Below are 103530 nucleotides of genomic sequence, written 5' to 3' on the forward strand. Positions count from 1 at the left end.
AGCTTCGACCGATTCCCCTGCTGAAACTTCCACAGACGCATATAGGCCTTGAATACCTTGTGGAAGTAGTGTCCCTGTGCTCGTCCGAACGCCGGCAAATCCCTAACTCTGGCGAACTTCCGATCAGCGTTCTCCACCAGGGCCCGGAACGTTCTGGAAACGTCTTCCTCCCCCGCCATGAGCAACCAAATCGCCAGAGTCTTCTTCCTCACCGTCTGTGACAATCGCCGTAGGTTTTCATCGTCGCCGGTGAAAAAACTAGAGAGAGAGAGAGAGGGGAGAGAGGCTTTTATGGTGACGAGACGACGGGTGAGAGAGAGAGAGGGCGACAGGTAAATATTCTCCGTTTTTCTTTCGATTATTATTTAATTTTATTTTCGTTATTAGTTTTTATTTTTTAATTTCCTTTTTGAGTTGTTCACCTTTATAAAAGCAAGCAGTTGATAAAATCAAGGAAATGTCTTTGGGATGAATAATAATTATACGTATTAACATTTATATATAAAAAAACTCTTTATCTAAAAAAGCTACTTTTGTTTGCTACTCTAACATTGCAAAATTCAAAGTCTTGGTCTGGAATTTGGGATACTGAAATTATAATTTTTTTTTCAAATTAAATTATAATTGGAATAGCCTTTTATAACGAGAAAGATTATAAATTAGGAAAAAAAACAAAATTAAAATAAGGGAGGAGTATACTCTAAGGCCAATTGCATCGTCGCTAATAACGAGAACGCATGTGGTCGAACCAAAAAGAATTTGCAGAGCCATGTCTCGTTTCTTTGTATTCATAGTGACATGAGCTGTCATCTCCATTCCACATATACGTACATTACACACGCATATATATATATATATATATGCACCATGTCGTCTTCCATAATGCATTTGAAAAAGCAATGGCATCATAAGGTCATTGTTAATCGCGTTTTGCATTAGCTGTTGAGTTTGGTAACGCGATATTATAATATGGTAACAAATACGCACATGAATGATGCGTCTAATCATTCCATAAGTAGTGATGATTTTTGAATAATTATGAAAAAATACGCAATTATTGCATCATTTTGTTATATGTTCTTAATGAACCTTTTAGGTTGTGATTTCCCCACAACAAAATCCAAATTTATTATAAGCATATTGAAATTCGCATACTAAGAATGATATTTTATTGCACTCGCGCATATTCATCTATTCTTTCATCCAATTGTATATTCCGAATATCCGATCCATGTGTCGGTCCATTAAATGACATTCTTCCTGTTTGTGTACACACCATGGGTTATATACACTCTTTTCATTGCACATATATATAGAGCACGGTCTTTTGTTCTTTCATTGCCCAAAAGAGGATTTTTGTTTGATAATAAAATTATGCAGTAGTTTTGTAAATAAAATATTATCAATATTATTATTACAAATATAAATACTTTATTTGTCCAAACAAAATCACGGAGAATCAAAACAGCCTCGGAAACTCGGAAGGATCCAACGAAGAAAAGTGACGCACAAAAAAGAAGATCCTAAAGTGACGCAATTGCCCCTCTTAATGCGTTGACTTATTGTAATCACCTTTTCTTGAATTCAATTATTGGTTAAATCGCATTCACATATATATATATATATATAATATGTGTATCAAAACCCATACATTTTGAAAAATTGAGAATTATATACGTATATATATATATATATATATATATTGTTTTTGTGTGATTATATTGTTGGGGTAGACAAGATATATAACTTGACAAATTTCATTTTTTTAATGTGTTTGTTTATAATAAAAATAATGGGCAAATCCCTTGACGAATATATAATGGGTGTGGTTTATCAAATATATATATATATATATATATAATGGGTGTGGTGGTTGGATATGAGTGGTCTCACCTCAAGTCATTTTCTTTTTTTTTCTATTTTTCCCATGGTGAATATAATAGACATCAATCAATATTCAATATTTTATATAATATAAATTAAATTAATTTCAACTGGTTACGAAAATGCAGGTCGCTTTTCTGCGTGTTTTTGTTAGGTGGAAACTTTATTTACTTGTTACAAACATGTAGCCTTTATCTTGTACATGTTTTCTTTTCTTTGTATGTGATTCATCATAGTCCATATTTCTGATTATAGATAAAATAACAACGTAATACGGTCCAGTGATTTTTTTCAATATATAGTTTATTATTATTATTAGTATTATTATTTCTCATGGAAGTCCATTTAATAAACTACAGAAATAATTAGCTTGAATTCATAGTTTTAGTTTTATTTTCACCTCTCTTTTTCACGTATCTAACTTTCCAAATTATTTACGCGATTAATCAATTATTTGATCAAATATCATTCAATGCTATGATTTCGTTAAAGCTGTTAATTTTTTATTTTTTATATCTATTGTAAAATAATAGTTTGAAAATATCAAAGGGAAATTGTCTGTGTTTTTTGATGGAGAATATAGTAAATAACGATAATGACGTGTCGCAACTATATTAAATTCAGCCTACAAATAACCATATTCTATTAAATCACAATGTCAGCGGCCATATGGTACAATTTTTTCATGTTCGTTTTTATATCCCAATCTCGTTTCCTGTAAATTGTGGGCTTATAGGCCCATTCATTAATAAAACAGCCCAATGGATAATTTAGGCTAATTTGTTTTTTTTTCATACTTGGCCCATTAATACTTTTTTTTTTCATTTCAGCCCCCAATTACGAGCTAATGAAATTTTCCTTCTTGTTTTTGTTGGGCCGCACTTATATTGATTTGTCATTAGAGAAAAATAAAAGCTATGAGCGAAATAGTTGTTATAAAATATGAATCCGTGCCGAAAAATAAAAAAAAATACAAAAATGTTAGAAATTATTAAAAAAAATGAAAAAAAATATGACTCGTGAATCAAGTTGCTGGCCATCTAAACTGGCCCGTGACGAGTTCGGCTCGTCGAATCCGTCTTTTTTATTCATATTTTTCCAATTTATCTCGATAAAAACGGATCGACTCGTGAACTAGATCCATTTTCGCATTTCGAATGCAATACATATCCTCCCACGTAACATATGTATATATATATATATATGTATGTATATAATGTAGCATGTTTTCAATTTAGCATGGACCGATGGTATGAAACATAGGAATAAAAAGGGATAAACATGATCGATCATGAAGACTTTTACGGATGTCACTGGTCAAGTGAGGGACCTAAAGAAAAAAAAAGCCAAGTGGAATATTTACAACTTGCAAACTTTTGTTTATAAATGCGCTTTCGTTCTTTCTTTTTAATGTCTATGTTATTGAATAGTATCATGAATTTGACATAAAGGGTCGAGACTGTCCATCGTATTAAGCCTACTTGGCAACTAAATCCATGCATATATATATATAGACCTATCATCCAATATATGTATATATATATATATATATATATCCAAAATGATTATAAAGATGTTTTTTAATATTATATTATACATTTCACCTCTGCTATATTAACCCTCAAACAGTTATATTTTCTTTTATTCAAATGTTGTATATCCCTTTCCTTTCACTGAAAGCATGCAGATATTTTTTAAACATGACACTGTAGTAGTGGATTTTATGTGTTTGAATCAAAGAGAATGAAATGGACCCTTATGAATGTTATGTCGCTACAATCTCTTTCTCATTCAATTAAAGATGAACATTGATTACAGATTAGGAAATAATTAGTTAAATCAAATTAAAACACCCATTTCACAAAATTAAAACAAAGTTCACAAGGGCAAGACATAAAAAACTTAGGGTAAATATCCAACTTAGCATTGAAAGATTGGTCCGAATTGATGGCATGTTACAACTATAGTCTTACGTTTTTCATACATACTATATATACATATATATAAATATCACAATTTAAAAACAATTTCGCAGAAATGAAGGAAAATAAATAAAAATGAAAGAAAAGTAAAGTAAGGGGAAAAATCGATGGCTAGAAAAGACCCATCTTGGCGTGGCGTGTGAGGGGCGGATACCATTGACGGGGACACCCAATACGTCGCCGTTTAAGACAAAATCCCTACGGCAAACGAGAGAGCGACTCTTCTTCCTTGATTTGAAAAAAAAAATTGCCTTTTCACGTATGAATTGAATGTGTAAAAAAATAGCTTTAGTTTAATTTTTTTCTGTCTCACTTAAACAATCTTTTACCCTTTTGATTTCTATTTACACTGCCATATTTATAGACAAAGGATATAATTTAAAAACGAAAGAAATAAGAAAACACATGTAAGTTTATATATAATACGCTATTTTTTTTATATCGTTTAAGAGTACATAATTAGACCAAGATAACATATTCGGGCAACGTATTACCAATTTATTTTGAATTATAGAAACGAAATATTGAGAAAGTCTTGATTTCTTTTCCTCATAATAAAGTTTCGTTTAAAAGTGTGTTTTTATAAATAAATAAAAAATTACAAAGGGGCCGAATTTGTTGACTTTGAATATCTGCGAATGTGGGCCCATTAGTTGCTGACTCGAACTATTCTCAAGGACCACTTCATAACGGACACGTGGCAACTTGTCGCCGACAACTCCGTAATTATCAGCCAATCCGAACGGAGCCGGCGCCAGCCGTACAAGCTGTCGCCTTTAACGGGATCGTATACATGGAACCATTTTAGCTTCTTCTTTTTTGTTTAGTATATATATTGATATATTGTTTTTATTATGCACAAAATGTATAATTAAATCATGTTTAATAATTCAATGATCATTTCGTGTAACAAAAATTGCAATTAATAATATTTCCTAGTTCAATACAGTGGTTGATATGGTTGTCACTTTGTAATTTGTATTGGTGTAAGGTTCCAACCTTATGTAATGGGATATTGGAATTATTTTGTCTGATTAATATTTATAATTGTATTCTATTTTTAATTCAAAGCATCATAGCAAAATAAAGAAACCAAAACAATGGATATGTACGGAAAGGATTTATTAAACAAATGTATTACTTAATATCATAATCTTGCTCTTTTAATATTGTGGGATTAATTGATTACTGATACTAATGACAATAATAATAATAATACTCTTTTCCCCTTTTTATATTATTTTTCTTCTAGAAACGACCTCCCCGAGTAGAACTTGCAAACTTAGGTAATTTTTATGTGAATAAATTGATGTATATATATGTTGCCATGCACATTTCAGATATAGTAATTTAATTATTATTATTATTGTATAAAGTGGTTAGTTTCTCTTTTTTTTTTGCAGTATTTGTGATCATACCTTATCATACAAAAGAAAATGAAAGTTTATTTTTGTTAATATTAATTTTTCTTAATTCTTTTTAGTTTTCTCTTTCCGGATTGAGAGTGCTCGATCACTTCCAGACTTAAAAGCTTTGAAAGATACTTCTCTAAACGTTCACATGATCTTTTGTACATTTTTATTGGCAATTATTTCATCATTATTTAAAATTATGTATGTTTTGCACATAGTTAATTTATATATGTCTACAGATATTATGAAAATGCGGGGTATTGTTTTTCAAAAAAATAATAATTATATATAGTATTAGTATATATGTTGAAAAAGAAAGCCTTTCACGATCAATGTCATTAAAATACAATAAATATACTTTCGAGTGTGTGTGATTTTCCACGACCGGGCCCTCGCAACACGAAACGCATTGCAATTTTGGAAAATAAAAAATTATCGAGATAAAAGACAAAAAAGGCTATATTGTGTAATTTTAAAATAACAGTAGCTTATAATATTAATGTTAATAATTTCGTTGCTATTATCAAGTCTTATGTAAGCTTTAAACCCATGAGAACTGAACTGTGCATATTCTGAAAGTTTCAAATAGCTTGGGGAGGATATTCCGGGGAGTATTTTTAAAATATTATAATTAGGGTTGCAAATTATATATATATATATATATAATTTAATTCTTGTTGTGCATCGATTATATAAATAAATATATAATATGGTATACATCAAAGTATGAACATATGTTTACATATTGTAGTATGAAATAACCAATGAGTCAGTGCTTACAATTATTTAGGCGAGGCAATCGGACCAACCTACAAAATAATTAAAGCTCGTATTAATTAAATAACCAAAGTCGGTATGCTTTGTTGCGTATAAATATGCATAAAGGATGTAAAAAAGATCCTACAACCCATAATAGTATTCTTTGCCGAGATAAAGCGAAACAATCAACCCCAAGTGCTAACACAACAAAAAAAAGAGATAGAGAAAGAAAAGCTTCATGCAAATTAATTAAAGCATCGGTGAATTTTTTTCAAATTATAAAAAAAATATTAAATAAGAAATAGAGAAAAATGAATTATCACTATCTACTTGATGCTCTCTCCCATTATTTTATCAATAAAACAAATAGAATTTTAATATAAAGAAAATCTATATATATTAATAAACAAGTTTAAAGAGATTTGGTGAAGACACCTCATCATCCTACATGTCATTTTGTTTAATTTTGATTGGTTATATAAACAAAGATGTTTAAAAAGATTTGATGAAGCCACCTCATCATCCTACATGTCATTTTGTTTAATTTTGATTGGTTATGAATAAATTATGATTGAATTAAATGAAAAATTTTTAATTTAAAATATGAAAAAGATTAGTAATTTTAAAATATTAAAATGATTTGTCTAAAACAAATAATTCAGAATTAAATAAAAACTTTTAAAAATAGTTGAATGATGACAACACATAATAAAATATGGAAATTAATAATAGTTAAATGAGAAACTTTTAAAATATGAAAATGATTAGTCCAAAATGAAATTATAAGAATTAAATGAAAAACTTTTAAAATTAGAGAAATGATGGATCTAAAATAAGATGTTAAGAAAAATTAATAAAATATAATTAGTCTTATTAAAAATGTATTGTAGTTTTATTTATTTTTAAAATCATCCTATATGGTATTTTTCAATTTTTATTAGTTTATATTTAAAAAATAAAATAAAATCATACGTCCCAAAAAATATTCATATACCCACTAAAAAACCGTAACAATAATTATCAGCACATTAATCACCACATTAATTATCTAGAATAAATAATATTTACTGAAATAAAAATTAGAAAACCGATAAGTCGGATCGTATCCCCTAATAAAAGCCAATAAGAGTGGTAAAGAATATTCATTACAATTACTCTTTACTCTTTTTTCTAATTAATTTCACTTTATTGTATTTGTCCTATTACTACTATATATATAACACCATATGTTACGATTGACTCAATCCAAGAAAACAACACCCGATTTGTGTAGCCAACGCCATTCAAGAACGAGAGAGATGGAGAAAACAGAAGAAACACGAGGGTACGTAAAGATAGAGATTTATCGGTTTAAAAAAGTCTATTCATTATGTAATTAAGCAGTGTTGGTTCTCAGGGATGGTGTTTGTGTGAGTAACCAAATATTAATATAAAATTTTATTTAAATTTTATTTAAATATAGGGTTTTGGTTTTGCTGTTCATTTCGTTTGCCATTTAAAGTTTTTGAAAAATGTCAATGATGACGGCCAATGAGATGGATTTTTTAGATACAGTCATTGTAAAACCCGACAGGTTGAAATCTGTTGTGCGGAATGACTTTTATTGAGTGAGAAAGGGAGACACTTACATTTCTATCTGCAGAGATGGAGCAGACTAGAGGAACCATTTGATTCGGTGTAGAAAGATAACCAATCACGGGATAGCGGAATACTTTCTCGGCAGCGATCACAAGTACAAGTTTGGATTAGAGACGTAGCAGATTTGATCTTGCCTGGATGATTATTTTACATGGGTATCCTCTAAAAATGGTCGAAGAGATTGGATTCGTCTTTGTCAAGAATTTAGCCGTTATTTTACATGGGTATCCTCTCTTCTATATATATTTGATATGTTTCATATTTTGTTTTTTACAAATTTGTTGTAATTCTGTGTGTAATATTTATTATTAATTGGTCAAGTATTAATTGTAGTTTTCAATAATAAATAAATTATATAGGCCTATATATATTGACAACTCATGCTATTATGATAAATAGCATTTTTTTTAATCAAAATAACAATATTGGTTTTAAATAATTATTATTTGCCAACACATTACATTTGGAGGAAGTGGTTATAAATAAATTAAAACATTACTTGAACATGACATTCCAGATCACTTACATCTATATTCTTCTTGTTTTGGAGTCTATATAGGCCTATATATATTGACAACTCATGCTATTATGATAAATAGCATTTTTTTTAATCAAAATAACAATATTGGTTTTAAATAATTATTATTTGCCAACACATTACATTTGGAGGAAGTGGTTATAAATAAATTAAAACATTACTTGAACATGACATTCCAGATCACTTACATCTATATTCTTCTTGTTTTGGAGTCTCTCTCCTTCGTAACACTATCTTTTATCACTGGTTTTTCTTTAAAATATAACATATAAAAAATAACTCTTAAAATTAGTCGAAAAAACGGAGAAATCTGGTCAAGTTTGGTGAGATTGGTCGTAACCTGCTTGTGTTGCGGTTTCCTTGGAGTGATGACTGCTGTGGGATCATACATGACAGCGAAAGTCAAAGTGTCGGGGGTGAAGATCAACTTTTACGCTTGGTGGATAAAATTGGTATTTATATGATGACAACTCGGTATTAGTCAAATGCGAAGAAAGTTTTTTTTTTTGGTAAGTCGGGTTTCCTAGGTCCAAAAGCCCAGACTAATCCCGACCCACGCATGCGAGTCTACAACACATACGTGGGTGTAAATCGGCCGAAACCGGCAGGCTAAAGGGGAATCTCCATACTCTGGGTGTTGAACTCACGACCTCGCTTGGGGAAGTGAGCTCTCAACCAACAGAGTTGGGGGATTCCCCAAATGCGAAGAAAGTTGACATTATATTCTTAAGTTTTTTGAAAAAACTTATTTACTATCTTTATTTTATCCACTTATTAATATGAAAACCAAACCAAATAACACTACTAAAATATTAGAAGTTAGAACGTGGTATTCATCAATACTCCATTTATTATTTCTTATTTTTTAATTATATTATTTGATGTATAAAATTTATATATCCAAATCAAATTATAATAATTTAGTGTGAAGAAATCCTTCATTTCACGTGGTATTTTAATGCGATTGTTATTATGTGTTTTTCTTAACAATTACACTAGACAATATTTAGTAAGTAAGAAATAAAAAATTTTATTTAAAAGTTTCTCTATCTTTTATCATTGGTTTTTCCTTAAAAAATAACATATAAAAAAAATAATCACATTTATTCTTTGTTCACTTAGTATAATTTTTTTTATCATGCATTTTGTTCATTTGTATTTACTATTTAGTAAGTAAAATATTTAAATCAAACATTAAAACAAAAAATTGATAAATAGTAACCAAAACACATCTATCTAGATTTGTTTCGGCTGAACCAAAAGTTCACTGACCCCGAGACCAATATTCGGTACGACAACATGTTGTCCGCTCAGTTGGACATTGTGTACCCTGCTCTCGACGACGTCAATTGCAAGAAAGTGTCGATCGTGGTGTCGAAAACTAGGTGGCCCTCCAATGGCGATAAGGAAGAGGTGGGTGCTACGTGTGACAATGCTCGGAAGTACAACGACCTCTTCCAGTCCAACGGTTAACGATTGATTTCAATACACTGGGAATGAGAGAATATCCAAAGCTAATGGTCCCAATGATCCGTTATAACGTAAAAATGATAAAATAAAAAGACTTTGACGTTTTATCTTTTCTTTTTTTAACATTCATTTGCGATTGAGTCTGATATTGATTATAGATTTTGAGTCAGATTTCTCTGATCTTTTTTGGATTCACATGCAATTTACGTCAAAAACAGGAAATCATGGAGAACATATATAAATGTGATGAATATGATGGTGGGAAAGTAAGAGGAAGTTACCAAGGACATAAACCAAGACTACCTTCAACAGGGGTAAGAGATTCTTTGTCTAGAAAAGGAACTGACGTGGATTTTGAGTTTCTTTATCTTAGTTTAGTCCAAAATTTATTACATTTTTCAGGTGAATTCAAGGAGAAGAGAACTCAATTTATGGAGAAAAATTGAAAAGATTCATCAAAAAGTGTATCAGAAAAGCTGGGTAAATGCCTAATGGAAATATATCTTGAGTTGAACCTCATATTGCAAGAAAGGGAAGGATCAGATGCAATTTCAAAAAACAGTCTCTAACACCTACAGAGCGTACCTTTCAAAGCAAAATATTTCTATACACAACGCTAATGAGAAAAGAATGGAGGAATAGAAAAGATAATCTATCTTCATATCATTTTTATTAAAGAGAATAATTTTGTTCTTAAAGAAAAATATGACAAAACATTAACATCTGTTATTCCGGTGAGTTTTCAACTGTATTTTCTTTTTGAATTTATATAACATGATTTTCGTATATTATATTATAGATATTTATATACAAAATCAAATGTGTATGAAAAATAAAAATTATAGGTGTCATACGAGTGATTTATATTTTTTATATCATTGATATAAATTTAACAAATTTTAAAATAAATATTTACTATAATATTTAAGAATATCATTTTATATATTTTATTACTACAATATTTTTTATACCATTTTGAAAAAATCTCAAAAAAACACTCAACTTTTAAATTTTGATAAAAAAAAATACTGAATTTTTTAAGTGATCCAAAAAATACATAAACTTTTATGTGATTATACAAAAACACTGAAGGTTTTTAGTGATAAAAAAAAATATATGAACTTTTCCCGATTGTAAAAAAACTGAGTAAAATAATCTGAAGTGTTTGCATCTCTTTGTGTCACATCAGTCATTTTGTTTATTTTGCCAATCGTAGAAGAATTAATTATTTGTATTGTGAAACTTAAAAAGTTTAATATTTATTTGATAAAATAAAAAATTCAATACTTTTTTTCAAAATTGAAAAAATTTAGTGTGTTTTTCTCGGATTTTTTCTACCATTTTTCTATCACTTAATCATTTTTTAAAAGAAAATCACCAAAATAAACATGTATTTTTCAGATGTCGACAAAAAAAAACTATGTATTTTTTATAATAAAATAGTTGAATGGTGACAAAAATTTATTACATTTTTCAGGTGAATTCAAGGAGAAGAGAACTCAATTTATGGAGAAAAATTGAAAAGATTCATCAAAAGTGTATCACAAAAGCTGGGTAAATGCCTAATGGAAATATATTTTGAGTTGAACCTCATATTGCAAGAAAGGGAAGGATCAGATACAATTTCAAAGATCAGTTTCTAACACCTACACAGAATGTACCTTTCAAAGCAAAATATGTCTATACACAACGCTAATGAGAAAAGAATGGAGGAATAGAAAAGATAATCTATCTTCATATCATTTTTATTAAAGAGAATCATTTTGTACTTAAAGAAAAAATATGAGAAAACATTAACATCTGTTATCCCGGTGAGTTTTCAACTGTGTTTTCTTTTTGAATTTATATAACATGATTTTCGTATATTATATTATAGATATTTATACACAAAATCAAATGTGTATGAAAAATAAAAATTATAGGTGTCATACGAATGATTTATATTTTTTATATCATTGATATAAATTTAACAAATTTTAAAACAAATGTTTACTATAATATTTAAGAATATCATTTTATATATTTTATTACTACAATATTTTTTATACCATTTTGAAAAAATCTCAAAAAAATACTCAACTTTTAAATTTTGATAAAAAAAAAGTACTGAATTTTTTAAATGATCCAAAAAATACATAAACTTTTATGTGATTATAAAAAACACTTAAGGTTTGTAGTGATCCAAAAAAATAGATAAACTTTTTCCGATTGTAAAAAAACTGAGTAAAATAATCTGACGTGTTTGCTTGTGTCACATCAGTCATTTTGTTTATTTTGCCAATCGTAGAAGAATTAAGTGTTTGTATTGTCAAACTTAAAAAGTTTAATATTTATTTGATAAAATAAAAAATTAAATGTTTTTTTTATCAAAATTGAAAAAGTTTAGTGTGTTTTTTTCCGGATTTTTCCTACCATTTTTCTATCACTTAATCATTTTTCAAAACAAAAAAAAACTCTGTATTTTTTATTATAAAATAGTTGAATGATGAAAAAAATTTATTACAATTTGCAGGTGAATTCAAGGAGAATAGAACTCAATTTATGGAGAAAAATTGAAAAGATTCATCAAAAGTGTATCACAAAAGCTGGGTAAATGCCTAATGGAAATATATTTTGAGTTGAACCTCATATTGCAAGAAAGGGAAGAATCAGATACAATTTCAAAGATCAGTCTCTAACACCTACAGAGTGTACCTTTCAAAGCAAAATATGTCTATACACAACGCTAATGAGAAAAGAATGGAGGAATAGAAAAGATAATCTATCTTCATATCATTTTTATTAAAGAAAAAATATGAGAAAACATTAACATCTGTTATCCCGTGAGTTTTCAACTGTGTTTTCTTTTTGAATTTATATAACATGATTTTCGTATATTATATTATAGATATTTATATTGAAAATCAAATGTGTATGAAAAATAAAAATTATAGGTGTTATACGAGTGATTTATATTTTTTATATCATTGATATAAATTTAACAAATTTTAAAATAAATATTTACTATAATATTTAAGAATATCATTTTATATATTTTATTACTACAATAATTTTTATACCATTTTGAAAAAATCTCAAAAAAATACTCAACTTTTAAATTTTGATAAAAAAAAAAGTAATGAATTTTTTAAGTGATCCAAAAAATACATAAACTTTTATGTGATTATAAAAAACACTGAAGGTTTTTAGTGATCCAAAAAAATAGATAAACTTTTTTCGATTGTAAAAAAACTGAGTAAAATAATCTGACGTGTTTGCATATCTTTGTGTCACATCAGTCATTTTGTTTATTTTGCCAATCGTAGAAGAATTAAGTGTTTGTATTGTCAAACTTAAAAAGTTTAATATTTATTTGATAAAATAAAAAATTAAATGCTTTTTTTTATCAAAATTGAAAAAGTTTAGTGTGTTTTTTTTCGGATTTTTCCTACCATTTTTCTATCACTTAATCATTTTTTAAAACAAAAAAAAAATTCTGTATTTTTAATTATAAAATAGTTGAATGATGACAAAAATTTATTATAATTTTCAGGTGAATTCAAGGAGAAGAGAACTCAATTTATGGAGAAAAATTAAAAAGATTCATAAAAAAAAGTGTATCAGAAAAGCTAGGTAAATGCCTAATGGAAATATATCTTGAGTTGAACCTCATATTGCAAAAAAGGGAAGGATCAGATACAATTTCAAAGACCAGTCTCTAACACTTACAGAGCGTACCTTTCAAAGCAAAATATGTCTATACACAACGCTAATGAGAAAAGAATGGAGGAATAGAAAAGATAATCTATCTTCATATCATTTTTATTAAAGAGAATAATTTTGTTCTTAAAGAAAAAATATGAGAAAACATTAACATATGTTATCCCGGTGAGTTTTCAATTGTGTTTTCTTTTTGAATTTATATAACATGATTTTCGTATATTATATTATAGATATTTATACACAAAATCAATCAAATGTATATGAAAAATAAAAATTATAGGTGTCATACGAGTGATTTATATCATTGATATAAATTTAATAAATTTTAAAACAAATATTTACTATAATATTTAAGAATATCATTTTATATATTTTATTACTACAATATTTTTTATACCATTTTGAAAAAATCTCAAAAAAATACTCAACTTTTAAATTTTGATAAAAAAAGAGTACTGAATTATTGAAAAAAACCCAAAAAAACACTCAACTTTTAAATTTTGATAAAAAAAATACTGAATTTTTTAAGTGATCCAAAAAATACATAAACTTTTATATGATTATAAAAAAAAACACTGAAGATTTTTAGTGATCCAAAAAAATATATGAACTTTTTTCGATTGTAAAAAAACTGAGTTAAATAATCTGACGTGTTTGCATCTCTTTGTGTCACATCAGTCATTTTGTTTATTTTTTCAATCGTAGAAGAATTAAGTGTTTGTATTGTCAAACTTAAAAAGTTTAATATTTATTTGATAAAATAAAAAATTCAATGTTTTTTTTGTCAAAATTGAAAAAGTTTAGTGTGTTTTTTTTAGGATTTTTCCTACCATTTTTCTATCACTTAATCATTTTTTAAAAGAAAATCACCAAAATAAACCTGTATTTTTCAGATGTCGACAAAAAAAAACTATGTATTTTTTATTATAAAAAACTTTGTATTTATACTTATTCACCGAAATATACCTATACTCTTCAAATGTTAGACAAAAAAAACCCTATACTTATAACTTATTTGAGGAAATATACTTGTACTTCATAAATTCTAGCAAATAAACCCCTAAATGACAAACGCCCAAAAAAATCGTAAAAAATATTTCCAAACCTAACCCAACTCAACCGATATACCCGAACCGAATAAAATAATATACCATACTGGATATGAATATTTCAAATCCGAAATAATCGAACCGAATCTTATCGATATAAATCCAATCTGGTATATTTTAGATTCGGTTATTTAAAAAAATATGGTATTTAAATAAATACAATTATTTCGGATTTGAATTTTTAATCGGTTCGATTCGATTCGGGTATATATCAGTTGGGTTAGGTTCTGACTGATTTTTTACCGTATTCTTTGGACGTTTGCGTTTACGTGTTGATTTACTAAAATTTATAAAGTACATGTATATTTTGGCGAATAAATTATAAGTATAGAGTTTTTTTGGTAATAAAAAAAATATAGAATTTTTGTCTAATATTTGAAGAGTACATGGATATTTTGTCTAAGAAATATAAGTATAGGATTTTTTAGTAATAAGAAAAGTACAAGGTTTTTTGTCGACATCTGAAGAATACATGATTTTTTTTGGCGATTTTTCCTTATTTTAATGATAATTTTGAGGATTTATTACCAAGAGTTGGAGAGCGATATCAGAATCTGAAGAACTGTAATTCTCGATTTCTCTTGGGACTCTATTAATGGAGGTGGTGGGAGATCCGATGGTGGATTCGACGATATTACCGTTGAATTCGTATCACACAGTCATTCTCGACGGCGTATTCAATAGGTTGCATGATGAGCATCGGTTATTCCTTAAAGTAATGAGTTTTCACATCGTTTTCTGTTTCTGGGACATTGTTGAAGTTAAACATAGACGTCTGGATTGTTCATGGAATGGAAAAAATTCAGGCAGCGTCTTAGCTGGCAAGGATTGGAACATTCTCGAAGTATATATGTGACGATCCGATGTTGACGAATCAATCAGTAAGAGAGTCACATATGATGTTTTGGATTGCATATAAAACTGGTAATATGTATTATGTGTAAATGACGTTCAAGAAACAACATGAAATATTTTCATCAGAATTGTTCCAAGTAATTTTAGTTCACATATTTGATTTGCAAATTAAAATTTTAGTTTATGTAAATGACGATCTCTATTTTTGTTATATTTAAATTTCAATCAAATCTCAAATAATCATATGATGTTATATATATACACGTTTTTTTCTTTATATATATATACACACACAGATAAAGCAACATCCACAAAGATAAAACCACTTAACATGAGAGAAGAATTCAACCTCACCTTTATTTCTTTCTCAAAATTCTCCTAATTAGCATATATTAATCGTGTATATTTCGTATCATAATTATATCCATTATGTTGTAATTAATAGAAAAACATCCGATCCTGACACTCGAAAGCTATTTATATTTATTGACTTTATATTCTTATTATTTTGGAATGTCCCGTACATATAATAATTTTTTAATCATTGACTCATCCTAAAATAAACAACACAACAACAAAACTTTTAGAATTATCAGAAAAACACAAAGAAATCTGGTTGAGTTTAGTGAGATTGGCCATACAGAATTGATAACTTGGAGTGGTGGTGGCTGTGAGATCGTATACAGCAGCGCGAGGCAAGGTATCGAGGCAAAAATCAACTTCTACGCTTTTTACGTGATCAAAACCCTACGTCTATGATTTTAGAATTTGTGTTCATATTACAATTTTGGGGATTGTGTTACAGGTTATTTGACAATGAAGAAATGAATAATTGAATATTAAATAATATTTAATAATATCATTTGTATTATTATATTATAACTAATTTTTTAGAGATCATAAAAAATCTATAATAAAAAAACTTAACGACACATATAATCTTTCACATCTTAATTATTTATACAAATAATATAATAACTAATGATGATTTCACAATAATCTGATTTAAATATCATTTTTTATAATATTTATATCAAAAAATTTTATAAAAATATCATGAATATAAAAATAATAATAACCGTGCATCGCGCGGAGATATATCTAGAAATGGTAAAATTAATAAAATATAAAGAATATTTTTTTAATATAATTAGTATAACTATCTTATTTGGAGTAATATAAAGGAAAAAACTTAAAACATAATATATGTTTTACTACGGAAGTATATTAACTCCTAAATGATTATATATTTCTGTTTTAGATTTTTTAATTTTATAACTAATTTAAAAACAAATTAATTAAATTTAATAAAAAATATACATAACCAATTTTACCATTTCTTTTATTTTTAAAAAAATATATTTATATATTCTCATTTATATATTTTTTTTTTGGTGTTTCAATAATTATTGAAAATCTCTCCCTAATAGATTGTATGAATATATAAATTTATTTAATAACGTTTTAAATTGTTTAATGTGAACACTATTGTTATTATAATGTAAAATATATGCTTAAAAGATATCAGAAAAACATGACTATTATATTGATTAAATATATATTTTACCGTAAAAAAATATATAAAATTATATTGATAAATCGTATTCAAGACATATACAGAAATAATTTTATAATATAATAATATAATGATATCTATATTCTTTTATTTTTTCACTTTTTATATATATATACAATTTTTGTTATATTCGTATCAATAATTTTTTATAACAAAAGAACAAACATTTTATATTAACAATAAAAAAAATAAACCGCGCATCGCGCGGTTATCTCCTAGTTGATATAGAAGTTATAAAGATGTTTTTTATTCAACCCTAGGTACAGGGTATGCAACCAATTGATCGTATATTACCCATGTTTATATTGATTTGAGTTCATATTACAATATCTATGTTTCACTTCCATATTTTCTTTGGAAATACACACACACACACACACACATATATATATATATATATATATATGAATATAGACATGGAAACTTTTCGAATGGTCCGTCTTAGCCTCCACATTTTATATAAGATATAGAAATATGCAATGTTTTTAATTTGTTTCTACGGGCAAAAGGAAATAAAAGCGGGATGTTTTAGTGTGCATGTATGTATGCATATCATAATTGCCTAAGGTGCATGGCATATATATAATATATGTGCATGTACATCATCAACACGCGAATAGGAATGTTTATCGCTCGTGTTTATGCATGCAACGTGGCAAAATATAAGTGGCCGCATAAAGTGGTGAAATGGACGGCTGTGAGTAGGTGAAGTGGATGAGCTGTCACCAATCGAAGGGCTGAGAAGAGGGGACTGTATCCTCCTCTAGCTTTCCTGCGTTTGTTTATTATATATATATATATATAATATTATAATGTATATACAAAGGCGATAGTGACAAATGGCAATGACGAAAACGACATGTTCTTGATGCGTTTTAGGTCCCACGTCACATGGGGGAGTGGACCCTACTTCGCAGTAGAAAGAAAATAAGCTACAGTGTGGGTCCCACACTGTGAAGAACAGGACACGTCATACTAACCAACGATTTCATCTGTTCCCATTAGTTAAAACAATCAGATATCAATGTAATGGACGGATCATTTTTTAAGTGGAGAATCTCTAAAATCCAATGATTAATTTAATTTACATACACAAACGGAAGAATTCATCGTATTAATTTTATTTCGAATTTATTAACGCCATTTTTGTTTTTAATTTCAAATTTGATAATATGATGATTATATTACTAATTTTTGTACGAATTTGGTTTACCATTCATTAAAAATTAACAAAAAAATTGTTTGATTTAAAATAGTAATAACTTCTTTTATTGTTTTTATAAATTGATAACAAGTAAATAAAGAATATATATATATCTCATCGATTCCTTACCACTTCATCAATGTTTTGTCGTTTTTTAATTGCAATGTTAGTTTTGCTATGTTTTTCTATCGGGATACAAATTTATATATAGTTATTTCTTTGTTTTTATTATGTTTTTAATAATGAAAATTTAAATTGTTTGTCTTTCTCGTTTAAAGTACAAAAATGACAACAATATATTCATGACAAAAGCTCTACAATGCATATTTTTTTTATGTTAACTTAACTATAAAATTTTCCAACCTTATAATCATTTTCAGACGTGGAATCGAAATGCATGCAACCTTTTTTTTTACCGTTTTTTAAAAAATACTAATGAAGTGATTTTGGTTTTACATTTACAGTTTAAAATCACGTTAAAAAATGAAAAAAAAAAATAAAGACGGGATATTATTAGGATAAGATAAAGACGAAAATTTAAAATTTAATAATGTGATGGACTATTGCGTCGCGTCATGACGTGAATTGCCTCAAATTCAGACACGGAAAGCTTCTGAGTGTGTCAGAGGGTCTCATCGTGTTTTTGTCAGATTCACCGAAAATCATGCCCCATGCCCCTCCCCTTCACGTACGAGCAAACTCACACGGACGATACTAAAAAGAAAATAAAGCACTTTATTTTTAGATCATAATCATTCCCAATTAAATAAAATATTATTTTAAACTGAAATTTATCAAAAATCTATGTTTTAAATGAAAAAGAATTTGCCTATATGATATAGCGCCAAAATGCACAAACAAATCCATACTTTCCCGTTGTTATTTTTACGTCATAATGTAAATAAGCGATATATATATATATATATATATATATATGAACACATTTTAAATAATGTAACCCTAGTTATAAATATATTTACAATTTTATATTTTAGTTCGTGAAATGGGATATATTTTTTTTTTGTGAATTTTCCTACGTGGAATGTGGAAAATAAATATAAAAAAGGTGGTAAGATATAAAATTGGAGAAAAGTCGTGGTCATTGGAGAAAAGCTGCGGCTAAGGAGAGAAAAAAAACTCTCTCCTCTTTTGATTTTTTTTAGAGAGAGAGAGCCAATCATGTGGCTGTATGCTACGGCTCTTCTTTTTATTTACTTTCCTCTTTTGTCCTTTTCCTTTCTTCGGCCCCATTTGTTTCCGCATCTTTTGTCTTTTTCCATTTCTGCCCCATTCCTTTAGAATTCTCACTTATCGAGCCCCAAAATACAAATTCTTTCAATTCCCCCCCTCGAGCCTATTTTAACTTGCTATTTACTACAATTCGACAATGCTAATTATGCTACTGCTCTTTTCATGTTCTCCATAAGATTTTTTTAGCAGATTGTGTCGTTTATGTTTTATTTAAAATACGACCATTATTGTCTCATATTGTTACATATATGACATCCACTATATATATAACTCGTAAACTATACGAAAATATTGGTTAGTAAAATCATCGAGTACTAAATGAACTGGTAGGTTCTCACGTTTTCATCACAGGTTACAGTCCAAAAACAATACATATACCATCCTTTGATGTCACTTAACATATAATAAATAAAAATAAATATTGTTTTTAATGAACGATTATCTCTACAAATTAATATACTAATGAAATCCTGCTAAGGTATGAGGAAATTATGACGGAATCTTTGCTGAAATTAATTTATTTGATGTACGTAAAACTTGGACGGATTTTTTAGAATCTTTACTATTCAAAGAAACAAAAAATCGAATATATTAACCGTTATATATAATCCTACGTGTCAAATGTATGCATGCATTATCGTATTTTAGTTCTTTGATTTATTTTCTTACTTCGCAATGGGAGAAATTGTTGTATTTTAACCTTTTTGGGTTATTAATTTGTAACGGTAGATAATAGAAAATGGCCGTTAATCTCGAACGTGGAATTTGATTATGTTCCTTAATCCCTCTACTAATGCTTTGATTACAAGAAGCAATAAACGAGAGACCGACCATAATTACAATTTTACCCTAGCTGATTATTCCCGCGCTTATCCAACCCTTCCTTATTTCTTCACCCTTCGATTTCGTTGTTATTTCCAATTTGCCCTCCCTCTGCCTTGCCGTCTCCGTCGAAATCTACCATTTTTTTCGTAGAGTCGTCTGCGCGTCGGCCACCGAATTTTCCGCGAATTCTCATCGGAAATCATTTTCAGGTCCAGTGATCTGCGGCGGAGTACCAGTGGAGAGACGGCGGTTGTTCGTCGGAGAAGAAGCCGCAAGCCTCTTCTCCGCTGAGGAAGTCGTCGTGCTCCTCCGTCTGCTCCGTCTTCACGAACTGGAAGAAATTGCCGCCGGAAACCGCCGCGGGTTCCACCCTTGCGGTGGAGCTGCTCTCCTCGTTCACGATGGCGCTCGAGTCGCTGCTATCGGAAGATCCGGCGTCGGCGATGGCGGCTACGGCTGCGGCGGAGGATGAAGCCGCAACGTGAGGGAGGAGATCGCGTAGGTCGGTGAAGCTCCGGTAGTTGAGATCGGCGGAATGATCAAGGAGCGGAGGAGGAGACGATGGCTCCGTCTGCTCTAGGGTTTTGAGATTCCTCTCCGGCAGCGACATCTCTTCCTCCTTGACCGATGCATCACTCTCCGTCGCACTGTTGTCTTCTTCTCCGTTTATCTTAGCCTTCAGTTTAGCTATCTGAAACCACAAACACATCGATTAGCTCCAGGAACGCATTCTTCGATCTGAAATTCGAATTGGGTTTCCATCGATTTGAGAATATAAACACCTCTTGGAGAAGCGCATCGTTGTCACGGCGGAGAGAGTCGAAGCTGAGGCGGAGGGCGTCGTATTTGCCCTTGAGGACGCCATAGTCCTTCTCGAGCTGCTTCGTCTTCCACCGGGCGCGTCGGTTCTGGAACCAAACCGCCACTTGTCTCGGCTGAAGACCAAGCTCTTGCGCCAGCTTCACTTTCCTCTCCGGTTCGAGCTTGTTCTCTAGCTCGAAGTTCTTCTCCAGAGCCTTTACCTGGTCAACGCTCAATCTCCTCTTCTTCTCCGACAGACCCACGTGGCCGTTTCCCGAGTATTCCTCCCCCATGGCCGCCTCTTCCTCGTAACCCTCAAGCATCGTCTGGTATTCTCTCGCGTACCCTCTCGGACTCTGCTCATCTGCACGCCATAACCAGAACATGAAGTAATTACAAAGTAAGATCAACCCATTTTTCCGTTCTCCAGTAAAACCGGTTCTTTCACTGTCAAATTCATAGTCGAACAGATCACGGGGGCTTTGGGAACTCTGTTGAACTGGGTTCGTGTGGTTATGTAACAGTCAGGATTGTGCAGAAAACAGAGAAAGTGAACGATGAAGAAGATTACGTGGGTGTGTCTGAAAACAGGAAAAGAGAAGAACAAAAGTGGTAAGAACCTGTAGAAGTAGTGGGGCAGACGGAAATCAGACCGCCAACAGAATCTGAGATGCTTAGTCTCTTCATAGCCCAACAGCAATTATTCTTTCTTTTATGACTCAGATGATGATCAGATATCTCTTTGATCTCAAAGCTCTGGTTTTTTTCTCTGGGTCTGTCCCCTAATTAAATTCAGTGTTCATACATTGAACTTATTATATTACAACAAAGATCTGAATTGGGTATCATCAGATCTAACACCGAACACACTTCCACTGTCCTGTTCTTGTTTCTTCTCCTGTGACCCCCTCCACATGAACCCATCAACAAAGAAAAAAGGAAAAAACTTTGACAGAACTTACACTGGAAAAGTGCAGAGAAACAGTTCGAGAAAGTAACAGAGAAGAGCTCTCAACTAAAACGCAACCTAACCCAATAGACCCTTTCGGCAAACATGGAGATTTTATATATACAGAGAATCCGAGAGAGAGAGAGAGAGAGAGAGAGAGAGAGAGAGAGAGAGAGAGATGCTTCGTTTCATGAAGAAGCTGGTTTCACACTTACTCTCCCTTTAAATAAACCCGGCTTGGGTTGAAGAAGGGTTAGAATCTAACTGGGGTTAGGTTGATAAATATAGCTGTTTTTTTGGCAAATGAAATGTACCTAAAATTCAATCCAAATTGCAACCGGGAGGGTCCACCGGCTATAGCCAGTTGCCTCCAGGTCCTTCCGGTATCCCTTTGAGTGAGTCATGAACGGAATGGAGTCGCGCGGCTCGGCTCACTTTTTCGTCAGCTCGACTCAGCTTTTCTTTTTCTCTTTTTTTTTCCACGAAAGAACGGAATCTGCGATACGTCACCGTATCCTCCTCATGATATGAAATTGCAAATGTATCAGAGGTTATTTAATTACCTTTATTTTTAAAAAAAAAATTGACAAACAAACGAACTACGTAAGAAAAGATGCGTCTTCATTTTTTTTAGTAAAGACATGGATAAATTAGACTTTTGGTTCTTGTTTCATTGGGAACAAGCTATAGTATATTTAATATTATACGAATAAAATATATTCTAATTTCAAATAAAATTATCCGTTCAAAGCACTGATTTTAAAAAGGGCAATATGAACGGACTATATCCCAAATCCACATCTTCTCTTCATTTTCTTTCCCTTACAACGATCTTTAGGGGTTTTTGTTACGTATGCCATTTCATCTTTTATGAACATATAAATCCTCAAAACATTTATATGAATTATGCAAATCCATAATTGATAAAAAACAAAATAATCATGGTTTGGTTGAAAACCGATGATGATCTTTAGAAGTTGAGATAGATGATTTTCACCACCACACACAAAAAGAGAAACCCAACAACATCAAATCATATAAATTAATTACTGGTGATTGCAATATATATATATATATATATGGGGTGAAAAAAAGTGACTAGGGATGGACATTTCGGCACGATACCATAGAATCCAACCATACGGAACCGAAAAATGTGGTATCGTTTCCAAAGCGAACCATCCAAAATTTTTGAACGATAATTTTTTAGAAACCGAATTGAACTGAATTTTTAAAAAACTCTAAAACCCTAAAATTCTCTTAAGAAAAACCGAAACGAACCGAATATAAAATAATAACCGATCGATATATTTTTGTAGAAAGTGAAAATTTTCGAACCGAATACCGAAACTTCGCCCCTAGAAAAAAGACATTTTGAACGGTTGAATGAGTTTAGGGTTTGGTTCTTTTGTATTCTCCAAACAAGTTCATGTGTCCTTATCACCTACATTGTTTCCATCTCAAGAGATAAAAACAAAACACGAGCTGTTTCCCAAATCCTTTCTTAGAAATGGACAGTTCCCATTAGGAGAAACCCAAAAGAGAAAAACACAAAAAAAAGGAATCTAAGATATGTAATAATGGCAATGTAAATAATCCACTTATCATTTTAACTCGAAAACTTCTTCCTCTAATGATTGCCCATTATTGTATTTGGAAAATGATGAGGTGGGAAAGAAAAAAGGCGAGATCTTTAGATTTGTGTTTTCAGATTTGTAAAGAAAACGGGGAAAAAAAAAGGATGGATTTTTTTTTTTGGTTGGCGGATCATAACGATGAAATCATTATCCAATCAAAAGGCTTGGAACTAAACTGCTCAAGAAGGCAGTGGAGGAAGATTCTGCGGATTTGCCGACATGTGATATTTTATATATGAGTTCATCGAGGATCATCATTTGGTTTCCAAGGAGATTGGATTTCCTCCTGAAAACGATACGGTATCATTGGAAGATCTCGGACAGAAGATTACCTAGGGAGACTGGAGATTATCCAGAAAGGGAAATATCCCAAATCTTGACACGTCAGCAGCAAAAAAGAAATAGTGAGATCACTGCATGGTCCAATGGATTTGGTTCGTGTATATATACATATATATATATATATATGTACTCTATAACTCAATATATTGATTCGATTGAGCCAACTTTTAGAGTTAAAATTTTAAAACTACCAAAATTGGGAAGAAACTAAGACCCTTGGGGGCCGAAACGATAGAATTTGAAATTAGGTGGAGTAAAATGCAATTAAAAGAAGATGACAACCTCCTTCATAGGCCTACAAATTGGACTATGGCGAGTTCTTGTTGTATTGGCCCATTAACACAAACAATGGGCCTACTGTTGGATCACCACCAATCAATACATAGTATAATGTTTTTATTAATAGATAGATTTACACATGCAACTTGGTTGGATATGGCGCATCTGAACATGGGTATCGATATTATCAAAATATTGATATTATTATTAAATGATATCTCGAAATTTCTTTTGAAAAAAATATATAGGGATCAGAATATAGCCCAAGAAATCGAAGAGAAAACAGGAACATGTATCCATATTTTGTCATCATAATGGGATGAAGACGAGAAATGTTTGGTCGTGTTGGGAGATTACGTGTTCTTAAGAGTTTGTAAAAAAAGATAACACAAACGTTACGATGATGACTCCTTTTGACCGGATCCAAGAGACAACTTTAACTGATTGTGTTGCCTTTTGTTTTTTTTAACTGTTCCACTTGTCATCTCCTACAAGTGGAAATATCTTCTATTCTTATCCAAACTCAAATGCAAGTAAAAGATATAAGAAGAAACGCCCTTATTTAAAAAATAATATCAATTTATTTAATTATTCGATACGGATTATGTATGTGTGTGTGTGTACGAAACGTACGTTTGGGTAAATAAAAGTAATGTATTTCCAAAATGGGAAGATGAAGTTAAAATGAAACAAAGAACATATATATATATATATATGTTGTCTTATTCAGACAAAAAAAAACTGGGGGCGGAAGAACTGCAACTGCAAGTGGAACTTGGTTTTGCCCATCGTTCGAAGCCAACCTAAAATTATAAATTGACCTTTTTATTATTATTATTATTTTGAAGCTTATCTAAAACAATTTGCTCATGCCCTCACTATATTTTATCTCAATTTGTGTTTCGATTTTATGTCCCCCCACATATGATCAATTCACCTCACAACAGCATTTTCTGTAGCTTTAAATCGTTAAAACGACTGTATTCGCCGTCGTTTCGATACAGCAATGATAGGAGAGAAGCGGTTCAACCGTTACCGTTGGATAATCTTTACGTCGATCATAGCCCTACACGTGTCGTTTCTCCTCCGGCAAGCCCATGCGCAGCCCGTGCCGCCGTTAGCACCGGGCGCTTACGGAATGCAGACGAAGTCTGACCCGTCGAAGGCCATCGTCTTCGCCGTCCTCCTCAGTGCCTTCTTCTTGGTCGGAATGCTCTCCGTCTACCTCCGCAACTGCTCGGGGCCCGATCCCAGTTCTGGTGGCGTACACCGCCGCCGTGCCGCCGACTCGTCGAGGCGGAATGGCCTGGAAGACGCCGTCTTGGAGAGCTTCCCGGTCTTTGCTTACTCCTCCGTCAAGGACCGGAAGATCGGATCCGGCGCGCTTCAATGCGCCGTCTGTCTCAGCGAGTTCGAGGAGAAAGAGATACTCAGGCTGATCCCTAAATGCAATCACGTCTTTCACGCCGATTGCATCGACGCCTGGCTGTACTCTCACGCCAATTGCCCTGTTTGCCGAGCCAAACTCGCGCCGGAATCGGAGAAACTCGGCGATGACGAACCTCCAGTAACCGACTCGATCGCCGTCGAGTCAAACAATCCGAATAACTCGGAGGAGACCGGTAGAGTCAGAGATCACATCGCGATCGACATCGACGGCGATCGAACAGGAGATTCCGAGGCGATCGACGCCGCAATGAAACGCGAAAAGCGGCGGAGGTCGGGAATCGGCGGAAAGTTCCCCCGGTCGAACTCGACGGGTCACTCTCTAGGACAACTCAGGGAAACCACGGAGAGATATACGCTGCGGTTGCCGGAGGACGTGAGGAAGCGGATAATGGCAGCGAGTGGCCGGAGACTAAAGCGGACGAGGAGCTACGACGGATGTGCTTCGGCGGCGGAGGATGGAAGCACGAGAAGAGGTCGCCGGATCGGCGGGGAGGGGAGCGGCGGCAGAGGCATAGGTTATGGAGTCGGGTCGGGTGAAAGATATGAACGGGTCAATTGGAGGGACCGATGTGGATTGTCGGTCCCAAAGATGTGCGCCGTTAGATCACGGAACGATAACGGTGAAGTGATCGTATGGGTGCAAGCTGATGGCCCGCTAAAATGACGCCGTTAGTTGCCGAACTTAGCGTTTGTTACTGTTAGGGTTCATTGATTATCGGTTTAATTAATATAATTTTGGTTAGAAAGCCGTTGTAAATCATTTCAATTTTTCCCCCTCGTATGTGTTTGTTGATGTATCCATGTTCGTGTACTAACAACATTATAACTAAAAATAAATAAATATTCCATGTTTTCGATCAATATTCGTTTACGAAATAAGTAAATTATGGTGAAATATTTGGTGGTACCATTGGAAAAGTTATCTACCATGAAAAATTTTAATGCAAGCATTGGATCATCGAGACCCGACATACCTAATTTTCTATTATTAAGGATCCTATGATTTCTTTAATCTTATCATATATTTATTCAAATTTCATATTTTTTATATAAGTTTATAATACCCTTTAATACATGGTTCTCACTTCAGAATAAGCCTGTTTAAATCATTTTCATTTATAAAGTATTCTATTTCTTTGGCCCCTAAGAATGACACTTGACGGTTAAATCATTGTACGATGGCCCCTTGTAAAATTATAGAAATATTATATGGGTTGATTTTTTTTTACATTTCTATGAATATTTGGTATGGGGTAAAAACAATTTGGAAAGTTTTCACTAAAAAAAGAGAATGATTCTCCATATATATATATATATATATATATATATATATATATATATATATATACATGTCATGTCGGACAAAGATTGAAATAAATAACACAGGTTACCTTTCTTGACCAAAAAAATTAAAAATTGCATCAATTCCTAACACAAGGTCTGATATCTTCATCCAAACCTCCATTATCATATTTCCAATTGACGATCCACTGTACAAAATCAATAGCCCAAAAAGAAAACCCTAAACAAAAGAAAGAAACCTCCTTGACCAAAATAATATACAGAGAAAAGATTCAATCGATGGGAAAGATCGCAAGTTTCTCAGATCTTCTTGGAAGAATCAAAGACAGAGCTTCTCAGAGCAAAGCCGCCTTGGTCTCAAACCCTAAAACACTCTCTTTCCACTTACCCGTCCTCCGAGCCACCACCCACGACCCATCCACGCCGCCGCATCACAGCCACGTCGCCGCCGTACTCTCCGCAGGAAACGGGTCACGTGTCACGGCGGCCGCGGCGGTAGAGGCGGTGATGGACCGGCTCCACACCACGGGCGACGCGTCGGTGGCTCTCAAGTGCCTAATCATCGTCCACGAAGTGGCGAGGCACGGCGGATTCATTCTACAGGACCAGCTCTCGGTTTTCCCAGCGACCGGTGGCCGGAATTATCTGAAGCTTTCCGGCTTCCGGGACGAGAAGTCGCCGTTGATGTGGGAGCTCTCTTATTGGGTCCGGTGGTAAGTATAATCAACAAAAACCCACTTTTATATATCGATCATGTCGATTTACTTCTAGTGGATTCAGACATGGGTTCTGATCAAAACTTGAAATTTAAACTTCTGTCTGATTAAACGGCACAGACCCAGATTTTTTTTATTTACATTTTGTGTTTTTTTTTCCATGAATCGATGTCGTATAATCCATTTAAATAAATCCAGAAACTGATTCAATAATTGAAAAGATGATTCGAGAAAGCTGTTGCCCGATGGTTATTGACTTTGAAGAACCTGACAACTGCTGAGAACTTAACACGTGCCTCAGACATTATCATGTTTTATGAAAACGACAAATTGTTATGTCATTTAAGATACTGAATTTTAATAAAATTAGGAATATGTAAAGATCAATTTTTTTTGGTAAAATTATATTTATATTTTGTAGGTACGCTCTGTACCTGGAACAGCTCTTGTCGAGCTGCCGAATTCTGGGATTCTTCCTGTCTTCAACGTCGAGCGCTGCCCAGAGAGACGACGAAGACGAGAAACTCTCGTCTCTCTCGAACACGGACATTCTCGGAGAGATCGACGCGCTCGTTTGTCTTCTCGAAGTTGCCTGTAAAATCCCAGATCTGACCTTACCTCAGGGCAAAAACCTCGCCGAGGAAATCACCAGATTCGTCGGCGAGGACTGCATCTCGTCGATCGACAAGCTCTTCAGCAGAATCAACGAGTTCAGACAGAGATCGAGCGACATAGGCTTCGGAGACTCGGTCGAACTGGTCTGTGCTTTGAAACGGATCGAGAGTTCCAGAGAGAAGTTATCTGGGATCTGTTGCGGGAAGAGAGTTTGTGTCGATGGCTTCTTCTGGGATTTGGTGAGCGAGGTGAAGGGCATGGTTGGTGAATTCGGAATGGATTATGGGCAAAATGGTAAAATGATTGTTAATGTAGGCAAGAGAGGGTTGGCCCGCATGGGTACCCAGTCGGCCCGGTTCAGTGACCGGGTTATTCCGGGTTATGTAGATTCGGTTCGTTTTAATCACCAACATTTTTTGCTATAGTTCGGTTTGATTTTCCGGTTTTCGCTCCAATTCATAGTTTTTTTTTGTAATTAAAATAAAGAAATGAGTTACAAAGTGGAATGCGAGTTTCGGTCCATTTATTTATTTTTGTTAAAGAATATCAAACCGATTTTATTGAAAAAAAAGGTTGGTTTTTACATTAGGGGCCCAATCACAAGATATAAGTGTCATAGTAATATATGTAAAACACCAAAACGATCATCATCCGCGTTTAAAACAACATAAAAAAAAAACAAAACAAAATGTATAAATATGAAATTAACAAAAAAGAAACAGATCTCATACAAACCATGATCGAGAGCAGCCTCCATGCACGTACGGTACCATTCCAAATCTAGGCCAAAACGACGGCGTACAAGGCACCGGCAATGGCGGTGCCAACGAAGAAAGCCTTGTTAGCCCAGGCGGCCGAGGCAGGCGGCGAGGCATCTGCTGCTGGTCCCGGAGCCGGAGCGCCGGAGGGTCCTCCGGTTGGAGACTGTACCTTCGGCGGAGAAGCCACCGGAGACGACGAAGGCGGCGAGGAGGAAGGGGTATTGGTCGGAGACGGAGCGGGCTCGTTCACCGGAACAGGTGGTGTAGCCATCGGAGGAGGTGTGACCACCGTGGGAGGAGTCGCCGGCGGTGGGAGAACCACCGTAGGTGCAGGCGCCGGAGCCTGGGCGAGACATGACGTGGCCAATAGACCCATGAAGACAAGAGCTTGCAGAACTCGAGGACTCATTGTCTCTTGTCTGAAAATGGATGAAGAGCAGAAGCAGAAAACTGAGACACTCTTGTTTTGTCTTCGCAGGTGGTGTTGAAGGAGACGATGGACGACTATATATATACAAGACGGTGGGGCTAATAATAAATATTTAAATTTAATTTTTAAAATAAGATTACGGGGATTTGTTTAATATGAAAAACCATCATCATGCAAAGCACATATACATGACAACCGTCTTTGCCAATTCTTGTGGATAATTTTCCCCTTTTTCGTTCATTCGTTTTATTTATTTATTTATTTTTCTTGTCGTGTTTTGAACGATGAAGTATTCTTGAAGAATCAGCTACGAGGAGGTGTACCAAACGGAAACACATCAAGATGACACGTGTCATATTTGAACGAGATTTTACTTAACCGTCTGGTTTACCGCGTTAATAGAAACATCAGGATGACTTTTAGTAACCGGATCAAAGCGTCGTCGTTTTGAACTGTGACGTGCGATGAGGTCAATATTCCGCAAAAAAAAAATATTATAAACTCGCCGAAATATTTTATTTATGGTACGAAAAAATCCCCTAAATTTTTAAGCTTGAAAACTGCATTTTAGTATGTTGAGTTGATTTCGGTAGACGCTAGAAAAAAAAATGTTTTTCTAAAATAAAAAATATTCAATCGCACACACTCGATAAGACGATAACAATCGTAATAAATACTTTAATTTATATTATACATAAAATAATATAAAAAGATGGAGCTGGGCATAAGCTGTCAATAATAATTATAATAGAGTGAAAATCATTTTTAGGATATGTTTGCAGCCGTTATCCTAAGCTGTAAGATTTTAATAAAATCATAAATAATTATGTAGAAAATGATGTTATGGGTAATTTCTATAAATTAAATGAGAGATTAGCATCAAATGGAGAAGTTGGAGTCGTCAAGTCTTTAAGAAAACATGAATGCCTCAACGGCCAAAGACTTGGTTCCCACTAACTACTACGACCCTCTCCCTCCACCCATACGAAGCAGTCAAATAACGCGTATTACAAAAACATTTTAATTTTAATTTTAATTTAATTTATTTAATACAACATCAAAATCTAATTTTGTTCTTTTTTTTCGTCTTTACCGTACATAAATCGAATTAAAAAAAAGAGTGTTTTTTGGGAAACGCATACTAGGGGTCGGCGTTTTGAAAAACGGTTCGGGTTCGGGACGGGAAGGGATCAGTTCGGTTCTTTCAGTTTTAAAAAATAGGTACCAATCGGTTTTTATATTATATTTGGTTCGGTTCAGTTTCGGTATCGATTCGGTTCTGTTCCGGATTTTATTAAAAAAATAATAGATTTCTTTTAAAAATATTCGGTTTTTCGGGATTTTTAAAGTTCGGTTCGGTTCCGGAAAAATTCGGTTCTCTAAAAATGATACCGTTCGGGAATTAAGAACGGTTTCGAGTCCGGAAAAATACCGTTTTTTCGGTTCGGTTCGGTCCGATCCGGTTTTGGAGAACCCAACCGAAACGTCCAGTGCTAACGCATACACTATTTAAATGGGCCTTAGTAGGCCCATTAGTCTTTTTTGGGATTAGGGCTTATATTGGATTATGATTCGGGGGAAAGAGAAACGTCAACCGGTCAAAGCTGACTAAAATCTCTCCTTGGCGCTTAAAAAAGGGTAATAATTTTTCACGGCTTGTCACCGCTCTCCCCGGTAAACCCGTCCGCATTTTACATCCGCATTTTACATCCCAAAGTGTCCCAAGTGACAATTAAGAAGAACGATTAAAAAAAAAGAGAGGAGAGAAACGCGAAGGTGAGGAAACCGTACTTGCGAAATTCAAAGTCCTTGGTATAGAGCTCAGGTGAGAGAGCTGGCGATTGCCCCCACGCGCTGATAGCGTTCAGGAAGAGAAGCTTCTCGAACAATGGAGCTGTCGAAGGGAGAGATCCAAGCGAAGACGGAGGCCGAGGTGAAGGATCAGAATCCGAATCCGCCGCTGAGCGCCGATCCGAAGGCGGTGGATCAGGGACCGAAGGGCGGCGAGGATGCGAGCACCGTGATTTCCTTGTCCGAAGAATCTGGGGCTCCTGTCGGAATTGAGACACAGGGAGGTCAAACGGCGGGGCAAGCGCCGACTCGTTCGGCGTCAGGATCGAGGAAATCGGTCCACTGGAGCCCCGAGTTGGTGAGCGAGTCTCCGGCGCCGGATCATAAGGGCGTTTCGTCCTCCTCCTCCGATGGATCTAATCCGTACATCGCTCGTTCTCCGGTCGATACGTCGGCTAACTCGTTCAAAGGTAGTGTGTCAATGGCGTCTGTTTTCGGTCCGTTCATCTGAGGCGTGTATGAGCGTTGTCTCTTTGAATTGGATCAGATAGGATGGAGTCTGTGAAAGGAGTGCTGGGGAGATGGGGAAGGAGGGTGGGTGAAGCGGCGAAGAAGGCTGAGGACCTGGCCGGGAACACCTGGCAACATTGTGAGTTTCTGATGCCCTAATCTCATCTGAATCTGTTTCTTTGTACTGTTTACCAAGTTTGCAAACATTTGGTGGGTTGTTATGGAAGTAAACAAGAAGTTGGAACGAGATGTTCATCCTGAACAGATTTTCTTGCATCATGGAATTGTGAATTAACCCCTTTTGAACGAGGATAATCGTGTCTCATTGTAGATGTGATTCTATCCAAATTCGCTGGGCATTGTACTCTAGCGGTTTGTGTTTTGAGGTTTGGGTAAAGGGCAATCATGATGGTGTGCAACAATTGGCGATGCAGTCACTAGCTCCTTGGTTGCTAATTCCTCGAGATGTTTTGCATCCAAGAATTGCCAATTGAGTGGAGCAAAGCATTTCGGGTTAAATGAAAAAATTGAGATTTAGGAGAAAACAAGGGATCTGACAGATTGGGGAAATTATGCAATCTAACCAATGTTTAGTTTACCTTGTCTTTGTGTCTTCTCTTCCTCATTTTTCTACCTTAATTGAAGCTCTCTTCCCCTTCATTTAGTTAGCTATTTTATTCCTGAGAGTAGCTGCCTCTCTCACTGACTTATCTCTGTGCTGTCTCAATCAGTGAGAACTTCTCCAAGCTTTGCTGATGCTGCCATGGGAAGAATTGCACAGAGTACAAAGGTCCTGGCAGAAGGCGGCTATGAGAAGATTTTCCGACAAACCTTTGAGACAGTGCCGGAGGAGCAACTGCTAAACTCGTATGCATGTTACTTGTCAACATCTGCTGGGCCGGTCATGGGAATTCTATACATATCCACTGCCAAGCTTGCTTACTGTAGTGACAATCCTCTCTCATATAAAAGCGGTGGACAAACTGAATGGAGCTATTATAAGGTATTCTATTCATCTCGGTTCTCAGAAGTTTGTGATTGTTTAAAGACCCAAATTTACCTCTTTATCACGCTGAGATGTTATGACCCGCAACTGTGTCTCAATTTGTATGATTTGCACGATATTCTAGCTGTTCGGTTATACGCTTAGACTCGTTATGATCTACAGAGATTAACATTCTGGACTTGCTCTCATTCAATCGTCGTTCTATATTTAATCTTAAAAGCACTGGCTTTTGCTTCAGCCTTCAGTGTACATCTTTCTTGTGTTGACCCGATACTCCAAGATTTGCGCCATAAGTATAACTACTTTGCTTTCGATCAACTTGCTTCGGCCCCTATTGGTTACTAATGTCTATCTTCTTAAACAGGTTGTCATTCCTCTGCACCAGCTTAAAGCAGTTAACCCTTCAACTAGCAGAGTCAATCCCGCGGAAAAGTATGTCCAGGTAATCTCGGTTGACAACCACGAGTTCTGGTTCATGGGTTTTTTAAACTACGAAGGTGCGGCTACGTCATTGCGAGAAGCCTTGCAATCTGGTACGGTTCAATCAGTGTGAGATTCCCTATCCATTCTTGATATCACATTATTCTCTCGATTCAATCGGAGTATTCGGTTGTCACCCCTTGTTGCCAGTGTTGCAATGCCCAAAGCCACTCTGATATATACACATTTGCTATAGAAACTAGTTGAATCTTAGGGGGCAACAACACATTTTCTTCTGGTCTTAATCTATGTGGTTGTAAGAGAATATTTTGTCCCCCTAAAAAGCTATTTGTTACTCTTTATGTGACACTGCAGAATGTGATATGGCAGCATAATTTTATTTCACAAAAAAACATCAAATATATATCGTTGTTGATGGAAGAGAAGAGAGGCAGACCAATCTATCTCATTTAACATTTCCATGGAAGAGAGACATACATATATATATATATATTGTCTTTCTCATGGAGCCAGAGAAATGTGCAATTTCCCATTATATAAGGAAGATTCATTTATTTGTACCCTTTTTCTGAAGGGCAAATACAATAGGATTCAAAAGAAATAAAGATGAAATCATTAGAGAGAGAGAGAGAGAGAGAGAGAGAGAGAGAGAGAGAGAGAGAATTCAAGGGAGTGAGGGCTAAGGGAAGAAGACCTAACAAAGTTCTGAGAGAGACGCAGAGTAAAAAGTAATGGTAAGGGTCCCCCACTTCTATCCGTAAATTTCTCAACTTCCACTGTTGGACCATGCTTGTGTGCTTGTCTCCTCTCTCTCTCTCTCTCTCTCTCTCTCTCTCCCCCCCACGTTTTTAACCCTTTTTTTTCCTGTTAAATCACGTTATTGATATATTAAACTCTCTCAATACTTGTATTGCATATTGAATCACGACTTTAAAACCCGATTCTGAGGAGTATTTAATAACAGCCATAATCATAAAAAAAGAAACATGTAAATATATATTATATTTTATGTGCATGTGAGACATATATGTACCAGTTTTTTTTTACTCTTTTCTGTTTAATGTATACAATTTCTTTTACATATTTTAATTTAGGGTTTCGTTACAGTACGTATGAGTTAACAAATTCACGTCACTCCAAGCGGTGAATTAGTAATTATAAAAAATAAATAAAGTCCATATGCTTTTATATGTTGCGTGGGTCAGTCCAATCTAACATTAGTTTACTAGTTCAAAAGCCTGTTCCTCTTCCGCATGCGTGAACTCAAATGCTCTTACACTTTCAGTGTGTGTGTATATATATATATTTCTTATATAATAACATAATCCAAAAACAGTGAAATTATTAATTATTTTGTTTGTTTTTAATACATTTGAGTTTAGTTTTACTCTTGAATACTTATGAGGTTGTTTGGTTGCTTTTGTAATCTCGTTACCGAAAAGCTCTGCCATCGTGCACGTGATTGGCACGTGAGTTGGTATATTGTTGGTGGGCTCCTTTTTTTTTTCATTGTTAACGGGGTTTTAATTAAATAAAATCGGAAGGGCATTTTGGGGAATAAAATAATAATAAAGTAAGGGAACGACAACAACACAGTGGATTCCCAAGGCTTCATATGGTCAGAGATTTAGAGAGAGACGTTGACTGGTCGCACAGTCAAAACAAAAAGAAGTGGGCCCACTCCTTCCAACTTCCTTGGCCCATTATTATTTCCCTTCTCCAATCCCCAAAAAAATCTCCACTCCTCTTCCAAAAAAAAAAAAAAAAAAAGGAAATTCACAAGATTAATTCGTGATTTTTTTAAAAAATAAAACCGCAAAAACACTTCGATTCAATGTGAAAAAAAAGTGTGTTCCATTTCAAAATATATACTCCCTCCGTTTCAAAATATTTGTAGTTTTAGTTTATTTTCCATGTTTCAAAATATTTGTCATTCTACATTTCCAAGATAGTTTTTTACAATAGTTTCCAATTTTATCCCTCCCAAATTCCAATAAATTATTAGTGATAACATTATTTTTATCATTAAATAAGGTTATATGTGTCTTTTTCTCTATTTTCTTAAAAAATGTGAAAAATCCTAAAACTACAATTAATCTGAAACGGAGGAGTATTTTTATTAGTCCATTTAATGTTTTTCTTAAACTTCTGTTCGCCATTGTTCTTTTACTCTCACATTTTCCAATCATTTTTTTTTCCTGGTTGATCATGACTTTTCTTTAAAGGAAACCACAAATTTCATGACCCTCCTTTTGGATTAGAGGCTGCGAAGCAATCTCTCTCTCTCTCTCTCATTGGTTACCACTGTAATCTGTACAAGACCCAACTGTCAAATCTTCACTCCTAAAGCTGAAGCATTTTGCTTCAAGCACTCCAATGGGGCTCCTTGTCAATGGCAATGACAGCCTCTGTTCCTTTGGTAATGCATCTTCCCCTTCTGTTCTTCCTCTTCTTCTCATCATTCTTAGACACTTCACAACTCTCTCCTGTTGAGGAAAAAAAAAAAACAAATCCAATGGAAAAGACAGAACCTCTCAATCAATCAAGTTCCAGACAAGTTTCGGTTTTGTCAGCACATTGGTTGCAAATCTGAAGCTGTTTCGAAAAATGTTTTTACCTGTTTCACATGTGTTAGACTATAAATTGCATTCTCTTTGTCAGCATCTTTCATTTCTCCTGTAATTGAGACGGCCATTGCAGCTGCAGCAGCTATCTCACAAGGCCTGTAGTCTAGGAATTCAATTCCTGCATTCAATTTTTCAGCAGCAACCCATTAATCCACCAGGACCGAGCACGTTAAATCGCTACGCAGGAAAGGAAAAAAACGCGTTTTGACGAACAAAAAGGCGTACCTTTAATGGTGTTTAATATGAGTTCTGAAGATCTAGAGATTGAATTCTCGGATGGGTTATCACTGGTTTTGCTCAAGAAATAATCTATGAAGGAGAATGGAGTTAGAGCTTGCAATCTCCAATTCAATGTGTTCAGTACCAAAAGTTCCATCCTTTGTAGCGTTTTAGCCTCAAACAAATACTTGGGATCTCCTACCTGTTTAAACCCATTGGAATTCAACATTAGTTCCCTCGAAAAAAACCCGGAATCAATCCACCTTTCTTTTATGAATTTACAACCACACGAGAAAAAACCGGAATCAATCACACATTGCACCTGCAGATCAATGGATTGAGGTATGTCTGTTTCGTCCAGTTTCGCTGCCAACGATAAGCAAGACACAGCAAGCAATTGGACAGCCCAAGCATTGTCTTTCTACCAAACAGACAAAACATGATCAGCATTGTCTCGGATTTCGACCAATTCACATTAAGCTCTGTGAAGATAACATAATGGCTGAACCGCTGAACTTACTGGCAATTTATAGGAGGACGAGAACCGATCAAAGTAGTTCATGGATAGGCATATGCATCTGGGTCCAAAATGGTAATGATCACAAGCCTGCTTACAAAAATCGACAATGCTGTAAGGTAGGATGAGGAGGAAATATCAAATAAAGCAAGAATTAAAGACAAAGATCCATTTTTTCAAATTGCAATCTATCATGAAGATGGAGAACTATACATCTCATACGAAACGGATTCGACCCATTTAAGCACATCAATCAAATGCACAAATTTGAAGCATTGGATATCATTCCAATCGTTGAAAGGGAAATAGCACCAATGCTTATCATAATCATTAACACCCATTTGCCAAAACCTGAGAATTTCCGACATAAATTGTCTTTCAACTCGACAGAACAACTCAAAGAACCCCATCCTGCTCAAATGGATGGATACACTCATATATCGAAATTTGAGTTTTGAATCAATGACAGCGATGATGATATTGAGTTTGAACACCATTCTTAACGGGTGAACTTGTAATCAGAAGATCAGTAAAAAAAGAACGTAAAATCCAACCTTCCAAATCCAATCCAGAGCTTCGTTTCTAACACACAACTCGAAGTCCCCAGCACGCAATCTGTTAAGGTAATCATTTCCGGGCAGGAATTCAGTCTCTCTCTCCAACATTTCTCTGATTCTGTCTTCGCCCAGCAACGATGGAAAACCCATCAACGGAATTGATCCGGTGAAGTCGAAGCTGTCGTCTTTACTAAAGATTTCATGGCTGAACTTTACAGAAGAGTCGACATCAACGTCGTCGGCGTCGTCACTGCGACATGTCTCGCTGGTTTCTCGACAGACAAGATTCTTCGCCATGGATACTCTCTTCTCGTCTCTTACTATTGGGTCTCAGAGGTTTCTGACAATGGCGAAGTGAAAACCCAATACGCAGGAGTCACCAAGATGAGAGCTTTCAGAGGAAGAGGTTCTCTCTCGGAGATGTGTTTTACATGGCGAGCGAGAGAGAGAGAGAGAGAGGTTTATGCAGAAGAGTGTGCGTGCGTGTTTGTGTATTTTAGGGTAGAGAAGGGAGGAAGAGAGTCCAAAAGGCTGAGATACGTAGAATCTGGATTAAGGGAATTTCAAGGGGGATATTAAACAAGTGTAATTAACAATTTAATCATTCGATTAATTCGAAGAAAACTTGAAGAATTAAGAGAATGCACATATGAGTTAAAAATGTAACACCCACCTCTTTAATTTCTCATATCGTAATCTTTGATTTTTGCATTAAAATAATTATATTAATCTTTAGTTTACGATCATCTGAGCTGAGCTGGCTCCCTTCTATGGAAAGTTCGGATATGACACTGGCTTTCACAGCAATTACACTTTTACCCCTACAACCAAATGATCCGTGTTCCTTCATCACCCACCGGTCAAATCTAATTATCTAACTCATGGATCATAAAAATAAATAAATAAATAAATAAATATTTATAAAAAAAAACATGCGCTTCAAACTTTATTATGCCATGAGAGTTTTGTCTTTGTCTCCCACCCCAAGACGTCCTCTATTGCACCGAAAGCAAAACACAATTTATCCAAAGAAAGAGAGCATGCATATATAAAGGTTACGATCCATTCTCATTCTCTTTTTATAACAATTATCATAATCATCTTATTGTATTTTTACCATGTTTTTCAACGTTACCGAGACCACATTTTATTTGCATGCAAATTGTTATGTGTACTATTAATTTTGAATCTTTTGGCTTTGGATCAGTAGAGTTGATGTATATATGTGTGTGTGTATATATGACAAATACCATTATAATTACATGGGCCTTTACTCATAGAAACTTCATTAGGCCTAATCTTACAGATAATTGAAGCCCATTATATTTAATTGGGCCTTTTCTAAAGCCCAATAGGTGAAACCCTAGGCCTTCCTTTCTTATAAATGGAGTGTTTTGGCACCTCTCTCGCAGCTCAGTGTCCAGTTTGCGACCCTAGGAAAATGGAGCTTTGCACGTCTCAAGCCATCAGCCATCTTCCTCGGAGCAAAAGCCGCCGTGGGTTTATTCTCTCCGGGAATGCTGTTAATCTCCTCCGCGGCAGAGCCTCGTTTCCAATCAGGCGGAATACGGTTTCCCTTGGTTTACGATCCCGTACGAGAACTGTCTAACCTAGGTTTCATTTTTTTTGCTTTGCTTTGCAATTTTTGATTCAGTAATTGTAATTGACGAATTTGGGTCGTGTGGGTACTGGATAGTTCCCGTTGATAGGGATTAGTGTTATTGATCTGAATACTCGACGAGTTTTTTCTCAATGGTTTAACCGATAAATGTTCGTTGTTTGTTTGCTGGTATCCATGGATATGTTCTCGTCTGTTTTGACTGGTTTAATTGGATCCAATTTTATGATGTGTTTGGTTGTGGCTTCTGAGCAAGAAACCCTAACGTAGTGTTTGTTTGTTGTCCGATTGGGAAGGCATCTTGCGTTGTAAGGGCTCGTTTACCGGAGAAACAATATCCGAGGAAGCATCAACTGGAGAGAAATGTGATGGAGCAGTTGCAGTGGAAGACGTTTCACCCGTGGAGAAAAGTGTGACCAGTGAACTAGAATTGGCCGAAGATAGTTCTCAAGCGGAGTCCTCTGAGGACGAGCAGACACAGTCGATTGAGTTCTTGGACAAGGTAAAGGTATTTCATGACATGTTTAGATTTTGTATGTTGTAGTTTTGGGAAACACTGGACTGAGTATATAATCTTGCATCAATGTCTTGTCTGCTTTGTCGGTGATTATGTTAGGTAGTGAAAAGATATCATTGTTTTGAAGGTTTCTGGTTTTCAAAGGGGTGAAAAGCTTGAGACTTTAAGCGGTGTAGTATTTCTAATGGTAGAAACTTAAATTCTTTGATTCATATGTGTATGCACAAGTTCGGATATAATGTATTGGTTGCTATGATGATTCCTTTATCAGGTTGAAAGTGTTCTTAGAATGCTTAATGAACGCTCGACCTTTGTGTCGAACCTGAGCGGTTACCTGAGCAACCTTGTGGTGATATGCTTGTGTCAACAGCTGCTATTCATATCAGTCTCTATTTGGCATTTCAACTTTAGCCTTTTCTTCAGCGATATTCATTTCAATCTTTTGAGGTTTCAGTTGTCGGATTTTTACTCAACCTTTCCCCTTTTGTCATCTTGCACTCTGTCCAGAAATTTGTTGCCATGATGATTATAAAGAATACCTAAAGAAAGCGCATTTGTGCTTAGTGAATCATCAACGAAATGTTGATCTGAGCGGTTACCTGAGCAACAAAATGTATTTTTCGGATTACTTCAATAGTTTGGCATGTTTTGCTTCTCTTTTAGATTCATTTCAAAGTTCCCTTTAGTTTTTTATTTGACATGCGTTTTCCATCCATCTGCTGAATCTTTTGAAACTTTGCTTTCATATATATGATTCCATTGTAAAGTTCTATTATCCCCCTCGGATCTTATCATTATCCGCTTAATACGTGTTCTACCATTTTACTATGTTATTGATGATATCCTTTCTTAATGCATCAGCTCGATTCTGAGAATACCTATCCAATACTGCTATATGGGAGTGGGGCATTGGTCGTGCTGTATTTGGCATCTGCTGTTATTGGCTCCGTGGAATCAATTCCTCTGGTGGGTTCTTCTCAAATTTTTTTTGCTTAGGATGAATTTCAGAGTAGTTGCATGTAGCTATTATCCATATTGTAAATCGCTTCCCCGTTTGATGTTTCAGTTACCAAAGCTGTTGGAGGTGGTGGGTCTTGGATACACGCTTTGGTTCACCACCCGTTACGTGTTATTCAAGGTAGGGCTAATGTTCGAATTCATCTCATATCAGAGCTTGCTATACCGGTAGCAAAAGGTTTCGCCCCTACCCTTGTTTTGACTGTTGTAACGTTAATGCAGAAAAACAGACAAGAACTCAGTGCAAAGATTGAAGAAATTAAACAGCAAGTCCTTGGATCCGACAGTGACCGATGATGGTGACTAAAGTTCTTTTGAAGGTTTTGAACTGCCTCGTTGTTTTGTTCGAGCTCTGTACAAAAATCTCTCCGACAGATTTAGATGCGATCTGTAAGAAGATAACATAGAAAAAGTCTGGAAATGCAAAAAGAAATATATATATATATATATATATATATATATACATATACGTATATATGTATGTTTGATGGGCTTGGTGATACGCAAAAGGCAGACCTGAGGAATAACCTCAACCATCCGAGGAAAAGGGCTCAACATTCGAAAAGATTTGGTCAAATTCTCCAACTTGCCAAAGAAATTCACGATGTTGTTGTCGTGTTGGATGAGGTAATGTCATGCATAATGCATGCACGTGTGGGCTTATTATTGGGATCGGCTGGTTTGGGTACGATGCTTCGTCGCAGTTATTGATGACGTTTCTCTACTCCGCTTCATTGCAATTTGGCTCATGTCATGTCATATCGAATGCAATTTGTAAACAAGAGACTAACGCAGAAGCCTTGTCCGTGTGAGACCCACATCTTTAAATGACGTTATTGGCAAATTTACCACTAAAGTTTACAACTTTCAAGGATTACGGCAGACCTTTATTCATATTGTGCCCTTTACTATTGGGATCTGCTGTTTTAGGTACGATGCTTCGTCGCAGTTATTGATGACGTTTCTCTACTCCGCTTCATTGCAATTTGGCTCATGTCATGTCATATCGAATGCAATTTGTAAACAAGAGACTAACGCAGAAGCCTTGTCCGTGTGAGACCCACATCTTTAAATGACGTTATTGGCAAATTTACCACTAAAGTTTACAACTTTCAAGGATTACGGCAGACCTTTATTCATATTGTGCCCTTTACTATAATATTTTTCAAATGTAAATATCTCCATTACATCGATTTTCCAACAATGTGATTCGAAGCATAAGTTTGTATCATGCATATTATTCCGTTGTCCGTTCGTATTTCACATAGAAATACTAAATAGCTTAATTGAAGATTAGAACCAATACCCAATACACTGAATAATTCCCTCTGGTGCAAAACAAAACAAACACTGAATCTCGCAATACGATTTTTTATTCCGTTATCGTCATCGTCTCGACCGCCTCCATAACCTCCGACATATTCAAAACTCGACGTCTTTGAGCAGCTTCCTGACCTGTTCGAGCGTCACGAACAGAACCACAGTGAACGGTCCCTGTCTCGATATTGTCGGAACAAACCCTTTGTACAGAGCCATCACTCCCTCCGCCTTCACCGTCTTCACCGCACAATCCATAGCTCCGGCGTACGGAGGCGCCACCCCCGCCTCCACCTTCATGTTCATCACCCTCGTCTTTATCACATCCACCGGATTCGACGCCACCGCCGCCACGAACCCCGCCGCGAAACTCGCCGCCACGTGGGTCCCCAGCCCGTCCCTCATCAGCCCTTTCCCGATGATCGTCTCCTTTGCCTCATCGTACGTCGCCAGCTGTGACGCCGTCACGAGCATGGCTCTGTTCACCGTCAGCGACGAGCCACGCCACAGCGCCGCCACTCCCTCGCGGCGGACCATCTGCGAGATCGCGTCGGCCACGCTCTTGTAGTTGCGGCGCTGCGACGGCGGGAGCCGCCCGTCGGCCTGCATCCGGACCATGGCGACATCTGCGGGGTTGCCGACGGCGGCGCCGATGGCTCCGGCGATGAGACCGGCGGTGAGTTTGCGGGTGAGGGGCATGGTTCGGGTCTCTGGGTCTGTCCATTTCTGCTTGAGGATGTCGTAGAGGCCCATACGGGTGGTGGAGTATAGCGTCTGCCGGAGAACAGTGGCGGAGACGCCGGAGAATAGGGCGGCGACGCCCTCCTGCTGGATTATACGAGCTCCGACGGCGATCGGTCCAACGCGCGGCGGCGGAGCGTGGACGGTGGAGGATGAGATGTTGGTCTGAAAAGCGAGAGCTGGTCGGAGATTGCCCTGAAGGGCCGCGGTCGGAGCGGATTCGCCCTGAAGCTGCATTCGGACCTTGATGAGGTCGAGCGGGTGGGTCGAACAACCCGCCACGATCGAAGCGATCCCTCCTTCGGCAAAACCCTTGAGACCCATTTGAGAAAAAGAATAAAAAACCCTTGTTTGGTTTCCGAGAAAATCGGAGAGAAAATTCGAAACGAGTGCAAGAGGAGGAGAAGAAAATTGGGAGTGGGTTAACTTCAGAGGGACCAGTTGGAAGCAGGGTTCATATCACTGGAAACAAGGAGATGAGAGTGGAGGCCGAAGGCGACGGAAGAAGAATGAGGCACAGAGAGCCTTTGAGACATATGCTGCTTAGACAGATCTCTGCTTTCGATGTCTGGTTTTCTGAGACAGAGAGAGAGAGAGAGATGGATGGGTTGAAGACGAAGATGGGAAGAGAGGGAAGGCGAGAATATATAGGGGGAGAAGACGTAAACGCGGAGGGAAGTTGCTATTTTACGCCATGGAATGGAATCAGAAACTCTGACTCGACTCGGCCGCGTTCTTTACTGGTGCCGGTACTTGCTTCTTTGTTTCCGCCTCACATGGGATGCTTCCTTTTTTTTTTTGTGGAAATAAATCTGCAAAAATATTATACTTTCTGTTCCATTTGCGAGAAATAAAGGGTACTGTTTCCATTTTCGAAATTGGACAAGTGTCCATTGTTTAAAATGGTATACATAGAATATGGGTAAAAAATATATAAAATAATAATTCAGTAAATATTCGTTAGGTTGATTTGGAATAATTACAAAAACAAATTATTATATATATGGAAATTGAGGTGCGTAGGTTCAAAGCTGCGATAGCCAACCATCCAATTTTAACCATAGAGTTTCGGTTCCGACATAAAAAAAGGTTCACGAACCTTACAGCGAATGCATATATATATATATATATATATATATAAATTTATAATTAAATGGTATGGTAATATTAAAAGGAATTTTTTATTAAAGAAAATAAAAGACAGAAAGAGGGAGCCCTAACGGTTCGGTCCAACTTCGCTACCCACATAATTTCATGGGCCTTTGACTTTTTTTCAAGTCTTTTGGACTTTTCTATGCTTTTGACTTTCTCCGATTATGTTTATCTTATGCTAATCACATAATTAAATATTTCTTCAAACTCGTAAATGGACTAACGATTGGAGTGAACTCATTGTTTTTAACAAATAATTCCAAATAAGATGGAGTAACGAAGTCAACGATGATTGCATATTCTTTACAACCCTTTCATTAACAAATTCGTTAATCCAAAAAGAAAATAATTTGTCACTAATCATATGATTAGCATATTTTCAATAGATAATTGAACAGGTCGACCCGTCTGTTCATCATAGGGCCAAGTGGTAAGAAACGGTAAGAGCTGACCTGGACCGTTCCCGCCAAATTGGGTCGTCATGTCAATGACACGTGTCGGTTTCTCCGAAGATGTCGGAGTCACCGAGAGCTGACCGAGACCAGTTCAGAAGGCCGTGTAGTTTACCAAGAAATTCAGATTGTGATCATATAATAGATATAAGCATGCATATAATATGAAAGATATATTTTTTTAGTTTCTGCAATGTAATAACATCATCTATATATATATATATAGACTTGTATGCGTAATATTCATTGAACATTTGGATTATGACATTAGAGATTTACAAGTATACAAGTCAGTGATTAGAGAAAAAGATTAAGAAGACTGATGGAACGTCGTTATCCGATTATTTTTTGATAAATCTCGATTAAGTATAGGCTTCAGTGCCTTTTTTAACCTAACCATTCCTTCATTTCCGTTCACTCCTTGAACGTACAGTGCACACTTGGTTCTTCCACCAACTGTCATTATCTCGGCCCTGACGGCTTTCCCTTTCGTCGTCGCCAACGACTCTGCGATTTCCGACATGAGCCCTTTTCTGTCGGAACAGCTGAACACGACTTTCGCCAGCCCTCTGTTGCATTGGCTCAGTTTGAGGTCGTCTTCCAGCCGTGGAGCTGCCATTTCTATGTCCTTCACCGTCTTTTTCAGCTCGTTCAGGTATCTGACCGTCTCTCCGAGGACCGAAGCCTTGTCCTGCTGTTTTCGTTTCAGAAAATCATGATCGTTAATAATTTGTATGAAGATCTATGGAAAGAAATCCAATTGAAACCACGACAAGAGCTGAATATTTTAAGGATCTTGTTTGTCGAAGCATGTTCCGGCCAACTTACTTTGGCGAGGTTTGGAAGGATGGTGCGAAGAGTTGCGAACTGGCAGTTGATACGGAGCCGTCTTCTCCTCTCGGCGTCGCTGTGTTTCTTGGCAGCGATTTCTTTGGACTCGACCTTTGATTTCTGTTTCATGGCCGAGTTTCTGAAGAACAGTTTGCTGCTGCTGGTTGCGGCGGTCGATGGAAATCCATGAAGTAAGCTTGCATGCGTGTTCGAGTACGTCATGGGATTGTAATAACGTGTGATGGGACGTATCCCTTGCTCCAACTGCTCAGAATATCAAAAGATTTACAACATGTGTAAAAAAAAATTGATGGGAAGGTGGAAATGAAAATCTATGGAGGAAGATGAACTTACATGTTGAAGTAAAACCATGGTGATATATTAGGTGTGATCTGATCGAGCTTCCAAGAGAAACCTGTTGCAACAAAGATGGAGGGGATATACATATATATATATATTTATATGTATATATGTACGGAGATAAACCTGTAATAAGGAGAGGGATAGAGAGAAGATTCAGGCAATAATATTAGGAAGATGATGCAAACAAAATTAATAAATGTACCATAAAAGAGAAGTGAATGCCCATTTATTGGATGCAGATTGAGTTGAATCAAAACCTAATAAATGAGAAAATAGGCATGAAGATATTGTAATAACTGAGAGGAGAACATGAATCATACAGTGATACATCCAAAGATTCACATATCAGAAGCAGCATTCTTTACAATCTGTAATTGTGAATGATAATGACAAAATCACTTTTCTGTCTGAAGTTTGTGTATCAATCATCAGATCAATGCCAATTTTGAACAAAAGCCCATCTTGGTCGTCCTTCAGTTCTGCTCATGTTCCTGAAGATCACTTTAAAAAAAAGAGAGAGATTTATTGGTTCTTAATTGAGTAGATTATGTGATTTTGTTCAAAATCTACTGAGAATTCACATGCAATTCTCCAATATTCTTCTAACCAATTCCCTTTTCATCATATGATAAAACCCACATTCAAAAGGAATTCTGTCACATATAAAATCTAACTAGCTTCCAAATTGGGAAGTGCCCAATTATTGTTTTTGTTATCTCTCTGTCTCTTGTTTCAAACACCCACAATAATCTTCCTTTCAGAGTACTGGAATTTTCAAGGCTTAGACAGTAAACTCACCTGCCATGTCCTCTTCAGAGAGATCAACTAGTTTTGTCTCCTAATTTTCTTGCTTTTTCGCATGGCTGCCACAGAGTATGTGTATGTTACAGTAGCGGCCACGATACAGACCCCAATGTAAGTGCAAACAGCTGTTGCACATACATAAAGGTACCTGCATTTGATTGATTCAGTCAGTGCAAATGATTTTTTTTTTGTTCAGTTCTGTTGGACATTAGAAGTGATGAGACCCGGCTAATAAGACTTACTTGGGGGAGAAAACGCTCCAAACAAATAGGTGGTTCCTCATAAGTAGCAATACGACAGTGTATGCCGTAAGCAGAAGTGAGTTTATGCAGAGTGGAACTAAGCAAGGAAAACCGAGTGTTTGTTTTAGGAGCTGTCCCAGATCTTCATTCTGGGTACCTCTTGAGTGATTTCTTCTTGCCTTTGCACCTACGTACATCACCAAGCCTAGAAGGAATAGCATCGGAGATGCATAGGTGATTATGAACATCAAAATGCCGGAAAGTACGGTAGAATGACTAGAGATTCCCTGAAAATTTAGCAGAGAAATTGGTAGTCAATATGCCAATCAATGTTCCATAAGTATGGCAGTCAATCTACAAAAATAAAAGATAAAACAGAGCAGAAGCACACATACGATAAAAGCACCAGCGACATCAATGGTTGCTAAAGTATTGCTGTTCCCAAGAGCAAAGTGGCCTGCCATTCCCAAAAAGTACAATGCAGCAACCTACAAAGGAAAAGCTGTTAGAAATGTGCATCAATTACATCAACAAGCCATCTGCATTATAAAAAACCCAAATCTTGGTTAATGCTTTGAACCCCTTGTTCTCTGCAGCACCTTAGGATATTATGAATTTTAGGTCGCAATGCCACCCCCAAAACCTATTGATTGTTAATATCCTACAGGCTCACGTATGTAGACTTTGGCACCACACGCAGGTGCCACACCTCATGAGCTTGCTTATAAGATATTCAAGTAGTAAAGCCACACAAGGGCAAGAACGAACCTCGACCCATTCCTTAACCTGCAATCCTTTCGAAAAAAGATGTGATAGTGCTAACATTTGGATGAGCAGCAAAAATATGGCTCCCGAGTTGACCGGTTGTTGAAGCAGTAGCTGTAGAAGACACCAGGACAGTATGTAAGCTGAGCCAATCACAGACAAGGAATCACCTGCTTCTACTGGCAAAAACTTGTCTTCTCTTTCAGCTGGCAATGAGTGATTGTTATAACTTCTGGACATATTAGTTGAAAGAGGCATAAACCATGGCAACACTGTGGCAGCTCCAATCACAGAGGTAGCAAGCAACAAATAGGTAACTTTTGCTGCTAAGGTGGCACCATAATTGGACACCTCCAACATGTTATCTTCATATCTTGCAGCATGTAGCAGAATTATGAACCTGCAGATTGAAAAACCAAATGCCAGCACAAGAACGCTTTTTCTCTTTAATCCTTTTTGAATTAGAGTAAAAAGCCCCCAGCCAGTGACCAAGAAGATTGAGATTAGCTGAATATATTTGACATAACCACGGTCAGCTTGCCCAAGCCACTTAGAAATATCAGGAAGGTAGGTCCAATTAACGCCTCCTTGATGCCAACCTCTCAGTAATCTGCCGCAAATAAGAAGCAAGAAGATGTCCCATATTTTACATTCTCTGAATATGTTCAGGCCCTTGGAAAATTCAAATGAATTGGCTGTCTTGTAGAACAACAGAAGATTAAACGTTGATACCAGGAAATGCCAGATATAATGCTCTTCTTCCACCATAGAACTTGATCCCATACTTATAAGAAGGATCAAAACAACAGCCAAAATGAACCCCTCTTCTAAACTCAGTCGATAACTGAAATTGGAAGGTCGATCCTTAGGCTTATGGTAAACCTCTCTGAATAAGCAAAGAATGAGACTGACACAGACGAGGCATGAAAGAAGCATGGAACCCACCCCTAGACCAAGCGCGATAACTGGTTTCTGCAATATATGAGAGCTTTGTAAGAACTAAACCATATGATATAGATTCAAAGAGAGTTGCAAAATAGCGATTATCAACCACCATCAATTTTCCAAACCAGCCCATAAAAATCTAAGAAAGAATATTAACATACTTCAGTGGTTTTGCCGGCTAACCACTCACTTGCAGTTCTCAGGAACATAGTATATGCATCTAAAGCTCCGCTGAAATCTTCCATGGTATCAGACCTATTAACATGAAAGCACTCTCTGAGGTCAGGTATTAAAGTTTAGAAGTCAGGAGCACTGTAAGGGGAATGCCATAAATTCACACACTCTGTCATTTTCTTGGACTTCCAAATGCCATGAAGAACAGCAGCATTGGTAAATAAACAACGAAGTTGCTTCTCTTTACTCCCAGAGCACTCACTAGTTGCAGCTTTGAGATCGTTACTATGGCCATTAAATAATTCGTCACCAACGCCGCCACAGGAGAAGCCTTCATGTAAAGAACCCGGTAACTGTGCTTGCATTAATCTGAGTAACTGCCAGGAGTTCAATTGCAATGCCCTTAGTTGCTCGTAATCTGAAATTATCAGCAAGTAACAGTCACATAGGATCAAACATTATGTTCGGAAATATGTGACACTGCCAGAGATCAAAGTGGTCAACCTTTTAAAGAGTCGAGAGTTTGCGGAAGAAGGATTCCGACGTTATTCTTAGGAATTGGCACACCATATAGAAGAGCTAAAGTTGCCGCCAGATCTACCTAGATCGCAAGAATTGTTTTTCAAAATCAAGGAGCCAAGCAAACTGATGGATAGATATCACCAAGAGTCATGCCATGAGAACTAGATGCGCAACTGATCATTACCTGGTTAGCTATATTTTCGGTAGCCACTGCATAATCAGAAGTGTCATCCCTCAAGCCAATAAAGAGCATTAAGGAGTCAGTTTCTTCATACGATGATCCTCCATGATTTCCATTCTCAGTCATACCATGATCACTTACCACTACCTGTCCACCAAACCCACAGCAGATATAGATCAATAACAATGAAATAAGAAAGTCAAATAGATCTTCAACCGTGACATTATAAAAAATACCCTTACTTTGCTATTCTTACTTCAACACATACCCTTCTTCAGTAGAGATTGTGACCATGTGACCAATGTGACCCAAAATATAGTGTAGTCACATGTTGATCTCATTACTTATAACATTAAATTTATGATGTTTTAATTAAATAATTAGTAAGATATGTAATGTATGAACATAATGAATTAGTAAGATCACCATAAATTTAACGTTATAATAAATAAAATCAAAATGTGACCACACTATATTTTGGGTCACATTGGTCACAACTGGAGAAGGGTATATGTTGAAGTAAGAATAGCAAAGTAAGGGTATTTTTGATATAATGCCTCTTCAACCAGGAAATATCACTCACCAAAAGAGTCCTCCCTTGATCATGCCCATTATCTAGAATGGCTCTCAAATGCATTGTTTTCACTATACCATCCATTTCCATGAGTTTTGAGGCCATTAGGGGACTAGAATAAAATAACAAATAATAAGATGAATAAGCTATACAACTCGTAACCTTGCATTAGGAAATGGTGCGAGACAAGACCTGTTACGGCCACCAATATGTCCAACATGATCCAAGCCCAAGTAATGAAGGATCTGATAAAGGGTAGCTCAAGTAAGAATGACACGGTGATACAGAAATGCAGTGAACTGCTTCTCCAAGAGAATGAATTATGCAGCACAACAAAGTGCAACTTTAGATATAAGTTAGCAGCCAAGTCTTTGAAATTTATGTTAGAGATAGGTGTTTCAACATTATTATTCCTCCAAATAAATTGAGGTGAACAATTAATAGAGATATCAAAGGAAAAATAGTCCCATGTTCGGTCAGAAAAATGATCAGAAAACTAACCAAAAGATTCCAATCATCACTTTTAAGCTCATCTGGCAAATGTCGAGAAACATTTTTGTCCACCTGTACTGTATCTTTAACCTGTGGCAAGAATAAGGTCCTGATTCATCATTTCTTCTTCACATGACAATAACATAGAGAAAAATCTAGCAAATAATCACCCAAAAAAATTGATCATAATATCATATACAGATTATATGACAGAAGCCTTGGCTTAGGAAGAACATAGGTTAACGAACTACATTCTCAAACAGCTGGTAAAGAAAATAGGTGTAAAAGAATGGTTCGTATAACAGTACTGGCAACAACAACAACAATAACAAGACTGGATATCAATAAATTCTACTGGCAGTTGTACAATTTGAACATAAAAGTTCAACGCATTAAGAAACAATCTGAGGACTTGTATGGAGCTGCTAAAGGTAGGCAAGAATGGAAAAAAGGCAACTCACAAAGAAACTGCTAACACCATCATGTCTCATAAATAAACCCGGGAACAACTTGAGCCATGTATCATCGCCAAGCATCACCATTTTCCAACCAATCATAAAAAACTGACCTGCAAAACAAGAAACACTGTTATACAGCAGCTTCGTCTATCTTAGGAAACATACTTCAGATACTGAAATTCAATAGCTAACCGAGAAGGTTGTCATCTAAGAGGGCCTGTGTGTTAAAATTGAAAGCCACATCCAAGAATCCACCAATTGCCCCAGAAACCATAGCCTGAAACAAGACACTTAACTTAGCGAGCCAAACCCATCTTCAAAAAAAACCATCTGCTTAACATCCACGCAAAAAAAAAACGATCAATCAAGAATGCAGACCTTCAATCTAGGCATGGTGACAGTAGGAGGGGCTGCCTTAGAATGGTACCCAACTGCCCTTCCACGATCCAACAGTGACTGAACGTAAGGCATTGAATCCTTCCACACCTTCCTCGGAGGCTGACCACTCTTCCCCAGCACAAATTCCGCAGGGAGGCCATCAATGACCTAAACTGGCATTGTATGAAACTCGTAAACATTCAAAAACGTGATCGGTAGATAATCTCGAGCAATACACAAGTAACAAGGCCTACCATCAAAATTAGTCGATCAAATGCGGGAGAGATGCCAGACAGTTCCTACAATACAAATTCTCGCAACTTTTAAACTCCGAAAATCACTCAAGGTCCATAAATACTGAACGCGGCACGAACACGCGCAGATATATGCACATTCAAACCTGGTAGAGCAATCTCAGCTTCTCAGGATGTAGCTCCGAATCGCTCCAGTTCTTAGCAGAATCGCAGAACGGAGCATAATAACTCTCCGGACCACTTCCATTCACGAAAAAACGAGAACAATCCTCACATCATTAGATTCTTCGGGATTATATTTTCAGAGAAGTAATAAGATTTTCCCAGAAACCAAACAGGAAACCGAATAGTACCTGACGCCGGAGAGAGTCGGCTTGACGGGGAAGAACCCGAAGACAAAAAACGCGAGACCCAGAATCTGAACAAAGATCCCAGCGAAGGTGAACACCGTCAGTCTCGTACAGGTCACCGCCGGAGCCATTTTCAGATCTTCGAAGGTTTCAAAGATTCACGAAAGCTTCGAAATCAAAATCAGCACAGCTCCAAATCTGCCCGTTGCATCGCACATAATGGGTCTTTAGAAGCCCAAATGATAGGCCCAATAACGCTATTGGGCCCAATAATTTTCAGGATTGGATCTTGCTTTTTAAACATGCCTAGCCATTGTTGGACCCAAAAATGGTTTAAAAAAAAGCCTGAAATCGTTGGAACATGATTCAAATTTATTTTATTTTTCGGATTAAAGAATAATTCTTGTTATGATTAAAAAAAGTTATATTATTATGAGTAAAAAAAAATAGAGATCATATTCCGTAATATGAAGTTAACACCAAATTTTTGTTGGATTAAAGAATAATTCTTGTTGGATTTCAGGAGAAGCATCTCTCTCTCCCATCCCTTAAAGATCCACCACACACTCGCTCACAGAAACCAATGGAGAGATATTAAAAAAAAATGTAGAATCTTGCCAATAATATCTCATCTTCCACCACGCCAATCGAAACTCTTTCGTGTTCCCTTCCTCTTGACCTTTGGTGCAAAAAAAAAAAAATATTCCTTTTCGGGATTTTTATCGTTTATTTTTCTCTAATTCTAAATGGGTGATTTTTTTTTTGGTGTTGCTTTGATGTGTACTTCACTGTCTAGATCTGATTAGGGTTTTGCTGTATTCAATTCAGCACATTCTGCTTCCAAATTTAGCAACAAAAAAATCTACATTTTACTTTCCATTTCCGTTGTCTTGTCATTCACTCACACACCTTTAATCTCGCTTTTCAGCAAAAATTCCCCACCAGTTCTTCCATTTGCCTTCTGGGTTCTCCCTCTTCTTCTTCTTCTTCTTCTTCTTCTTCTTCTTCCTCTTCTTCCCTCGCTGATCTCTCACCGTTTGTTCTTAAACTCGACCGATTCTTGCTTATTAAGTCTGGTCAGCGTATGCAAAGCACGGAGACTTTCGTCAACTGGGTCGAGTTTTCTAGTGTTTGAGAGAGAGAGAGAGTGATGTCGAGAGAGAAGATTCAGATAAAGAAGATAGACAACGCGACGGCGAGGCAAGTGACGTTCTCGAAGCGAAGGAGAGGTCTTTTCAAGAAGGCCGAGGAACTCTCCGTCCTCTGCGACGCCGACGTCGCTCTCATCATCTTCTCCTCCACCAGCAAGCTCTTCGAGTACTCTAGCTCCAGGTTCCTCTCTCTCTCTCTCTGTATATGTATATGTATATACGTTGTCTGTATGTAAATCTTAAGTTCTTTAAAGTGATTGTGTATATATGACTCAGAAAAACGAGAAATCTTTTTGTAGGATTTACCAGAAACGTATATTGGCCTTGCTTAATTATGGTTATAAATTTAGAAATATACATAAGCATTTTGCATATATAGGCAACTAATATGTTCTGCAGAATATTAGAGATTAATTATCCAGATTCCAAACTATATCAAGTTAAAGATCAAGAAGTCATTAGTTCCATGAATATTTCGATAGAATTAATAAGGGTCTCATAGATACATACATACATATATATATATATATAGCATTGTTTAATCTCTCTTTTCCTTATGTTTGACAAATATATATATGTGTGTGTGTGTGTGTGTGGATATGCATGCATATAAATTATGTGAATACTGAATATTGGGATTTGGAATAAGAAGAAGGGATAAATGTAATATGGTTGGGGATTTTGGTAGGGTTGTTGGGCAAAGTCAATAAATTTGGATAATAATGTTGATGTGGGGGGAAATCTAGTTATATATATGGCTTATCATATCCCCATATATAGATACGATTTTTGGATTTTCGACCCACTACTTTGTCGGCACGTAACTCTTTACTCGGTCGGTCCATGCCTCTGCATATATACATATACATATATATATATATATGCAGACGATTATGTTGTCATTTCAGAAATTTCGTTTGGTTAACTTATAGTGTTCTTTTGTCATATAAATTTTTATGAACTGTTGTCGTGGATGTAGTAGAAAATAATCACAATGTAAACGCCAATGAGTTCATAAAGATCGTACTACACGAATGTTGCAAGAAATAAACTTTACATAAAAATATTATGTATGATATCTTGTACGGAAAAATTGACTGCGTTATGGATATGATGAGGAAACAAATATCCCATTTAAGTCACTTTAAATAAGCACTTATGGTTATGAATATATATATATCTACGCACACATAACAGTCTGGCAACATGCATGGAAAGTCAAATTAACAGTATGATGCTGTGATCGTCCTAATGGCAAGAGATCAATTTCATTTCGTGGACCGTCGGAACAAGAATTACAAAAAAAAAAAGGATGTTTTTGCGTGATGAAGCATGAAGAAGATGATAGAGAGGCATAGCTCGCAGTCTAAGAACTCGGAGAAGCTCAATCGGCCGTCTCTTGAGTTACAGGTAATGTTCCTTTCATGAATTTGTTTTGTCCCCAAAGAATTAAAGAAATGATATATTTTATGATTCTTTGGATCTAAAACTCGGATATCATATATATATATATATAGCTGGTAGATGACAGTGAACACTCCAGGCTGAGCAAAGAACTCGTGGAGAAGAGCCACCGATTAAGGTACATTAATTGATACCTCTAATATAGTTCATTTGTGGGTTATACGTATAAGATAATTTCAGGTTTTCAGGGATTTGTTTTTATAAAAACCCAAACGATAAACTGGATCTGGCTTTATATAATATTCACACAAAACAATCAATAAAACATAGATTAGAAAATCATACCTGGATCCATGAATTACAGCGGAATAACTTTAAAAACAAAAAGTCTTCTAGGGTTTTCTCTCCTTTCTCCCGTACTATAAGTTTTTCTTGATGGATATAAATAATGAATTATAATGTTCCTTTTATAGGGTGCGGAAATCCTGGTTGTATTAGGTTAAGGAGAGAGGGGACTTCCAATAATACCCCTGGGTCTTAATTCTTTAATGAGTTCTTATCCATCAAAGAACCAGATTAACATTAAAACCCGAAAGCCCGAATTACATGGGCCACATAATAATTTATTTCTTACATTCTCTCACTTGGCCCATGTGATGAATTGATGATCTAATAAACTTTAAGCGCGCAACTTTACATTAGATTCATCTATATACGTGAGTTATACGTGTATATATATATATATTATATATATTGCTAATATGGTATTCTATAGGCAAATGAGAGGGGATGAACTTCAAGGGCTGGACATGGAAGAACTGCAGCAACTGGAGAAGGCACTTGAAGCCGGGTTGAACCGCGTGATCGAGAAGAAGGTTCTGAAGTGAAAATGAAAATATACATCTCCTGAGTCCTGACTAATATATATATATATATATATCTAAAGAAAATCTCAATTTTTAATAATCATTATTATAAACTGTTTCCTGTTTCAGAGCGAGAAGATTATGAACGAGATCAACGACCTTCAAAGAAAGGTGTATATATATATCTATCTATACATATATATATATATATATATATATATATAATTGTGACGAAACCCGGTTTATGAAATTTCTATTATTTGGTCCAGGGAATACAACTGATGGAACAGAACAAGCGGCTGAGGCAGCAAGTATTGTCTTGAAAATTCTTCCCAACTTATGATATGAAATTGTGAAACAACTCTGTATTTTGATTGGACCGTTCCGTTACGATGCATGCATATAAAAATTTGCAGGGAGTGCAGCTAATGGACGAGAACGAACGACTTGGTCAACGGGTGCGTATATATACGCGTATATATATATAATATAATTATCGTAACGATCGATCCATTTAGTGTATTTAAGTTTTCTGGATAATTCTTCATCGATCGTTTAATGGCGTAGATATCTAATGGGTATGAGAGATATGGCGATGCTGAATCGGAAAACGCCGTGGAGGAAGGAGGGAATTCATCGGAATCCGTAACCAACGCCGGAAATTCCACCGGAGCTCCGGTGGACTGCGAAAGCTCCGATACTTCCCTCAAGCTCGGGTGATGTTGCCTCTTTCGTCCTCGCAATCTTTACTCTTTCCTTTTATCAGAAAGTTCCAAAGATTTATGGTTCTGGTCGTTTCTTGTTTGTTGGAATTTCAGGTTACCATATGGTGGTTAAGACATGAAATTACAAAGACAGCGGTGGGAAGAGAGATGAGAGTGTAAATCCAACTTTGTAATAACAATGGCGAAAATATGAAACGTGTAGATTGTGGTCTGTGTTTCGTTTGTATACATGTAAAAAACCTCTCTTTCACTTAGAGGGTATTACGGTGTGTGTGCATTCCTTGACGCTCATTTTTATCTTTTTTTTTTAGTTGGCCAAATTAGCAATTAATAATTGTATTAATTAATTAATGATAAAACCAAACGGTATAAATAGGGGAAGTCAGGCGTGTTCAAGCATCGGATTGAAATGGAGGAAGACGAGAAGGTGAAGAGCGACGCCAGCAAGCGAGCCTTCCCCGTCTCGTCGTCTTGATCTCGATTACACTCTCTGGCTCTATTTCTGGTTCGAATTCCTTCTTCTCTTTCTGTAATTTTGTTCGATTTGGATTTGCGATTGTGATACGATTTCGTCGTTTCAAGCTCTTGAATTCGATCGGGAACAGAGCTCATCGTGGTTTTTATATGCTTGCTTTGTCTGGGTTCTGAGAAAATCGTATGTCCTGAAGTTTCTCGAATCTTGTAGATCAAGAAAATTCAAATGTTACTTGCAATTTCGATCTGAAAATTTAAATCTGGAAACTGGACTTGCGTCATTTTTACTCACTGAATACAAATTCGGCGTTTGAATTGAACAGCTAAAGCGTATTGACGTCAAGGAAATCCCAATGGCCTTTGAAATTCCCATAGATTTTTGCTCTGGTTTAGGGGATGATGCTGATCCTTTTATTCCTCTTTTTTTTTTTGGATTTGATTATAGCGAATGTTTCCTTACTTGTATCCAGAAGCTAAGGGAATACTGCAGGCCTTAAAGGAGAGTGGTATTGATCTGGTCATAGCTTCTCGGTCTCCAACTTCTCACATTGCACGAAAATTCCTCGAGAAATTGGGCGTTCGATCCATGTTTGTAGCCGAGGTGAGAGTCATCGTTACGCAACAGCTCGATGAAATGTAAACTATGTTCAAAATATATCATAGATTTTCATGAGAAAGGACTAGAAAGTTCAGATATTTTGTTCCATTAGTATGGTAAATCCGTTAAGCTTAAGTTGCCATTCATCCATTCCTGCAATATATATCCGTTTACAGGTATCTCGAATGGGCGTGACGAGTGTTTTAGTCGGTAACGGGATAACTCTCGGGGAAATGAGACAGGGGCTCTTACTCTTAGGATATGCCGGAAGATCATCTTCATCCGCCCGCAGAAACTTGGACTGAAGGTATACTCATCACTGTGTATTCGTATAGCAATACTCCATAACCAACAAAAAAAAAAATGCCTTTGGACGACATTCGTGTGCATTATCACACTTATAATAATCATTTATCGTAACTATGATGATTTAACCATCTTTTTAATGATTTGCGCATTGAGTATGTGTATCTTATACATGAGTTACGGTTTTTACTGAACCATGACATTTTTTGTGTCACTGAATGATAATTTAATTGGGCATTAATGTGTTTACCAATTGTAAAAATATTATTTTCACTTGTTTGCCTTAACATATTAAATGTCATTACTTTTATCTTTAGCCTAATCTACCAAGTCATATTATTAAGAATAAAGTCTCAGACCAAAAGATTTATCCTCTGTAATAAAATAAATATTATACACACACACGTATACATGACTTAACCGTAGATTCTAAATTTCCAAGTTATTAAAGGCTCTGCAAGTTGCCAATGTGCTACAATCGCTTTAATTTTCTTCACAAGCAAAAAAAAAATTGAACTTCATCCATTTGCATGAGCATGTAAATATTAATATATTATATCCATAAAAAAAAGGTGGAAAGCAAAAGTCAATACTAACGGCACCGCACGATTTTTTGTATATTAGGTAAAAAAAAAACCAATTTAATGCTTTGCCAAAATATTTTTTTAAAAAAAATCTCATTTTTTTTTATTCTGTGTTGTTCAAGGTAAGAATATTTCATATAATTTCCATTCTATTAAAAAATTCTAATATAAAACATATTCTAAAATTCGGAATAAAACTGTATGTATATATAGTTGTATTGTATAATGCAATTCTACATAATCAGATAGCGTCTATATCCAATTTATGGAGAATGCAAATCGTTTTGTGTGTATGCTTATAAGTTTCGCGGTCTTAATTATTTAATTTCTAGTTTATTCGGAAAATATGATTTGCTTTTGTTCTCCAAAGACCAAACCTTATCGAATGCCCAATGCGCGAATAGAACGGATGCCACAAACTCTTCCACCGTGGGGCATATTATCTATGGGCCTATTATTTTTTGCATTTTATTAAAAAAAAAATCATTACAATATATCAATATATATATATATATATATATATATATATATAATTTATTGATTAAAGTTTCAAAGGTGCAAGTGCAGTGACTTCCGTTTTTGGACAACATATATCGTATGAGAGTGAAAGAGATGGATCAACAAGACATAACACAACAACTTGTTGGTGAAGAAAAAACGATATGTTCACGTTCTATTAATTGCAATAAATATTGATGGACGACAAAAAAAACACAATTATTTAACCAACAGATTTTATCAAACTAATATTTAAATCAGGTGTTAGTCCAATGTAAATACAAATGCCCTTTTTTTAAGCGTAGCCTATAAACCCGACTTTCATTTTAATTATTTAATTAAGGTGAAGTGACATATATTAAGAAATATATAATGCGGAGAAATTGATCTTAATCAATAGATTCCCCGGCGATTATGTCAATTATCCTGTTTAAATTTTTTAATTATAATACTAAGTCAAATCGATGTGATATTCCTTCATAAATTAATTACGAAGACGACAACCAAATCAATACATGGTTAAATCAAACGACCCCACATCATATACCCCGCAAAATAGTTATACCGAATTTAATAAAATCATTTAAAATTTTTAAACAAGAAAAATGTTGCATTTTTCGTATTATGGAATTGTAACATCATAGGCAATTTAAATGAGGAATCGGTGGTGTAGACGACACGTGTCGGAAACTTGAGCCGCACACACACGCAAATGATTGGGATTGATATCCCACGTCATCAACTTTGTACGGTCCAAGAGCCACTTGTCCACGAATCAACGGTAGAAAGGAGATTTAACTAATAATTTTATCTCTTTACAAAAAAAATCTATAATCCTTTTTAATCGCAATTTAATGATTGCATGATCACCGTACGATCAAAACGAATGGACGATTCTGGCCGTTGGATCACTTGAACGACAAAAACTCGGAGAAGCCGAGTTATAAGAGTAGCTGCAGAAGACGACGAGCTCCGATGATGAGCAGAGAGAGGCGATGGAGGGGAACGATGGATAATTTGGGATTCTGGGTTTTTTTATTAGATTCAATTTGATTCTATCTCTCTCAAGTAATTCACCGTTTGTGGTTTTCGATCTCGAATATCGGTTGATTTGACCGTGGAATCTCGCTGAAAATTCTAGGGTTCTTATTCTTTATCCATTTTTTGGTTGAACTCTCCCTGTTTCGACGGCATTCAATGGACCATTCGGCCGCGTGAGCTGGGGTTTTCGCGTCTGTTCCCAATTTCCCTCCCTATTTCCGAAGACTAGGAGCGATTTCGTGGGAATTTTGCAGTTTCTTTGGGAAATCAAGCGAGAGATATTTTTCTCATGGTCATGCTCAATTGAGTTGCTCTTTACAAGTTCATTGCTTTATCCTTCATCCGATGCCCGGCATATGATCTTTCGAAGTAAAAGTGAAATCTTTTTGCTCGCTTGTGATTTTGGATTTTGTTTGGTTACCTTCGAGTGTTCTTGGCGAATTTGAACTTCACTTCGTAATTCTCTGACGACTGTTTCCGTCCATTCGTTTCTTCTGTTCATTGATTAGTTTGAATTCTTGAGGTCGATTTTCAATAAAAAGGAGTCGTTCTCTTGCATGACTGCACCTGGGTTTCCTCTGGAGAACGAGATTAACGGTGGATATTCGTGAATCTGGGTTGGAATCCGCGTCATCCGATCTGATAATTGGCCAAATTAATTGGTTCCTATATCGGGCAGCATCTGTTTCCTCAAATTATCTTCCTTTATTCCAAATTTGGCCGATTCCTGGCCTGCGTATTTCTCTGTTCATTTCTGGGTATGAAGGGAGTGTCAGTACCAACCCCAAGCTGGCGTTGGTGGGTATTAAGTGGTCGGAAAGAGAGAAAACCAATCTCAAATGCCACTGATGCTCTTAAGTTCCCGACAAAGACATCTTCATCCAGAGGAAAGGTTGAAAGACGCTGGATTGGGAGAGATGAGACGAGAAATGGACTTGAACATGAGATGGTGTCGCTGTCCGATGGTGGAGTCTGTTCGTCTGGCTCGGAAGGTGATGGACCTGAGTGGTCCGTTGGGTGGACCGAGCCTCATGGGCCAGATTTCGAGAGCAACGGTGAAGGAGACAGTGGATTTCTGGTGCTGGTTCCTTGTTACAGAGCTGTAGTGGAAGGTTCTGGCAACCATCAGCTCCTGAATGCCGTCAAGAATCTTCCCAATGGAATCTCTCCCGGTAAGATAATCTCTTCGCCCGCTTCCTTGGCACCTTTCTGCTCTTGAAGTTGGAATTTTGCTATATGATCGAGGTTTAGGGTCATGCTTGTTTAGGTACTGAATGTTGTTACTGCAGTGTATTATTGTTGCAGAGTGTGAATGCTTTGGTTTTTAGAAGCTTGTCTCAAAGCTCAAGCCAACTTTGCTGATATTCAGAATAGTATAGGTTTAGTCGTTTATGGACAGATTGATGATTGAACTCCTCAGCTGATAATGAAACTGTAATGTCAAATGCTGCATTTTGATCAACTGGGTTCTCTTCTGTGACGCCGAAAATGGAACTGCCGATCTTGTTCATGGATGATCTGTAAATAAATCTCCATAGCATGTCGGTGAATATGGTCAAGCATCTTCAAAACAGAGCGTATGCAGAACATGTTCTTGTGGCTTGCTTGCATTTGATGATTTCTGACATTATATGCTTTTCTGAACCCTAATCTCATTTCTTGTTAAAATGTGCAGATGGAAAGAACTACATGGAGCAGTGGCTTTCCACTCTTCAGAACCTTTGACACTGTTGGCCATGGCGCTTGCTTTTGTAAGATTAAAAAAGAAAACATTGTTTGGTTTACTAGTAGTAGCACTAATAGTTACCAGTCATCTATAGTTATGATTTGGGAGCAACATTTTGTGAGATTGATCCAAAAAACCAAAAAAAAAAAAAAAAGCAAAAGGGGAAAAGAGGACTTGGGTTCATAAGAGATGGTGATTTGGTCTGGTGCTGTGATTATGAGCGTCTTGTATATACATCTCTCGTCTTGTACATAATTGTCTCCTTTGTTAACTACCACTGATCTCTATACATATATATAATATGTATATGTGTGTGTGTATAGGAATATTGCTGCTGCTGTACCTGTGTTAATGAGGCTCTTGTATGAATATTTGATTCATTGTAATAAACAAGTATCCGGTTTCTGTGAATGGCTTTGTTGACTTGTGTTTCCTCTTGAGGAAGCCGACAGATGTATGTATATGTATGTTATGTATGTATGTATGTATGGAACGTGGATTATTACTATTGGGTTTAGGGTATTCAAGCAAGCCCAATAAGAACATATTATTGGCCCAACCCCCAATCCTTTGCGTGTTTTTTTTACTCAAGAAATGTTTTAGATTTTCCTTCATTCACGAAATCTAATAAGAGACGACGTGTACCATGAAAAGCAACAATTTATTAGATTCATGATCTACATAATCTTGCAATTAATTCATTACAAATTTACAATATAAAACTTTGTAAAAAAGAATTTTAAGTTTACACCTGTCAGCCAACTAAGCACGCCTTGTCTCCTTTAATAATAATAATAATAATAATAATAATAATAATATTTTAGTTTTAAAAAGTTTTCGTCACGATCAAAGTTTTGGGACCCATTAAGCGTTTTCCTCCGACTTCATCATCCTTATCACAAATCTTTAGGCCCAATCTACATTTAACTTATATATAAAAAAAAACTCCTCTTTTCCATTATTTCTAAATCAAATTTCATTCGATTTTGTATAAATAACAAGAAATATCGCTCTCTAGATGATTTTATAGTGAACATGTGAAACAACGAATTTATTGACAAAATTTTTAATATCTCAAATGTGTCAATATTTTGCGAATAAAACAAATCCAAATGTTAAAATTTATGCATGTAAACCGAATTAAACTATTCCCTTCATACAGTGATTATATCATATCATTAAATGAAAATCGGTCTTTAGATAATTGTAGCTTATCATTAAGTAGCAAATGATGAAGACTTGTTCTTAAAGCAAGAAGATTTATCTTTTCCCCCTCCGATGGACAGAAACATCATTTCTTTTTCAAGATCCTTTTTTGTTGCTACGCCATAGTATATGCAACACTACGTGTATATATATATATTATATACGTGCTCGTATGCGGGAGGGATAGATTGGTCATTTGAGTTGGGGTGGAGACAAACTGCTGATTGCAACGTGAGTGAGAAAGGGAGGTGTAACGTTAAGTTTTTATCAGGAAAAGGAACAGAGCGAGAAAACAGAGGAAAAGACTGAGAAAGATGGAAGCTTGAGGTTTAATGCTTCAGCTCACTTGCTGCCATTCACACCATTTCTCCAGCTGCTTGTCTCTTTAAGACATTAATCGTAGTAGGGTTTTTCTCATCTGTTTCATTTGAATTAGTAGCTTTTGACTGTTGGCGACAATGGAAGCCGGGTCGGGTTCGGATCCGTCGGCCAATCCGGGGAAGAAGAGGGAAAAGGGAAGCGGTAATGGCGAGAGAAAGTTCGGTTCTTTCTTGCAGAGGGTGGATCCCTTTTTCCCGAGAAGAGATTTGAACCCGAGAGACCTGAGATCTTGGGCCAAAAAAACCGGTTTCGTCTCCGATCACTCAGGCGAAACCAGCGCGAGTACTCGCGCCAAGTACGACGGCGGCACGGAGTTCGAGTTGCAGAGGGGTCAAGACCGAAGAGGTGCCGGGTCGTCCCCGAAAATCGAGATCGACCCGATTCTCGGCCGAGCAAGACAACATAGAGGATCCGACATCGAACAGGAAGCTGGGTCTGTATCCGGGTCAAGAGTCGAAGCCAATGCTAGAACTGGGAAGAATGAGAACGAAGGGAGAAGTTGGGCAAGGGACGAACCTGTTCCCTTACTGCCTAAAGAGGAAGAAAGGAGGGTGAACGGGAATGCGGACGGAAACACAGGCGCCGCGCCGCCGGAGACGGTGGCGGCGGAGCAGAAGGGCGGAGATGGCAGGAAAACTGAGAGGGATTTGGAAAACGGGATTTATTACCCAGGTGGTGGGGAAGCTGTTGATGGAGAGTGGCCTAGACCAATTGTAATGAAGTATGGTCTCAGGGATAATCCGGGTTTCGGTTAGTTCATTTTGGCTCCTTATTCACTTACTATTCCGAACTGGAAGTGTCAATTACAGTTCAAATAGATTTAGTTTCAGTTTCTGGTGGAGTTCAAGTAGATTTAGTCACAGTTTCTGGTGGAATTTTATCTGGTTCTTGGTTGAATTTTACTGCATTGGATTGATAGTCACATTCTTGAAACACTCATGCTTTAGCGTTGTTATTCGTTTAACTAATGTAGAAGCAAGCAACTAGAGCTGTAAGTGTATAACTTTCCTAATAATTAGAAGTTTAATCACTCGTTTTAGCCTTGTGACATTGAAGATTCTTTGTTCCTTCCGATGGGTCTGATGCATATCTTTGAAATGCAGTTCCACTTATGTATTACGGCCTGCAACACTATCTGTCGCTTGCTGGATCGCTCTTGTTCATTCCTTTGGTCATCGTGCCAGCCATGGGCGGCTCAGACGTAAGCATCTCTTCTTTTCGGCTATCGGGTCCAGTAAGAAAAGAAAAGTTCTTGACAGGTAATATTTTTTCGTTTTGGATTATGATGATAGAAAGATACTGCCGCAGTGATTTCAACGATGCTCCTACTTACTGGAGTCACGACTTTACTTCACTCCTACTTTGGTACCCGGCTTCCTCTGGTTCAAGGAAGTTCATTCGTTTACTTGGCCCCGGCTTTGGTTATCATCAATTCTGAAGAGTACAGGAACCTCACCGAACATGTAAGTTCATCAAATCACAAAAACATTAAAGCTCGTCTCCTGAACGGTTGTTTAACTTCATTTAAAAAGAAGGAATATTCTTGTCTTTTGTTGAAATTCACTGAGGGAAATGTATGATACTATATTCTCATCTTTTCTCATGCCACGAGCAGCAAAAATATCTACTTTTGATGGTCATCTCTCATTCGATCGCTCCTGAAAAGTAGAATGCATGTTTGATTCCATTGCAGAAATTCCGGCACATAATGAGAGAACTGCAAGGGGCTATAATCGTCGGTTCATTATTCCAGAGCTTACTAGGGTTAAGTGGTTTAATGTCCCTCCTCCTCAGGTAATTCAAGAATCCGAGGGTTACATTTTCTTGATTTGCAGAACTGAACATATGTGTGTCTGACACCTGATTATATTTTCGATGTAATATCCGTTTCTTGTTCTCTGTTGCCAGATTGATTAATCCAGTAGTAGTTGCGCCGACTGTAGCTGCAGTAGGATTAGCATTTTTCAGCTTCGGTTTTCCCCAGGCGGGCACTTGTGTCGAAATCAGCATCCCCTTGATATTTTTGGTTCTTATCTTCACACTGGTAAGCAATTAATTGCCTTAGGAGGTTCAACTAAGTGGCAGAAAAAAAAGCATTTGCTAACAATCAGCTATCGTTTTCAATCTATATTCCTATTTTCATTTGATGAAATCTAACTTTTTTTTTGTGTCGTCTTCTGATATTGCAGTATCTTCGTGGAATCTCACTCTTTGGTCATCGTATATTCCGGATTTATGCGGTATTTCATGCCATTATTTGTGAATGAAGCCTGATATATCAACTTCTTAATTCGAGATTTTCTACTTTGTGGCGTCTTGGAACAATATATAGGAGCCTATATAATATCGAGTATGCTTTTTGCAATCTTGCAGGTCCCGTTGAGTGCATTGATCGTATGGACATATGCCTTCTTTCTGACAGTTGGTGGGGCATACAATTACAGAGGTTGCAGTGCCGAGATTCCAAGTTCTAACATATTGATCGATGAGTGTAGGAAACATGCATACACTATGCAGCATTGCAGAACCGATGTTTCGAATGCATGGGTAAACTCTTATTGGGTCAGGATCCCGTATCCTTTTCAGTGGGGATTCCCGATCTTTCACATGAGGACGTCAATCATCATGATCTTCGTGTCACTCATTGCATCAGTGGATTCGGTATGTGTTTTTTCCGTTGCTGATACAAACTGTTTATTGAGTGCAATGGAAAGAAAGAATTTGTTTACAGTGTTCTAAACATTAGAATCTATAATTTCAGGTCGGGACTTATCACTCTACGTCTAAGCTAGTCAACGTAAAACCCCCAACACGGGAAATTGTCAGCAGAGGAATTGCATTAGAAGGTTTCTGCAGTTTGCTGGCTGGAATGTGGGGTTCGGGCACTGGTTCAACAACTTTAACCGAAAATGTTCATACAATCAACATTACGAAGGTGGCTAGCCGAAGAGCTCTGGAGATTGGAGCTCTTTTCTTAATAGCTTCCTCGTTTTTAGGTAAACATCCAAGAGACTTAAGCCCCGCCTTCAAAATTATCGATGAATCTTCTAAAAAAAGGAGTCTTTATCCACGGGTTGTTGAGATGATCCATAGAAGATTCTGCTTGTTTCTGGAGTTTTACCAAGAAGAAACTCGATTCAAAATGATCATTGAATCTTCTTAAAAAGGAATCTTTTGAGATGATTCATTGAACATTCTGCCTGTGTGTTGAGTTTATCACGTCACTGATGGATTCATAACACACCATTCGATGTTGCAGGAAAGATAGGAGCAATCCTTGCTTCCATACCGCAAGCATTGGCTGCTTCAGTCTTGTGCTTTATATGGGCTCTTACTGTATCTCTCGGTCTATCAACTCTACGATATACAGAGAAATCTAGCTTTCGGAACATAACCATAGTGGGTGTCTCGTTGTTCCTCGGACTGTCAATCCCTTCATATTTCCAGCAGTACCACCCGGAATCCGTTCTCATACTACCGAGCTATTATCTTCCCTTTGGCGCTGCTTCAAATGGGCCGTTCCATATGGGCATCAAACAAGTTTGTTCCTTTCCCCCCTTCTCTTTACTTTCCCGCAAACATCAGGTTATTTTACTGAAACTACAGAAGTGGGTATCAAACAAGTTTGTCACTTTCCTTTCTCTTACTTTCCAAAATCTGTTTTCTTTTTAAACTGATATGCATTTTATACGTTGTGAACTGAAACTGCAGCTTGATTTTGCCATGAATGCGTTGCTATCTATGAACATGGTGGTCACCTTTCTGGTAGCGTTCGTGCTGGACGTGACGGTGCCGGGAAGCAAGGAGGAAAGAGGGGCGTATGTATGGTCAAGAGCCGAGGAGATGGCCACAGACCCCGAAATGCAAGCTGACTACTCCTTGCCAGGAAGAGTCGCTGGTTGTTTTGGATGCAGATGCAGATGTTTTGGTTCGTAGCCCATGTTTTCTGCTTGGGAGATTCATTTTTTACTCAAAGAGTCCTGGTCTTGTTTTCTGCGTTTCAGTCTCAGCAGCTGTATACAAAGACCTAGCATCATCTATTATACCATTCTTTGATATGTAAGAAAGGAAAAAAAATTATAAAAAAGGGTTATGAAAATAGGGCATTATCAAAAATACTCTTACTATAAATACTCTTATTTTGCTATTTTGATTTCAACACATACTCTGTGATCTATTTGATAAGAAATTTAATTTTGGTCATTTTGATTATAATATTAAATTTATGATGATCACATTCATTCATTGTGTTCATTCATATCTTATATATTTTACTAATCCTTTGATAAAAAATTTATAAATTCAATGTGATCCTTGAAGTAAAAATAGTAAACTCATATATCAGCTCCAGGGGGTGTAGCTCATATGGTAGAGCGCTCGCTTCGCATGCGAGAGGCACGGGGTTCGATTCCCCGCACCTCCACTCCTCTCTTTTTTGTTTTTTATCTGTGGGCCCTCTCTCTCTACACGAAGAAAAATATATTACTAATGGGCCTATTAAATGAGCCCATTGTCAGTATATTGATAAGCCTTTCCGTATTTATACGAGGAAGAAGAGAAAGATGAGTGAGGATGGGACAAGAAAGAGGGTCAAGAAGGACGATGCGTAGGAGAGAGCAAGAAAGGAGAACGATCAGGAGGTTGCTGAGTAAGCAAAATAGTTACGATGTGGGAGTTACATTATTATTATATTTAAGAATATTATCTCTGCGTTGTTTATGGAGGTGTGGGTTAGTGGGGAGGAATGGGTGGTGTTATTCTATATGTATCTATGTTGTTTCAGTTGAGGGGTTATCGAATGTTTGACTGAGAATTGTGGGGAGTGAGAGTGGAGGCCTCTCTTGAAACAAGCCTTTCACAGTTGTTTTTCATATTTTCTGAGTGAAATACACCTCTCTGTTCTTTGTTCTTATTAAAGTGGTATCAGAGCCTGGTTTCGATCCAGGGACATGTGGGTTATGGGCCCACCACGCTTCCGCTGCGCGTGGTAGTATTTTCAATATGCAAACTGTGCGTTTAATTTCGGTGAAAGTTTTATTCATTGTCCAAAAGGGGCGCATCATATACACTACTTGCCTATATGTGTGTGTGTAATCTCCAAAAAGCCATTCTCTGTGATTTATAAACTACTTGCCTATACATATAATACACAACACAAGTCTGAAATGGCTGCTGATTCACACAAACCAATACATATTCTCGTGAACAAGACAAATAAAAGAATCAAAGATTTGATTTTTTTTTTCCACAACAAAAAAAAAAATATAATTGACGGTGTTATAAGCTATTATGATTTGAACCTACAAAGGTGTATGCATATATATTAGCTTGCTGTGGTTATACCTGTGGGGAAAAAATGAAATAATCAGTATTTGACAACATGGTGGCGCAGCCAAAGCTCGTACATGACCATATGAAAGGCGTCGTATTTAACAGGAGGCGAGTTCCACTGGAAATGCTTCTGAACCTGCAGCGGTACAGAGGATCTTTCTCATCAGTCTTTTTTTACATTATCAAAAGATACACCCGAGAGAGTGATGATGATGTTATTATTGCAAAGGGTAGGTTCCAAAAAAAAAAAAAAAAAGCTGACAACTTTACCTCGACTAAGTTGTTGTGGAGCGAGACAAACTCCTGATGAGTTATGTCTTTGAGAATCTGTTTGAGGCTGTAGACATCCCGTTCTCTGAGCACGACGGCAAATTTTCTCCAATCGAGGATGTCGTTGAAGGGAAGATCGTAATAGTCTGACAGTATTACTGATAAGAAAAGAAACAAAGAAAAACAGAGCGGAAAATCAGAGCTAGATACCGGAAATATTGAGGTATTGAGATAAAGTTCCTTTTTAGAAGTTGTATGCTTTTTCTTTGCCAATTCATCTTTACTATTCGCAGATATGAATATGGCAGTTTGACAAATGATTGTCTGATCACGAGATCCGAAGAGGGTAAAAGTGTAAAACAATACGTACCGGGAATACACCCGTAATGGATCGAGTCCGTTATGCGAGCACTGTTGACCTGGGAACCACCGGGGCATATGCAGAATTTGGTCCTGTAGAATCTTTTCTGATACACTAGATGTCCAGTAGCCCTATTTATTCTGTTGTTCGAAATATCGAGTTCTGTATCGTTCTCCCACACACGTGCAAGTATGACTCTAATCTTGGAATTACGATGACCTGCCCAGAAACCGAGGGTCGTCCTGTAAAACCAACCTTTGTATTAGACAATTAGTTACATTAAAAAAAATGGAACAAAATTTCCCTGGTAGATCCAAAAATTATTGCAAACCGACCATGATCCTGCTTCTAGGATACAATTTGCTTCAAAGAAAACAAGGGCTGTTAAAGGGCATACCGAATCAAAATATTTACGAATCTATCACTAATCACAGCATAAAACACTAAAACACTGACTGTTCAGAAGAAAGTTAGCAATAGAGCCATGACCAACTCAATCAACAACTAGCAAGCTGAATTATTACACTTAATCCCCATTCAATTTAATTGGATGTATCAAGCAAAACTGGAAATAATCATCTGCAGTCTCTTCGACGTTCCCTTTTCCCTATGTGAAACATATTCAAGAAGGGAAGAAAACCAAAAGAATATGGATAAGTACTACTTGCCGGTTTTCGATGTCATTTCCACCAGCGGGAAGTGCGAAAGGCTGAAGCACTTGCGGCAATGCGACGTCTTTGTGAGGAATGAAACTGACATTGTAACTAGGAGAGCACACCACTCTAATTGCATTCTTCACAAGAAGCTCGACTCCCTCAGTTGCCCTAACGCCGACATCATGACAGGTGACAAAGAAATGATCTGCTCCTAAGGTTCTATTCCAATAAGGGTACTTAGCTATCAAGCTATCCACATAATCGTGGACGATCACCGTCATGTTTTCGTATGATGTTCCCTGCACAAGATCACACACATGTTATCAATATCTCATGAAGATCGTATCAGAGAATTAGTCAAACTATCGATTCTCTCAATTCTAAGACTGGGTACTGAATTCAATTACGATTCTCACAAAAACTAAAACTGATTCAGATCAACAAAGGTTCCCCAACCAATCCTAATTTCACAAACAATCTACAGTTCCTAGACCTACTACCTAATACCAACAGTGATCAATTTTTTCCAGCGCCAAATGGGTATGAAACAGAACTAGAAGAGCGTTCGATTGTATTTGTTACCTTGCCTCGCATCTTGTGACACGAGATCGGGATGAAGAAGAGATCCGCTTCCTCTGGATCTAGGGTCCGGAACCGGCTCTCTCTGATGTTCTGAAAGAAATAGCCTTCGCTTGCATATTTTCCTGTCATCTTCCTAGGCGTCTGATAGAACGTCTTAGGATCGCCGTCGGGATAGATGTAAACCTTGAATCTCCTCTCCATTTCCTCGTAATTCAACCGGAAAACCTCCGGTGAGTGATAAACGTCCGGAAATTTCACCGATTCAACTCCGTCTTTGCTCTGGTCGCTGCTACCGTACTCTGCAATGGCCTGAGTGGGAAAAATCCGTCCGGTCAAAACCGGAATCGAAGGAGAAGTTCGTAGGGAGTTAAGAGAGAGATAGAAGAGCGAGAAGAAGGTTAGGAGAGCGACGGAGACTATGGCCCCTCTGAGCGAACAGAGCGGCGGTGCTCCGCCGGAGAAAGAGAACTGCGGCGATTTCGCGGTGGCCATCGGCCGGATCTGCGAAATCCACTCTCGTACTAGCTGTCGTCCGAGCCCACCCGCTGCCTCGGTTAAATTCCATTTAATTTTAGCATTAAAATAACCCGCAAAAATAAATAAAAATTCCATACGTGCGCGCGTATTGTATTCCACATCCGTATGTTTGACTTTGAATTTGGAATTTAATCGGTATTAAAAAAAAGGACTAGCGATTAATTACTGCGTGGGTCCAAAATCTGTATTTTAAATTAAGGTCAAAATAAAGAAGAAAAATAAATGGAAAGTTTATCAAATACGTAGAAAGTTTATCAAATACACGTGTATATATGTACAAAATTTAATGTGGTGGACTGCGACCGTCAAATGTGTTGTTATGTGATTATTATCATTATTATTATTTTCATTATTAATCCACGGTTACCGTATTTTAAGGTTCTGTTAAGGTTGCCTGAATTTATAAACCGACAAAATTTATCTTTCCTTTATTGTTAGATAGAAACGGCTCCGCGTTAATCCTCCCATCCCGAAATATTTCTCTAATGTTGATGAATGAATAAAACTCTACTACCAGAAGTCAAAGTAACTCTATCTACTTAGGTTTCTGTTTACCTACTTTTTTCTATCTTTTTAAAAATTTAATTTCCTTTTTTGTTTACCTATTCTTTCTAGGTTTTGGACTTTCTTTACAAAATTAATCATATATATATATATATATATATATATATATATATATATATACAAGTGTTATGCAACGATGTTCGCGGTATCACATTGTCGTGTTCGGTCACCTTAAGACAACGATGCCGAAGAAGAGAACAGTTGCGAGCTTCTGTGTTATCTTATCGCTCCTTCTTCTGCCACTCGTGCTCTCCGTGCCTACAAGGTCTCTCTCTCTCTAGATCTCTCTCTCTCTCTCTCCATATTTTGATGAATTTGGTTTGTTCGTATTTCGATTCACGAGCAAACTGCATTCTTTTTTTTATAATATGGTTTCGGAATCACGCATAGACTTTCGTTTCTGAATAATGTCTATGGAATATCGGATTTAGATCCTGGTTTTGCTGATTCTAGGGTTTTCATCTCTGTAGTATAGTAACCGACTTACGAAAAAAAGTTGATCAAATTTGTTAAATTTGGGGTTTTGCATTCGAGAATATGCTGTTGAAAGTTTCACAGTTTCTGTTTCTCTTAATTATTATCTCGTCAAAACCCTAATCCTTGAGTTATAACGCAATCAATATATAAACGTTCCAACGCATGCAAATAACGTTTTACGTGCCATAAATTTTGGCAGGAACCGAACTCCTACAGTTGAGCAGATTAGAAACAGACATGGAGAAAGAGAGGTATATATATATATATTTGTATCAATGTGATTGATATTAATTAGTTCAATAACGGTCCAATACCGGTTTAAATAATCTGTTGAAACAAATTTGAAATATTGGTATTATTTATATGTTACAATAAAATATTAAAAAAATTTCAGGTGATAGTTGACAATGGGATCATCAGGGTCAGATTCTCGAGTCCGCAAGGGCTTATCACAGGGATCATATACAAAGGGATTGATAAGGTGCTCAACCCACGTCTCCGAACTCGAGGGTAATTAAGGACTTAATTAAACATTTTGTTTTTAAGGCAATGAACAATATATGCATTATGTTATAATCCCGTCATATGATTAATTTAGATGTAAGTATTTTGGATGTAAATTTGGTCTGTGCATGCATATTGGTGATATAGTTTGTTATTTTCTATTGCAATATCGGTGTAGATATTGGGACATTACTTGGCAAGCAGAAGATATCCCAATGCGCTTAGATAGGTAATGTTTATATATATATATATATATATGCAAATGCACTCTATATTTCGATATCTGAAATGCATTGTTTGAATAAAAATAACGTATGTATTATTAATTGTAACTAATAAACGATACGAATTTATTCAAATTTTTTTAGAGTGGAAGGCACGAAATTTAGAGTAATAAATCGGAATGAAGAACAAGTGGAAATTTCATTCACTAGGACGTGGGATTTCTCTATGCATGGCTCTCACGTCCCATTAAACGTGGACAAAAGGTAACTATACTATATAAAATGTTCACGTAGTTATTTATAAAAACGTCGAATTATTATCTCCATATATATTTCAGTGGGATTTCATACGTAAATCCGTGTTTTTTTTTGTAAACAAACCCTAACCGAACTAAACCAAACCAAACCACCGATAACCATATATTCATTCTAATAGGTACATAATACGCAACAACAGCTCCGGAATCTACACGTACGGAATCTTCGAACGACTACCAGAATGGCCAGAGGTCGAGATGGGTTTGATCCGAGTCACTTTCAAACTCAACCCGGAAAGGTATCTGCATACATACATACATACATACATGTACATATATATTATTCAACCTATTCAATGTAGGTAAATATATTAGATATATATCAGTTATGGAAACATTTTGTAGATTTGATTACATGGCGGTGGCCGATGAACGGCAAAGAGAAATGCCGAGAGACGAGGACCGAGACATCAGACATGGACGAGCCAAGCCCCTCGATTACAAAGAAGCTGTCCTCTTGACTAATCCCCATAACCCATCATTCAAAAATGAGGTATTAATAATAATAATAATATCACCCAATAAATATAAATTTAACGAGTAACAAATTAGGTGGACGACAAGTACCAATACTCGTGCGAGATCAGAGACAACAAAGTACATGGTTGGATCTCGACCAACTCACGTGTCGGCTTCTGGATCATCTCACCAAGTGCCGAGTACCGATCCGGTGGGCCCATCAAGCAGGAGCTCACCTCCCATGTGGGACCCACCGCCATCTCGGTACGATTACTCAACCCATTTTCTTGAACCCCTTATATATATATATATATATATATATATATAAATATATATATATATTGAAAAACAATGCCTTTTATTTTTATTTTTTAATTTGGGGCAGACATTTATAAGCGAGCATTACATTGGTACGGACATGGAGACACAGTACAAAGCTGGAGAGTCGTGGAAGAAAGTGTTGGGCCCTGTTTTTATATACATGAACTCAGATTCTAATGGAGAAGATCCTCACATTAACCTCTGGGAAGACGCCAAGCGACAGGTCTGATTAATTAGATGCTTTTAATTAATCTTTGGGTTTATGCGACTGATTAATAGAAGATTATAACACTAATCATGGTTTAATTGATTGTCCAACAGACCCAAGAGGAAGTTGAAAGCTGGCCGTACGGTTTTGTAGCGTCGCCGGACTTCACTTCTCGACAGGAAAGAGGAACGGTCAGAGGTCGACTGCTAGTGAACGATGGGTACGTACGTACGTATATACATTTATACAAATACACATACAAATTATGATATTATTTTAGATCATTTGTTCATTTGTTTATTTATTTATTTTACTATATGCTTTAATAATTAATTATCTTTCTTGAAAGATTTGAAACGCCGGCAAGATTTGCTCACGTGGGGTTGGCACCGCCGGGAGAAGCCGGTTCTTGGCAGACAAATACAAAGGTTTTCTTACTTCGAGTGTTTTTGTATATATGATATATATACACACACGATTTCAATCATAATGAATTATTATACCACTTACACACACACATATATATTGTTGGATCTGATTCTTCAGGGCTATCAATTCTGGGCAGAGACGAACGAGACTGGGTATTTCACGATAGATAACGTTAGGCCAGGGACTTACAATCTGTACGGATGGGTCCCCGGCATTATCGGAGACTATAAACATCAATATGATGTTGTAATAACTCCAGGTTCCGAAATCATGCTCGGTGAAATCGTGTACGAACCTCCTAGGAGTGGTCCGACGTTGTGGGAAATCGGTATACCAGACCGAACAGCTGGAGAATTCTTCGTACCGGAGCCTTACCAAACGATGATCAACACATTGTACCTAAACCACACCGATAAGTAAGCTTCCTATGTTCATTTATCCGGTTTACCTTAAGCAGAACCCGAAAACCAAAAGAAAAATCCGGCTCGATTATCATAAACTGGTTTGGTTTTGATTGTTGTTCCACAGGTTCAGACAGTACGGTCTGTGGCAACGCTACACTGAGTTGTATCCAAATCAAGATCTCGTCTACAAGATCGGAACCAGCGATTATGAAAAAGACTGGTTTTACGCTCATGTCACTAGGTAAATCACATATATTGAATAACCAAACCATATATATATATATATAATCAATCGGCGCATTTACATGGATCTACAGGCGAGTAGACGGCTCGACATACGCATCAACGACATGGCAGATCGTTTTCGACATATCATCGTCTCTTAGCCGACAAGGAAATTACACCATGCAACTGGCCCTGGCCTCAGCTTCGCAGGCAGTGCTACAAGTCCGGTTCAATGATGAACACTCGATACCGATCTTCGCAACGGGACATGTCGGAAGAGACAATGCGATCGCAAGGCATGGGATCCATGGGAGGTACAGACTGTACAGCATAAACGTGCCCGGGAGATTGCTAAGGAATGGGACCAATACCATATATCTTAGACAGGCTAAGGCCGAGGGTCCATTTCAAGGTCTAATGTATGACTATATTCGCCTCGAAGAACCTCCAATAACCTTAGGATATTAGTTTTTTTTTGGGTGATTTGGTAGGTTATTAGTTGTAAAAAGAGTTTTAAGGACAGGAATTGATAATGTTCCATGTTATGTAAATGGGCTACTAATGTTGTTCCATTTATATATTCTTTATTTTTAATGTTGCCAACTAAGATTACTGAAGTACATAATATTACAAAAAAAAAAATGGAAACTGTTATCAATTTGAATGATATGTCATTTCGAATCCATCATATTTAAAAAAAAAGGGAGTTATTTTCCAAAACATTTAGAACACATAATATTAATGTGTAATTATAATTATAAACAATACAGACCCAAATTAAATGAGAGAAATTTACCCCAACACAGGCCCAATGGGCCTGAATAAGATCCCAGCCCATTTATAACCTCCCGTACAAGGTCGTACTCTCAAAATCAAAGCCCAGTCTCTCTCTCTCTCTCTCTCTCTCTCTCTCTCTCTCTCTCTCTCTCTCAGTTTTCTCGCTCTGCGTAGAAAACGGTAGAAAGTTAAGCAGTGGTATCCAAGTCGGAAATCGCTCGGCTTTTCCATGTAAGACGTTCCACTGTATAGTTTATGATGAAACGAAATTCCAGTTACCCGGTCCACTGGGAACTAGGGTTTCACAACCGCAACACGTGCGACGGGGAGAAACGAAACTATAGGTGCTGATACGCATGATTCCGGTGATTCTTTGTCGGATTTGATGCTATGTGATCCGAATTCGAGACTTCTACCGACCGATTTTACAAGACCCAGGTGGGTTCCTCGTTCTTTCCCTCATTTTATGAATTCGGTTGTCTTCTTCATGTGGGTTTTCAGAAAGGAATTTCACGGGCAATTTTCTCGGAACTCGGATCCTGATTCTCTTGGCCAAATTCACTGGTTAAAAGCAATACGATTAGGGCTGTCTCGGGCTATGTCTACAGGCTCGAGTTTTTCCCTGATTGGATCTCTCAATATATGATGAAAAGACTATAGATTTAGTCAATTTGACTGAATTTGATTGGGAAACGAAAATTTATGGCCCAGTTTAAAGAAAGAGTGAGCCTTTTATATTCCCAGGTAAACTTCTGGAAATTTGTCATAGATATTTGCCATTTTGAATTCGTATACCTACAAACTGAGTTTTGGCTTATGTTTGTTGCATAAGGCAGTTTCTCCATGTCTATATGTTTGTTTACGGAGTTACCTGTTAGCAGATGAGATCTTGATGTTCATAAATGTCGTGAGCCACAGCTAGAAGGTTTTAGATTCTGCCTTGAATATCCTCCATGATACCTATTTCGAAGGAGGAGATGTGCTAAGAACAGATGAGCCTATAGTTGAGGCCGGAGACTATCCATTCATATATCAGTCAGCACGCGTCGGGAACTTTAGCCATAGGTCGTTGAACAATCTTTCCCTCCAGGAGAAGATTTGTTGATTTCCATTTCCCCGAGATTAGTATTACCAGCGGACCTAAGGGGACAAGGGCGTTCGATGTTTATGTCCAAGAAGACAAGGCGAGTGGACCAAAATGTCATTTTAGTGTATATACAGATTGAAACTTTGCTTAGTGCTAACAAAATTGTTTCTGCAATGTCAGATCCTAGCCCAGTTTGACACTTTCTCGGTAGTTGGCCGGAACAGAACACTCCTGTTGGTTGGCTTAAGCCATGGACAGAAGATGGAGTGATTACGATAAATCCAGCTGGTTTGCGGTAAGGAAAGCACCAGAAAATCTCAGGTAATGATGTTTCTATTTTTCTTTCACCGAATCTAAGTTCTTCTCTGTGCTTGTTAAACCCATGAAAACAAGTTCCCCTGTTTTACAATTTCTATTTCATGCATGACATTTTTCACAGTTCCTTCAGAAGATTATACCATTGTGAAGCTGAAATAGAGATATTCTCGAGCTCTCGGGTACCGATTTATTTAGCATGCTGGTTTCTCTTTTTCAAGAATTAGTTACATGCCCGAGCAGAAGAGAAGCTTATGATAGCGAAAACTCGAGGCCGGTGTATGAGGAATAAGATACGAGAGCGAGCTTTCGAGGCAATTCCAGCTTAAGACTAATGAGCGGGCTAGAGAGAGTGATGATAAAACACATGAAAAAAAATGGGAAATTTTCCATATCACCCTCTTACATCTTTGATGGGATCTCCGTTATAACCAAGTTTGTCGCATATATTCCGTGACTTGGTCTGTTTGATAACGTGCACCGGCACGCGTGCATGCATGCATGTATGTATGATCCTCTTAACCATGTGTTTACGTGTGTGTGTGTGTGTGTGTATGTATATGTCATATGCTACTTTATTGTCAAGAAATGATCAGAGATGGAAAATCACGTTTGATCTCATCTCACATAGAGTCATGGGTTTGTTGCATGTCTGCGTAAGCCTAAATCCATCCTTTCTTCACGTTCTTCGCACTTCTTCTATTGCTTCCATACGTTTCTTCTTTTTTTTTTCGTTTTATACATTCGAAATCTCTTTCTTTTTCCTTTTTTGGATAAAAAATACACGCAAATATTCATACAATAGACCTATAAGTAAAATAAATTGCGTATACGCGTATTTCTCCTTCTTTCCTGGTTATTCTATGTTTACTATCTAGCTATGTATATATATGAAGAATCATTAACGTACGAATACGTATACATGCATGCACATATAGCTATATATATATATATATATATATATAAGTTGATGTATTGATTTGTTCATAAAAAACGAAAAAAGACGTGAAAAACTACAGAGAATGGTGGTGAAAAAGGGGACATAAGTCTCAGTCACTTTGATGGTACGTTTCCATTGACACAACTGAGAGAATCTAATTCCGACTGATCGATCTGACACATTAGAACATATCTTACATATATATATATATATATACGACGTACACTGTCTCTCCATATCCTCGATAACCTAGAACTATAATGTATTTTTTAAAAATAATCCACGTCACATAATATAATTAGATCCTAATTTAAATAAATTGAAACAAAAACGATTACCTTTTCGACCGCTGTGGACTAAATCCGTAGCTCCACTCTTGTCGTCTTCTCTCTCTCTCTCGGCCTTAATAGTGGTAACAGTATCAATAATGACATCTCTACTATCTAATGATGACCATTAGAGGGTTAACTAGGGCAAATCACTCCAAGCTTGGAACCCATGCCAATTCCCCATATTGCCATCGCCGTTCCCATTATTCTCAACGCTGCCACTGACCGCCGTTGCAGCAGATGATGAGGAGGGGAAAGACTGAAGGAGAAACCCTGGATTCCCGAAAAACCACTCCGTCGCCGTCGATGAAGATTCTCCATTTGCCACAACATTGATTCTCTCTCTCGCCGGGAACTCACCGGCGACGATACTTTCCGGAGAAGCAGTCGGAGGGAGTATATCGAGATTCTGAAACACTGCCGGAGAATCGCCGTTTCCGGCGGTCTCTTTCTGGTTGCGGTCAAAGTGTTCGCCGAAAAGCGAGGCGAGTCTCTGCTGCTGAAGCTTCCGGTGCAAATCTTGGTTCAAAGAACTCAAAGATTCAATCGACGATGCGAGATTCGCATCTACGGTCAAAGACCCCACGTGGGTGTTATTTTCCGGCAACAAGGAGACGGAAAATCCACCGGAACTGATAGCTAATCCGGTAGCAGACGAAGGGTTCATCACTCTGTTCGAATTCAACCCACCAAGATCACGATGAGACGCTAAACCAGGACAAAACTTGAACCCGCCAGTACTTATGTTGTCGGAAGAATCTAATCTGTAAGAATCAGAGAGAATCGAGGAAGAAGGAGAAGACTTGAGGGGCCTCCTGTGCTTACGGGAACCGCCGCCGACGGGGACGTTGCGTAGAGCGCCGCCGCGTGTCCAGTAGCGGCGGCAGTTCTTGCAGAAGTGTCGGGGCTGAGACAAGCTGTAGTTGTTGTAGTAACAGAACTTTGTGTTCGTTGAATCGCATCTCGGACACCTCACCGGCGGCTCCTGCGGCTTCGACGGTGGCGGTGGCGGTGGTGGCGGCGCCTTCCGATGAATTTCTTCTCTGATCGGGAGCTTCGATGCTGATGTCATCATATGAATGGTGATTATGAAGAAAAAAATTCTTTTTTTTTTCGCAATAGAAATTATGGGTGAAGAAGAGAGATTGGATTAAAGGGTGAGGAAAATGAATAGTTTCATGGGTGCATGGGAAAGAGAGAGAGAGAGAGAGATGGAGTCGTGATTTACATGAATCTTCTTTTTCTTTTATAATTATTATTATTATTATTATTTTGCCCTTGTTTGGTTTTATGATGATGAAAAAATAATAATGCTACAAGAGACTGTTTATATAAATGCAGATGTATATATGTGTATACATATGTACATATATACTCATACATATGAACAGTTGCATATGCATTTTTGACATAGTGTTAAAAACATCAAAAATTGCTAAGAGTTCATTGACCGAGTCCATAGTCTCGGGAGTGTAACAAATAATTTCAAGACAATATGAAATGAAAATCTAAAACATTTAAAATTTAAAAAGAAATCAAGTACAACTTGTTAGATAGTTTATGTCTTGTCTTCACTCAAATGTTATTTGTGTTTTACTTTTAATTATCATGATAATATTGTATATGGTTTTGACTAATCATATGGATCTCAATTGGTAATCTAATTTCTTAATTTGGTAACAACGTTAACGTTGTATTTATTTTAAATATTACAATCTGACATATTTTTCCAATATTTACATATACTTAATATATCTAGAAATTTACCAGAAATATGGAATCGAACTCTCTATACAGTCACGATCACAACGATTTCCACACCCAATCAATAAGCTTAATACTCTAACAATATTAATACCATGCATTAGTAGTTGATCTAATTTCCTAAAATTATGTTATTCCTCGTGTAATTAGGCCTCACAAACTTTTTTTTTTGGACCACAAGATTTTTTGTGATATGGAAAACTATAGGATTGCACTAACCACATTTACTTTTTCTATAGTTATATATGATTGAATATAGGATGGTTCTATGCATAAAGTGGACTTCCAGACATATGCCAATATGTACATTGTACATATATATGTATACATATATATATATATATATATATATATATATATGCATATATATATATAGGCTTTGAAGAAGTGCTTGTGGCGATGAGATTCACGAGAGAACAGAAACTCAATTAGAGTGTTATTTGCATTAATCTTAAGTTTAATTATAGGCGGCGCCGAGGGAGTGCACAGCCTCCTACATAACATATAATGCACACTATTACAACGCTTTATATTTTATCACGTTCCATGTAATTATAGTAGTAGAACTGTAGAAGCAAATTCGAGCTATATCTCGCAATCAATGCATGGAGAAATTTAGCGGCTTAATTTATCGATCAAATTGTATGATTAATCTAACTCATAATTATGTGATGGCTACGATTGAAACTATATCAATAAATAATTTTTCCATGCATAATAATAATGTTAAGCATCATGTAATTTATGAAATAAAAAAGGATTTGCGGAGTTAGTAAGGACTTCGCCCTTCATTCATCCGAGAGGTTGTGGGTTCGACTCATTATCCATTCGTTTGTCGTTTGTTAGTTAATTAAGTATAGAACTGTTATAAATAATGACAAAACTAATAGATTGATCGGAATCTTGTGGAGTATTTGGTTGATTTATCTTCCATGCCTATGCCGCGTACTCGTGCACGTGGATGAATTCACCCAATCAAACTATTCGAAAGATAACAGTTGGAGTTCCCACAATAAAAAAAACACAATAAGTTGAAGCCATATCTCATATACAATAGAATTCTTTCGAGGAAATATCTCGTAATGGGTTTGATGAATCTATTGGAAGTGTGACATTGAACGAGATGCCGAAGAGGACAAGAATCCTTGATCTCCCCGACAGGATCCGTCTTAAGATTCTTGTTTTTTTTTGGTGGGTTGAGAAAGGGTGTGATCATTCTGGTTTCGTCTTTAAGATTTGGGCATAAACTAAATTAAAGAGCCAAATAAATAACAACGGCTCCTTCATTGCATTATATCAAAAATACCCTTAATTTGCTATTTGTACTTCAAGACCTACCCTTGTGACCATGTGATCAATGTGACCGAAATATAGTGTGGTCACATTTTGATTTTATCGATTATAACGTTAAATTTATGGTGATCACACTAATTCATTATGTTCATACTTTGTATATCTTACTAATCATTTGATTAAAACATCATAAATTTAACGTTATAAACAATGAGATCAATATGTGACCACACTATATTTCGGTCACATTGGTCACATGGTCACAAGGGTAGGTCTTGAAGTACAAATAGCAAAGTAAAGGTATTTTTGATAATGGCCTATTTCCCTTAATGGACTCGTTAGGGTTTAAATACAATTACGGGTTGTAATTTGTAACAGCTGTGTATGTATATGTATGCATAGTCTATAGAAACGTGATTATATACGACCGGCCCACATAATAATAATAATAATAATAATAATAATAATAATAATAATAATAATAATAATAATTCAGGCCGGACATTTGATCTATAATAAGTTACATAAGAGGACATGATGATGATGATGATGATGATGATGATGATGATGATGATGATGATGATGATGATATTCATATATGGGATGGTTAACGTGAAGGAGAAAGCGAAAGACCAAAACAAACACGTGACTTGTGAGAGTGTTGATCCTCGTGATCTCCCTACAAACAGAACGATTCTTCTTTCTTAGATCCATTCCCCCACAAAAAAAAAGTCAAATCATTAGTTTTCTTGTTTTTCCTCGTATTTCTCGTCATAACAATGTCCATATAATTTATCGAATAATCTATATTTTTGTTATTCTTTTGTGTGTGTATATATATATATATATCGTGAAATAGATGACGAGAAGTTCAAGAATAAAGAAACTGTTGAGGATTTTATGTTACTTCGATCGTTTATCACGGATCAGTAACACGAACCCCGTGAAACTTACTATGATTCTCTCATCGGTTTCTGTATTCACATCCCTCACAAATATATACACGTACAGTGTTATATGGAAATGAGTACATATATGGTAATGTATATGTCAATGCGTAATGTCCTATGTTAGGCCATAGATTCCGCTATCACTCCCCCACAGTCGTAGCGGAAAATGGTTGAACGCTTAGACTGGACCGAAACTCAAGGAATAGCGAAGTCGGCAGGCCCTTGGTGAATATATCCGCATATTGAGAGCTTGAAGGGACGTGGTGCACCCGAACTTGGCCGATAGCTACTTTCTCCCGAACAAAGTGGATGTCAATTTCGATGTGCTTCGTTCTTTGATGTTGAACCGGATTAGCCGACATGTAGACCGCACTCACATTATATATCACAAAAGACCACAGTAGATTGCGTGAGCGGAGAATGTAATTCAGTTAGGAGATTGCGTAGCCAACAAGTTTCTGCTACAGCATTTGCAACACCCCGATATTCGGCTTCGACACTAGAACGCGATGCTGTGTGTTGGCGTTTAGATGACCATGAGACCAAGTTATCCCCAAGAAACACATAGTATCCAGATGTCGATCGACGTGTATCAGGGCAACCAGCCCAGTCGGCGTCGGAGTAGGCTGTTAGAGTCGATAGAGGAGATTTGGTCAGCTGAATACCGTGATGTATAGTCCCAGGAACGTACCTGAGTATATGTTTCAGAGCGTTCATGTGAGGCTCTCGAGGGTCATGCATGAAGAGACATATTTGTTGAACCGCATACGCAATATCGGGGTGTGTAAACGTGAGATACTGAAGCGCTCCTACAAGACTTCGGTACAATGTCGGATCTTCAAACGGGTTACCAATGTCAGCAGCAAGTTTGGATTTCGTGTCGGCTGGCGTTTGACACGGGTTACATGATTCTAGATTGGCCTGATGTAGAATGTCCAATGCGTATTGTGACTGACTCAAAAATAATCCTTGCTTAGTTGTTGTAGCTTGCACGCCAAGAAAGTAGTGTAATTGACCGAGATCCGTCATAGAAAATTCTCCATGCAGTGACGTGATAATGTCATGTAAAAAGGCAGGTGTGGATGCTGTGAGAATAATATCGTCCACATATAGGAGAAGATACGCCGTTCCTTTTATGTTGTGCATGATGAAGAGTGAGGTGTCGCATTTGCTATGATGGAAACCAATCTTCCGAGCAAAGTCCGCGAAGCGATGGAACCAAGCCCTTGGGGCCTGCTTTAAACCATAGAGGGACCGACGGAGGAGACAAACATGATCCGGTTTCTCACGATTCGTAAACCCCGGTGGTTGATGTATGTACACCGTGTCATGTAGATTTCCATGGAGAAATGCATTTTTGACATCTAGTTGATGCATCGGCCACTGTCGAGACAAAGCAATGGTGAGGACGACTCGTATTGTAGCCGGTTTAACCACGGGGCTGAAAGTGTCTCCATAATCAAGGCCCGGTTGTTGTGACTTGCCGTTCACCACGATACGTGCCTTGTAGCGTGCATGTGTTCCATCTGCATTGAACTTATGCCTGAAAAGCCATATAGAACGAACCACATTAACCCCGGGGGGTCGGGGAACCAAGTCCCACGTCCCGTTTTTAATAAGAGCATCATACTCCTCATACATTGCCACACGCCAAGGGTGATTCTTTAAAGCAAAGAGATGGGATTTTGGTAGGGGGAGATATGGTTTGTTACTAGAGATAGAACCTGTTTTCTTTTTGTGATTCCCGATTTGCTTCGGGTTGTCATTGAGTGTGGGACAAGGGTAGATGTCGGAGCAATGTTCGAGACTGTGGTATTGGTGTTTGTGGTTGAGGTTGTCGTCGGTGGTAATGTGGTGGTGTTTGTGTGAGGTCTGGTTATGGACGTCGTCATTGAGTCTATGGGCAACTCTCTTAGTGTTCGAAAGATATAATTTGTTTCGGTGACTTTATCAAGAAAATCATAGGAAGTTGGTGAGTGTGTCGTGAAAGTGGAGAAAGGAAACGTGTTCTCGTCGAAATAGACATGACGAGAGATGATGATTTTTCGGGTGGCGAGATCAAAACATCTATAACCCCGATGGTGAGAGGGGTAGCCGAGAAAGACACACGGGGTTGATCTAGGCGAGAGTTTGTGAGGTGTTGTGGGTAGAAGATTTGGATAACATAAACACCCAAAAATACGTAGGTGAGATAGTGATATTGTGTTGTGGAATAGTTTTGTGTATGGGCTTTCATTGGCTATGGATGTCGAAGGTAAGAGATTCAAGAGATGTGCACTCATGTGCAAAGCTTCCACCCAAAAGTGTGTAGGAAGGTTTGCTTGGATTAGAAGAGTGCGAATGAGGTTGTTTATGGTTCGAATAATTCTCTCGGCTTTTCCATTTTGTTGAGAAGTGTGAGGGCAAGAAAATCGAACTAGTATCTCATGTTCGTCAAAAAAATTGTGAAAGAGTTTATTATCAAATTCTCCCCCATGATCACATTGAAAAGATTTGATGTTGGTTTGAAAATGGTTTTGAACGTAAGAGTGGAAGTGGAGGAATTTGGAGAAAACATCACTTTTCCGACGAAATTGTGTAAAATGGTCAAGGAAGACAACATAATATGATAAACCACTAACGAAGTCGAACACTCTTGCCCAAATGATTATTTGAAAAGGTTCTGAAACTAATGAAGAAGAACGGAAAAAAGGAAGTCGAACACTCTTGCCCAAATGACATGCTTCACAAGTAGAAGACATATCGGGCTTATTACATTTAAGAAAACCATGTGAAATCAAATGTTGTAAAACCGAGTTGCCCGTGTGACCCAATCGACGATGTCATATGGTGGTGGATGGTGTGAGCAATGCAACACGAGCATGTGTGACGGTGTTGGTTGGTTCAGTGATTGGGTAGAGGGGGCCAGAGCTATCACATCGGAGAAGAGTCCGTTGGGTTGGAAGATCCTTAAAACGAGAAGTTCAAGAATAAAGAAACTGTTGAGGATTTTATGTTACTTCGATCGTTTATCACGGATCAGTAACACGAACCCCTTGAAACTTACTATGATTCTCTCATCGGTTTCTGTATTCACATCCCTCATAAATATATACACGTACAGTGTTATATGGAAATGAGTACATATATGGTAATGTATATGTCAATGCGTAATGTCCTATGTTAGGCCATAGATTCCGCTATCACCCCTTACTTGTGTAAACCTGCGAGGATGACAATATCTAGTGCAACGGTACGAGACAACAATTTTTAACGTGGAAAACCCCCTCGATGTGAGAAGTAAAAACCACGGGACCGTAGTTCACCCAAAAATCCACTATAACCGGATAACAATGCCCACACAACAACCTCCGTATACAAGAAACACAACCCGAGGTTACAGAATATACACGTCAATATTCTAACCTCAATATTCCAAGAGAGCACATGTCAATATTGTAACTTAGGTAGCAAGTCAACCCCATAGATTCTGATTCCGGCAACCAATGCAAAATCCCACCGTACAAATCAAAGAAAAGAGGGTCTAGAATGAGCATACCAAATTTCACCTCAATCGGAGAAGAATCCACTGTCTGATTTTCACAGCAATCAGACCTGCCACGGTTTGATACCTCTGGACAAACAACTCCGGTAAAACCTCCGTTTCTTCCATTCTAACCGTTGAAATAAAAATCCAACCGGTCAGAATCAAGAACAAAGAGTGAAAAAGCTCTCCACAAAATTTCAGATCGATCGGATAAGAGATTGATATCCGATCGATCACTTGATCAAAACCGCTCAAAACTGTTTTTCACTCTCCTTCTCCCTTTCTTCTTTCTCTCTTGTGTTTCTCTTTCTTGTTGCTGTTATTCATTTGCACGCCCAAACCTCTCTATTTATAGAGGTTCTAACACCAATTTCTTCAACAAAAATGACTGCAAATTTCAACCAAGGAGGCTTCAAAGATTATGGCTTCAAAAATGGTGGCTTGGTAGGTGAAGGAGGTGCCTAACTTTGAAGAACAAATTGCCTCCTCCAAGCCTTGTTCACATGGGAGGAACTCATCAATTCTCCTCCTTCCGACTATGTGGACAATCCACCATCCCAGCAATCCCACGACAAACATCTAACTTCCCTCTAGGAAGTACCTTCATCATCATATCAGCACCATTGTCATCAGTGTGAACCTTCTCGAGTTCAACTTCCTTCGAATCAACGACATCTCGGATCCAGTGATACCTCACATCAATATGCTTTGATATTGAATGAAACGTCTGATTCTTCCCAAGATGAATGGCGCTCTGACTGTCGCACAACAAGACATCTATCTTGTTTGAATCCAAGCTGCTCAAGAAATCTCTTCATCCACAACAACTCCTTACAGGCTTCCGTTGCGGCGATGAACTCAGCTTCAGTGGTAGAAAGTGCAACGCATTTCTGCAACTTCGATTGCCATGACACTGCTCCACCCGCAAATGTTACCAAGTAACCCGATGTAGATTTTCGAGAATCTGGATCTCCGGCCATGTCAGAATCCGTGTAACCAACCAACAAAGGTTTATCACCTCCAAACACGATTCGAAAACCGGTAGTCCCTCGAAGATATCTCAGTATCCACTTTACTGCCTGCCAATGTTCTCTTCCTGAATTGGAAAGAAACCGACTGACAGTCCCAACGGCGTGAGCTATATCTGGTCTTGTACAAACCATAGCATACATCAAACTTCTCACTGCAGAGGCGTATGGAACTCGTCTCATCTCCTCCTTCTCTGAGTCTGTACTCGGACTCTGTTGACTGCTCAATCTAAAGTGTGAAACAAGAGGTGAATTCACAGCTTTAGATTTCTCTATATGGAACCGTTGAAGTACTTTCTCAATGTACTTCTCCTGCGACAGATACAACAACTTGTTACTTCTGTCCCGATCAATTCTTATCCCAAGAATTTGTTTCGCTGGTACCAAATCCTTCATAGCAAAGAACCGACCGAGTTGTTTCTTCAACTCTATTATTCTCTCCATATTCTTGCCCACAATCAACATGTCGTCCACATAGAGTAGCAAGATGATAAAATCATCATCCGAAAACTTCTGCACAAACACGCAATGATCTGAAGTCGTCTTCTTGTAGCCATGCTCCCCCATAACTGACTCAAACTTCTTGTACCATTGCCTCGGTGCTTGCTTCAACCCGTAAAGACTTTTCTTCAACCGGCAAACGTAATCTTCTTTGCCATTCTCAATAAAGTCTTCAGGTTGCACCATGTATATCTCTTCCTACAAATCACCATGAAGGAAAGTCGTCTTCTCATCCATTTGCTCAACCTCCAAATCAAGACTAGTTGTCAATCCCATAACAACTCGTATAGATGACATCTTCACAATCGGCGAAAAAATCTCATCAAAATCAGCTCCTTTCTTCTGACTGAAACCTTTTACAACCAGCCTAGCCTTGTATCGAGGATGTATATTGTGTTCTTCATGCTTAACCCTGAACACCCATTTGTTAAGCAACGCCCGTTTGCCTTTTGGAAACTTCACCAACTCAAATGTTTGATTCTTATACAAAGAATCTATCTCATCATTCATGGCCTTTAGCCACTCATCTCTGTGCTCATCTCCAAGAGCTTCACCATAACTTTCTAGTTCCCCCCCTTCAGTAAGTAATACATACTCACTAGGGCTATACTTCGTCGATGGTCTCCGAGCTCTCTCAGACCTTCTCAACACCGGTGAGTTTTCGGTAGTTGGTGACTCATCCCGATGGCCTTCACCAACACCCTCATCAACCTGTACGGGAGCATCTGTACCGGGTCTTTCTCCTTGCACCTCACCTTCAACAGATTCCTCAGCTATTGTTCGGGGAATCGTTCCTGAGTCGATCAAACCTTCACTACTTTGAGTTGGATTTTTGTACTTCTGAATATCCCGTATGGTTTGATTCTCCATGAACACAACGTCTCTACTTCTGACGAGCTTCTTCTCCACTGGGTCATAGAATCTGTATCCCATTTCATCAAGACCGTATCCGATGAACGCGCACTGTCTCGACTTCATATCCAGCTTCGACCTCTCATCCTTGGGAATGTGAACAAATGCTTTACACCTAAAGACCTTCAAATGACTGTAGGAAACATCCTTGCCAGTCCAAACCCTCTTCGGAACATCACCATGTAACGGAGCACTAGGTGATAGGTTCAAAACATGAACCACGGTGTTCAAAGCTTCTCCCCAAAAGGAATTCGGTAAGCTTGACTGAGAAATCAGACAACGAACTCTCTCCATGATCGTCCTGTTCATCCTTTCCGCCAACCCATTCAACTGTGGTGTCTTCGGCAGCGTCTTCTCATGCCTAATGTCTTGTTCACGACAATAAGCATCAAACGATCCGGAGTATTCACCTCCATTACCACTTCGGATACACTTCAACTTCTTCCCAGTCTGTCTTTCCACCAAGACATGAAACTGCTTGAAGATACCCAGAACTTGATCCTTAGTCCTCATCGTATATGCCCACAGTTTTCTCGAATGATCATCGATGAATGTGACAAAATATGAGGCACCACCCATTGATCTCGTCTTCAATGGACCACACACATCTGAGTGTACCAAATCGAGTATCTCCGATTTTTTTCGAAGGTATAGAAGACTTGAACGCAACTCTGTTTTGTTTTCCCGCAAAACAGTGATTACATTTCTTCAAATGCATTCCTAAGACTCCTTGTAGAACCTCCTTCTTTGCCAACACAGACATTCCTTTCTCGCTCATATGTCCGGGTCTTTTGTGCCACAACTCAATAGCATCTTCACTTTCTAAGGCATTAATGATATCCTTAGAAAGCTTAGCATGCATCAAGTAAAGTGACGAAGACTTCGTACCTCGAGCCACAACCATGGAACCTCTCGTAAGTTTCCACTGACCTCCACTGAATGTACTACAGAAACCTTCATCATCAACTCTTCCCGCTGAGATCAAGTTCAGACGAACATCTGGAACGTGCTTAACATCCTTAAGCACAAGTCTAGTACCAAGACTAGTCTCCAAGCAGACATCTCCAATGCCAACGACTTGAGTTGAACCATCGCCCATATTGACAGAACCAAAGTTACCCGGAGTGTAGGTAGCAAAGAATTCACGTCGTGACGTGGCATGAATGGAAGCTCCACTGTCAATCACCCAACTGGTCTCATGGCATGCGAGATTGATCATTTCACCATCGACCATGACCAGGAACTCTTGCCTTGCAATTGCAACCCGTTCCTCGTTGTCCTCATGTTTATTCTCTTTCTTATTGTCCTTCTTCAGTTTCCAGCAGTCCTTCTTGATATGCCCTTTCTTGTGGCAATAGTGACATTCAACATTCGCAAATTTGTTAGATTTGCTCTTGCTCCGATTCTTTTCCTTCGGATTTCGATTCAGACTCCTCCCCCTCGATTCAGATACCAGGATATCAGAACTCGAGGAAGCTCCTTGAGATTGTCTCCGCGTCTCTTCATTCAGAATACTGTTCTTCGCGTATTCCATCAAGATGATACCGTCTGGAGCTGAATTTGACAACGACATCCTGAATGTCTCCCATGAATCCGGAAGTGTGCTGAGAAGCCACAAACTCTGAACCTCATCTTCGAAGGTGATCCCCATATCGGGCAATTGGTTAACAGACCTTTAAACACATTCAAGTGATCTGTCACCGGACTTCCATCGACGTACTTCAGATCAACCAACTTCTTGATGAAGTACAACTTGCGATTCCTAGTGTTTCGAGCGTACAATTGCTCCAACTTGCTCCACAAAGACTGAGCATTGGTCTCACCAGCCATAAGGTTCAAAACGTTATCATCCACCCACTGTCGTATCAAGGCACAAACTTGTCGATGCAACATTAATGTCCATTACTCATCAGTTATGCCTTCCGGTTTTTCCTCGGCGATCAACGGTAGATGACATTCCTTCACGTAGAGCATATCCTCCATCTTGCCTTTTCACACGTAAACCTACGAGGATGACAATATCTAGTGCAACGGTACGAGACAACAATTTTTAACGTGGAAAACCCCCTCGGTGTGAGGAGTAAAAACCACAGGACCGTAGTCCACCCAAAAATCCACTATAACCGGATTACAATGCCCACACAACAACCTCCGTATACAAGAAACACAGCCCGAGGTTACAGAATATACACGTCAATATTCTAACCTCAATATTCCAAGAGAGCACAACTTAACAAGGTGTAACTTAGGTAGCAAGTCAACCCCGTAGATTCTGATTTCGGAAACCAATGCAAAATCACACCGTAAAAACAAAGAAAAGAGGGTCTAGAACGAGCATACCAAATTTTACCTCGATCGGAGAAGAATCCACTGTCTAATTTTCACAGCAATCAGACCTGCCACGGTTTGATACCTCTGGAAAAACAGCTCCGGTAAAACCTCCGTTACTTCAATTCTAACCGTTGAAATCAAAATCCAACCGGTCAGAATCAAGAACAAAGAGTGAAGAAGCTATCCACAAAATTTCAGATCGATCGGATAAGCGATCGATATCCGATCGATCACTTGATCAAAACCGCTCAAAACTGTTTTTCACTCTCCTTCTCCCTTTCTCTCTTTCTCTCTTGTGTTTCTCTTTCTTGTTGCTGTGATTCATTTGCACGCCCAAACCTCTCTATTTATAGAGCTTCTAACACCAATTTCTTCAACAAAAATGGCTGCAAATTTCAACCAATGAGGCTTCAAATATTATGGCTTAAAAAATGGTGGCTTGGTAGGTGAAGGAGGTGCCTAACTTTGAAGAATAAATTGCCTCCTCCAAGCCTTGTTCACATGGGAGGAACTCATCAGAAACATATGATCACTCAATGATCTTTCGTAAATGTCGAAACAAAGTTTCGAGTGAATAGAACAGAGAAAATGGAAAGGCAAGAAAATCCCATGAGTGTCCCTCCCTAATTTGCCCATAGTAGAATATGCGACCGGTTATATTTGGTTTGGTTTATTTTGAACTGGTTTAGTTTGGTTATCTCCGATTTGATTCGGTTAGGGCTTGTTATAGTATTTCATTGTTTCCCCCATCACTCAAACTCAAACAAAGAGAGAGAAATAAGAAGATAGAGGACTTGCATTAATCAAACAAAGGGTTAGTATATCACCCTTGTTATTATCTTGTGAATGAATGAAACTAATCGATAACATAATAAATTAAAACAGATTTTCAAAATGCCTAGATATGGTATGTACATATTATGACCTCTATATATTAGTTTTCAATTTCAAGGAGGGCCTTCAAGACGGATATAATCATACATAACCCCTTGAAACATGCTTCTGCTCCTTGACTGAGTCAAATATATTGTATTTTCACCGTCCCTTAGTATGCTTCCTGAAATCTCGACACTGTACAATTTGTACAACCCGTGTATGCCATGTCTAGCGATGGCGTTGTCCTTCCCTGTGAACCCTGTCGTGAAAACAGGCTCCGAGTTTGCTTCGTTGACCCGAACTTGAAGTTCTGAGTCCATGGCCGAGGCCAAAGCTATCCACAAAGTGTAATTCCCGGCCTGGTTCACTGTTCCTAGCTCGAATACTATCTTCCACGTTGTTGCTTGGTACGTATTGTTTCCCACGTTCCTGTAACAATGCATTTTTTGTTATAGTATATAGTATTCTTCACATTTTTTTAGATATTGCATAAACCGTAACGTTTTGGATTTCATGGAAAATAATTACCTTGTAACATGGGCAAAGAACCAATCCTTTCTGTAATCACTAGCTCCAATTGTGTACACAAGATCATCTCGAGGGTATAAATCTGCATACCGATCCCATAACCCGTATTGCCTAAATCTACAAAAAATAAAAACAAAAATTGCCCAATACCCGTTTAAATATGTTTAACAAAAAGTAATTTAAAAAATTGAAAAAAAAAAGGGGAATGATTAATTACTTGTCTTGAACCATGTCAACATAGAGCTTGTTCATGAGGGTAGGGTAAGGATCCGGTATAAAGAATTCACCGGCGGTCCGATCCGGTACACCGATTTCCCATAGAGTCGGACCGTTCCTCGGTGGCTCGTACACTAGGGCTCTCAAATTCACCTCTTGACCTGCATCACACGAAACGAATACTTTGATTTTGGAATCAAGCGTCGTGGACCTAATGTCGGGGACGATATGGGCCTGCCTAAATTGTGGGCCTACAGTGGGCCCATTTACTATGGAAAAAACCAGTGGCCCATACCTGGCGTGATGGTGACGTCATACTGATATTTGTAGTCGCCAATGAAGCCAGGAACCCATGCGAATAGACTATAATTCCCTTCTCTGACATTCTCTATCATGAATCTCCCTCTCCTATCAGCCTGCGTCCAAAATTGATATCCCTTCGAAAAGAAGGAAAAAAAAAACATTATCAAAACCATTTTTTTAATTAATTCACATATATATATATATATATATATATGTATATATACACTTACACACACAGTCACGCACCATTTGGACATCTTCTGTTGTAATAAAACTGGTTCATACCTTAGTTTCAGTCTGCCAAGACCCAGCTTCACCACATGGCGCCAAACCCACGAAAGCGAATTGCCCATACGTACTACGTCTAGAAACGTAACTGCAACTCAATTCGCATAATGCGAAAATATTAAAAAAACTTAAAACATTTAAGTTGTTGGTTAAAAATTTTAACATTCGAAGTAACATTATTAGAAACCAAACTCAACCGATGAAAGGGGATGCAAAGTGTCTATTTCGGTCCGAGTTCGAGTCTTAAATTGGGGATGAGAGCGTAATTCCAATCACATGACTTGTTCCCAGTTCCGGAATTAGTTTAGACTTCGTTCCAAGATACCCGATTATCCAAAAAAACATTATGGGAAAAATTTACCTGTCCTTGACAAAGAGATGGCCCCTGACGGAACCTCTTTGGTGAGAAAGAGGGTAATCTTGTGAATTCACAAAACTGTAAGGCCAACTTTGGACCTCCACAAGCATCTGAGATCACATATATATATCAATTCATCTGTTATGATTTCATACGATTATATATACATATATTATATGTGTGTGTGTGATTATGGCGATACCTGTCTTTTGGCATCTCTCCATAGATGAAGTGAAGCATTAGTGTCTTTGGGCGAGACAGAGTTGAGATAAGCAAAGACAGGACCAAATACTTTCTTCCATGGCTCCCCATTTCTGTATTCCGTATCCATCTCCTTCCCCGCATAATGCGTGCTTATGAACATCTGAACCTCCCATTTTAATTTTATCCTTCAATACTTTAATAAATATATGTATAGATAACGTACATGTATATATATATATATATATGTGCGTATGACATGTAAACATAGTCTATGGTTGCATGCATGAAATTGAGAAAAGAGAGCAGTGAAGAAGAGGAAGAGGGGGGACTGACGGAGAGGGTGATGGGGCCCACGTGGGAGGTGAGGTCCTGCTTGATGGGCCCACCGCAGCGGAACTCATCGCTCGGAGTGATCATCCAGAACCCCATCGGTGGGTCCCATGATATCCAGCCATGCACTTTGTTGTCTCTGTCTTCAGTTGAGTACATATATTTATCGTCCACCTGCGTCGCACTCGATCATTCCCCAATCTCTCCCTTTAAGATTTCTTCTACTATGACATATTTTTTCCCATTCATTTATATATATAAGTACATATACGTGTGTATACATATATATACGTACCTCTCCTTTGAAAATCGGCTGTCGAGGGTTTGTCAAGAGAACGGCTTCTTTGAAGGCGAGAGGCTTAGCTCGACCACTGTCGATGTCACGGTCCGCATACGAGGGCATGCTTCGTTGCCGAGTATCCGAGATCGCCATGAATTTGAACCTACAAAGTTTTATATACTTCTAATGAAACAATTCTCTAATAACTTAAATTTAAATTGAAATCAAAGATTATTATATGGGTATACTTTTTTGGGTTGAGCTTGAACACAATCCTGATTTGGTCCATGTCTACGTCGGGCCACCCTTCTAACCTCTCCAACACGCCGTACATGTATACACCGGACACTCCGCTTCGTATTATGTATCTTTTCAAAACATGGAATTATATAAATTAATTAACATGGAGATAAATAAATTCATGATTATTATTATTATTATTATTTATTATTTTTTGTGTGTGGAATAGCATTTGCAGCGTACCTTTTGTCCACATTCAACGGGACTAACGAGCCACGGTACGACACGTTCCATCTTCTTGTGAAAGAAATCTCGACTTGTTCTTCGTCTTGAGTTATGATATTGAACTCGGTACCTTCTAATCTGAAATAAATATATCAAATTGTATGAGCCAAATCTATATATTATTCAAATTTTTTGTGTGTTATGTTATGTTACTACAAAGTTGGTCAAGCATGTACTTTAATTAGACCGATGCATGATCATGTCAATATGACACAATATCAAGGAAACGACGAGGAGATATAAAACTCACTTGTCAATTTTTAGCTCTTTCTCCGGTTCATACCAAGCAACGTCCCAATACCTGCTTTGATAACCATCCCAAAAATATAATATATAATATTCCGACTAATAATGGCAATATATATATATATATAATACGCGGAGATACAGTAAAGAAGATTAGATTCCGATTCAACAAATTGTCATTTATATTGTTAATCACGTGAATAAAAATGCAATCGCATAATAATAACAATAATAACGAGACGTACCCGCGATCGTCATTTTCGACATCCAGCACATTGTATACTCCATTGTATTTTATTCCCGTGATTAGGCCTTGTGGACTCGAAAACGTGACTTGAACAATCCCGTTATCAACGATAACCTTAACACACGTATTGTCCGAACCCAATTTGATTTCTAATCAGGATTTCATAAAATTTAAAAACACATTAAAAAATAAAATATATACAAAAATAAATAAATGAAAAGTGGTTACGTACTTGGTCACTACTCACTCCCCTCAGCTCAACCACAGGAGAAGGCACCTTTTGGCCCGGCTTTGTGGTGTTAAATGTATTTCTATAACCCAAAAAAAATACATTGCGGTAAAAATATATATTTTCTTTTCTTTTTTTGGTAAAAAATATTTATTTTATTTTCGTTAGAGTCATAAAGAAGGAAAGAATAGGAAGGGGACCAAACCAAAAGTACATGCGGAAATCCACTATGGCATCAAAAGACACAAAGAATACAAAATATAATGTTATTATAATCGCGAAGGCAAGTAGGTTGAGGGCCGAAAGGGGAAGCAGTCCAACATTTTCAGGGTTACATTTTAAAATAATAATAAAATAAATAACCAATATTATTGAAATAAAATTCCAAATCCGCTGAACAAACATTCTTTTATTGCCCTTCAAACCCTAAGCCCAAAAAAATGTAAACCTAAGAAGAGTTAAAGGTTACATCTTTAACAAAATAGTGTAAACTAATTCCCTAAAAATCATTATTATGAAATCTTAAAGGAAAATTGACGTTTTTTTATAAAAATAAAAATGGTGACGGAAACAATTAAGAGCAGGAAGAGAAACACACAATAAAAATTTCAGACAAAAGTCAGAGCCTCTGTTTTGTGCTTATGCGATAACTTTCGACATGTGAACCCCTTTTCCCTATTTTTTTAGCAGAAACAAACAATCACATCAACCAAAACCAAAGACGACCCGACCCGACCCGACCCGACACGAAAACCCAGCAGGAAAAGACCAGAGTTAAGAGAGAGAGAGAGAGAGAGAGCGTACTGTTTTGTCTGGGAATGAACACCATGAAGGAGGAGAAGCAGAAGCAGAATGCCGGGAAAAACCCGAGTATGAACCCATGACCCGACCCGACCCGACCGAATTCCCGGAGCTCCGGCCGCCATCTCTCCGCTCCAACCCGCCACTGCAGACCCGACACAGAATCACGCCATAAAAATCGAACCTTTGATACAGAGACGAATACCAAACGGGTTGATGACGATGGCACAGATACATACGAATGCAAAAAAAAACACGTATATATACATGTATATATATAGATGTATTAATGTATAATCACACGCATTGGTCGTAAAAAAATAAAGAAAGTAATTACCGAGGAGAAAGGCGAAAACCCTGAAGAAGATGAAAAGTACCTTTTGTTTTCTTGGGAAAGAGAATTCGGCAATGGAGGAGGGTTGATTCCTCGGAGAAGAAGAAGGTATCTCCCTCTAGAATTCTCACCCCTTTTTTTTTCCTAATCTTCTTGTAATTAATCTCTTAATCTTTCTCTGTAATCTAAAAATGAATTTGGCATTAGATTCTTTCACATGTTTTTTTTTGGGTATAATTGTTGTCTACAAATATAATGCTCACGAGTATATATAGACACATATATATATATATACATACATATATATATGTAATGACCCGAGGAGAAGACTTCGTTAATGTTGCAGTTGTGGCGTCTTCCCTTTTTCCTTTTAGAGCTAAAAAAACAATATTAAAATGTCCAAAATTACGAAATATAACTCGTACAATTTATTCGTAAATGCAAGTAAGCTAGCTGATTAGCAATAATTTTTCATATTTAACATGTCAGCAAAAAAATTAAAATCACCTTGAATTATATTCAATGTATTTTGCAAAAAAAATAAAATGCAAATGATTGCCACAAACCCATTCATTTATTAACCGTATCGAATTCTTCTACATTTCTATGAATTGGCATTTCGGTCGGGATAAAGAAAATTATGAATTCATTGTCTCACAGAATTTGTAAATATATTGGCAACCAATTAAATAATTACGTGCATTGCCGATTTTTTTTTTTTTGGCGTTTACTTAAGAAATTGAATTTGGGTCCGAAGAGGTCAAACTATCGTCGGTCAAATGCATCTTAATAAATATTATTATTAACTGTTGGAAAATTGAATTTGGTAAAAACATAAATATGTTACCTTCTAATTATCGACGCAATTTGAAAAGGACAAGATTTTCCATATTAATAATATTCTAGTCATTTTTGTTGCCTAACTTTGCTAGAAATCGCCATTTTTTTCTTCTAATGCATTCGTCTTTGTGAATGCATTAATTTAGTCGTTTTGGAAAAAAAAACATTCAAATGGCTTTAAATCGCTCGACATTCACATTTTAAATTTAAACTTAGAAAATTTAACAACAAAAATTTTATAATTCAGATTCATGGTCCGGTCGTGGAGAGCCATATATACCTTCAACCCGAAACCTTGAAACCATTGATCGGAAATGGTACTATATAATAGTATATATATGCACAATGGTATTAAGAATTAGGAAATCTTAGCGATCTTCTTAATTTGAAAGTCAATTTATCACACGGTTTGGCCATTTTGGTATAATGTCATGTATATTATTTCCACACGCATATATATATATATATTTTTCTCCCAATTTGATTACAAGTACACTTGCCAAAAAAAAAAAGTTTGTTAATTTTTCATTAGCAAATCCCTTTACGTCTATTGATTAGCCTCTTGCATGTGTTGCTGTGGTCTTATTTACACACTAAATTCAATTAGATTACTTCTAAACTCTAAGCGTACGTTGAATATAGAAGGAATCGGTCAACCCGCTCGGTATACGTATACTTATTTTATTTTAAAGCATTATTTATTTTAAATTTTGACTTCTGATTTAGAATGTTATACACAGGAATATATACATATATATTGTGCATGCGAAACGAAATGCCTTGTTACGTACTCCCGGAATGGACGTATACGATACGTATATACCGAATTTCCACGTCAACAAAAAATTCATAAATCTGATCATAATTAAATTTAATTTTTACGTAATTATATAGAATGAGTTTTCGCAGCCGAATATCAATAATAAAAACAAACCAATGTCGTTGAATATTCATGGAGAGAAATATTATCTAGTCAACATTGTGAAAGTACATATATAAAGGTGTATTAAATGTATATATGTATATATACTTTAAGAGGTTATAAATCACCTAGATTCGATGCCTGGAACCTGACGTTCGTTGTTTCATCAAGTGGGAATATATTTACGAGAGGAAAAGAAATAATAGATGGATAATTTAAAAATAAATTGAATGGTGACGCACCAAACCGATGTTGAAATAGAAACAAAATATGGAGATTTGATATGATTGATAACAATTAAAGGCATAATATCGATTAAGAATAAAATATATATCGTGATAATTATATTTTGCCTTTAATTGTTATCAATCATATCAAATCTCCATATTTTGTTTCTATTTCAACAACCGACCCACTACGTTATGAGAAAACTACGAGGAGGCGGCAGGCATGGGTTCTGAACAAAATTAGGAAGCATAATGTCGTGTGTATATATATATATATATGTATATATACCATACATATAATTAATAATATAATCTAATGTAATGCGTATTGTATACACATGAACATATAAATTATAAAAGTACGTGTGTATGTGTGTGTGTATATACGTTATATATAATAATGACGGCGAAAATGGGCAACAGCTATGTGGTTTCGTTGGCTAAATGAACAGAAATTTCAAAGGAGGTTAGTTAGAATGGTTGAAATTCCGATTTACTTTTGGTTTATATGTCCAATTTCGTTCGTTATCAGTGGTTCAACCAAGGTAGGTTTTTCCCCGTATGGTTAAAGTTGTCGAAATTATTATTTTTAAAAATTATAAATAATATATATATATATATATTCGTGTCTCTTTGAATGACCAGAGGCCTATTTTGTGCAAAACCTTGTTGATTCTAGAAATATAAAGAAAATTATTACCTAATTTATATATCTTTCTCATATACGCAATCTTTTAATATTGTGCGTGTATACCGAAATATATAAATTAGTTATTAAAAAATGTTTTAAATAAAAAAAATGAGATGATGGGTTCAGCGAGATTTGATGAGAATGAAATGATCATGAATCTGGTGAACGAAAAGAAAAAAAAAACATAACATGTTTTGTTTTTTGTTAATTTCGACCGATGTCAGAAACTAAATTCGTCAGCTTACTGACTCCTCTTTTACATAAACATCTAGATTCTGCTTTTTTTTTCTTATTAATTAATCTTAATTAGCGTTAATCAAAATTATGACAAGATTAATCACGTGGCGTGGACATCACCGTTAAGGGTTCTGAAATCCAACTGTAGACCCGAACCTTCTTCACACCCTATTGTTATGTTATGTCTTGTCTTAGACGAAGATACGATTTGTCCACATAGATTATTACAAACGTTGTGTATCATGTTTTCCTTTTTTGGGTCAAAGTTTATGAATTATTCGATTAATCATTTCTCCAATTCACCATTTTGTAAGGTAGGATGATTAATATTTAAATTAAGGTGGAAAATCATAATAATATGATATCTACGAAAATAATAACTTTAAATGTACGAATGGATCTTCTTGAAATTTTGACAGCGTAATTTATATAGTTAGCGCAGAATTGAACACACTGGGCCACACTCGAGGCCCATTATCCAATATAACTAAGATAATGGGCCTTGTGGGCCCTTAATCTTAAAATTTTCATGACGGTCCATATATTTATGTTGTCCTAAGTATATTATTGTTTAGATTATTTTTGGAAACAAAGTAACACAGAGAAATGTAGTCCGACTCATCATTACCTGTAAATCAAATATAATAATTTCGGATGAATCTTGTTCTTTGAACTCGTCCATATTCATCGACATAAATAAAGACAGCAACAAGTGATTTTACATTGGAAGCTGAAATCTTTACAAAATCTTGATTATACGGACCAATTAATATACGACTTGATTATGTAAATGTGTGATGAAGGATTTTAGGTAACTATCAAATCGGGTCTCCACTTTTGTTTTTTATAATCAGAAAATTCATCGGATCCAACTATATCTTATAATCCGGATAAATATTCATCTCTAAATAGAGAATCGAATTTGGATTGAGAAAAAAAAATTGGTCTATCATTTATCAATTGAACCATCAAATCTTGGATTGATTAAAAAAAAAGAGAGCAAAGAATTCTTAATTTGGTTTGATATATCAGAAACGGTTCATCTCCTCATATAAAATTTGGATTTATAAGAAATTAATACGAACTACAAGTGCTACAAAATTTTAAAATCGTTAATTTTACCAAGGCAAATGAAAAATAAAAAAGAGCATATGGCCAACAACCTCGGAACATATACAGTTCCCGTCAGTCTTCAAGTTCCAATAAAAGATCCAACACAGTTTTCAACTTCACCTTTTGCATTTACCACAAATAATTACCTCAAAGAACCCCCAAACTTATATATATAAGAAAGAAAATCTGTAAAAAATGAAATAAAATAAAACATTAAAAAGAGAACATGATTTTGACCCGAAGATCATGTGGGGTTTAAGCAGAACAAATCCTTATCAGTAAAAAGGGAATATATAGGCATATATATATATATATGTGTGTATGTGTATGTGCGCTTATACGGGTGTTTTAATAGTAATACGCACAAAATTGCAGGTGAATAAAAAGCAGGAAAAATTAAGAAATCAATTTTTGTATATGTAAAGAAGAATGACAAGATTGATGGTAGAGTCTGTGAGATCGAGATCTGATTGGTCCGAAGCGGTCATGGCCACGTGGGTTGGTCCACTTCCGCCGCTATGGGCCCCACCCTTCCAAAGCCGGGCCTCAAACTTAAACCGTAGGGTCATTCATTCATAATATCAATGTTTATTGTTTTTTTTATAATACGTGATTTGTCAAGATGGAATTCGAACATTAGTGGAACACTCTCTGTGTCTGTCCATTTGCACATATATATATATATATATGTATATACTTATATAATTGTCTGTATCTTTTTATATATTTATGCTGTGTATGTCCTTTAAGTACAGCTTAAGTATTGAAGCGTAGAAACTAACAAAAGTTTTCATTACGTGATTATTTTTGCCATATTTGGAAACAATCCAACATAAATTAGGGTCAATTACCACCACAACTCCTATCTCCTGTCTGACACGTGGAAATTATTATTGTTTTCGAATTCTGTAACTAAGTTCATATATTTATTTTAGAAAATACAAGTGGACTATTGTACTTTTGCAACTCTTCAATCCATTTTTTTTAGTATAAATGAACCATAAATTATCTCCATTGAATAGAAACAAACATATATACGTTTAAATTGTAAAAAGGAAAAATCATGCGGCACAAAGCTTGGATTGTCAGAGCACAGTGCCATGAGCCATTTACACTATTTACATGACGTCTAAAAGGTTGTGAATATATAAATTAATTCGTATGAAATTGTTAAAAATGGAAGTTTGCCTAACATAAGCTCGGTCTTTTAATGGCATCTCACTCCTACTCCCTAAACCCTTTGTTTATCCGAATCAATGGCAGCTAAATCAATCGCTCCATTAATATATCTCCCACAATATATACACACACACACACATATATATGTTTGTAATCTTGGTTACAAATTTTACTAATATAGATATGCATATATATAGGCCCTTTTATATCGACCAAGAAAATGACTTATATATGTAAAGTGAGGTGAGGTCTATATATATACACACATACCTATGTGTGTCCGGGTGTGTATGTGTAATACATATATACATATATATATATATATACATATGTGTTAGGCTTAGTTTATTCCTCAAAAAGAATTGTTGACTCTTACTTTCCAATTCTCCCTCTCTCTCTCTACAGTCTTCTCCTTGGCCTTCTTCTTCATCGTGCTCCTTTTGGTAATCTCGAGAAACCCTAGAAAGGGAAGGGTGAGCATCGAGCAAGATCCAAAGGATCCGTAAAATTGATGGGAAGAGGGAAGATTGTGATCCAAAGGATCGACGATTCGACAAGCAGACAAGTCACTTTCTCCAAACGAAGGAAGGGTCTCATCAAGAAGGCCAAAGAACTCGCCATTCTCTGCGATGCCGAAGTCGGCCTCATCATCTTCTCCAGCACCGGCAAGCTCTACGATTTCGCCAGCTCCAGGTTTCTTCCATATTCCTCCCTTTTTACTTCTCCTATTTATCGAATCTTTACATTTGTTTGTGTACATATATGTGCGTGTGTATGTATATACATACACTCGGTGTATATATGTATATATGTGATTTTATGTATGGGGTTCCTTAGAAAAGTTAAGGGTTCTCAATGAGATGTTTCATGTTGCGTGATCTGCTGGTTAGTTTGTGTTGGAAAATTTGCACATCTTCGGTCGAGATATAACTTGTTTCATTTCGGTATATATATAATTGTATATATATATACAATAGTGGTGTATGTATAGCCGATCGAGAGACATTTTTCTGTTGATCTTTTCAAGTCCTTTTTGAAAATGGTGAAGAGTTGGAGAGCTTTGAAGAGTGTCTGAAAATATAAATGTGTGTGTATATTTATAAGCGTTCTTGTTAAGGTGCAGCGGTTAATAATGTCTTTGCCCAAAGAAATATATATCTTGCAAGCATAAGGAGCGTGTAAGATATTCTCCAACATGAATGGATAGCGCCTAAGATATAAGTAACGAGGGGAATAAATACTCAAGCCATTGATTGATTTTGTTTGCCCAAAACCAGTGTTCTTAATTAATTAGGAAAGGTGTTAATCTATTGCAAAGTATATGATACATTTATTACTTAAAAATACTCTTCATTCTAGATATATGTTTCTATAAAAAAAATTTATATTAAACAGATTAATCGACACTCTATATTTTGATAACAAACTATTACCACCGAATAACGTATCTATTATCAGTCACAAAAATCGGACAAAGTTAATCTACAAGTGGTTGTGTTTGGTTTTAGGGTTGATCCATGCATCTGTTTACAATGTTCTCACATTGGTTTATGGTTTCATCGTCTTTGCCGAATAATTAATTCAACTAGAAAGCAAATTCACCATTCAAACCCAAGATTAGATGACTCAACTAGTGAAGAAGGGAGCAAAACTCATTCCTAATCTAGGTTCGAGCATTCACTTAGGAGATCTATTCACATGGATTTTCCGATCCTTTTTAAAGTATAGTTTGGTCGAAGGTCCAGTGAACAATGAGTTTCACCTTTAGCATTATATTTTTTTATTTTTTGAACATATTAATAATGATAGTTTTAACTACTAAGCGTCCATTGAAGTCTAGAAGTTTAAGCTATATTGAAGTTTCTTTTGGGGGTAATTTGTTTAGCAATTTTGCTGCTTAATAACAATTATTATTATTATTATTATTATTATATCCCATAATCTATTTAGGGCGGTATGACTTCATTTAGATTTCATATGGATCGAAAGTGGATTTTTCTATTTGTTTTTTTTTGTTATATAATACATGCTTCAGGGATACAACACTATCAATTTATATATATATATATCCTACAAGTTTCTTGTTCATCAATACGTAAAAAATTTTAATTTTACCTTGGAGCAGCATGAAGTCAACCATTGAACGATACAACAAGACCAAGATGGAGCAGCAGCAACAGCTGTTGAACCCTGCATCCGAAGTCAAAGTACACACATACACACACGCGTATATATGTACTGTATTGATGCATTGTACTATAATATGAATCCTTGGATTTGCATTAGTATATATGTATCATAAACCATAAGCATGTGCATGCATGTGTTATACGGACGAATCAAGAACCTGCGTAGATCTGCATCAAGTTATAATTAAGTATGAAAGCGTGGACATGTGTATACATATATGGCCGTACTTCATAAGCTTATCCTTAATTTTCTTTTCAAACTAGAATTTAGTACGAGATTGATTTGACGAGTCTTTTGCTCCATATATAGTTTTGGCAGAGAGAGGCTGCGGTTCTAAGGCAAGAACTCCATGCCTTGCAGGAAAATCATCGGTATTGTCCTCCATCTTACTTTGCATTTCTTCAAACATGAAACTATTATATATATATATATATATATATATATATATATATATACACACTACAAAAAAATCCTAGAACTCAA

At 36.8% G+C, this 103530-nt stretch overlaps 20 protein-coding genes, 1 long non-coding RNA gene and 1 other non-coding gene across 27 annotated transcripts in view; 12 read left to right on the top strand and 10 right to left on the bottom strand.

The window, feature by feature from the left end:
- Positions 1 to 326, bottom strand: part of LOC104824891 (protein SCAI) — a 3771-nt gene extending 3445 nt beyond the window's left edge. The window contains exon 1 of one of the 2 annotated variants that reach the window (XM_010557075.1): positions 14 to 325. In XM_010557075.1, coding sequence (XP_010555377.1) covers positions 14 to 179 — 166 coding nt within the window. In that variant the 5' untranslated portion in view covers positions 180 to 325. Of the gene's footprint in view, positions 1 to 13 lie in introns of both variants that reach the window. The other variant, XM_019203872.1, reaches the window with a different exon arrangement.
- A 19800-nt stretch (positions 327 to 20126) lies between these two features.
- LOC104824901 (homeobox-leucine zipper protein ATHB-6) lies at positions 20127 to 22137 on the bottom strand. The gene is made up of 3 exons (XM_010557094.2): positions 21627 to 22137; positions 20988 to 21370; positions 20127 to 20896 (listed from the first exon to the last, which is right to left on the bottom strand). Exons 1-3 carry the CDS (start codon positions 21691 to 21693, stop codon positions 20411 to 20413), a joined length of 936 nt encoding a protein of 311 aa, XP_010555396.1. The 5' UTR covers positions 21694 to 22137; the 3' UTR covers positions 20127 to 20410.
- A 2795-nt stretch (positions 22138 to 24932) lies between these two features.
- On the top strand, positions 24933 to 26523 carry LOC104824902 (RING-H2 finger protein ATL32). The gene has a single exon (XM_010557095.1). It carries the CDS (start codon positions 25220 to 25222, stop codon positions 26324 to 26326), a length of 1107 nt encoding a protein of 368 aa, XP_010555397.1. The 5' UTR covers positions 24933 to 25219; the 3' UTR covers positions 26327 to 26523.
- Positions 26524 to 27015: 492 nt separating this feature from the next.
- Positions 27016 to 28974, top strand: LOC104824904 (putative clathrin assembly protein At4g40080). The gene is made up of 2 exons (XM_010557097.1): positions 27016 to 27677; positions 28102 to 28974. Exons 1-2 carry the CDS (start codon positions 27244 to 27246, stop codon positions 28718 to 28720), a joined length of 1053 nt encoding a protein of 350 aa, XP_010555399.1. The 5' UTR covers positions 27016 to 27243; the 3' UTR covers positions 28721 to 28974.
- Positions 28865 to 29582, bottom strand: LOC104824903 (classical arabinogalactan protein 2-like). The gene has a single exon (XM_010557096.2). It carries the CDS (start codon positions 29463 to 29465, stop codon positions 29076 to 29078), a length of 390 nt encoding a protein of 129 aa, XP_010555398.1. The 5' UTR covers positions 29466 to 29582; the 3' UTR covers positions 28865 to 29075.
- Positions 29583 to 31209: 1627 nt separating this feature from the next.
- Positions 31210 to 33582, top strand: LOC104824905 (GLABRA2 expression modulator-like). The gene is made up of 4 exons (XM_010557098.1): positions 31210 to 31747; positions 31825 to 31926; positions 32519 to 32790; positions 33158 to 33582. The coding sequence occupies exons 1-4, from the start codon at positions 31375 to 31377 to the stop codon at positions 33344 to 33346; spliced, it is 936 nt and encodes a 311-aa protein (XP_010555400.1). The 5' UTR covers positions 31210 to 31374; the 3' UTR covers positions 33347 to 33582.
- Positions 33583 to 35332: 1750 nt separating this feature from the next.
- Positions 35333 to 37668, bottom strand: LOC104824906 (cyclin-D2-1-like). Its single transcript, XM_010557099.2, has 6 exons — positions 37152 to 37668; positions 36601 to 36687; positions 36403 to 36501; positions 36087 to 36282; positions 35852 to 35979; positions 35333 to 35720 (listed from the first exon to the last, which is right to left on the bottom strand). The coding sequence occupies exons 1-6, from the start codon at positions 37449 to 37451 to the stop codon at positions 35526 to 35528; spliced, it is 1005 nt and encodes a 334-aa protein (XP_010555401.1). The 5' UTR covers positions 37452 to 37668; the 3' UTR covers positions 35333 to 35525.
- A 907-nt stretch (positions 37669 to 38575) lies between these two features.
- Positions 38576 to 41030, top strand: LOC104824907 (protein CURVATURE THYLAKOID 1D, chloroplastic-like). Its single transcript, XM_010557100.1, has 5 exons — positions 38576 to 38746; positions 39069 to 39274; positions 40151 to 40255; positions 40356 to 40427; positions 40529 to 41030. Exons 1-5 carry the CDS (start codon positions 38596 to 38598, stop codon positions 40601 to 40603), a joined length of 609 nt encoding a protein of 202 aa, XP_010555402.1. The 5' UTR covers positions 38576 to 38595; the 3' UTR covers positions 40604 to 41030.
- Positions 41031 to 41515: 485 nt separating this feature from the next.
- On the bottom strand, positions 41516 to 43145 carry LOC104824908 (mitochondrial uncoupling protein 5-like). The gene has a single exon (XM_010557101.2). The coding sequence runs from the start codon at positions 42686 to 42688 to the stop codon at positions 41729 to 41731; it is 960 nt and encodes a 319-aa protein (XP_010555403.1). The 5' UTR covers positions 42689 to 43145; the 3' UTR covers positions 41516 to 41728.
- A 1046-nt stretch (positions 43146 to 44191) lies between these two features.
- LOC104824910 (transcription factor bHLH131) lies at positions 44192 to 45423 on the bottom strand. Of its 2 annotated transcripts, XM_010557103.1 has the most exons (4): positions 45365 to 45423; positions 45154 to 45214; positions 44797 to 45063; positions 44192 to 44662 (listed from the first exon to the last, which is right to left on the bottom strand). In XM_010557103.1, exons 2-4 carry the CDS (start codon positions 45169 to 45171, stop codon positions 44279 to 44281), a joined length of 669 nt encoding a protein of 222 aa, XP_010555405.1. In that variant the 5' UTR covers positions 45172 to 45214; positions 45365 to 45423; the 3' UTR covers positions 44192 to 44278. The 2 variants fall into 2 exon arrangements, with proteins under 2 accessions (XP_010555405.1, XP_010555406.1); XM_010557104.1 differs by lacking the exon at positions 45365 to 45423 and having other exon boundaries at positions 44192 to 44659; positions 45154 to 45359.
- Positions 45424 to 45447: 24 nt separating this feature from the next.
- LOC104824911 (GPI ethanolamine phosphate transferase 2) lies at positions 45448 to 51471 on the bottom strand. 2 transcript variants are annotated; one of them, XM_010557105.2, is made up of 18 exons: positions 51305 to 51471; positions 51098 to 51191; positions 50952 to 50996; positions 50698 to 50865; positions 50512 to 50596; positions 50323 to 50429; positions 49871 to 49951; positions 49562 to 49614; positions 49379 to 49481; positions 48799 to 48942; positions 48597 to 48693; positions 48261 to 48510; positions 48080 to 48173; positions 46977 to 47945; positions 46604 to 46696; positions 46209 to 46495; positions 45961 to 46114; positions 45448 to 45663 (listed from the first exon to the last, which is right to left on the bottom strand). In XM_010557105.2, exons 1-17 carry the CDS (start codon positions 51430 to 51432, stop codon positions 45988 to 45990), a joined length of 2925 nt encoding a protein of 974 aa, XP_010555407.1. In that variant the 5' UTR covers positions 51433 to 51471; the 3' UTR covers positions 45448 to 45663; positions 45961 to 45987. The 2 variants fall into 2 exon arrangements, with proteins under 2 accessions (XP_010555407.1, XP_010555410.1); XM_010557108.1 differs by lacking the exon at positions 51305 to 51471 and having other exon boundaries at positions 50698 to 50870; positions 51098 to 51144.
- Positions 51472 to 51901: 430 nt separating this feature from the next.
- Positions 51902 to 55744, top strand: LOC104824912 (MADS-box protein SVP-like). The gene is made up of 9 exons (XM_010557109.2): positions 51902 to 52633; positions 53784 to 53862; positions 53970 to 54034; positions 54632 to 54731; positions 54852 to 54893; positions 54992 to 55033; positions 55139 to 55180; positions 55290 to 55438; positions 55541 to 55744. Exons 1-9 carry the CDS (start codon positions 52452 to 52454, stop codon positions 55557 to 55559), a joined length of 720 nt encoding a protein of 239 aa, XP_010555411.1. The 5' UTR covers positions 51902 to 52451; the 3' UTR covers positions 55560 to 55744.
- Positions 55637 to 57055, top strand: LOC104824951. Its single transcript, XM_010557149.1, has 4 exons — positions 55637 to 55655; positions 55863 to 55952; positions 56392 to 56522; positions 56696 to 57055. The coding sequence occupies exons 1-4, from the start codon at positions 55637 to 55639 to the stop codon at positions 56822 to 56824; spliced, it is 369 nt and encodes a 122-aa protein (XP_010555451.1). The 3' UTR covers positions 56825 to 57055.
- Positions 57056 to 58873: 1818 nt separating this feature from the next.
- On the top strand, positions 58874 to 61085 carry LOC104824913. Its single transcript, XM_010557110.2, has 2 exons — positions 58874 to 60120; positions 60624 to 61085. The coding sequence occupies exons 1-2, from the start codon at positions 59709 to 59711 to the stop codon at positions 60671 to 60673; spliced, it is 462 nt and encodes a 153-aa protein (XP_010555412.1). The 5' UTR covers positions 58874 to 59708; the 3' UTR covers positions 60674 to 61085.
- Positions 61086 to 62112: 1027 nt separating this feature from the next.
- On the top strand, positions 62113 to 66424 carry LOC104824914 (nucleobase-ascorbate transporter 11). The gene is made up of 10 exons (XM_010557111.2): positions 62113 to 63011; positions 63365 to 63462; positions 63554 to 63724; positions 63955 to 64055; positions 64170 to 64305; positions 64451 to 64501; positions 64635 to 64922; positions 65023 to 65257; positions 65521 to 65801; positions 65973 to 66424. The coding sequence occupies exons 1-10, from the start codon at positions 62339 to 62341 to the stop codon at positions 66195 to 66197; spliced, it is 2259 nt and encodes a 752-aa protein (XP_010555413.1). The 5' UTR covers positions 62113 to 62338; the 3' UTR covers positions 66198 to 66424.
- A 187-nt stretch (positions 66425 to 66611) lies between these two features.
- TRNAA-CGC lies at positions 66612 to 66684 on the top strand. Its single transcript has one exon. It is a non-coding gene; the product is annotated as a tRNA-Ala (tRNA).
- Positions 66685 to 67379: 695 nt separating this feature from the next.
- LOC104824915 (probable glycosyltransferase At5g03795) lies at positions 67380 to 70011 on the bottom strand. Its single transcript, XM_010557112.1, has 5 exons — positions 69462 to 70011; positions 68892 to 69178; positions 68233 to 68465; positions 67863 to 68020; positions 67380 to 67728 (listed from the first exon to the last, which is right to left on the bottom strand). Exons 1-5 carry the CDS (start codon positions 69951 to 69953, stop codon positions 67627 to 67629), a joined length of 1272 nt encoding a protein of 423 aa, XP_010555414.1. The 5' UTR covers positions 69954 to 70011; the 3' UTR covers positions 67380 to 67626.
- Positions 70012 to 70737: 726 nt separating this feature from the next.
- On the top strand, positions 70738 to 74673 carry LOC104824916 (rhamnogalacturonate lyase). Its single transcript, XM_010557113.2, has 14 exons — positions 70738 to 70827; positions 71239 to 71290; positions 71434 to 71549; positions 71722 to 71772; positions 71912 to 72031; positions 72204 to 72323; positions 72430 to 72577; positions 72637 to 72807; positions 72929 to 73087; positions 73186 to 73292; positions 73422 to 73500; positions 73619 to 73917; positions 74030 to 74146; positions 74223 to 74673. The coding sequence occupies exons 1-14, from the start codon at positions 70745 to 70747 to the stop codon at positions 74596 to 74598; spliced, it is 1998 nt and encodes a 665-aa protein (XP_010555415.1). The 5' UTR covers positions 70738 to 70744; the 3' UTR covers positions 74599 to 74673.
- Positions 74674 to 76175: 1502 nt separating this feature from the next.
- On the top strand, positions 76176 to 76930 carry LOC104824917. Its single transcript, XR_002024586.1, has 2 exons — positions 76176 to 76315; positions 76434 to 76930. It is a non-coding gene; the product is annotated as an uncharacterized LOC104824917 (long non-coding RNA).
- A 401-nt stretch (positions 76931 to 77331) lies between these two features.
- LOC104824919 (dof zinc finger protein DOF4.7-like) lies at positions 77332 to 78780 on the bottom strand. The gene has a single exon (XM_010557114.2). It carries the CDS (start codon positions 78651 to 78653, stop codon positions 77718 to 77720), a length of 936 nt encoding a protein of 311 aa, XP_010555416.1. The 5' UTR covers positions 78654 to 78780; the 3' UTR covers positions 77332 to 77717.
- An 11881-nt stretch (positions 78781 to 90661) lies between these two features.
- LOC104824920 (rhamnogalacturonate lyase) lies at positions 90662 to 95873 on the bottom strand. 3 transcript variants are annotated; one of them, XM_010557117.1, is made up of 16 exons: positions 95692 to 95873; positions 95318 to 95459; positions 94517 to 94595; positions 94283 to 94398; positions 94042 to 94092; positions 93750 to 93869; positions 93515 to 93634; positions 93282 to 93429; positions 92990 to 93160; positions 92655 to 92816; positions 92456 to 92562; positions 92092 to 92170; positions 91799 to 91940; positions 91505 to 91664; positions 91288 to 91404; positions 90662 to 91188 (listed from the first exon to the last, which is right to left on the bottom strand). In XM_010557117.1, the coding sequence occupies exons 2-16, from the start codon at positions 95437 to 95439 to the stop codon at positions 90831 to 90833; spliced, it is 2052 nt and encodes a 683-aa protein (XP_010555419.1). In that variant the 5' UTR covers positions 95440 to 95459; positions 95692 to 95873; the 3' UTR covers positions 90662 to 90830. The 3 variants fall into 3 exon arrangements, with proteins under 3 accessions (XP_010555419.1, XP_010555417.1, XP_010555418.1); XM_010557115.1 differs by having other exon boundaries at positions 92092 to 92182; XM_010557116.1 differs by having other exon boundaries at positions 92092 to 92182; positions 95318 to 95498.
- Positions 95874 to 101253: 5380 nt separating this feature from the next.
- The window catches only part of LOC104824921 (agamous-like MADS-box protein AGL21), a 4869-nt gene continuing 2592 nt past the window's right edge, over positions 101254 to 103530 (top strand). The window contains exons 1-3 of the mRNA XM_010557120.1: positions 101254 to 101550; positions 102983 to 103064; positions 103357 to 103418. Coding sequence (XP_010555422.1) covers positions 101369 to 101550; positions 102983 to 103064; positions 103357 to 103418 — 326 coding nt within the window. The 5' untranslated portion in view covers positions 101254 to 101368. The remainder of the gene's footprint in view (positions 101551 to 102982; positions 103065 to 103356; positions 103419 to 103530) is intronic.

Source organism: Tarenaya hassleriana, unplaced genomic scaffold (assembly GCF_000463585.1).
Source record: "Tarenaya hassleriana unplaced genomic scaffold, ASM46358v1 Cleome41, whole genome shotgun sequence".
Lineage (NCBI taxonomy): Eukaryota > Viridiplantae > Streptophyta > Magnoliopsida > Brassicales > Cleomaceae > Tarenaya > Tarenaya hassleriana.

What these genes read in the sequence shown, in the direction of transcription:
- LOC104824901 (XM_010557094.2), bottom strand. Translation starts at nt 21,693, where the DNA reads ATGAAGAGACTAAGCATCTCAGATTCTGTTGGCGGTCTGATTTCCGTC. An exon ending in CTGCCCCACTACTTCTACAG is followed by an intron (nt 21,371 to 21,626) that starts GTTCTTACCACT and finishes TATGGCGTGCAG; the next exon opens with ATGAGCAGAGTCCGAGAGGG. An exon ending in ACGATGCGCTTCTCCAAGAG is followed by an intron (nt 20,897 to 20,987) that starts GTGTTTATATTC and finishes TTGTGGTTTCAG; the next exon opens with ATAGCTAAACTGAAGGCTAA.
- LOC104824902 (XM_010557095.1), top strand. Translation starts at nt 25,220, where the DNA reads ATGATAGGAGAGAAGCGGTTCAACCGTTACCGTTGGATAATCTTTACG.
- LOC104824904 (XM_010557097.1), top strand. Translation starts at nt 27,244, where the DNA reads ATGGGAAAGATCGCAAGTTTCTCAGATCTTCTTGGAAGAATCAAAGAC. An exon ending in CTCTCTTATTGGGTCCGGTG is followed by an intron (nt 27,678 to 28,101) that starts GTAAGTATAATC and finishes TATATTTTGTAG; the next exon opens with GTACGCTCTGTACCTGGAAC.
- LOC104824903 (XM_010557096.2), bottom strand. Translation starts at nt 29,465, where the DNA reads ATGAGTCCTCGAGTTCTGCAAGCTCTTGTCTTCATGGGTCTATTGGCC.
- LOC104824905 (XM_010557098.1), top strand. Translation starts at nt 31,375, where the DNA reads ATGGAGCTGTCGAAGGGAGAGATCCAAGCGAAGACGGAGGCCGAGGTG. An exon ending in GTCGGCTAACTCGTTCAAAG is followed by an intron (nt 31,748 to 31,824) that starts GTAGTGTGTCAA and finishes GAATTGGATCAG; the next exon opens with ATAGGATGGAGTCTGTGAAA. An exon ending in CTGAATGGAGCTATTATAAG is followed by an intron (nt 32,791 to 33,157) that starts GTATTCTATTCA and finishes CTTCTTAAACAG; the next exon opens with GTTGTCATTCCTCTGCACCA.
- LOC104824906 (XM_010557099.2), bottom strand. Translation starts at nt 37,451, where the DNA reads ATGGCGAAGAATCTTGTCTGTCGAGAAACCAGCGAGACATGTCGCAGT. An exon ending in CTCTGGATTGGATTTGGAAG is followed by an intron (nt 36,688 to 37,151) that starts GTTGGATTTTAC and finishes TTTTGTAAGCAG; the next exon opens with GCTTGTGATCATTACCATTT. An exon ending in CATATTAAACACCATTAAAG is followed by an intron (nt 35,980 to 36,086) that starts GTACGCCTTTTT and finishes AATTGAATGCAG; the next exon opens with GAATTGAATTCCTAGACTAC.
- LOC104824907 (XM_010557100.1), top strand. Translation starts at nt 38,596, where the DNA reads ATGGAGCTTTGCACGTCTCAAGCCATCAGCCATCTTCCTCGGAGCAAA. An exon ending in TTCCCTTGGTTTACGATCCC is followed by an intron (nt 38,747 to 39,068) that starts GTACGAGAACTG and finishes CCGATTGGGAAG; the next exon opens with GCATCTTGCGTTGTAAGGGC. An exon ending in CGATTGAGTTCTTGGACAAG is followed by an intron (nt 39,275 to 40,150) that starts GTAAAGGTATTT and finishes TTAATGCATCAG; the next exon opens with CTCGATTCTGAGAATACCTA.
- LOC104824908 (XM_010557101.2), bottom strand. Translation starts at nt 42,688, where the DNA reads ATGGGTCTCAAGGGTTTTGCCGAAGGAGGGATCGCTTCGATCGTGGCG.
- LOC104824910 (XM_010557103.1), bottom strand. An exon ending in TCCTTCCAAACCTCGCCAAA is followed by an intron (nt 44,663 to 44,796) that starts GTAAGTTGGCCG and finishes AAACGAAAACAG; the next exon opens with CAGGACAAGGCTTCGGTCCT.
- LOC104824911 (XM_010557105.2), bottom strand. Translation starts at nt 51,432, where the DNA reads ATGGCTCCGGCGGTGACCTGTACGAGACTGACGGTGTTCACCTTCGCT. An exon ending in CCGAAAATATAGCTAACCAG is followed by an intron (nt 48,694 to 48,798) that starts GTAATGATCAGT and finishes CTTGCGATCTAG; the next exon opens with GTAGATCTGGCGGCAACTTT. An exon ending in TGGAGCGTTTTCTCCCCCAA is followed by an intron (nt 46,115 to 46,208) that starts GTAAGTCTTATT and finishes AATCAAATGCAG; the next exon opens with GTACCTTTATGTATGTGCAA.
- LOC104824912 (XM_010557109.2), top strand. Translation starts at nt 52,452, where the DNA reads ATGTCGAGAGAGAAGATTCAGATAAAGAAGATAGACAACGCGACGGCG. An exon ending in TTCGAGTACTCTAGCTCCAG is followed by an intron (nt 52,634 to 53,783) that starts GTTCCTCTCTCT and finishes TGCGTGATGAAG; the next exon opens with CATGAAGAAGATGATAGAGA. An exon ending in ACCGCGTGATCGAGAAGAAG is followed by an intron (nt 54,732 to 54,851) that starts GTTCTGAAGTGA and finishes TTCCTGTTTCAG; the next exon opens with AGCGAGAAGATTATGAACGA.
- LOC104824951 (XM_010557149.1), top strand. An exon ending in ACTCTCTGGCTCTATTTCTG is followed by an intron (nt 55,953 to 56,391) that starts GTTCGAATTCCT and finishes ACTTGTATCCAG; the next exon opens with AAGCTAAGGGAATACTGCAG. An exon ending in GATCCATGTTTGTAGCCGAG is followed by an intron (nt 56,523 to 56,695) that starts GTGAGAGTCATC and finishes ATCCGTTTACAG; the next exon opens with GTATCTCGAATGGGCGTGAC.
- LOC104824913 (XM_010557110.2), top strand. Translation starts at nt 59,709, where the DNA reads ATGAAGGGAGTGTCAGTACCAACCCCAAGCTGGCGTTGGTGGGTATTA. An exon ending in TCCCAATGGAATCTCTCCCG is followed by an intron (nt 60,121 to 60,623) that starts GTAAGATAATCT and finishes TAAAATGTGCAG; the next exon opens with ATGGAAAGAACTACATGGAG.
- LOC104824914 (XM_010557111.2), top strand. Translation starts at nt 62,339, where the DNA reads ATGGAAGCCGGGTCGGGTTCGGATCCGTCGGCCAATCCGGGGAAGAAG. An exon ending in CAGGGATAATCCGGGTTTCG is followed by an intron (nt 63,012 to 63,364) that starts GTTAGTTCATTT and finishes TTTGAAATGCAG; the next exon opens with TTCCACTTATGTATTACGGC. An exon ending in CAGCCATGGGCGGCTCAGAC is followed by an intron (nt 63,463 to 63,553) that starts GTAAGCATCTCT and finishes TTATGATGATAG; the next exon opens with AAAGATACTGCCGCAGTGAT.
- LOC104824915 (XM_010557112.1), bottom strand. Translation starts at nt 69,953, where the DNA reads ATGGCCACCGCGAAATCGCCGCAGTTCTCTTTCTCCGGCGGAGCACCG. An exon ending in GGAAATGACATCGAAAACCG is followed by an intron (nt 68,466 to 68,891) that starts GCAAGTAGTACT and finishes TTGGTTTTACAG; the next exon opens with GACGACCCTCGGTTTCTGGG. An exon ending in CCATTACGGGTGTATTCCCG is followed by an intron (nt 68,021 to 68,232) that starts GTACGTATTGTT and finishes TTTTCTTATCAG; the next exon opens with TAATACTGTCAGACTATTAC.
- LOC104824916 (XM_010557113.2), top strand. Translation starts at nt 70,745, where the DNA reads ATGCCGAAGAAGAGAACAGTTGCGAGCTTCTGTGTTATCTTATCGCTC. An exon ending in GTGCTCTCCGTGCCTACAAG is followed by an intron (nt 70,828 to 71,238) that starts GTCTCTCTCTCT and finishes AAATTTTGGCAG; the next exon opens with GAACCGAACTCCTACAGTTG. An exon ending in CCATTAAACGTGGACAAAAG is followed by an intron (nt 72,032 to 72,203) that starts GTAACTATACTA and finishes TCATTCTAATAG; the next exon opens with GTACATAATACGCAACAACA.
- LOC104824919 (XM_010557114.2), bottom strand. Translation starts at nt 78,653, where the DNA reads ATGATGACATCAGCATCGAAGCTCCCGATCAGAGAAGAAATTCATCGG.
- LOC104824920 (XM_010557115.1), bottom strand. Translation starts at nt 95,439, where the DNA reads ATGGCGGCCGGAGCTCCGGGAATTCGGTCGGGTCGGGTCGGGTCATGG. An exon ending in CCGTTGAATGTGGACAAAAG is followed by an intron (nt 93,635 to 93,749) that starts GTACGCTGCAAA and finishes TGTTTTGAAAAG; the next exon opens with ATACATAATACGAAGCGGAG. An exon ending in AGCCGATTTTCAAAGGAGAG is followed by an intron (nt 93,161 to 93,281) that starts GTACGTATATAT and finishes AGTGCGACGCAG; the next exon opens with GTGGACGATAAATATATGTA.